Here is a 144,179-nt window from a genome sequence, read left to right as displayed (position 1 = left end):
ACAGACTGTCATATTGCTATGCATACCTGCTCTGTCTTGGGGATTCTAAATTACATTTCACTCTGACCTCAAAGCTCAAACTACACGTGTCTTTGGCTGTACTTTGACTCAATGATTTTTTTTTCTGTTTTCATACTTCATATGATTTAGGTTTTTCCTCTTATTCTTTATCTCTTAGGGTTTCCTACCATCACAGGGAACAGAAAATTCAACCAGTAGTTTGGTTTAAATAAACAGTTCCTTACTTCTCTCATGTATCAGAAAGTTCAGAGGCAGGAAGTTACTGTAAAAGTTTTAGATGCTTTCTGTTGGTCTGCCAAGGCTGCATTAGTCAATGATTTCTACAACAGAACTTTATTTTCTGGAGGCAAGAAGTTGAAAATCGAAGGATTTCAGTTGAGGTTGTTGAACCAGGAGTTGTTCCAAGTGCCTCCCCAGACACTGGTACTTCAGGTTCTGGAAAGCTCATTCTTGACTCTGTCTTCAGCTTTACGTGGTTATTCTCCATGTTTCTGTGTGTGTCTGGTCAACTTCCCCTTTGTATAAAAACACCAGTCACATGGAATTGGTAATCACCTCAGTCACTTCATTTTAACTTTCTCACCTATGTGAAGACCTGATCTTGAAAAGAATTCACTTTGTGAGATAATAGGTTAGAACTCCAGCATAGGAGTTTGGGGAAGGGCACAGTTCCTACCATAACTTGATCCCTAATGTCGCCCCAGAATCAAGGATTCCTTAACTTCCTTTCCCAGCACCCAGCTTGTTGGCTATGATTCTCATGCTTAGTATTAGAAACACATTCACATATTTCTGATAAATTTCCTCTCTCTTTCACCATGGCAACTCAGAATTTTCAGTTTCCTTCATCTACTCCCTTGGTACACATTTGTTGTCACTAGAAAGTTATAGATACCAGCAATGCCCCACTTCAACTTCCTTCTCTCTTCCCTTCACCCCTCCTCCCCTTCCTCCAGCCAGTCTCCACTTTTTAAAAAAACAATATTTTTATCTTTGTTGGAAAAGCAGATTTACACAGAAAACAGGAGATATTTCATCTGCTGATTTACTCCTAAAATGGCCACAATGGCTGGAGCTGAGCTAATCTGAAGCCAGAATCCAGGAGATTCTTCCAAGTCGTCCATGTTGGTTCAGGGGTCCAAGGATTTGGATCACCTTTCATTGCTTTTCCAGGTGAGTAAGCAGGGAGCTAGATCAGAAGTGGAGGAACTGGGAGATGAACTGGCACCCGTACTGGGTAACAGAACCACAGGCAGAGGTTTAGCTCACTACACAGTAGTGATTGCGTCTCCACTCTTTCAAGCATTCCCAGATCCTTTTATTTTCCCAAACTTCATTCCCTGGTATAAACTCTCCATCTTGCTTCCTGCTGCTTCTTCTAAGTTTCTGTGGTGTGGATAAACTTCTGACAGTTTTCACCCTTCTGAGTCTGCTGTCTTTTAGCTATAAACAAGCCCAAGATTCTTCCATAAAAAGCAGACACAAAAATAAATTCTCTCTTCAATTGATTCATCCTTGTTTAGCCAATCCATTTATCTTTCCTATCTTCAAGACAGACTTCCCTAAAGAATAGCCTCTACTTATTGTTTTCGGTTCTTCATCTTTCAATCACTCTTAAAGTTACTAGAGTCAATATTTATCTGCTGAAATTGCTAGGATAGTTACTTGTGATTTCCAAAAGTGCCAGGTGCAAAATTCTTTTTAAGGGAATTTGGTTCTTTGAGGCATTTAACCTTGGAAACCTGTAATCTTGTGGTCTTAGAGATGTGTTTCTCCTGGTGCTCATGCTTTCTGTTTGTCTTTCTCTCCTTTATACCTTATCCCCTTTGACGTGAATCTTGCATGCTGTGTTCCCTTTATCCCTTTGTTCTGGACCTCATTCTCTGTACCCCCACCCTTTCTCTGGTCATCCACTCCCGTGCTTTTCACAAAACTCAGCTCTCTACCCACCTCTATTTTAATTGTGATTATTGTAGCAAACCACTCAGAATGCTGGTTCCTGGCATTTCACCATTATTTTAAATCTAACTTGTTCATGACTGGGAATATTAATTCTACTGCTCCCTTCTTTCACCCACTGATGCAAATAGTTCCTATAGATACTGATCATATTTCTGCTGCCAAATACAAAATGCCAAATTTTGAAAAATTAATTCTTCTAATTGAATTTTCCATGTTTTTATTCCTGTTTGTGCTATAGAAACAGACCTAAGTGATGTCCTTGCCTTTTGGCTTATGCTTGTATAACACATCCTGCAATCGTCCATGTCAATCATGATCCTATCATTTCTTTTTATACCATTGTCTGAAATAGCTCCTATTAGCAGGATCCACACAGCCATGCTCCTGTCTTCTTTGCAATTGTATGCAATGTCCCATGGACATTCACTTTTGGTACATATTTGCTCCTCTTCATTCTTCAGGGAGAAGTACTGACTCTGTTTTTTCTTCTTTGCATACACATATGCTGGAGCCAGAGATTCTCAACTCTCTTTCCGCTTTTTAATTTATTTGTTGGAACATTTTCTTGAGGTGACTAGAGGCAGAGGTTACACTTGTGCACCCATTTGTCCATAGTGTTTACAAAACTTGGTGTGTAGGTGTAGGAATGTGTGAATGGACAATTGTCAAATGGAATCACCAAATTTAAATCTTTATTTATTTACTTTACATGCCAATCCTGAGAGTCCAAGTGCAGGCTCAGAGCAATGAACTTTTTGCCGTGCACACAAAAGAGCTGTTTTGAGTTCCTGATCTAGTCCCCACTGGCTCAGTCTCAGCCATCAGAATGTGGAATGGAGTGGTGTGTGTGTGTGTGTGTGTGTGTGTGTGTGTATCTGTCAAAAGACAAGCACAAATTCTTTCAAGTAAATATTCTTTTATAAAGGGAGGCTTAGTGGACATTCACCTCTGTTTTCTGCCACCTGCATTATCCAGTTGTTCAGTGGGGAACTTGGAATTTTCTTAAGTATTTGCCTTCATGCACATCTCATTTTATACAATTCCATTTTGAGTGCAAGTTGTGTGCTTTTTATCCTCTTTTAAAAATACCTCTTGTTTAATAGAAGGAATTACTTATCTATAGATGTTAGTATCCTTACCTTGCACAATAACTTTTCCACTTTTTGTTTATTTTTTTGCTACAAACACAGATATATTTATGATGAATGTTAATATTTATAACAAATTTTAAAATTATTTTTATCATAGTTTAGACTAAGGTCTCAGTTCAATTTTTCAATGAGGGACCTTTGTATTTTCACTTACTTCTTTTTCACCTGTCTTATGCTCAGGCAGCTATGCTAAAGCACTCACCACAGACACCAGGGCATTGGCTGATGCCAGTTGAGGCCTCTGTGTTTGTGTTAGTGAAACTTTCAGTGTGTGTCAAATTTCCTAAAAGCTCTGTTGTGTCTGCAAATTCCAAGTGCCTTAGCTTAGGAAGCATCCTTTCCTTAGAGACAGGGAAAAGGGACAAGGAAAGATCCACTAGTGTCAAGTCAATGTGGAAGGGAATAGTGGAAGTGATTTATCTTGTGTGGTGACCTCTTGGTTTTTACATAACCAAAGGGCATCTAACTAAAGAATTTTATTTTACCCCAAGAGACTTGAATTCATGGGGCAGCATGGAATTTTTGGTTTCGGCTCTCAACATTAGACCCAGTGAATGACACCTGGACCCTTACCATTGTTCCGCTTGATCTGGTTTATGATATTCATTTTGTTGTTGTTATTGTTGTTTGTTTACTTCTTTGATAAGGCCCAGTTTCCCTAGCTCCTTATGAAAAAAGGCAGGCTGTCCTCATATGTATGGCTGGGTGGTTTCTGCTCCTTGCCCTCTGGAATGGTTCAGTTTGCTCTGTTTTAGACTGACATCTGGTGGTCATGTAGGATTAGCCACAGCCCCACAGCCCTCGTGGTAGAGAACTCTAAAGTATAAGCTTGGCCATTTTGTGTTCAGCTCTTGCCAGTAAAAACTCCAAAATCCTGATGACTTATTTTCCTTTCCTGTTGCCCATAAGTCAGAGTAGCTGTCAGAGTTTGCACACACTTACCAAAATATTTAAAAATATTTAAAATATTTTGACCTTTTATAAATGCACCTCAACGAAGATACACAGATTTGTGTAATAAGCAAGCTTCTCAAAGTGTGATTTATAATAGCAAATTTGCTCCTACCTCAAATGTTCAAAAATAGAGATTGTTAAAGTTAGCATTATATAACACTGTTCACTCATGCTTTATAAGAGTATTTCATAAGTAAATCATAAGTATCTTACAATTATGGTTATCTGCATAGTAAAGTATCTGTATAAACTTTTCCAAAGTGAAAAAAAATCTTTTGTATTTTTCCCTAAGCTTTCTCAAGTCAACACGGTCCTATAGACTGCTGATGTAACAAGGCAGGATATGAACAATTGTTTTACTGTTCTCAGGATTAGGAATAATCCAGGATGCCCAAGCATGCAGCTGCTCCTTCAGGTCTGCTAATGGGTCTTATGGCTGAGGCAAATTGTTTGCTATTTCTTGCATAACCCTAAGGACACACTAATGTATTCTAAGGTTTATGTTCACTTCCAAGAGTAGCTGGTGGGATGTGGAGGCAGATACCAAACCAATTACCAGGCATAATTTGCAATAACCAGAGATCTCTTTTATCATTGGACATGGTTTGCTTCTTAAAGAATTTTGAAGACATAGCTGTAAGAAAAAAGATTTATCTATTTTTATTGCCAAGTTAGATATATAGAGAGAAGAAGTGAGACAGAGAGAAATATCTTCTGTATGATGTTTCACTCCCCAAGTGACTACATCAGCCAGTGTTGTGCTGATCTTGAAGCCAAGAGCAGGGAGCTCTTCCAGGTCTCCCACGCGGGTTCAGAGTCCCAAGGATTTGGACCATTCTTGACTGTTTTCCCAGGCCACAAGCAGGGAGCTGGATGGGAAGCGGGGCTGCCGGGATTAGAACTGGCGCCCATATGGGATCCCGATGCCTTCAAGGTGAGGACTTTAGCTGTTAGGCCATGGCGCTGGGCCCAAGGACATAGCTGTGAAACTTTTCATTGAATAGTAGAAAAGTAGAAACAGATTGCTTCGTTGGCCTAATGGCATGTTAATCTCAGAAAGAGAACTTGGAAGGGTAACTCACAAATTTTCTTAAAGAGAGTGAGGTTAGCTGCCACTAGGTACTGAGATTTGCTGTGTTTCTAGGGAACTTTGCATGTTCACTTAATGATTTGGCCAAAACTTTTATATACATGGCTAGCATGTCATTTTACTTATTGTAAGGACACCAGGAGGCAGCTTCAAGAAGAAAATCATTTTCAGAGCTCCCCTCTGGCCCAATCAAAACTTTGGTTCTCATATGAGACAGATAACTTGTTTTTTCACTTAGCCATTTTGTCAGTAAAACTTAGATGGCTATTGCAGGAGCAGTTTGTGACTGCCGCATGTACAGGCATTAACACCACTCTATTAGATTGACCAACAGGATTCAACTAAGTCCTCCAGTTCTAGATTAAAATGTCTCCTTAAGGTTTTTTTTTTTTTCACTGAATTAACTCTGTGGAAATCTTAGTCAGGGCACTTAGCCGTATTTATATACTGGTATTACTTTATTTTATATGAAGAATTACACTTTCAAATAACATCCCGTAAGAGACAGAATTCAGTGGATAAATACTTTACACATAGTTTCAGGGACCATGATACATGGTCAAGTTCTATGGTTGCCATCAGGGTGTGTAAGAATGTTGTGGAAGGAATTCATCAGTGCCAGAGAAAGAGAAAATCAGACAGTAAAATTCAGTGTGCAAATTTAGATTCATCACAGGTTTCTTCTGTTCTGATTTGAAATAAAATTTTGACCTTTAGGAAATGACTCCCACAGCTATTTCTGCCTGACATACTTGTTTCTTATTCATCAAAACATTAGGAGAAAATATGATTAGTTAAGGGCATATCCGGTGCGAATACTTTCTGCATATATGTATTTCTGAAAGAGAGATGCTGTAAATAAAGAACATTCAAGCTAATTTAAGCAAGAGAATCACATCTTTCAGAAAGAAGATAAACGCGAATCCAGCGTGTAGACTTTCCCACGGCCAAATGTGATACTAATCAAGTATCAAAATGCTTCAATTGTATGCTTGTCCCTGTGCTAAGATAATGCTGTGTAAAAGAAGGTTTAGATAGGCTGTTGCGAAGGAAAGCGTGTGTGAGCAGACAAGGATAGAGCTGGTAAGTGCTATATTGGCAGCAACATTTCTAAGATCAAACAGTATACAGTTGACACGGAATACTCTTTTCAGATAGACATATAGCCAGATGAAACATGAATGATACTTTGACCTGACACATATTGTTTAGGAGATTTCCGGCAGGGTTTTAGGATGCCAAGAGGCAGCATAAAAGTACCTGAGTAAGGTTTGGACTGGCTCAAATCCCAATTCTGTTCTTTAGAGACAGAAACAAGAACCAGATATTTGGGTCTTTGGCCACTAAGGTGAAGTATTTTGCATTTTGCATCAACCATGTGGCTTGTTCAGAGCTGCCAGCTGAAGTTCTTTGAGGGCATACAAGGTCAAGCAAGAAAAGCCAACTTTGATAAGGTTAAAGGTAAGAGCAATCTCCAAAATGGGAGTGGACCAAAAGCATGAGACAATTAAGTGCATTGGTAGCCAAGCTGGAAATAAAGTAGCTTGAAGCTAACAGGTCCACATCTGTGCTCCTGGTGTTTTATTTTAACTGAGAAATAATGTATCAGATTAAATCAGAGCTTGACCCAGCCCCACCATTCAAATCACTCCTCTTGCTTTTCTCATTATAGGATTCAAACCTTTCCTCTTTTTCTCACTTGACCAAACTCACTGAGGGTCACTTTCCTTTTGCAAATATGAATATTTCAAAAAAATTTTGGGAAAACTATGAAAAGATGATGCATGTTTTTCATGAAGATGTGAAGAAACCACATATAATCCTAGCAACATTTGTCTCTAACTCAGAGATCAAAGTTATCAGAATGCCATCAATTACTTAGACCAGCATCAGTTATGGTTTGGTTCCCTGTGAACACTGAGTGCTGATGCTAAAGCAAAGACTCTGGGCTGCCAACATGAACAAATGAAAGTAGGATAGTACAGTACTTACAAGTGTACTGTAGAATCAGGCTGTTTTGGAAAAGTTACTGAGCCCTTCTCTTCATTAATACAGTTCTCATTGTTTTGCCGTGAAGGTGATAGCAAATAATGCATATGAAATTCTTAGTATTTTGCTGCTATTTAAAAAAAAAATGAAGAACTTCAATAATGGAGGATCCATGGCTTGGTTTTCTTGGCTGTTAGCCATGGAATGGATGGCCTTAAATGTGAAGTAGTAGATCCATAATTCACAATTTTGCCAAAGGCAGCACCAGTTTTGATCCATAGCTTGGGAAACCCGATTTTCAAGGTCCTTCACTCTGATATGCCAATGTTACATAAATGTGCAAGATACCAAGGATTGCTAAGAGTGCAATGATGTCTCATTAGTGTGTCCGTTTTTGCTACCATCGCACCTTCATGCAAGTCTTCACCTCTAGTTAGGCTACACAAAAGCAAATGCAACACCAAATGCTCAATGTCACAATTTAAGGAAGCATCTAGAAATGTCACTATTTTACTTCAAGTTTCAAAAAAGCTGATTTTTGTAAAAAACAGCTGGTGACAATGTAGGATCCTGTTTTTTTGTTTTGTTTTTTGCTTGTTTGTTTTGACAATGCTATTTTCTATTTCCATTTCCTTTGAAAAGTTCTTGGTGTAAAAGGATGGAAGTAATTGAGAAGGGATTCTGTGACTATGTGACAAGCAGTTTGTTGACAAAAACATCATTGTGGTGAGTTAATGTCCCGCTTTAGAACTTAGGCACCTGCAGAACATACCAGATTCTCATCCTAGAGTGAGACTATGAACCATTGTAAAGGGCATGTCATTATGATGTTCTTTTTGGTTGAGGAAGTTTATGAAATGCTTTAAATATTTTCACATATCCAGCTTGCATTCTCTTTTGCTTTTTGATTGATGATCTAAGTGATTGGCTTGGATATGACCAGTGTCATAACAGCCTTAAACAATAAATGACTAATTTCTATTACATGGGACCTTATTAATGTTAAAGATTTGCTTTCAAAACATTGTTTAAAATCATGTTGTAATAAAATGTCATTTCCTTCCTCAAGCCTTTGAATAACGTAAATGAAAATCCTGATGGTGGTTTTCTCACCGTGGACATGTGTAATGTCATTACATTTGATTGTATTTCTCAGAATTTTCCCTTTGTTTCTGCTTCTAGTGTGTGGATACAGATTCTGCTTTGTCTTTTTCTTTTCCAGCTAATACCAGCCTTCTGTACCAGCTGCCGTCTCAAACCCCCATAAAACCTATATGTGTGTATATGTATAAACAGGATGAACTGATGTTTGTGGCTTTTTAATTCCCTGATTCAGTCCTCCTCATTAATTCCAGTTCTTTCTCCAGATAGAGTCCCTGTTACTAATATGATTCTGTCACCCAAGTATTCTTCTGAGCTTAGACTTCAGCATCTCAGAGCACACTCCACGTGTCAGGTGTTTTCATGTGGTTTAGATGGAAACTCAGCTTATTCACCTTACCCCTTTTGGAGACTTATTGACATCAACTTGCATTTTTTTTAGTTTTATTTGCTAAGTTAATTGTTGCATTTTTATATTAAAAGCCTGTTTATTCACTTATTATTTATTTGAGAAAGAGAGAGAGTGATAAAGCTAAAGCTAGCAGGAGAGTGAGAGCTTGCATCTGCTGATCCATTCCACCGCAATGGCTGGTGTGGGAGCAAGGAGTGGGCAGAAGCTGGGGCTTGGGAATTCAATCCAGGTGCCCCATTGTGGTTAGGCAGACCTCAACCCCTTGAATCACCATCTGCTGCTTCCAGTATGAATGAGCAGGAATGGAAGTCAGGACTGGAACAGGATGTTGAACTCAGTCATTCTGTTATGAGATACAGGTATCTTGATGGTTAAACTGTATGCCTACTCTGGCTATTCCACTTTCTGTTAAGAGTCTAAGATTTATTCCTAGTAATTTAATTTTTAGAGATTCTGTAGTCAACATAAGTCATCAAGATTCAGAATAAGCATTTGAGAAATTCTGTTTTGTTATTTTCCCAACTGAATTATAACGGTTCTATCACCCTTTGGATTTTATATTTCTCACTGTAGTTTTCATATTAAAGGGGAATATTCTCAATTTTAACTCCCAGGGGAAATGGTCATTTATATATTTCTTACATTATTTCCAGTCTTGTCAGCTTCAGTGGAGGCCCATGATTGTGGGTGCAAAATAAATCCAAATCATTAAAAAATCTAAATTATGTAAAGACAATCATTAGTTGTTAGGGGCAAATACAAGGAATTATAAGAAGCAATTCTAGGGATGATGGGGCCCCTGTGTCTCATCTCTGCATCCCTGAGCCAGCTTCCTGTAAATGTTCCTGAGAGGAAGCAGTTGTTGGAGCTAGTGCTTGGGTTTCTGATACCCACATGGAAGACCTGACTAGGCCTCTGGCTCTTGGCTTCAGCCTAGTTGAGCACTGTATATTGAGGGACTTGGGGGGGGGGCAGTCAAAAGATGGAAGATCCCTCTCTCTCTCTCTCATTCTGTCTTTCAAATAAGCAAATAAATCTTAAAAACAACATATAAAGAATTTTTGTTCTCTACTGTATAGAGTTAGGGAGATTATTTAGATATGAAAAAAATGAAACTTTGTTTAAGATGAAAAGAACTTACATCAGCTAAAGAGAATGATGGGATGTCCCCAAGTGGTACAGCAGAATTGTCACCTTACAGCAGATGAGTTAGAGGCAGTGTCCTGAACCGATGCTGGACAGGGCTGGAAATGTGCAATAGAAGGGAAGCAGCAAGGATGCTTGATCAACTCCAGCCTCTTCTGCCCTATTTGACTGAGAAGCACTGATTAAAAACAAAGCAATTGATTCATTTTTTAGAAAAATTAAATATTTCTTCATGAACGCTTTCACTGTGATTTCATATCTTTTACCATCCTACACTTTAATCTTGGGTCACAATTGTCCAAAATCCAAAGAGTAGAAACTGCCAAATCGTTTTGGTTGATATTCATGGTTTTTAAAAAAAACATAATTTGTTTTTATTTGAAAGACAGATTTACAGGAACAGAAGGGGAGAGAGTGAGCAAGCAAGCAAGAGAGAGAGATTTTCTATCTGGTGGGTCCCTCCCCAAATGGCTGAAGCAGCCAGAACTGGGTGGCTCAAAAGCTGGGAGCCTGGAGCTTCTTGCAGGTGTCCCATGTGGGTGCAGCAGGGGTGCAAAGACTTGGGCATGACTTGAGCCATGTTTTGCTACTTTTAACAGGGAACTGGACTTGAAGTAGAACAGCTGACAATTGAATCACTGCCCATATGGGATGCTGGCATCACAGGCAGAAGATTAACTTGTTATGTCAGTGTGCCGGGCCTAGTCTGTTTGTTTTCTTCCAGAGTTATTTCCTTTCTCATAATTATGCTAAATTTATTATAATGCCCAAACCACACATGCCTATGCCTCTATTCTTGATTTAATTATCCCAGGAGTTAACTGTGATGGTGGCATATTTATAGTTTCCTGGTTAGTACACACAGCTAGGATTGAGAATTACTGTACTAAGCATGGCTTGAGAAAAGGTTGGCATGACCATAACTGGTGGTTTATATAACTTCTTAACTCTATTCCCCCAGTATGATGTAAGCTTGTCCAAAGAGAAATTCTCATCTTAATCATCTTTGCTATGGTTTCTGTCCTTTGAGTAAAGGGACAATTAAATTTACCAATTAAACTGGGTCTACAATCTATGACCCACAATCCCAAGCTTTCCAAGGTCTGAAAATGGAAAAATGTTTCTTAACTCCTTTGGAAACAAAACGTGACCTTGACCAAGATAAAGCTATTTATAGTCTTTATTTATCCCACTTAGTATGCATGATTGTTTCACAGCAGAATGTTAATGTGTTTGGTTACAGGTATTGCTCAAGACTCTTGTGGGGTTGTTACATATTTTAATACATACACATAAACACACACTGCGTATCCAAAATAATTCTGAATTCTGAAACATCTGTGACTCCAGGGCTTTGGAGACACATTGCTGCACAGCAATGACTAATGTTTAACCCGAGGCTGTAGGAAAGCTGAGTTCTTGGGGAATAAATCAGAATTTTAAATTTAGGTCAGTAGTTCTTCCACTTGGTAGAATCACCTGGGAGCCCATATATCTAGCACTGCCCTTAGAGTCCCACTAGAGGAGCTGTTTTAGTTGAAGTGGGTTCCAATTAGGGGGATCAGGTTTTTTCATTTTCAGTTCTCCAGATTATTCTGTGGTGTAGCCAAAGTTGAGAAGCAACAAGGACTAGCAAATCTTGGAGCTGGCTTACTCCATCTGTTAGTGTGGGGAACTGGTTCAGGTCTTATCTTAGGTCTAAGATCCTTTGGGAACCGTTTTCAGTTTCTTCTTGCTATTGAGGTCAATCAGCATCAACTGCCATGATTAGTTTGAACACATTTATGCGGTTGTATGGAAAATGTCAAGATGTACTGATTTTTCAGTATGGTAGCAGAGATGAATCCTGGGTAGTGATAGTAGCTGAAAGGAATAGATAACGGCCTGAAATCACAATGATATAAGAAAAACAGCAACAAAGGACTGATGCAGTGGTGCTAAAGTCCTCCCCTTGCATTGAGCCAATCACATATGGGTGCCACATTGTGTCACAGCTGCTCCACTTTCCTTCCAGCTCTGTGCTTGTGGCTTGGGAAAATAGTTAAGGATGGCTTAAAGCCTTGGGACCCTGCACCTGCATGGTAGACCTGGAAGTAGCTCCTGGCTTTGGATGGGCTGAGCTCCAGCTGTTGTGGCCACTTGGGAAATGAACCAATGGGAGGAAGATGCTTTTCACTGTATCTCCTTCTCTCTGTAAATATGACTTTCCAATAAATATAAATAAATCTTAAGAAAAAATCCTCCATCATGTGGCACTGCCTTCCCATGTGTGCACTGGTTTGTGTTCTGATTGCTCCACTTCCAACCTGGCTCTCTGCACCCATGTGAGAGATCTTGAATAAGTTCTTGGCTCCTGGCTTTGGCTTAGCTCAGTTCTTAACTTTGGAGGCCATTTGGGGAATGGTTTAGTAGATGGAAACCCCCCTTGCTCTCTCCCTCTCTCTTTAAAATCTTCCTTTCAAGGTAAAAAAAAAGTCTTTAAAAAAGAGAAGAAGGGCAAGGAAGATTGGACTAGAGGGAGGAGGATACTTATTGCTTTGAGTGTTTGTTGTACTGGCTTAGAATAATTTTGCTGCTTAAACAGTTTGAACCAGATTTTTATACATTTATTGTCTGGAAAAGGGTTTCTTTTTGTCTCTTTTCTGGCAGTAAACAGGTTTGAATTTTCAAAATTCATTTGGCAATGCTTTGTTTCCATGGTGGTCTAACTGTGAGCATCGCTGGTACCAAGGGATGTTGTCTGGATTGAAAAATGCTTCTTCTGCCTTCCGTGGAACCCAAGCAGTTATCACACGGAAGGTTAGACATGTCTTGCTTGCTGTTTTCCACCTTTGAGCATTTGTGCTTCATGGGTGGAACACCATTCCTGTGTGCTATATTAGACACCCACCCTGCTTTAATTTATAGTGCCAGAGTCATAAATTACAAGCTCCCAAAACCAGCCCCATTCCTGATAAACAAATTGGGTCATGCAGGTGCATTATTAACACGTTCAGGTGTTCAGATTATGACTGTCTTCTCAAGGCGCCTCAAAAAAAAAAAATATCTACAAAGATGTCCTCTTGGGAGTCCTGAAAGAGTGAATGAATGTTTGTAAAGTGTCACACAGATGCTTAGCACAGAGTAGTGTTCAGAAGCACTAATCATGGTTATTACTAACAGTGTCATTGTAGTCATTTATGGAGGTGTTGGAGAGGTTAGTGGACTGGGCTGTAGCACTTACAAAGTGTCGTTCGCAAAGGAGACAGCTCTCTCGTGCTTGGTTCAAGGCTGTCATGCCATTCCTGCCAGTCTTTGAAATGGGGCCAATGACAATGGGTGAGGTTTACTTGGACAGGGCCACTGGGGCATCTAAGCTTGAGTAGCTCGTTTTGTTTGATGTGCATGGCAACAGAGGAAAGGATGTTGGATTCAGAGCCCAAGGATGGGTTCTTGTGTGGGATTTCCTATAGGCCAGATTGCTTTGCATCTGTCAGTCTCCACATTACACGAGATGACTGCTACAGTCTCAGCCGTCTTTGAATCTATTTTCTGGTGGATTTAAGTAGAACCAAGAGAGATTCTAAGTACTGGACCCTGAGGCTTGCTGCCTGAAAGCCTAATGTAGAGTCAGCATGCTCTGGTTACAGATCAAACCCAGCCTGCAACTTGGTTCTATATGATCTCTGTGTTAAGAAAACAATCCTTTTTTTCTTGAGTTTTAAATTTTTTAATGATTATATTTAAATGGTTATGTAAGTACCTGTATAATACATTTAATTTTGCCTCTTGGCCTTATCTGACTTTTCTCTAGAAAATGTTTGATGACCCACATACTATTCATAGCCTACCCAGGAAGTTCAAAATGAGATAATCTTCACTTACTAGACAGAGTGCTTGCTGGTCTGTCCTCCTCTCAGATGTTGTATGTTTTTCCACCAGTTAATTATATCCATTGTTTCTTCCTTAATGTTTTTAGAAGCCATACATTGTCATTTTATTTGAAGAATGAGTGTCACTTTCACATTTGCCAAAAATTCGAAGTCATGAAATTTCTGTTTGACTCGTTAAACTGGCGATGACCTCAGCCATTTATAGCCCTTTTCAGAGTTTCAAGGAAAAACATTTTAAAAAATGTTTTCAAGATTTACAGAGAAAAATGTCTTTCTGGGAAAGGCACGTTCTGTACTTCTCTGGGATTTTCTGGGCTGGAGCTATACCACATGCCTTGTTCTTTTCTGGTTGTGAAGATAGAGGTGCCGCATGCTGCCAGCAGCCCCGCCTTCAGTCTTACAGAGAAGCAGCCCATGGCGGGGGAGAGAAAGCCCCTGGGGTAGAGCTGGGCCAGAGCTGATGTGCAACATGGAGAAACAACAGGAGCACCGCATTCCTGCTTCTCGTGAGTGATCATTTTGTTCCTGTGAAGCCCAGTTTTTCCTTGGGCCCCAGTTGACTCCACGTGGGTCATTTCCATGTACAAAATGTATTCCTTGGCTTAGAGACGGATCCAAGACTATTATTCATTTCTTTTTTGTCAGAATGGAAACCTCAAAAGCTAGAATGCTGAACTTTTTTGGAAATAGGATTTGTAAAAGGGGGCAAGGACTTAGGGTGGGCCCAGGTATCCAACAACTAAAAATTTCATAAAATGGGAGAGGCGTCAGACAGATCCAGAGAAGGAGGTCTCACTGAAGTGTTAGGTGTTACAAGGCCGCAGGTCATCAGTGAGTACCTGAAGAAGCAGGAACAGATCTGTGGAAGAAGGGACTTCTTTCCAGGTCAGAATTAGGAAATCAGTACACTTGCCTAGAATCTGATCAAAGAGAGCAAAACAAACAAAAAAACCTCGGGGGTCACAGCCCCCTGCTTGAATTGCAGTAGTCATCATGATTGTACTGCACCACATGCGAAGACCCTCAGTTGTCCTTGTGGATCTAATTCTGCTTCCAGCACGTGCTGGTTCCATCATTGGAGCCCAACACGCATTTGTTGTATGCATGAGTGAGTGAAGTAATGATATCTGCTATTGTGCTGTCTAGGAAAAGTGACAGGAATATGTAATCTCTCTAATAAGGTTGGGGAGGAAGGACAAAGCTAAAGCAAATGACCTGTGTAGTCTTAATGGAGACCAGTCCGCTTGGGGCTAAAACAGAGGCCCAGAGTGCAACCAGTTCATAAAACAAGGTGCATCCATCTTCTCTCTCCATCCTCCACAGCTCCACACTGGAAGCAGACCGGCTCTGTCAGCTGACTGTGCTGCCTGGGGAGCTCTGTGGCTCTCTGAATCAGAATTTCCCCATAAGGGCCTGATTTTTAGAAAGGGGTTACTTGATTAAATGATATAGTGCACATTATGTTCTCAGACACTACACAGAAACTAGCAGGTGTTTAGAAATTGCTATCCAGTGAATGCTATTATTATCCCAGTTCTTTCTCTTTGGACACAATTCATTGTTGTACAATACCCCACTATCCTCTTGAACATGACATACCTAAATTGCAGTATTATCTCCCTCCCTAAAAAGGCCTTTTTCTTGCCTCTCCTTCACACTTTCAGGCTTAAATATGTGCTTCACTTCTTCCTCACATGAATACATCGTTAATTTCCATGTAGCGTCTCTCCCATTCATACCATCCTTCTAGTGCCTGTTACCAGCTACTAACATTTGGAACTGAATTTGAGTTAATAGCAAGTCAGATGGACTCAGTGTCTGGACTCCTTAAAGTAGGCAAAGATCATGATTGTGAGTGAGTGTGTGTGTGTGAGAGATAGAGGGAGAGAGATATGGCTACATTAATCTATGCATACGTATGATCAAAACCTTTTCTTACCTAGAAAGCTTCTTGTCATCATCAATATTTAGCATCTTCATTTTGTCCTAAAACAAACACAATCTAAGTTAGGTTTCACGTGTTATTTCACAAGATTTCCTTAAACTGAGTGTCATATTTTATGTTTTTCTTGTCTCCACAGGAATTGGCCACACACCAAAGAGCTAGCCTGGCCAAAATTCTGAGGCCTCACTATCCCAATTTGTTGATATTTCTTGATCTGTGTTCCTGCCTTGCAAACAGGGCAAGAGCTGTCAGCTCAACCTGCAAATGGACATCAAATAGGATCACTTCTCTCGACTGCCACCCTGTATGTCTAATCAACATCATGTTTGTCTGGAAAAATCCAAAATTGTCCCTAATAGTATCACGTTCTACTCTTTCCCCCTTCAATTCTATCTTTTCACAGCATCTAGAAGCATTTTATAAAAATCTAAGCTTTAAATTCCTTCCTGAGACTAGAAATTTGAAGTCTCTTGAGTGGCTTTGAGGCCTGTTAGCTGCTCAAGCTGCTGTTTCTGCCCCATCTTCCTGCTATGTGCTCTGTCGTGACCTGCTGGGCTTCTTAGTTCACAAACGTTCACACTCATTTCTGTTATCACATTTCTGCTGCTGTAATGCTGAGTGACAGGTGTCGCCAGACCTCCACAGTGTACGTGGTCTTCTCTCTCATGGTTTTAGGACCAGTCAGGACTCTGCATCTGGGCTGTGTGTCCTCCTCAGGTTGGGGGCTTTTGAATGCAGAACCTGGCTCTCAGCTGCTCAGCACCTGCTCTTCTATACTGGTGCTAGGGGACATAGAGGTGGAGTCAAACCACAGAATAATCATAAAACACTGAAGTTGCACATTAATTTGCTACATGCCCACCCCATATCGCTAAACCAAGACCCGTGCCTATGGTTGGTGGGGGCAGGGGAAGAACATTCTTCCCAGAGATCATGGCAGGGAGGGAGGGAGAACTGCACTGTGGTCAGAGATGGCGCTGCTGCCAGTCCTGGTTGCTGGAGGTCTTCCCCACTGGATCTCACCTCCTCACTTTATCCAGAACCTTTAGCAATGAGCTTCTTACTACGTATCTCTTTCTTGACTTTCCATATGTTCCCAGAACACAGCAGTCCTCTCCAAGGTACCCTGTGTTCTTCCCTTTCTGCTGCTGGTCAGCCCCTGAATGGTGCAGTGCATTCATGCTTCTTATCTGGTTTTGTGTTTGCCTTTCTTCATGAGGGCAAAGACTTATCCTCTCTGTGTTCTCCAGATTTTGGAGTATTGCAGAGCTTAGAGTCAGGGCTTAAGAAGTATGGAACAGATGGGGCAAATTAAGAAATATCAACAATTGCTTTTCTTTTTCTGGGACAAAGAGAAATTGAATGAACTTCAATTAAAATAAAATCAGAACTTCACATTGTGAAAAATTATATATTTTTTCTTTATGTTTAAATCTTTGTGTGTGATGTGCTTTAATACATATGTTGTCTACTTTATGGGAAGGGTACATGGCATTTTGGAATTTATTTTATTATTTGTATGAATGGTAGGAGGCAAGGAGACAGAGAGAGAGAAAGAGAGAGAGAGAGAGAGAGAGAGAGAGAGAGAGAGAGAGAGAGAGAGAGAGAGACCGACCTACTGGTTTGCTCCTGAAATGATTGCAACAGCCAGGTTTGGGCCAGGTCAAAGCCAGAAGCTGGGAACTGCACATCTAAGTCTCCTACACGGATGGCAGCATGAACCCAAACAGCACGCGTTGCTTCCCAGGCACATTAGCAGGAAGCCAGGCCATAAACAGAGTGAGGACTTGATCCCAAGCACTCCAGTACCACAGTAAGGGTGTCCCAAGTGGAAACTTAACTCACTGTGCCGCAACACTCAGCCCTGGAAGTTATATATTTCATGCATTCTAAATCCACATCTAAGTTTCTATGTGTTTAACTCTAGACGCACCTTGAATGTTCCTTGATATTTACTTTTCCCTTTTCTCCCTCATTTAGTTAATGCTTAGTAATGTAGACTCACCATTCCAACATCATTCACAGGATGCCTTCTTTATATTCTTTCTGTTTCTGTTAAGTCCCTGTCCTTCCATGAATAGACTCTTTAGCTGTTAGACACATGATGCCAGAACGCCTGTTCTACAGTGAAGTTATGTTCTACGTCTTATAGTCTATGTTCTACAGAAGTTATGTCCTATGTTCTACAGTGAAGACTATTTAAAAGTGTTCACTTCCTTCCAATTATAGGTTATATTAGTAAGTTTACATAAAAAGGGTAAATTTAGTACTGTTTTAAAATGAGTCATTTTTCTTTGTTAAATAGGTTCTACAGAGGATTATTTGCTTTGAGTTAAAACAAATATCAGCAATTATCTAATCAAAAAGAGCAAAATCATGCACCCATGCCTAAATGGTGAAAGCAAGAGAGCCCTTTAAGAATTGTTTTTTATAAAATAAAAAAGCAACAGAAAAGAAGAAAGTTATACAAAGTCATGACAAAATCCTTCCTGCAAAGAACCTGTGATTTTTTTTATTTTTGAAATCACCCATAATTGTCCTTCATGCTTTCTTCCATTGAATTACTTATGTAGAACTTTTTTATTAACATGCATTTGAGCAAGACACTGTAGACACATTGGCGGCCGTGTTGTCAGCATAGTTGCTCTGCACTTTGCAATCAACTCACATTTAGTAATGCCTCTAGGAATTCCAAGTTTTCCCTAGGATCAAAGCAAAACTGTACTTGTGCCATTGCGTGGTATCTGTCATAGCAAATTCTGCCAGAAGTTTATGAATGGGACATTCACATAACTTGTTCTCACCAGTGCACTGCTGCCAACGAGTCAGGAAGGGAGCCCAGGTGTCTGCCTAATCTATCCCTCGGAGGCTTCCAAGTCATCACTTCATGCAAGGGTACCTTACTAAAGCCTGAAGTGGGTGTGTGTTCTGAGGCCAACCAGCAATTAGAACAAATCTCATATTTATGTGTTGCTGACAAACATTATCTCATTTGATCCTCATAAAATGCTTTGGAGGCAGGTATTACCTCCTTTCTTTGGAAGAAGGAATTGACTTCAGCATGAGAGTAGTGCAGTCAAAAGTCACTTGTATGAAAGGCTGTATTATTTTGTTAGGAAAAGGCAATTATGTGAAGGACATGAATTTCCTTGAAACTGACGTAACCTTTCCCCTATATAATACTAGTGACGCAACCTCAGTGCCTGGATGGAAGGCGTCCAACTCTTGAAGCTGGCAATGAACAGAACTGAAAAAAATTGTACTGACCTAGTTTTTCTGTTCTTTTAATCTCTCTCTCTCTCTTTCTCTTTTTACAGTATGGTAATTCAAGTACTCACACAGCTAACATTGCTTGAATGTGGTACTGCTACTATTCTAATACTAATGTTAGCATTTTCATGTTTCTGTATGATGTGCACTGCCAGGAGCTTCGAAAGGCAGATTTACAGAGAAGGAAAGGCAGAGAGAAAGATCTTCCATTTTCTGCTTCAAGCCCCAAATGAACACAAATGGCTGGTGTTGAGCCAATCTGAAGCCAGGAGCTGGGAGCTACTTCTAGGTCTCTCCTGCAGGTGCAGGGTCCCAAGGTTTGGGTCATTCTCTACTGTTTTCCTGTGCTATATAGGGAGCTGGATTGGAAATGGGGCAGCCAGGGCATGAACCGGTGCCTAAATGGGATCCTGGTACATACAAGGTGAAGATTTAGTGACTGAGCCATTGTGCCACACCCATCAATTCTCTTCAATCCTTACAAGGGTTTCAGAATCCAAAGAGCTCTTTGGTTTAAAAAAAGGCTAGTTCAACTCTCATAGCACAAGCAGAAAGAAGAAATTGTCAAGCCTTGTCAGCTCACTAGGGTAGTTGTTTTGGTGACAGTCTCAAGATGTCAGCTACTGGCCACTAGACCTGAATGATGTAAACATCTCTTCCATAGTCATGCTCTGGCTGACCCAGGTTGATGTTCAGGCTGTGCAACTGCTGCATGCTTTCTCTGTTCGTATTTGCATGGGTGGCTGGAGTTCCTCATGCTCAAATACTGTGTAAAGAAGGCTCGGTGTTTCCAGACCCAGGCAAACAACTATGCTGCAATCAGTCTCTCCCATAAGGTCTCTGTTGATGTTGAGTGTTCACCATGCACTCATTCTTCTTTCCGAACCTTGGTCAAGGCCACTCATTGCCACTGAAAACATATTCCTAACTTGAAATTTTGGAACTTATAGACCTATAAGAAGAGAAAGGGTAAGGGATACAACTTCAACAATTGCTGTTTGTTATATTATATATATATTATGTTATATTATATATATTATAACAATATATTAATATAATATATTAATTATATTATATATAATCATACATTAATATAACATATTAATATATTAATATAATATAACAATACATATTGTTATATATATGTTATGTTATATATATATAAAACATGAAAAATCTGTCCATAAAACCCACATAAAAGATAGGAAAGTCCTTTGGGAATCATTATAAGCAGTGAACAAACTAGTTTCTGATTTCATTTCCCATTGATTTGTATTTTGAGGGAAGATGAAAAGCACATTTCATTTTTTTTTATTATTATTTTTTTCAAAGTCAGATACACAGAGAGGAGAGAGATGATCTTTTATCTGTTGATTCACTCCCTAAGCAACTGCAATAGCCAGAGCTGTGCCGATCCAAAGCCAAAAGCCAGGAGCATCTTCTGGGTTTCCCACGCGGGTACAGGGTCCCAAGGCTTTGGGCCGTCTTTGACTGTTTTTCTAGACCACAAGCAGGGAGCTGGATGGTAAGCAGGGCTGCTGGAATTAGAACTGACACCCAAATAGGATCCTGATGTTTTCAAGACGAGCACTTTAGTTACTAGGTCACTGTGCTGGGCCCGAAAAGCAAATTTTAAATAAGACAGCCTGGCACAGTAGCCTAGTAGCTAAAGTTCTTGACTTGGCATGCACTGGGATACCAGATGGGCACTGGTTCATATCCCAGCTGCTCCATTTCCATCCCTGCTTTTTGCTTGTGCCCTGGGAAAGCAGTAAAGGACGGTCCAAAGCTCTGAGATCCTGCGCATATGTGGGAGACCCAGAAGAGGCTCCTGGCTCCTAGCGTCAGATAAGCTCAGCTCCATTGCATCTGCTTGGAAAATGAAACAGCGGATAAAAGATCTTTCTCTTTGTCTGTCTTTCTCCTTGTCAACCTGCCTTTCTAATAAAAATAAATGAATCTTAAAAAACAAAGATAGAGGTGGCTGTTTGGCCTAGCAGTAAAGCTGACCATGACTGCATCTTCCTTCTAATGTACACCTTGGGAAGTAGAATTGATTGTTCACATAGCAGGAGCCACTCGTGTGGGAGACCTGGATTGAGTCCTAGGCCCTGGCTTTGCCCTGTGGTAGGAATTTAGAGAGTGAACCAGAAGAGAGGACCATTCTCTGCTTTTCTCTTTACTTCTCAAATAATTCAATTTATTTTTTCTAGCTTATATACCCTTTTCTAACTTATATACCTTTAGATCATCCTGGCTCTGGATGAGAGTGGGCAAATGACATCGTTTTAGTCAGTAACGGGAAATGTTTGGGAGAGGGGAAACCATCAGAATCAAATGATGAGCATCAGGAACTGTGAGAAGACCAGTGAGGCTGTAGTGGAAGGGTGGGTACATCCCTTAGAAAAATGGAGCAGGGGGCATTTTATTGGCCTAAAACTAGAGGGCTGAGTAGACCGGTACAGCAATTTATACTTAATGTAGCTTAGCATCCCACAAACACTTCTTGAGCAGTCGATGTAATTGTGTAGATATTGGTGAGGGAAAAAAAAAAATCCACAAGCTGTGTTCCCTGTCCTAAAAAGTCCCAAATCCAAAGAGGGAGAAAGGCTCCCAATGGCCAAGGGAGTTTCATGAGGAAATTGTGGAAGATACAAAGTACCCCAGCGGCTCACAACAGGGGACCCTGCAAATCAGGGGGATCTGAAGAGGTGTTGTAGAGTGGCTGTTGGAGCTGGTGAGAAGTTCTGGCAGGTGCTGCAGAAAGAAGTGAGGGAGAGGGTCTCCTAGCAAAGGGAATATCATGAGCCAAGGCAGTTCAGGACACAGCAGAGCCCAAGGACTCTTGAGATGTCAGCACCTCCACCTGTTTGTTGGAGGGCAGGAGCTGAAGCATCAAGAGGACATGGGGGTCAATTCATGGAGAGCTGTCCACATCATCTCAAAGCAACTAAACAGCCCTGGAAGGTTGAGAAAGATGTATAATGCGGTCAGATGTTTTGATCACTCTAGCTTAGGTGAGTGGAATAAAAGCAGAAACAACCAGGAGGGCTTGTTAGTGGATTGGATGTGAGCAGCAGGAAGTGTTGTAGGAGGGCAGGGACCTGGGCTTAAGTTTTGGCTCTGCCACATGCATCCTGTATTGATGTGGCTCTTAAATATTTTTTGACCTGTTGGACATTTGTTTTATGGATCCCTTGCAGTTGCAGTCTTGGGTGCATGTACTGTCATTTGCTCTCTGGGTGACTCACTAATCTTGGAGATTAATTGCTGGAATTAATTGCCAGAATTTTACATAGTTCCTCAATACCACAGGTAAGATGCTTAGGTCATATAGACATGGTGCTCAATAGGGAATGAAAATTTACATGGTGGGGAAAAGGGTAAGAAACATCACTCTAAGAAACATGAGGATGAACTTACGGTAGGGCATAGCCATGAGCATCTATGTGTGCTGTTGTGTGTGTGTAGATGGATACTTTTCTAGCTGTGGCATTAATCATATGTGCCAGTGTGAGTTTGTGTGTGTGTGTGTTACACTGTGTGTGTGTGTGTGTGTGTGTGTGTGTGTGTGTGTGTGTGTGTGTGTGTGTGTAGGAAGGGTGGGCAAGGGTCTTCACTGCTGATCTAAGACTTGGCTCATAGGTTAAATCCATAATTGATATCTGTATTCTCAAATGTTAATATGGGTCTGTGATGTTAATGGGACCCTCATTCACACCTGCTGTGGGTACAACCTGAATAGATGTATTGAGAAAGAGTGGCACTGCAACCAAGAGAAGAGATTAATAAGCAAGCCTTAAGCTACTCAAAATACATGAGAAGTTGTAGATATTCTAGATTGATCTCTTTAGTGGCAACAGATAACATGACAGCTTAAATGTAGCAGCCTGTGAACGGACGCTTACCCTGCACTGGATGGTCTTTGCAGTGTGCATTTTCCCAACTGTGCATTAAAATTTTCAGAATTGGTCAACTTCTAAAGTGTTTACTGAACAACCTAAGTAACAGCCCATATTTCTCAAATGAAGGTTCCACCATCATAAATGGCTCATGTCTGCTCACAAAATGTATGGTTAATGACCTGGCCCATGATGCTTTCCTTAGTCTCCTTGGCCTGGTTAATCCAGTCTCAAACATCTTTGCTGAGTGTGTTTCCATCTGGGCTGCTCAAAGGGGCCACACCTCTCAGGTGCAGTCAACTGCCTTCTGAAACGACTGTCATTGTAGAACCATAAAATAACTGATGACATATTGCTGTCCCACATGCCGCTCAACTCAGTGTGACTTTAATTATTTCTCTCGGGATATACTCAGGGGCTCAGAGATTTCAGAAAGCCTAGAATAAGACTGTGACTTAATTTGCAGACAGACAGGGTGTGATGGAACTCTAGCAGGGCTTAGCAGATGTGGCCTATCCGTACTGGACAGTAATGTACACAGAGGTTGCTATGGTGACCTTCATAACTCACAGGGTGTGGGAAGTTAGGGATTCCTAGGGGATGCACTTGTATTAAGCTCTTGTAAGCTGGTGTTCACAAGCTTTCAAATGTAAGTTACACTAATTAAGATCCCCTAAAACCTGGTTCTTTGGTAGTCACATACAGCAACCAAAGACCCTTAATTTAAGAGCCTTCGGATGTGTGTGTGTGTTATGAAAATTCGATGTGAATTTTACAGTTTTTTTTAAATTAATGTCTTATAAGGTAGAACATGACCCAGGTATCCATCTTATTTCCATTTTCTGGAATAAGAATAATGACTGATTGCTAGATGTCTGATTAATTACCAGGAGACTAAAGCACTGTGCTTATACATTATATCCCCTTGCAATAATATCAAGACAGTGCCTACATTTTAATAATAACTTAAGTAATGTGGTTAACAAAATTATTGAGTGTCTATTTAGGAAGAGTATTATATTTTATAGTGCCTTTATGGAAAAAAAATATATGGAAAGAGAAGAATGAACTTCTGTTGAGCTATGAGTTCTAGTATACTTTGTAGTTTCATCATTTGAGATTTCCTCCTATGTTTAAAATCAAAAGACATATTTTGGTAATGTAGATATGAGAAATAATTTATATCAATCTACAAACTGATTTTTTTTCTTGAAATGAGAGTTGACTGAGGTGGAATTATTGAGATGAGGCCACCTTTTTGCAGAACGAAAGACTCAAAGTGTTTGCTAAGGATGAATTCCCAGGAGAACATCCAAAAAGACGAAGGGAAGGCTAACATTTATTTCATGCATCAAGCATTTACTGATCTTATTTAATTCTGCACATAATTTCTGTTTGGGAGATTAGGAGTTGAAGATGGAAGAAGTTAAGTAATTTATGCAGCTTACCACAGACAGAGAACAAAGAATCTGGAAATAAATTCCATATCTGTATGACTCTTAACTTTATTATTATTATTTTATGATACAGTTCCATAGGCTCTAGGATTTCCTGCCCTTCATCCCCAAGTCCCCTCTCCCCTACTGATTTCTCTTATATTATTACAATAGTATAGTCTTTCATAAGCAGTCATAATTCCATGATTATTCTGTGTAGTTAAGTGTATTCTGATATTATGAGTATGGACAATGGCCGACGGTCCAGCATCCTATTGTCAATACATACTTAACAGCTTCATTGGGAGTCCATCTTCTATTTGGAAGTAGAGATGCATACTGCATTATATCTTCACATCTGGATATTATAGTCTCTATTACACAGTTTCTATGGATCTCCTTAAATGAAAAGCCACAAAACAAAATCAACAACAGGAAAAAAATAGAAAAATAGACTCTTAACTTTCTGATTCCTACTTTTTTTTTTTAACATGTTCATGCCATCTAAGTACAGATACAGCCCTATGTGTTCTTTGTAGAAATAAGAATGATTTTTTTGAAAAACATCAGTACTGTGCCCTTAAAATATGTTATTTATACTTGTGTATTTCTCCTTAGTATAACTCACAGTCTCAGAATAAAATACAGAGGAGAACCATATTCATGAAATAGATAGACTTCCAACGTTTTCACTCTATATTGCAAACACATAATTGCATAAAGTATTCTATATAGTCAATATAATCGCAACCACAACACTAATATGATCTTTTAGGAAAGCAGTTAATCTCAGAAGTTATATATGTAATAATTACAATAACACAAGTAACTACACAAATTCCAGAGGTTTATCAATCTAGTTGTTCTTTATAAAAATGTGATATTATAGCAGAAATACTGTCTAGACAAGATTAATGTTTATATTGCTAGTAGTTACATGTCAGGGATGCTTTACATACCAGTACAAATGGTAGCACTATATGCAAATAAAATTAGAGTCTTTACATAGCATTAGAGAAATGGATTCAAGATTTCATTATAAAAATTAAAACTTAAAGCTACTGTTGATCTAATAGTAGGTTAAGTCTTCTTAAATAAGACTTCATAAATTAAAATAAGGAAGCAAAGAGTAAGGAATAGAAAATATCAATGGGTTTAAACAATTATTAAATTTTTCTGTAAAATAAGATTTCATAGATAGCACTTCAAAGGATATTTTCAACACTGAAAAGAGATCAATCTTTAGTATCCATAAACACTTAATGCAAATCAACAAAGAGAGGAACATTTCAGAGAAGATTATAGTCAATTCATGATGGAGAAACTGGATGGCTAAAAGATAAAGCACATGTTTAAGAAAAGGGAAATGATCCATTTTAGAATAGTTCTGATTGGATCATAGAGATATCACTTTCTATTAACCATTTTGTCAAGAATTTTAAAGTGAGATAATACTGAATTTTGTTAAAATAAGGAAAGCATGCAACCCTTGTACATGGTGGTGGCAGTGATAGCTGGCATAGCCACTTTGAAGAGTAATATATAACAGTACAATATAGCGAAGCTACTGCAATAAGTACAAATCCAGCCAGCAACCTCACATACGGGTACAGACTCCAAAGACATTTCAACATGACATAGATCTACAATTCTATTGGTAGTATGCACATTGAAAAATGTATGCGTATGTTCTCTTTTATAGACATAACTATAGACTATAGATAACAAAACAGTATGTATTTCCAATAAACAGACTGATTACATCCATGTCATAGAGGATGGTGTAGTAGAAAGAACAAATAAACTGCAAATACAGACAACCTGATGGATGAATCTCACAAACATCAACTTGAAGGAAAGGACCAGTCTTAATAGAGAATATAATGTAATATAATATAATATAATATAATATAATATAATATAATATAAAAATTTCCCCAAACAGGCAAAATCAACATATAGTGTTGGTAGTCAGGATAGCAGCTATTCGTGCTTGGGGAGAGGAGAGTTTGAAAGGAAACTCCAGGAAGGCTTCCAGGAGATGCTGATTGTGCTTTTTTTTTTTAAGATTTTTATTTATTCATTGGAAAGTCAGATATACAGACAGGAGGAGAGAGAGAGAGGAAGATTTTCCATCTGATGATTCACTCCCCAAGTGAGTGCAATGGCCGGTGCTATGTCGATCTGAAGCCAAGAACCAGGAACCTCTTCGAGGCATCCCACACAGGTACAGGGTCCCAAGGCATTGGGCTGTCCTCGACTGCTTTCCCAGGCCACAAGCAAGGAGCTGGATGGGAAGTGGAGCTGCCGGGATTAGAACCTGCGCCCATATGGGATCCCAGCGCATTCAAGGTGAGGACTTTAGCTGCTAGGCCATGCTGCCGGGCCCGGTTGTGCTTCTTTTCATGTCTGTTGCACTTGAGACTACTCCTATTGGAAAGTTCATTGAGCTGTACATCTCCCACTTGTATACATTTCAATATGTATGCTGCACCTGCATAAAATGAACCTTCACAATAATCACAGACATAAAACAACATCACATAATTATTGAAGTATCAATCGAATACCACCGATTTCCCAAGGACATCAAGTGGCTGATCACACCAAAGTCTAGTCAAATCATGTCTTATGGGTAATAATATAATTGAATAAAAGTGTGGGAAACTGCATGAGATATCTGAGTGGGATAAACCACAGACCATATTGCACATGGACCATAAGGTGAGGGGAAAGATTGTGCAAAATTTAAGTCTGGAGAAGAAATCTCTATTTATCAAAATGTCATAAAAAAATAAGCCCTGAGATTTAGCAGAATACAAGGGAAACACAGTTTGTGCTCTGAAGGATTGAATGATCTTGGAATGAGACACACACTTAATAAATAAGATCCCAAATAATAATGCATGGAAGCTGTGGTTCATGCTTTAGCCAAAAGATAATTTTTTGTAACAGAGTGACAGGACAGGAGGGAAACTCTAAATTATACCCTCTTCAAAGGCACATTTAGAATAGAAGGGAATAAAGAATGCAAGAGAAAGTGGGTGCTCTCGAAATGCTCCTAGGAGCAAGAACGAGCCTGGTAATGCTGTAGGCATGACAAGGGAATCCACATGGCTCTGACCATGAGCTTTTAAAGTTTGAGATGTCCTTGGTCAAGTAGACCTCAAATGTGCAGTATGCCGTATGATAATGGGGTCTCTGTAAATTTTATCAGTTTGACAAAATGCTTGATTTTCACTTGAAATGAGGCAAAGGGAGGATAAATACCAACTCATTTAAATGGATACTGACTTTCCAGTCTGACTTTGTTTGAGTTTGTTAAACACAGCAAAGAGTTTAAAACTCATTAAGGTGATAATAATTGGAAAATAGTAGTATTTATTATCATACTGTAGTGTATGATAAATACATACAGATTACAGATCTGAAAACAGCCACAAGTCAGAGGTTTCCAGCAAATTGTACATATTAGAACTGATTTAAAAGCAAAACATGGGCCCGGTGGCATGGCCTAGTGGTTAAAGTCCTCACCTTGAACGTGCTGGGATCCCCTATGGGTGCCAGTATTCTGGCAGCTCCACTTCTCATCTAGCTCCCTGCTTGTGGCTTGGGAAAGCAGTCGAGGACAGCCCAATGCTTTGGAATTCTGCACTCGTGTGGGAGACCTGGAAGAAGTTCCCGGCTCCTGGCTTCGGATAGGCACAGCACTGGCCATTGTGCTCACTTGGGGAGTGAATCATCAGATGGAAGATCTTCCTCTCTGTCTCTCCTCCTGTCTGTGTATCTGACTTTGTAATGAAAACAAATAACTCTTTAGAAAAAAAAACAGCAAAACACTTTCTGGTCTCCTCTGCGAATAACTCATGGATTTTTGCTCCATAATATATGTGGTTTTAAAGTAGAATGAATGATTGAGACAATGCAACACACCTCTGTTCCACTTCGGAGCATAGAAGTTTCTTGTAAATTTTCAAAAACATGAAACCTGGGAAAGCTAAGAAACCAGCCACAGAAGATCCTCTGAAGAATTTTATTCTGGCATTTAAGACTGCTTCAGTAGCAGCAAGATTAATGAACTAGCAATCCAAAGCTGTTAAAATGTCTTGTACGATGCAAGGTGTGATATGTATAAGTCTTACCTAGCAAGCTGTTTCTGATGAAAGCTCATGGGTTGTTAAGCTCTGATACGATTAACAGCTTCCAGACGACAGACAGACATTTAACTTTACATGTTCACAGAGATTCCTGCCAGGTTATCCGGTCTATCACGGGATGATGCAGATGAGCAGAGTGATTGTGGGTAAGTGACTTCACTCTGCTGTGGAATGGCTTCCTCAGGTCTATTTCCATGGTCTATTTCCTCGCTTTGATGGTAGGTTTCCTCCCATACCTGTTTTCCTGTATTGGGGGCCTCTGCTAAACAAAATGAACCAGTTAAATAGTGCTCAATAGAAGTGAACCCAGCACTAAAGTAGGGAATGTGCTTGGAGACATTTCACTTTGGCTACAGTGCACCTTGAGAAAGAGCCTCACTCCTACAATACACTCAAGGCAAACCTCGGAGGAACCAATGGGATTGGCTCTTATGGGGGAAAAAAAAAGTTGCTTTCCTACTGTGGGGTGGCTGGTTAAGTGACAGCTTCTAGAGGCAATGCCTTTAGGAGTCAACAAGTCTTGCAAGCAGAGGCCAAGCTGCTTCTGGACAGAAGGTGGGTGAGGGTTGCAAGGCCTTCGCAAAGGCTCTCAGTGTCACATTAGGTTGGCCAGGACCTGGTGACCTGCAAAACAGCCTGGAGTTCTCCTGGTCCAATGCAGTTCCCTTTTCCATTTATTTTTGCAAGTGACATGTCAGAGTCGAAGTTTAAATGTGTTTTAATCTTATTTCTACTTCTTTTCTTTTGGTCTTCAAGGTCATCCTCCCCTTCCCTCAGCTCTCCAAAGAGCCTCTTGCATTTCTAAATCGATTGTGCAATCTGCTAACTGGAAAATCTAAACTGACATTCCTTTCTAGTGGTTGACTACACAGAATTTCTACCACACACCATATCTCCTGGCTGCCATTGCTTTACCAGTTGCAGTGTTCACCTGAGTCTCATCTTTCCTCTCTCTAGATGAGATTTATTTACATTCCCCTTCATAGGTTTCTACTTGGTTCTGATAGTACCTAACCTAGATCAAAGCCCTGCTTTCTTAAACCTCCCTCCAACGTGTAAAGAACGTGCTAACACAAAATAGCAATCTAACAATTAATCCTTCCTCACGTTCTCACTGAGATTTTCCAAGGATCCCCATTTTATACTCTTCCTAGCTGCAGAGATAATAAAACCAACCCATTCAGCTGTGTATGTGCACTTTGGCTGGCAGGGCTTAATAGCACTGTGGAACATAACTTCTCAAAGGGATTACTGCCTTCCCTGGATCCATTCAGGTTTTTTTGTTGTTGTTGTTGTTTTTCATCCCACAAACATTTTTGAGCATCTGCTTTGTGATAAGAACTGCTGGACCCTGGAGAGCTTGAGGTAGACTTCACAGTTGGCTAACCAATTCTTGCAGCACAGTGAGCAATGTGTTCCCTGTGGCTGTGGGTCAGGTACAGTGTCTTGTGCTTTGTAAAGATGATTTCTGGTGCTTTCTTCAGCCTTTCAGATAGAAGTGATTATTTTAGTTCTGCAGATGCGAAAACTCCTGAGAAGAGATTAAATAAATACTGCTGGCCAGTGGAGGGGGAGGATTTGCATATTTCCAATGCCTTTGCACTCTTTCAGGAAGGTTCAAGTTCTTGAAATCAACTGTACACAAAACTACCTCGTTTCACTGTGAATCAGGTTGATAATGCAAGAATATAACAAAATGGTATCTGCAAGCTATAACTTGCAACCTAGGATTTTTTTTAATTTGACTGAGGGAAGATACATATGTATTCAGGACTATGAAATCTTTACCATCGCCTACTATGATCACACATCACCTTTCTATTTAGTTGATGATAAAGATTTCATTATCATTAGTCATTGGGCTAGTATAGAATTAGACATCCCTTTAATATAATTAGTGTATCACTGCATAATTAGTTACTATATTAGTCATCTGAAGATGTACAATAACAAAATGCTGGATAGCCATAACAACAGAAATTTGTTTTCCTCTAATTCAGGAGACTGGAAAATCCAAATTCAGTGTTTGTTTATGTTCAGTTTCTTGGGAGGGTTCTCTTCATGGGTTATTGATGATCTTCTCATTGGTGTCTATACACATGGTCTTTTCTAAGTTCAGGTGAAGAGAGAGAGAAAGAGAGAGAGATAGAGATAGATAGAGAGAGAGAGAGAGAGAGATCAAGGTGTTCAGTGTCTTTTTTTAAATGAGGTGTCTGCTTGATTGAGAGAGCACTACCTTTATGTCATCATCTGAATCTGTCGTCCAAGTCCTTATCTCCAAGCATCACCTGTTGGGTCTGCAGCATCTGGTCTTTGGGGACACAAACATGCAGTGCACAACACAATAGGCTCATCTGTGCTGAGGCACCTAAGACTTTGGACCACGTTACTCAGGGCCAGGAGTGTTGGGAAAAAGCATACACAAGACAAGGTATTATGAGTATTTTCATTTCTCCATCCTCAGCCCCAAACAATTGCATTCCTGCGCAGACTAGAGTGGTGCCTAGTTGGGTGTACATCTTTCATGAAGATTTAGTGAGCTATTTTTCTAACATAGGCAGCGATCAGACTGCTGGCAGAAGGAGGTGACATTGTTGTCACTCAATTCCAGCTTGACTGATAGAATTGCATCAGGTTCTAGCAGCCAATGGAAGCAAGCAATGACTAAAAGGCAGAGCTCCCTGGGCCTCTGGAATACCTCCTCCAATAATAAAACATTCTAGCCAAGCTGCATTCCTTTTCCACTGTGTAACTCCTAGTGACAAAGCCATCATATTAAAACTAACGTTAGACTTTATTTTTCTTTAATTTTGCAAATCAAACATTAAAAACACACAAATTTGAACTTACATATAATAAGTATTAATAATATGGGCACCTCTGAGGAATGCACTATTTACAGCTATTTTGATGTTTCCTATATGTCCATTCTAAGCCAAGCCTTCTTCCATTCCCCAGTCTCTGATTAGAATTTGTGAGTTTTATCCTTTCATTTTCCTTTATAAATTTCACCCCATATGTAATTACACTTCATGTGTTTGTGGTTCTTTACATTTTTGAAGTATATACAGTAGTCTTCCACCAATATAATTCATTTAAAAGTGCAAACATATTTGATTTCAAAAAGAAAATGCTTTCTCCCTGCTTCTACTAAGTATAAATTGTAGAAAATAAAACACCAATGAGGCATGCTTCATTTGTAACCACTGCTCTCTGCATCCCTGTGTTATGGACGAAGGGAATGAGAAGTAAGACCAAGTTCAGCTCTTTGATTGTGAGCTGACACAGGCTATAGTTCTGGGTTCATGGTAAACGTGTGACCCAAGTTAAGGATATAAGAGTAAATCCTGGCCCATTAAGGAGACAACCATTGTTTCCCTTGAGAACAAATTTATTTTTAATCTTTAGATAACAACTGTCAATAGGACTCAAATTATGTGGACACTGTTGATGATATAAACATAACAAGAGTCAAAATAAAGGGAAATGTGGAAAAATAAGCTAGAAAGACTGACACTGATAGTTTATAAGTTACATATATCTTCATTTTCCTACTCAATCATGTATCACTGAGACAGCAACACAAGCCCCAGAGTTGTTCAGCAACACATTCAGGCATCCTAAATCAGGGATAGTGCAACGGTTCAAACATACTGTAACTTCCGTGTTGAATGTGTGTAAGCTGGAAGGATAAAGTATATTTCATTTGGTAGCTTTAAGTTAATGTTCTGTTTTGTTGCATTTTTGGCATGCATTGATGGATCTATATTTTTACCCTTGCCTTGGCTCTAGTGATTATCTCACTGTGGTTGCAATCTGTCCCCATTTCCAAAGAAGCACTGACCCCAATAATTCAGTTTTCTACAAATGTACATCAAATCTTCCCTCCCAAATCTCCCTCCAATTGTTAGCACTTTCTAGTTTCCCTCCAGCAAAAAGCCATTCTTTTTACAGGTCTGCTTCTGCCAAGTGTGGGTGTTTCCCTATGGGGAGGTTGAAATAGATTTTATTGGTGCCGCTGTGTGTAGGGAGGTGTGTGGGGGCAGGTATGTGTGCCCTCAGGATGGGGGTGGACGTGAGGCAAAAGCAAGAATAACAATGAAAAAGAGGAGTCACGTCAAAGGAATAAGTGGCACTAAGATGAACATCGTATGCAAAGTTGTGTGAGCCTTGGGTTCTGAGGTTGACAACTAAGGAGGCAGTGAAAGCAATCTCCACATCATATGGGCATGGGAAGTTTACCTGAGCACTGAAAATATTCAAGATCAGATTTCTTTTTAACTTAAAAAGCAAATGTGAGCTAGTTTATTTTTATAGGTGATAGACACACTAGATTTGAATGTCTTCTTTTTTTAAACTAAAGTGTGGCCAGATTCAGTTAGGGGTTGTAATGCTGCTTTATGAAAATAAGACCCCTTCTATGGGTCTAATGTGTTCCCCCAAAGTTAATGTACTTGAACCTTAATTCTCCTCTGCAATCTTGTGTGTGGGTGGGGCCTACTGGACGGTGTTTGGGTCATGGGGTGGAGCCTCACTGATGCCTTTGATTGATGTTTACAGGAATCCTCTCCCTTGCCAGACAGGATTGGTTGCTGACAGAGTGGGTTGCTTCAAGGCAAGTGCTGCCTTGTATTCTGGCCTTTCTCAGCATGCCCACTTACCCTTCTATTTCCTACTTACCTTTCTGTTTTCTGCCATGAATTTAAAGAACCAAAGCAGATGCTGGTGAACAATCTTGGATTTTCCTGTATTCAGAGCCTTGGGCTTAAATGACCTTCTTTCCTTTATAAACAACTCAGACTCAGGTCATATGTGATAACAACAGGAAATAAACTAAGACAACCCCACTAGGCTCTCTGCATTACCTCGGGCTCAACTTTTCAATGAGGTAAATTACTCTGAATCAATTGGCCAGGCTGACTAGAGTATCACCAGTTGCTATGTCCTTTCTAAAGACATTTGATGATGCAAAGTGACTTGGAAATCTGAGCGATGGGTCAGTCAAAGTGACACACAAAAAGAATTGACCATCACACACACAAAGGAGTAGGCTTCCTCAAGATTCTGACGATGGTTTTGAGAGTTGTGGAGAGTGGCAAGCAATTCCTATGTCCTGAATGTCATTCCAGAAGTCTTTCCCATTTGTTTTCAAAGTTTCTGCGTGATGCTCTCTGTGCCTCTACCACTGTGAGTCTGGGGAGTGGGCTTTTTGAGAGATATAGCAGAACTACTCAGTGTATACCACAGAGGTGATGAGCAGAGATTTCCAGCTGGATATACAAATGTAGGCACAAGCTGAAGCATGGGGATCCAGGACCACTCATGTGGATTTAAATGTCCAATGGATGCCTATGAGATTGTCTGAGTTTAAAACAGGGCTTGAGCAAATACACTAAAAAAAAATGCATGGCTGCCACACAGAATTCAACAAACTTCAATCACTTTTATTGTTCTGATTCTTACCAGCTTATAACTTACCACACTTTCCAAAAGCCTTGGATGTGTTTTTCTATTTTCCAGGGACATTGTACATTCTGAGAGCAGAGCCAAGTGTTATTTAATATGATGCGATGGAAGCCAAGCAATGTCCCTGGCACACAGTGGGTCCTTCCTGCCTTTGCCTGAGAGCATATGAGCTATTGTCTCTGACTGTGATGGAGAAACCCAGGGAGAAGTGGGAGGAGGGGCCTCTGTCTCTCTGTGCTGAAGAGTCACGTACAGAAAGAGTCAAACGGAGAAACTGGGCTGTGCTCAGAGTGTGTCAATGGGGACACTGGAGTAAAACGAGGGTAGGAAGGAATCAAATTTGTGGGAAATCACTCAGCAATAATGCTATGGGTTTTTCTTATCCCTGTGTTTTGGCATACAAGTTGAAGTTTAAGTGACCTTCAAACGCAGAATCCCAGTAATGAATTTGACTCATCTTTGAAGTCATAAAAGTAATACTGCGTGTCGAGATGGGAGAAGAATTAATGAGGTAATTAACCTTAGTCAGCATGCTATGTGACCCTGGCCTGAGAAACAGATAACAAAACAGGGAAAATGCCTGAATGAGAAGAGGGTTTATGAGCAGTGGCAAAAGTAGAGGCTGCTAGAAAGGCATGCTTAAAGGGCAGCACTGAAGCACAGATGCTTACTGAACAAGCCACCAGGATTCTGCCTCTGGAAGAGAAGCAGGTTCGAAGTTTGGGGTCATGGCAGTCAGAGCATCACGACAGTAGTTCTAGTGGAGGAAACAGCAGGACAAAAGTTAAGTTTTCTTTTTTTCTTGTGTTTCTCTTCCTGGCTTCTCAGTGTTTCCCAGTTTCAGCATTTGACTTGCCCCCCTCCTGGAAGTTCACTGGAGTATTCTCTCCTATGTGGCCCGTGTTCTCCAACTCCATCAGCAGGTGTCATGAGGGACTTCCTGAAGTTACACAGAGTCTCAGGATGCAGAGATCTAAGTAGTCCAGGTATGAGCCTACCTTGACTTCTGTGTCTCTATTAACAAGTATGAATGAATATCCCTAGCTCTGTCAGCTTATGGCCGGGGCACTGACTTTTCTCCACACTCAATACTTTCTGTATTCTTCCTTGGAAGAACCATTATTAATTTGTAAAAATTGCTTATTTTTATTTGATTCCAATTTATTTTTATTTGGAGAAAGAGAAAGAGAGAGAGAGAGAGAGAAAGTCTTATCAGTTGATTCACTCAGATAATTGAAATGGCTGGATTGGGTCAAGGTGGGAGGTAGGAACTAAATCCAGGGCTCCCACATGGTTTGCAGGAATACAATTATTTGAACCATCACTGATGCATCCCAAGATCTGCCTTGTCAGGAAGCTGGAGTCATCACAAAAATTAATGTGGGAGGCTAGATTAAAACTCACTCTCATCATTGGCCTTCAGTTTATTTGAGCCATAAAGGTAGAATCTGGGCTTGGAGGAACTTTAATTTTGTAGCCACTGCTCTTAGGCAATATTGGAGGCCATAAATTCCAATGGAAAGCTTTCTGTACAACCCTATGACTATTCAAAAACACACTGAGTTTCATTGATTCAGGTGGAGCGTTTTGCATTGTGCACGATGTTGGAAATATGAATGTGTTCTTTCTGCCCTCATGTTGCCTACAATGTGGTCAAGGAATTCATGAGATCAATGCAGAAACTACTGCTGACCTACATCCTTCTTTATGACATTCCAAGGACATAGAAAAGATAGAGATATCTTGCACTGTACAGTGCAAAGTCAAGAAAAGATTCACAGTTCAGGTCACAGAAAGTATTTGCCATACACAATCACTGGGATCAACAGAAGATGTTAGTTGCATGTTTAGAGAACTGTAAACCATTGACATAGTTTGGTGTGCTGGAGGGCAGGGTATGTGAGAATACACTTCAGAGATGAGGACTAAAGATCTGGCCAGGGACTGGATCTTGACAGCTGTTTGTATAAGTGTTAAAACATGAAGACTCATTTCTGACATTGGGAAGATAGAGGATGACATTCCATAGTCTGGTAATTAATTAATTATTTTTATTATACAAGATTCTCATGTATGAATTCATTACATGCCAGGCATCCTTCTACACACAGGAACCATATCAATAAACAGAAACCATGCCTGCCCATGAAGTTTACTTTCTATTAGGGGAGATGATATGTGTTGTCAATAAGTAATTTTGTGTGAGAATTTTGTGCGAGAAGGGTGCACATACAACGGAAAGTGTGAAGCAGGTGGATCAATAGTGTCAGGTGCAGGAAAGGTCGTGTTTACAAATATGGCAGCCAAAGATGTTGACAGAAACAAAGAAAAAAATTGTGCAAATCATGGGGGAGAAGGGAGGAGATGGTACAGGAAGCAAGGACTGATGGTCGGAAGACCCTAACTTGAGAGTCTGCCAAGCAAATGTGGAAGATCCTGCAGAAGCCGCCAGGGTTGGAATTCAGTAAATCTGGAGGAGAGTAGCCAAGGCCATGTGAGGAAAGTTAGTAAGTGAAAGGGTGTCATGTGTCGTGCAGGGCTTTGGAGTTTGTATAAGGACTTGGGTGTGTACCAGGTAGATGAATGAAGCGTGATGGGGAGAACATGCAAGTGGAGCAGTGACCTGACCCAACTTAAATCTCAAATGAATCACTGTCACCGAGTTAAAATCAGAATAGAAGAAGGAAAACGAATCAGGATTCTGATGATGAAGTCGGTAGATGAGGGCGTCTCGGAACAAAAGGTAGCAGCAGAAAAGATGGTGAAGGGTAGAATCTGGATGTATTTAGATTTTCATCTTTGAACAGTCAGCCTTGGGGCAGTGAGAGTAACATTCTATATGGGACTAGCAGTTTTTGAGTATTTACTGTGGCCAGACACTAATAGGAACACTTTGTTCTGGGGTCCGTGCAATGGGTGTGGATGACACGAAGGTGTGAAGGGAACAGCTCCCCTGCTTGGCAGGGCCACGGGGAGCTACCAGCTGTTTGGCAGGGCCTGGGGAACTTCCAGCTGTTTGGCAGGGCCCGGGGGAGCTACCAGCTGTTTGGAAGGGTCTAACGGATGTCTCTCTGACCACCTTGATGTGATTTCACCCCGTTTGCATGGACACTCAAGCACCCCACTAAGAATTCTGTAATCTGTTGAGGCATTGCTGTTTACCCCTGTGAGACAGTTTTTGCAACCAATGTGAGCTTGAGAGTTAATGTTATTGATAATGTCTTGGTGAGTGGGCCTTTGACAATTTACACACAGGAGCACAATTAAGCCCATGCCATTTCTGGACACCTTATTGTGTACTTAACCATTGCCTCAGAATTTGGCCCAGACGTGCAGCACTCCTTCTGGGAAGGGACTTGAAAATATCCTAAATATTGGGCCCGGCGCAGTGGCGCAAGTGGTTAAAGGTCCTCGCCTTGCACGCCCGGGATCCCATATGGGCGCCGGTTCTAATCCCGGCAGCCCTGCTTCCCTTCCAGCTCCCTGCCTGTGGCCTGGGAAAGCAGTCGAGGACAGCCCAAAGCTTTGGGACCCTGCACCCATGTGGGAGACCCGGAAGAGGCTCCTGGCTTCGGATCGGCATAGTATCGGCCCGTTGTGCTCACTTGGGGAGTGAATCATCGGACGGAAGATCTTCCTCTCTGTCTCTCCTCTCTGTATATCCGCCTTTCCAATAAAAATAAATAATAATAAAAATAAATCTTTAAAAAAAAAAAGAAAAGGTGATTTGAGATGATGTTGAATATAATTCAACATTGTCTTGAAAACCTTTAAAAAAAAAAAAAAAAAAAGAAAATATCCTAAATATTAATGCAAGTGATGCGAATGAGGGCTGAAACTGCTATGGCAATAAATACAGTTATTTTTATCTCAAAGGCTAGCCTGTCTTTGCAATTTTTTGTAATATACAAAATGTAATTGTTTTAGCCACTTTTGTAATTTTAGCTAGAGGAATTAAGGATGCTTTTATTAAAGAAAAATGCTTTTAATTATTGTTTCATTGTTTTGGGGGTTGTAGAGTCTATAGGTGTAGGGGGATTTAACATTTAAAACTTCTGTTTTAGATTTTAGGTTTTTTTCTCTTGAAACCTATTTTCCCATTAAATCATGGGTAAATTGTAGAAATAAAAATGTGGTGGGAAAGTACTACTAATTAGCAGGTAATCGCATGTGCCTTGGCCTTGGAGTCCTGGCTGTCGTTCCATGGCTACTATGAAGAATGAATAATGGCTTGCTTTGAAGAATATGAATACAGTATTTTGCAGAATTATCTATTAGGGGCACCTGCTTAGCCTTGAAGTGCAGACAGAATGACCAAATGTCTGTACATGTCCCCTTAGTCTTGAAGTAAAAATAGAATAATTAGTTGCTTGTGCAGAAGCTTGTAAGGTGTCTGAGTAAATAAAAAGGACAGCTTTTTCTTGAGCTGTTGTGAGAACGTACCAAGTGTCTGTGTCTGTGTCTTTCTTTATCACCCACTCCACACTCCCTTCCCAAGCTCCGAACTCGGCTGGAGCTGGACTCCAGCAACTTTGCGTGTATTCATTCAACAATTTCTCCAAATAAGCCAATAAGGGAGAGGCCTTTGTTATTTTCCACTGTATACCTGAGGACCCGAAGCAGAGAAATTATATTGGAGTTAGGCATATCAGCTCAAATATTTCCAAGGTCTGATATGATGAAGATTCACATTAAGGCAATAGAATTGAAAATGGAGCCGGAAGTCAGGCTTTGAAGGTGGGGGGTGGGGAGGGGGCAAGCAGGGTGGGGAGTTAATGCCTTTCATTGTTAGGTATTTAATTTCCTTTTTTCTGAGCAGGTCATTTCAAAGGTGCCTATTAAGATGATACAGACAGCTTGAATCTCTTCCTTGGACAATAGTGCTTTTGGGGAATATATTCTCTGTCAGATTGTGAGAAAGTTGTGGGCAAACTGATCATTTTTATTCATGGGCAGAAGTATATTTTGATGTTACTAAGAAGGCAGTTGGGAATACCTGTGTGTAACTCTACCCTTCAACTGAGAGAAATGACGGAAACGTTGAAATTGAGGGAGTTGAGGAGAGGATTTTGTCATAAACATTCTCATTCTTTGCCCTAGTCTGCTGCTCAGTATGTTTCTGAGTGACAACATAACTTCTTTCTTGAGCTGATAGACGTTGACAATTTGCAAGGCCGGGAGGACTTTACTAATGAACATGGCAGCAATAAGGTGGCGGAGGAATTCAGCGTGCTGGATTAGGCATTGGATTCAGTCCCAACGGGCCTTGATTTTAGTTCTAAAAACTGAGGCTCAGGCTATAAACCTCATTTGTGCTTTATTAAAAAACAAAGACAATGGATAGAAAGAGGAATGGATGCCTCCAAGACATTTTAAGGATGGACGACATGTAAAATAAATTCAAGGTGCATAATGAAAACCTAGACTCTCCAATTGTGAGTATTTGAATATTTGAAGGTCCTTTGCTCACTATAGGGGGGTCTCATGTTGATTTTACCATTTTGACAATTTGCCCAAAGAAACATACAACAGTTAAACGTTACTATGATTTACAAATGTTATTTGTCATCACAGCTGGAAGTCTCTCTCTGTGACAGCTTTTCAGACAAGACAATCTTTCATATCTCATCCTTCATCTTCTTAGGGTATTGACTGTAGTTAATTCATTTTTCTTTTAGATTTCTTTGTTGGTGGGGATATTTGACTCTGCTAAAAGCCATCTTGTATTCATAATGCAGTGTCAAATTTCCACTCTGTATCCTCAGGCATACATTTAAAATATGTTTCAGGTCCTGGCAAGGTAGCCTAGTGGCTAAAGTCCTTGCCTTGAACATGTTGCTAATTCTGGCTGCTGCAGTTCCCATCCAGCTCCATGCTTGGGACCTGGGAAAGCAGTTGAAAATGACCCAAAGCTTTTGGACCCTGCACCTACGTGGGAGACCCAGAAGAGGCTCCTGGCTTTGGATTGGTTCAGCTCTGGCCATTGTGGCAGCTTGGGGAGTGAGCCAGTAGAAGGAATATCTTCCTCTCTCTGCCTCTTCTTCTCTCTGTATATCTGACTTTCCTATAAAAATAAAATAACTCCTTAAAAAATATTCTAGACAGCTACAAGGTGTTGATTTGGACTAAGTCAAATATAATTCAGATTTAAAGGATTTTACAGTTGTTACTAACCTGCGCTTTTACTGATGGATTGCAGAGTGCAGAGTTGCTAAATTGTGAGCCCAACAGACTGTAATTTGGAGGCCGACGCTTTAGCATTTATTTTTCATTTTTATGGGAGCAGGTGTGTGGATATTATGGCTTATAAACCATAATGATCAGTTTTAAGTTAAGCTGCAATTTACGAATGAGCTAGACTATGTGAATTTATCAGCTGCTTTCCTTTTTTAAAAGATTGCTGTATAAAATGTGTATGTTCAGGATAGATTTTAGTAGAATTGATTTTTGTGTGTCCGCCAGGTCACTTTAACGCTACATTGAAGGGAGAAATCACCACACATCAGAATTTCATAGCTGGGAAAGGTCATTTGAGGCCATGGAATCTTGGGAATTACAACTGTCTGAGCTAGGAAGGAAATGACATTATTTTAGTTTCTTTACAGTATGCACCTTTCCAGTGCTGGGGAGCTCATTCTTTCCCACAGGAAAGATACAGATACAATCAGTACAGAGACGATTCATCTAGGGGACAGTTTTGCAAATATTTGAAGACGTCGATCATGCTCACTTTTTCCTTCCTTCCTCTCCCGCACCTGGAAAGAGCCAAGGCCTGCGAAATAGAGGCAGACATTTTCTTCTAGTCTGGTTGAGTTTAGCTACCTGTCATTTATGATCCATTTTTGGGTCACTAAAAATATATTTAATAGGCTTCCTTATTTTCAGTCTTTTGTTTTGGATTTTTTTATGTTTTATGATACAATTCCTTAGGCTCAGGGAGTTCCCCTTACACTCTCCTCCTCTCCCCTTTGCCTTCCCCCCTTTTCCCCTATATTATAATCATCATATAGTCCTTTAACAACGGTCACAAGGCCATCATTCTGCTATTTAAGTGTATCATGACATTGTAGGTATAGACAATGGTGTATTTACAGTCTTTTGAGACCGAACACACAGACTACAAGAGCTTTCCTCTTCCTCCCTTTTACTCTTGTGTCTTGGAATATAATTGAAACAGAATCAAAACACTTGAGCTCATCAAAGAGATTTAGAGCTCTTTGTAATAATCTCTGCACTCACTTTTGGTTTTGATATTTTTACAGGTACTATTTTTTTTTCTAATGGTTTTGTCGTCCTTGGAAGAAAAAAAAATGAAATCACAATATAACCAAAAGTATTAAAAGATGTTGCTGTGTATGTGTGTTTATGTGCATGTGTGATTTAGTCATGTAACAGAGCTCTTCAAAAGCTTGTGGCAATGCTGAGCTTAAAGTTCATTTATGACAAATGGCTTAGAAATTCTTGTTTAGTTTTTCTTCATAACATGCCCTTTTCATGAACCTTTTGAAGGCACCTTGCATGGTATACCAATGGCTGAGTAGTGGGCTGGACACTCTTGCAGAGTCCCATCATAGACATGCTCTGGGCAACTCTTCTGATGTCCCAAGTCATTTTCACAGAGCTTAGCCCTTCCATATGGTTTTCACAGGTTTGTGGCAGTCATGCTTCTTGGCATCTGAATGTGTGACTACCCTCCATCTTTCACATAGTTCTTAACTCAAATAATGGTTACATAATTGAAATCATGTTTTGAGTTCTTTTGGTTCTTTAGAAGCAGCTCTTTTGAATTACTTCATGTGTCTTTCTCTCCTAGGCTTTTTGAAGTTGGCATTCCTGCAGAAGCTGGCATTATAGTGGCATTCTGGCATTGCTGCTTCTACCACCACATTCCATACAGGAGCATCAGGAGTTCTGGCTGCTGCCAGGAGTATTACCTAGCTCTATGGTAAAAAACCAGTGAATAGAAGATCTTTCTCTTTGCCTCTCATTCTGTGCAAATCTACCTTTCCAATTAAAAAAAAATTAAAGAAAAATTCATCCTTATTTAAACAGCAGGCGTGTGTAATGAAGACAGTATGTCTGACAGTCCAGGCAAACATCTTGGTCCATATTCAGACTGGAAGCTTTATAAATGAAGGCATGGACCTTCCATTTCTCCTTCCCTTTCCCTCTCAGGGATTTTTCTCAGTTGAGAGCAGTTTATTTATTTTGAACTGCATGTCTCTGAAATCTTTCTAGATTCAAGTGCTTAATATGTGAAAAAAATGTTGCACAAATGCAGTTGATAAGTTACTATAAAACTAATCAGACATTACTTTTTATTGCCACAAAAAAAGCAGAGAAAATGTTAAGAGTGCTGCAGGCTTCATTTTCTACACTGTGGATAGCTTTGTTTTTGTAAATAGTGCTTTTTGGAACATCATCACGTTGTAATAATGTAGACAAAATTATTAGAGTCCTTTCCTAGTCAATAGTATGGACAGCTGTAATAATTTTTAATATACCTGAAAGATATAAAATATAAGAATATCCTGCAGGCATAATATATTTTCTCCTAAGTCATTTCTAAATATTTTAAATGCATTTTAGCATTTTAAAATTATTGTATCTATAGACAACTGACAGATACTTTTTGTAAGATTAAAGAAATGATTTATGCAGAATAACAGTGAGCAATCTGAAAGCAATTTAAAGATTCCGGTACAGAAACACACTTTATCTCCAGCAAAAGCTTAAATTCCAAAGACTGTTACACTGAAGATATAACTGAATTGCTTGAAGAATCCTAAAGGTCACCAAATCATATCGATGGTAATAACAAGTATGTTGATGCTTTCACCTTAAAACGAGGTGTGTAAGCCAGGGTTCTCTAGAGACACACACATATAAACGTTGACTGGAAATCCTGGGCACCTGTATTGTGACTCAGAATAATGGAAGTCAAAGGTGTAACTCTACTCAAGGCTGAGTACCAGAAAAAGCCATTGGTGTAAGTCCTAGAATAAAAGAATCAGAAAGTAATGTCTAAGGTAAGAGTTGAGTATGTCCCAACTCCCACAGCCAGAACCAACTGTCACAATATGCTCATTTTCTCAATTCCCCCAGACCATTTATGATGCCTACTGTTTTGAGGTACCATTTTTCCACCTAGTCTAATCAGACTCACATGTTGATCTTGCTTACAAAACATACTCACCTAAAATAATTCTTTTCTTGCTTGGTTGGTAGTTAACCATCAATCCAGAAAAGCTGACACCTAGAACTATCATAGGAGAGTGAGAAAACAGATTAGTCCCAAGGTAGGTCTCCCCTTCCTAGCACTCCTTTTAACCAAAGGAAACTATGAAAGATTGAAGAACCATTTTGAGCTCAATCTTTTCCTCACTGCTGCATGGCTCATGGCTTCTTTCTCCTTGCTGCCCTCCTCACCATTTCTTTTTCTAAGAAGTTAGGAACAGAATATGAAACATCCATGAAAAGTCCTGGGGATTCATAATCTGCACAGTTTGACCATTAGTTTCTTTAACTTAAAAGATAGACTTTTCTCCAAACTTTAGAAATCTGATAATGTAGAAGGAATTTTGGAACTAGGAAATGATAGGGGCTGGGATAATTCAGCAGTGAATGCTAGAAAAACCTTGCAAATAACTCCAAAGAGCATCATATGCTGTCACCAGCTGAGGAATGCCCAGAGTGAATTATTACTTTTATCCACCAGGTGAATTTGGCTTGGGTGATGTGCACAAGGGATCTACCTTGTCTTAGCCATCTGGAGTGACTTTGAATAGTCATTTATTTTGTTATCTATATATTCTTTATCCATTCTCAGAAATGCCCTTAAGTTAATCAATAACCTTCATTTGAGTATCCTGTTTTCAGAGGTAATACCCTCTCTGCCCCTGACACTACTTGCAGTCAATCATAGCCTAAGGAAGTAATCGCACAGTGAAAATCCTGCCTCTTAACTAAAGTCTGCCTTTTCAGACCAAGCCAATGCAAGTTCACTGTAAACCATACATTCTGTATGTGTATAATGTATGCAAGTCATATATTAGCCACTTTAGAACACTTCTCAGACTTACTGAAAGTCGCTGGGCTTTTGGACCTGGATCACTCATACTGCTCCCTGAATAATGGCATATTCATCTTTTCATAAATCCTGTTTAACTGACAGAAGTGATTCTGATGTGAATTCAGAAGAAAAGGTTAGAGAAAGTCTAGAACTTGCCAGAGATTAAGAGCTCGTGATCAGAATGCTGGTAGAGTGCAGACTGTAAGGACCATTCTGACAAGGACTAACATGGAATGGAGTAAAAAGGTATTGAAAACTGATGCAAAAAGCATTCTGATCACATTTGTGACTAACTCAACCTCATCGTGTCCATGCCCAAGGATTTTAAAGATTGCAGAATTTGAGAGCCATAAAATATCTGGTGGATGAATTCTAAGCACCAAGATATTCAGGTTGTTTCAGGCTGTTGTATGACTTCTCTTATTTTACAGTAAAATGAGAGGTCAAACTATCCCAGCATTGTGATGCTACATGCTTGGTCACAAACTGTGTGAAGTCCAGTTTGAGTTCCTACTACTCCATTTTCCACCCACATTTCTAGGAAAGCAGAAGAAGATGACCCAAGTACTTGGGTTCCTGCCATCCAAGTAGAAGACTGGCAGAATTCTGGGCTCTTAGTTTCAGGCTGGCCTAGACTGGGTAACTGGCACCATTTGGAAAGTGAACTACAAGATAGGAGAAGAAAGATTCTCCCTCTCTCTCTTTCTGTAACTCAGATAAATAAAATATGCATTGTTGTAATGAAAATGCAGAATCTAAAGACAAAATTTAACCTTAGAAGGTAAATAAAATGTAAAGATTTGGAAAAGTATTAGCTATATGTTAGAGAAGAAAAAGAATATTTTCAGAGAGGAAACCAATGCCTTACCATCTCTTTCCTAATATTAGTATGAGGAAAAGGATCATGAAAAGGGTGGAGACCCCGAAGTTCATTTCAGAGGTTTTAGTGGCTGTCCTTTCCTTCTCAGGCCTAGAGCACAAGGAGGAGTATGGCTGAATGGCATGGGCCTGGGGAAACCTTTGTGAACTCATTACCGGGGCCCCTAGAGATTCTCTGCTCCTAGAATTACAGCACTAGGTTTCTTGACTGTGGCTTAGCTGAGGTTCTACCCACTGATCTGGAATGCATAAGGTATAAACATTGGGGTCTGTCATACAAAGTGAATGCTGCAGGCCCAGGGTGGGGGAAGCTATGTGGGCATGGCTACTTCTCCTGAGATTACAGGGGATTCCCCGCAGAGGCTTTGGGACCAGATAGAGCTTGTTGCAGGGGGTAGGGTTACCACAGATAGATCCCAAGGCAATGCTGAATGAAAATGCGGGTCAGAGTTAGAGTCGTCACATAGTCCCCATCATGCATCTAGTGGAGCCACTGGGAGTGGAGCCACTGCCAGTATCAGAGAACTGTGGAGCTACCAATGTCCACTGGAGTATGGAAAATTTCAGATATGGGACTGCAATCTGACAGAGTAGAAATGGGACCTTAGCCCAGGAAACCACAGCCACAGGAATTCCTGAGGGTCTGAGGGTCCGAATCCCGCATCAGAGTGCCCGGAATGTGGGATACAGTGTCACTGTAAATGATGCCCCATCTTTAAGACCATCTGCTACTTTTCATGCTTGGTTTGGACTTGGCTTGCAACCCCTTTCTTCTTTCCTGTTGCTCCCTTTCAGAGTGGAAATGTCTGCCCTGTGCCTGTCACACTGTCACATTTTGGAAGTAGAAGGCTCACTCTTGGTATGAATCTGCCCCAGAGTTTCACCCATGCTTGATTCAATGGAAACTCTTTAGTGTAAGCTTTTTAAAAAGACTTTTGAGTTGGTGCTGGAATGAGTTAAGACTTTGGGACTATTGGGATAGAAAGAGTGCATTGTGCATGTGATAGCATGTGAATTTGGAGGACTAGAATGCCACGTCTGAAAATATGCCTCAAAAGTTCATGTACTGAAACACTCTAATTAATTTGTTAATGATATTTGCAGGTAAGACCTTAGGTAATTGGGGTTACCTGAGGTCATGAGGGTGGGCTGCACGATGTCGTTGGTGACTTTCTGAGAAGGGAGATCTCAGATACTTGGCTTGCCCTATCTCACTGTAGGACACTCTTTGCCATGTCGTAATGTAACAAGAAGTGTCACTGTGTATGTTGGATGATATAATTTTATTGGATGTTCAGCCTCTAGAACCATGAGCTAAATTCTAGTCTTTGTATAGTTTCTACTCTGTGGTACTGAGTTGTAGCAACAGAAAGTGGACCAAGACACTGCCCAATAAACTATCATGCTCCTTATAACATGTCTTCTTGGTTTCTAACCAAAGTTGGAGACAGACAGGAGGAATGGAAAGGACAGAGAGGTCAGGTGGGCCTAAAATAATGTGAAGGGGTACACAGCATGATGAATTCCATAGAACTTGCAATTGCATTATTTCCTGACAAAGTTTAGCTCTGTAATGTTTCCTTCCTCTCTTCCAAGTTAACTCTTAGTCAAAGAGTTGGTGAGTGCGGAGCGCCTCCCCCAGCTCCACCCAGAAATGTAAATCATCTGTTTTGGAAGACCTGCTGATATTATTACACAATGCCCATATTATAGTTCCTATTACAGTAATGGCCAGCTTCTAGCTACCTTGCCTGCTTGTTGCCCCCTTGCAACATATTGAAAAAAAAAATCTAGCTCCACCTTCTCTGACATTTCTGGTTAATTTTTTCACCACCTGTGATGTTGGCCTCAATTCCTGGCTTCCTGCAACAGTGAGGAAATCATCCTGTTGCTTTTCTCTATTACTCTGAACTATAATATAATGACAGCTTTCACTCATTGAATAACTCCTGAATGCCAGATTTTTGCCTCAGTATGAGTATATCACGATGGAGCTTTAAACACTATGACCATTACTACCTTTGCATTTTACAGTTGAGGAAACGGAAGCTTTAAGAATTAGGTCTTTTGTGATTCACCCATTTGGTGAGATAGCATTTGAACTGACTAAACAGACTGCAGAGCCAATTGGACAAAATAGTTCACCTCTGGTGTCCCACACAGAGGAGCGTCTACACCGAAGGGAATGTGGGACCAAAGAAGAGGAGCTGCAGCCACTGAAGCAAGCCTGCCAGGGAGGGATGTTAAAGCCTTGTCATATTATAGCATGAAAAATTTGCCACTTACATGCTTTCCTAATTAGCTTTAACAGTATCCACACAAACATCCAGACTTTTTCTTTTATTGCCAAAAGCTTCTTTTTCAGAATATGAATATGTTCAAAGAAAAAGGTCAAAATGGTGACTTGTTTGTCAGACATTACTATATTACAAAGACAATGATGTTTGAGTTTTGCTAAATTGCTATTAAGCTGTCATTTTAAAACAGACAGCAAGTCGGATAGACTGAGGCACACATGGGAAGAACGGATTCTTCTAAAGATTGAAGAAGAAGGTCCAGTAAATTGAGTCAGATAAAGAAACAACAATCCTATCTTCTGGAAAATCAGACTCATAAAACAAAATCAGCTTCTTACTTTTAGATTTATTTATTTTTATTGGAAAGTCAGATTTACAGAAAAAGAGTGACAGAAAGAAAGCTCTTCCATCCTCTGGTTCACTCTGCAAGTGACCTCAACAACCGAGGCTAAGCTGATCCAAAGCCAGGAACCAGGAGCTTCTTCTGTGTCTCTCATGTGGGTGCAGTGTACCAAGGCTTTTGATTTTCTTTGTCTGTTTTCCAGGCTACAAGCAGGGAGCTAGATGGGAAGTGGAGCAGCCAGGACATAAACTGGCAGCCAAATGGAATCCCGGCTTGCAAGGCAAGCACTTTAGCCGCCAAGCTATTGACCTGAGCCCAAAACCACAGCTTTTGAGCAGTGATATTCATTGTTCTTTCCTTGAAGACTAGTTTAACAATCTCCATCACATTATTTGAAATTTCTTTGCATGAATAGTACTACTGACTTTTCATAATTCATAAGAAGTGTGATATTTACCAAGAAAGCTTTACATATTTTTAAAAAGCTGTTCACTCATTGAATGAAATAATGTAATATTCACTTGGCAATTTTCCTATGCTACCAAAATCATGCTTTGGAGAACATATGTTGGCTTAGAAAGAATGCATTCTGAAATTTTCCTTTTCATCATCACCTATATGTCTGTTTATGTGATGTGACCCACGAGTAGCTTCAGGTTTATTTTTTCTTGTCCAAAAGAAGGGAAGAAATGTTCCTGTTGGAGGATGCTCTATGTGGGAAGACCAAAAACTTGATGCTTAAAAGGCCTTTCAAAGGCATCCGTTTAACCCCATTCCAGACTTGGGAGGGCTGGTTACACCTGACTACATCTGCACAGGGACGACAGCACTAGTTTGGGGTTGCTGGGGACGCAAGTTTTACCTTGTGACTGCTGTAATGTTGATCTCACCTTCGAGCAACAACCCAGCTTACAATGTAAAGTATTGAGACACACCTCAGCTACATGAAGTCCCAAGTAGATCAATTGTTACATTCCACTCATCCCAATGCAATGATTGGATTTCAGATTTCCTAAGCAAATAAGGGGGAGAGAGAGACAGAGACAGAGAGATGAGAAGAAGAAGAGGAGGAGGAGGTGGAGGAAAGGAAAAATGAAGAAGCGGAGGAGAAAGAGGAGTGAGGCAGACAGGAAGAAGAAAGAAAAAAGTGAAGAAATGAAAATTTTCTTGACCTTGAAGAGTTTGGCTCTCTGGCGCCAGGAGATTTGGAAAACAAAGTCTCTGGAATTATTTTATTTCTGGTAGTAAATAAAACCCTCAGGGAAGGTTATTAACCTACCTGGTTAATTTGCTACATTAAATTACACAATTCCATATTCTGGCAGCCTGAAAAAATTAATTTACTATTTGAATGGCATGAATGATAAATACTTACATGGAGTCTGGTGCTTTACAATACAATACTCAACAAATATATAGTGGTTTCTGCTTAGGTGTGCTTCTTCTTCTTTTTCTTTTTTTTTACTAGAAAAGAAGAATGAGATTGTAATGTCTTGGGGATGACAGCCATTGGCCAGGTGTCTCTGAAGTGAGAGAGAAGAGAGAGAGAGAGAGAGAGAGAGAGAGAGAGAGAGAGAGAGAGAGAGAGAGAGAGAACAGAGGGTGGAGGGGAAGCAAATCGGGGAGGAAAAGCAGCCGTGGAGTGTTGGGGGGGGGGGGAGAAGCTGCCAGCATCCCTCGGCTTCCTGCGTGCAGCATCCCTTGGCTTCCTGCGTGTCTATTTGGATCTGCAGTGCGGTCGCTTTCTGTCCCGCACCCTTGGTTTTTTTTTTTTTTTTTTTTGAGTCCCGTGTCTACTCTTGCTTTATGAGCAATCTAGCAGGACTAGAACAATATTTGAAAGAATTAAGCACTGATTTTTATTTCTCTGAATAAATTGGTTGCCTGCGGCACTGAAATAATTTTAATTGGTTTTGAAACGAATGCCACTAGCGGAAGAAAAGTGCCTAATAACGTACTTTAATTTAAGCAATGATATGGAGAGGAAGAGCAGACACCAGAGGTGCCCTTCGGATGTGGAGGAGCGCTTGCGGGTCCTTCCCGTCCTCTCAGACAGGCAGCTTCGGTGCTGAGGGGGCTCCATGCCAAGCTCTGCTCTCCCAGGAGTGGAGCTGTGCACTCTGTACCTGTTGGTTATTTGGGAGGGACGGATGTGAACCACACATGCAAATCTGCCTTTGAGAACTGCAAAAATGTCTTTGTCTTCCAGAAATGGCCTGGGGAAACCCTGGGTCCATCTTCCACGAAGAAACTGAAAGACCAAGCGGAAGGAGGGGCTTGGCTAGCCCCAAGCAAAAATCATTCTCCCTGTTTTTTGCAGATGCAACCCCAATTAGGAGAATATGGGAGGGCTTTCATGCAAGGAGCAAATGGATGAAACTGTCTCCCACCACCAGGGGCCACGGGCTGCGGCCAAAGGGGGAATGCACCCATACTGAACACGTGCAAGTATTTTTATCTTCTTGTTTTATTTCTAAACAATACAATAGGATAACTAGGTATCCGGTAGGGGGTCTGGGGACCCATGAATATCTGGAAAATAGTTGTATAGCGAGTCAGCAGATAAGTAAGACCAAAAACGAAATGTGTAAAACAGATCTCAGAAGACAGAGCCCACTGCAAGCCGAGAGACTAGCCGTAAGACTAACGATCTTCAGATTGCCTGGATATGTAATAGAAAGACCTGTCAAGGATCATTTAAATGCCTGTGGCTTCCCACAAAGAATTTCGGCTGTGGTCTCTCCGTGACAGCTGCAATCCAGGCAAACTAGAGGAGTTAGAACACGTTTGCACCAGTACAAGGCTGGGTCTTAGTGGGTTGCAAGAGCTCAGAGCTGCGGGCAGGCCAGCCAGGCTGCTGTGCCAGCTTTGCACGTGGCCTCCCTGGCATGCTCTCCCTCTGGCAGGCCTCTCCTCCCTACCTTGTTTACTCCCGCGGGGGGGAGGGACGCGAACAGTCAGGTATGACCCAGCAGGGGGAGTGGGTGAGTCGGCCTGAGGGCCGCCGGGTATGTCCACCCGGGTGTGGATATGGGCGTGGGGCACTTTGGGTGGGAGCGGAGCGGAGGCCACAGCCACCAAGCCCCGCGCCTCTGGCCGGGCGTGTGTAGAAGGATCGGGTTAAATAGGAACTCCCTCCGCCCCGCGACACTCAGAGCTGCCCGCACGCCCTGGGTGTTTCCCTGCCCTGTAGCCAGGGTGCCAGCCAGGGAGTAGTTTCGTTTCCTCCTGGCTCTGACATTAGTTTTCAGGCACCCTTTCGGACACCGGGGGCCCGGGAAAGGGGCGAAGAAGGACGAGGGAGGCTCCTCTAGGGGCTGCCCGGCTCCTCAGAGAGGGGTTGATGGACCGGGCCACCCCTGCCAGCGGCGCACGCTCCCTGCCACTGCTTCTGGCCCTTGCCCTGGGTAAGTGGCCGCGCCGGATACTGAAAACCAGTGGACAGTCGGGCTGGAGTGCGGGCAGGGCGAACCCTGAACGGCGGGCTGTGTGGACACGAGGGCGCTCGCGGGCTGCATGCGCAAGTGGCGAACTTTGAGGTCTAGGACAGCACAAGGTGAAGGATCAGGCACCTGGAGCTGCACCTGCCAGAGGAAGGCTAACCCAGAGCGCCTGTGGAAGAGGCCAGAGGGCAGAAGGGAGTCGGCTACCCTGCAGTGGGTGCTGCAAGCAGGTCGCCAGCTGTTGCCTTGGGCACAGCGCCTGGCCCCCGCGGGTTGGGGTGTACTGGGATCTTTTTGGGTCGCCCTGCCCGCTAGGCAGCAGCAGCGGTGGGAGGGAAACCCACAAAGAAGCAGCAAGAGAGTCTGGGCGGAGAAGAATTCTCCCTGGATGTCAAGGGAAGGGAACTCCTTGATTTAAGAAGCTGGCCCAGAGTGTGGAGAAACTAGAACAAGGTGCCTGGGGTGTGCAAGAGGAGGGGGAGGGTGCCACGCTGTGGATGGCCGTGACCTGGGAATGACATTTTCCTTCTCATTTTGGCTGAGCTCATTGGAAAGGGACTGGGAAGAAATAACTCCACTTCCGACAGCTGAATATCCAGTTGCTTATGATAGGGAAGCGGGGAATGGAAAATGGCATATTTTATTGGGGGAACAGTCAGTAAAAGTACATGGTTACTTCACTTGGAGACTGTTTCCTATTTTAAGAAATTGCAGGAGGGAAAGCTCTTTGTTGGGAGATGGTGCCTTGCTTCTAGGTTTGCGAACAGCTGGAGGCCCAGAATCCACAGTGCCCAGGGGTCCTTGCTGAAAATTCACATGCAGCTGGAAGCCAGGGTCTGGTGATTGGGGGAAGGCCAAGAAGGCGTTTAGGTGAGAGAACGATAGCACTTTAAAGCTTATTCTACACAGTGGTGTTCTGTGGTGTGGGAAGGGAAGTCACTCAGATCTTTCTGGCTGAGCTGTAGGGACAACAGGGGTTGAGCCATTATTGGGGGAGGAGGTCTCCCCAGCTGCCTTGATGTCTCTCTACCTACCTTCAAACCAGGAAAGGAGAGAACACTTGTGATAAAGGACAGGGAGTTCCTTCAGGAAGACAACAGGAGCATTGAAAGTTTTCATCCGGCTCTGCGCATGGAGTGAATGAAGTGACTAAAAATGTGTCGGGAACTTGGTTCAGGGTGTATCTGATTCAGGATCACAGAGGAAAGCAGTGGATGTAACAAATGCCGAAGAGGACAAAGTCATTTTCAGTTTAGTGCAGAGTGTCGGAGTATGAAGAGCCTGGCTGGGGACTTAGGTCTAGATAGGGCAGAGTTGTTTTCACAGCACCTTCTCCGGGCTGCACTGGGGCGACACTCACCAGCAATCTGCTGTAGTCAGTGGAATGCTGGAGAATGTAGGGATGGGGATGAGGGCTTGAGAGAAACCCACCCTGAAAGAACTCAGGCTGAATGTGCGAGGAGGCTCATCCCGAAGACCCGTGAGATTCCTGCAGGGAGAGCGCAGTGCTGAGGGATCCACAGGTACAGGGGTTCTGCTTGGAGGACAGCATGGGCAGGACTTGTACTAGCAGAGAAGAAAGAGGGAAGATTGACAGGGGAAGAAGCGATTTTAAATGAAGGACTGGTAAATCAATATTAAGGTTTTACTGGGAAGAGGCAATCTGACTGCCAGAAAATAGAGTTTACAAGAAGCAGACAAAGGATGAAGAATTGAAAAGGCTATGTCAGCATTTAAATACAAATCAGAAAACAAATCCATGCTATTATAGTGTTTGAATAAAGGAATATGGTGCACACAATGGCTTAAAGCAGTTAAAACTGTCAGTGGAGTACCATGTGGGCAGCAGGGAGGGCTGTGGGCTAGGACACCTGATTGTCTCACACATGGAATTCAGGTACCCAGTACTTAGGACCTAACGCAGGCTCTGGCCACAAGACATACATAAGCAAAAATGATTATTCAAGGACATTTCTCCTGTTTGGTGTCATACAGTGCTTTGCTTTTTCCCCCCCTCAAAGCATGGCAAAAGGTAGAAATTACATTTTGCATTCTAGGTAACCTAGTGTATAACCGCCCTATTGAATGACCAGCCGAGGAAATTGCATTCAGTCCCCAGTTTCGCTAAAAGTGCTACTTCTTTTTTGTTTTTAAGATTTATTTTATTTTTATTCAAAGTCAGATATACAGAGAGGAGGAGAGATAGAGAGGAAATGGAGCTGCCAGGATTAGAACTGGCGACCATATGGGATCCCAACACGTTCAAGGCGAGGACCTTAGGCTCTAGGCCACGCCGCCAGGCCCTAAGAGCTCTACTTTTTGCAAAACGCCATAGGATATAATTTGGTGGCATCAGTGCTTCCATTAAGTGATCCTATTTCTATCATGGGCACTTAATTTTGAAGTCTTGTTCCTAATTTAAGCCACATGTTATTTCATTTACTTTGTAAAAAGCGGAGTCATTTGATACATGATGCGCCATGGTGAGTGCATGTACAGGCACGGGTGTGTCCTCACGGTGTGCCCGTGTGGATGTGTATATGTGAGTGTGTGCATGTGAGCATACGTGTGTGAGTACACCACATGTATGTGTGACTGCACGTGTGTGTTTGCGGTACTGAAAGAGAGTGGCGAGGCCTGGCATGAGGCAGGAACATGGACCTGGTTTCAATTCTGCCCATCTATTACTGACATGTTTGCAAGTTACAACTTTTTGGGACTTGTTTTTCTTACTTGTAAAGGGTTTTAATAGTTGATGATGCACGTTCAACCACTACCTTATTTCCAACAAGTGAGTAAAAGAACATATGATATGCATAAGGAGTCCCTTATTGTATCACAAATCTAGATGTTCTTAAATACATCTGGCGCTTAGTAGCTAGATCTATACACAGCGATTTTGATTCTATCCTATGCAAACTATGTGCTATTACCTTGGGAAGTTTTATGGAGAGAGAAGTGAGGTTGGAGATGCTAAAAGGATGCATGCTCTAAAGTTATTAAATTTGTAATATGAAATATAAAGCAAATATAAATTATGTTATTTCTTTTGTTATCAATATCCTTTATGTAGTTTACTTGGCTTTGTTTTACTGAAATAAGTAAGTTGTCATGGGATCATGAGAAATTTGTAACATGTAATCCAATTTATCCATAAATGGGCTTTTGCAAAATGGGTCACATTTCTTGCTTATATTCTCTTATTCACATCGCTAGCTGTTAGCAATGACAGTGAACTACCTCTTAAAAGAAATATACCTGGACATGACCTTTTCAGCTTTGCTCTTGTAATTATTCTATCACTGATTGCACTGGGTGCTGGGACATGGTCTTAAATTGTATCTTGTTACAAATCTCTAGATGACAAAGGAGCCAATCCATACATTTGTCCTTGCCAAAAGAAGGGAACACCCTTTAGTGACCTCATTTTCAGCCACATTTGCATTTGCTTGCTTGCAATGTGCATGCTATGAAACCCAATCCTGGTTCCAGGCTTACATCTCACATCTTGTTAATTTCAGTGACAGCTGTTTCTGCTTTTCCAGTGGTTTGTGTTCTAGAAATTAGTGCTTATGTTGATTAATTTGAACTCACACCACAAATCATCCTGTTTAAACAATGAACGATTACTTTCTCGAATCAGTTTTGCAAAGAGTGCAGAGTACACCATATTTGTATAGAAACAGGCAACAATCAGATTAAGATTGTTTGGTAATTATCAGCAGAAAATGTGTTTGGTTCTATCGTTATGTCCTTATAGCAGTGTCTCCATCTGGAAGGGTTTTGAGAAGCAGGAGTGAGGTAATGTCTCCAGCGTATCCTTCACCCTTCATTCAGACAAAAGATATGAGTATTTATCATGAGCAGAGGCATTATGTAGTTGATGTTCCATGCCTGGGTATTATTTACGTGGTAGAAAGGAACCTTCCAACTTAGGCTGTTCATCCCTCAGGTACAGATCAAAAGGCAAAGATCTTTATGGGCATCACACATTTTGCCTCAAACCTTAGTAGTTTGCATGTCAGAGACTGATCAAGCCAATATTTAATAGCATCTTTCATTTTCACAAGTTGGAATTATCCTCAGGTCAGCTGTCCTGTAACAAGTGCAAAATGCTACAAATAAAGCGGATTTTAGCTTCCTCTGGAGATGGTAAAGTTTGCTTATTTATGTCAAGAACTGAGCATAAAGCCAAGCTATGGAATAGCTAACATTAAATAGTGATTTAATCACGTGGTGAATTGGCTTTCTAGTTCTCTTATGGTGTTCACACAGCAAACCTGACCCTATTATAACAGCAATGATCATTTATGTAATGTCGATCCTGTACATGGTGCCAATTCTCACAGGTTTTCTCAGGCTTGTCTATCAGGAATCATAAACCATAGACCTATTTTTTTTATGAGTCTTTCCACAATTTTCTCAGGGAGAAAACATAGCTAGTACTATTCCTGACTCATAGGAAAGAATTTAAGTGATTAGATGCAGTGAATACTTTAGAACATTAGGAATTCATTGCTTCTCAAGGAACTGGGTGGAGGAAAACTGAACATTCCTTAACCTTCACTACATCTCCAGGTTGAAGATACTATCATTAATAACCCTAATTTGAATTGTGGAAACTAACACTGTGAAAGATTCAGCATCGTGAAACTTACCATGTTGCTGGGCTTCACTCTCTGTCCATTCAAACCTACCTTGTGCTACTTCATTTGACCTTTTGAAAAATTTTATTTATTTATTTGAAAGGTAAAATTACAAAGAGAGAAAGAGAGAGGAGAGATCTGCCCATTTATCATCCAATGAGCACAAGGACACGGGCTAGGCCAGACTGAAGCCAGGAATCAGGGGCTTCTTCTGGGTCTCTCACATAGGAGAAAAGGGACCAAGCACTTGGGCCATCTTGCACTGTATTTCCTGGCATGTTAGCAGGAAGCTGGAAAAGCAGAATAGCTGTGACTTGAATTAGTGTCCATGTGTGACGCTGATACTGCAGGGGGTGGTCTAACCTTCTCTACTACAGTGTATTCCTATCCATCAGACTTAAGCTATAACCGATCTTAACTGATACTAAATTCACAAACAAATAGTAGATCAGCTAATCAGGAATGATCTCATGCCAAACCTAAGAAAAAGAGTCATCTGATAAAAATAGGTGGCTTGCCTAACCTGAGGGCTGCAGGCATTAATTACCAAACAGGGATGCAAAGGAAGACAGTGCTATGACTCAGCCTTCTTGTTTCCAAGTGTGGAGTTAGTTGTGTGACATGATTGCTATGAATATAAAGTTTCCCTCTCGGCAAAGTCCTGCTTCATTAATTCATATAACCTTATTGACTCTGAAGGAGTTGCTTAAGAAGCACCTGGAATACGGTGGGAGATCAGTGTGTGTTAGTTGAATGAGTGAACCAATGATCGGAAGTTCAGATGGCGATCATGTCCAGCCTTTAAAGGGTTGGCGGATTCAGGATAGGGAACCTCTCTAATTCCTGTTGGGCAAACTCTCATGCAGAATTCAGAAATGCAGATGGACACGTTTCCTCGTCATGTGTAGCCTGGATCATGCTTCAGCACTGCTAGAGTATCTCTCACAGACTTTGTTTTGCAAAGTAAGATTGTTGCTTCTATTTTTATGTTGTGAGTTGAACATTCAGAGTGCTACTCTGGTGTCCTGGAGGAGCAATGCTGGGGAAGCAGTGCCAGGTATGGCTCAATGGAGAATTTCATTGGTCCACACATTTATGGCTAAAATCAGTGCTTATAAATCACAGGATGGGCCATGGAATTAGGGTATTCTCCAATGTTTCATTAAAACATGTTTGGGGGCCTAGTGCCTAAATATTTGCCTTAAATGTGCCAGGATCCCATGTGGGCTCTGGTTCTAATCCCAGCAGCTCTGCTTCCCATTCAGTTCCTTGCTTGTGACCTGGGAAAGTAGTTGAGAACGGCCCAAAGCCGTGGAATTCTGCACCGTGTGGGAGACCCGGAAGAGGCTCCTGGCTCCTGGTTTCAGATCAATACAGCTCCAGCTGTTGCAGCTGCTTGGGGAGTGAATAGATGGATGAAAGTTCTTCCTCTCTGTATATCCAACTTTTCAATAAAAATAAATAAACCTTTTAAAAAAGTTTGAATTCTGTCACCTAAGATACCTGATGATTTTCTCTGTGGTTTAATCCTTTTTTTTCTTACAAGCATGTTTTTCTTTAGTATGAGTAATTAAGGAGCCATCGTGCTGCCATTTTCAGGGGGATTTTGTACTAAAAAAAGCTTTCTTCCTGTTATTCTCCTTTGATTTTCATAGCCAAAATAATAATATTTGATTGGCAGCAAAGTAGTGTGTGTATGTAAAAAATATAATAAATGTATCTTATCAGTGTAGCCTGGATATCATTGTCAGTCCCATTTTTAAAGGAGGATATGAAGCACAGGAGGGACTGGAGTTCAGGTGCTCCCTGGCGCCTTCCTTTGCTTTCGCTCCTGCACATTCATGCATCTATGGCATCTCTGGCTCTGGCTGCCTCACATTTTTGACTCCTGGATTTCCAAGAAAATCCTACCTGTTCATAGCTCCAAACTGGCCATCATGGCTGATAGTGCTCATTTGGTATTAGTCAGACAAGGGATTTTGCTTCAGTCTGTGCCCTGCATCACCCTGAGCATCCTTGTCTGGTCCTATCCTTAATTGCTCTGAACCCAGGAGATGGCTTGTGCACCTCCTTTTTCTGCCTGCAGCATGGAGCCACCTAGGTCATGCTTCATTACACAGACGGAGAGGAGAAAGAATCACAATGTGTTGACTTTATGGGAACCCACATCACTGTTACTGAGGAAGGGCAATAGCATGTCTTGAGGTAAGGTATGTGAGGGTCCAGACTATTAAGGCATTACATGCATACCCCAAATCCTTGGTGAATCTCTTAAACTGCCTCAGTCTTGGTCCCTTCATGGATAAAGGCCGATATAATAGGACCAGTGCTATTATTTGATTAAATGTCCTACTGTATAAAGCACCTAATACGTGCCTGGAATGTAATAAGGTTTGCAAGGCATGGAACTACTGCAATAGACAAAAGGAAATACAATAAAAAAACATGATCTGTGGTCAATACCTTCCTTATATATATGTATACACACACACAATTGTTCATGATATAGTTCCATGAGCACAGGGATTGATCGATACCTTCTTACATGATTCTAGGAAGTCCCTGGAAGTAATCAGCATCTAGTCATTTTAAGGGGAAAACTTTCTCCTGCTTTTATTTCTTGTATTCCTGCTTCCACCAGTTGTAAAATAGAGAATAGATAAAATTTTTGCGCAAAACCTTTAATTTGACTGGCTTAACTAGAAATGAACAATTGTGAAATCGCAATATGCAGATGTAAAATGCGTGTACACTTTCTGACGTCCCTGTAGATCGTTTTCACCTGTCGGTTTTGAGCCTAGTTTTACGCAGTGAAGCACTTTACAGCATTTTCCTGGTATTGGTATAAAATTGAAACTTGGATGCAGTAGCAGAGTAAAATGAAATATTTAGAAGGTGATTTTAATATTTTAGATAATCTCATTAAGTTGGGATTGTCTCATTTATTTGAAGTATATGAATAATTGCCTTTATTGAAAAGAAATGAAACCCTCATTTTAGAAGAATGGATGATGCTGAAATGCCAAATTGGTTTCTAAATATCAGAAAAATGGAAAGGATTATTTTGGAAGTTTTTTGAGGACTCAGATTTTTAACAGTGAATGGCATGCATAAATATTTTGCTCTATAATAATAACTCTGTAGTGCTGAAAATTTACCTTATTTATCTTAATATCTCCTATTCTTTAACCTTAACAACAACAATGACAACAACAACAATAATAATAATAGCAGCTCTCACGTGGGGCCACAGTGTTGTTTTGAGGACAAAATGAGATAACGAAGGAAAGGATTTTAGCAGAACAATTGTCAAACAAATGTTCAGTATCATATTACCATCCACAACTTTGTGAATGTGTGAAAATTCCTGAAATATTTCATAGGTTTTGTCTAAAAGGGAGACATAAAACCACTGTGTTTATGAAATCAGTTCAAGTGTTAGAATTGCATGTGGGTCAGCAGAAGTTGCCAAAATATTCATCTTTGAAGGTGAGTAAAGAAAAAAAGTCATTGATATTCCCCACCCTAGGTGCTATGTTAGTGCAGTAGGTAGCACACCCGTCTCATGATATTCTCCATCCTACCTACCATGCTTTTAAATGCACATTGAATGTTTCCACTAGGAGAAAGATTGCCTGAGGGATGGGCATTTTGTGTTTTGCTCATGACTGTGTGCCATTAGCTAAGATAGTGACTCTGTACAGTAGGTGATCCACAAAAGTGTTGAATGAATGAATCTGAATCGCACATAGTCCTCCCAAATCATCAACTCTATGGGCTTGTCACTAAGACACAAACCTTGCTGTTTTCTCATATATATTCTCAGAAACACACAGTCTCACATAACACATGTACAACACATGTAACATACACCCACAATTCACTGGCTTTGATGATTGAAAACTAAGCCATTTATCTTTTCCTAAAACTTTTATATCTGTTTTTAATGCTTTTGCTTTTGCTATCACTGACTTATTTTCATTAGATAGCTCTGGTTTTGTTGAGTAGGCTGATCTGATAGAGTATATGTTCATGAAATTAGGTATTGACTAACACTATTTACAAAACCTTAACATGTCCAACAGCAGGACTCTCTTATCCATGACACACTATCAGATACATTAAATATAAATACTGGTTTGATTGTTAAAATATGCGATAATGAGAAAAAACATATGTAAGTCATTCACTATTTTGTTTCACTATTTTTTCAAGATTTACTTTCTCTGAAAGACTGAGTTATAAAGAGAAGGAAAAGGGTTGGAGACACACACACACACAAATAGAAAGAGAGAAAGACAGAAAAAAAATTCCATCTGCTGGTTTATTCCCCAAATGGCTGCAATGGCTGATAATCCAAAGCTAGAACCCAGGAGGTTCTTGGGTCTCCCATATGAGTGCAGGGGCCCAAGGATTTAAGCCATTCTCTGCTGCTTTACAGGTTACTAATAGGAAGCTGGATCAGAAGCAGAGCAGTTGGGACTTGAATTGGCACCCATATGGGTTTCTGGCAGGAGCTTATCCTACTGTCCCATAGCACTGACATCTATTTAATTATTTTAAGGCATATTTACTATGGGTTGCTTGTGGCTTGTCTCTTAACAGTGTTTGTATCTGAGAGTTGCTTGTGTTGATCCTCAGTGTGGTGAAGTGAGAGTTGATGGGATCTTTAAGAGGTGGAACCTACTGAGAGGCCCTTAGGTCACTAGGGGCTTGAACGTGGAGGGCATTGTAGAGCCCAGATTATTTCTGCTTTCTGTCTGGTGATGTGACGACCATTTTCCACTTGTGTTTCTGCCAATGTAGTCCCATCCATCCTGAGGTCTTCACTGGAGAGTGGTGGCGGCTGCCACCATGACCGTGAACCTACAGAAATGAGTTAAGTATACCTCTTTCCAACATAGTCTGCCCCAGATATTTCATTATAGTAACATAAAATAGACAGCACTGACACATACCTGACACTAAATGTGACTGTATCTCTGCAAAGTGTGGATCAGACCAGTCTAAACACAAATGCTGTCTGTCTTTAAAGCGTTTATCATGCGTTGGATAGCACCAGCCGCTCATGAACTCTTTTCCCAGAACCCTGATTGTGCAGTGATTGAACTTTCTAAGGTGGTTGGTGGTTTATCATCAAGGGATATAGTTGCAGATCCACCATAGATTAACAAAACCTAGAAAGCTGGAATCATATTTTAATAACAAAATATTTAAATTATTGAAAACTGTAATGATTAAAATTAAGGAAAAAGTCAGGAAGTCAAGAATATTGACTTCGAGTAATGACAACACACCACTCAGAGAGACAGAGAGAAAAATAAAAGGTCATTCTTGATGCTACTACTCCCACTAGCCTTACCTTGCTCTATGAATTCTCCTTAATTTTGTGTGTGACTCCTATCAGCGAGCCTCCTTGGGAGGAAAATAATAATGGAAAATGAGTAGCCAAGTAATAATTTTCACTGCATGTATGATGCAATGGTAGCAGTTGCTTATGAATGAGCATAGATCAGTTAGAGACAAATAAAAAGGGATCTGCTATTCTGATCCCAGCAATTGAATGATGTTTAAATGTATGTTTAAAAGTTTTCTAAGAATGTAAGTCTTGCATTTTATGCTGTCATAGACACCTACATAACAAATCATGAAAAAAAATTACCTTGCTGTGGAGAAATCTAGAAAACATTACCTTAATAAAATATCAAGTCTAATATTGCAATGATATTATGCAGCCCCTCAGTTGATAAAAGGAGAATCCTTTTCTCTATAGTATTCTTTCAAAAATGTCTGTAACTGCAATCATGTCATACTAAAACACCAAAGAAACCCAAAGGTAAATACAGTCTATGAAACACGATGCCAGTAGTCCTCAAAACTATCAATTAAAAGTAATGAGTTACTGTAGACTGCCGAGTACCGAAGATCTTGACACAGAAAGAAGGCAATAGAGGAAAAACTGATTGAATCAGAATTAAGTTTTAAATTCAGTAACTTAACAATATTGTATTCTTAGTTTTGATAAATACAGCATAGTACTGCAAAGTAATGACATCAGGGAAAGCTGGGAATGCTGATGGAATACACAGAAATGTTGACTATTGTGCAATTTTTCTATAGATATGAAACTATTTTAAAATAAAAGGTTTTGAGCAAAAGAATTTCATGAGCTGTACTATTAACTAGCTATCTTAAATAATTACTAGTTAGAAAATAGGATGGGCAGTATAAATGAACCATTTAGCTGGCTATAATTTTAGAATCTAGCACAGTGCCTGGCATGCAATATATGCTCAATAAATGTATATTTGAATATTGAGTCCACAGATATAAGAATGAATGGAAGTATAAAACAGAAAACTGAGGAAAAATCTTGAAGATTGAAATTGGAATGAGAATTTCCATGGGGCTGAGTTTAGGGCAAAATAAAGTTATTACTTTAGCATGTAATTTAGTGTAACATTTCAGTTTTGCGGGTGGAAAAGTTTCCCAGATATCCTTGATGACAATGTTGGCATAGCAATGTGACTGTACTTAATGCCATCAAACTGTATACTTTACCATGACTAAGATATTAAATTTCATATATGCTTTTACACAATTTTAAAAGATTGAGGGAACAAAGGCCTCAAATGGAGCTCTGGTGGCATTGTACTTACAGTTTGGGAGTCAGATAAAGAATTGACAGAGTTGAAAGGAAAAGAAGAAATGCATAGAGAAGCCAAGGGTGGAACAGATTTTGAATGGAAGATTTGGTAGGTCAGCCCTATCAAAGAGTGTGGGTGTGGAGGTGGATGGGGCTCAAAGAGAGGACACTGTGAAATGAGCCAGGAGCAAACCATCTGTGCTCTTGGAAGATCAGAGACAAGAGACTAATGATAATCAAAGAAGCTTTATCCAAACACGCATGTGCGCACACACACACACACACACACACACACACGTGAATGTGAGGCTAAAAACTGGGTCATGGGTGGAAAAGAAAATTTCAGTTTATACAAGCTAATTTTCAAATGTTTGAAATGCTGTTTCAACACATGTTTTCTTTGTATGGTTCAGAAAGCTCAGCTTGGATTATTATTATTATTTTTTATTTATGTTTTTATTATTATTATTATTTTTTATTGAAAAGACAGATATACAGAGAGGAGAGACAGAGAGGAAGATCTTCCGTCCGATGATTCACTCCCCAAGTGAGCGCAACGGCCCCTGCTATGCCGATCTGAAGCCAGAAGCCTCTTCTGGGTGGGATGCAGGTGCAGGATCCCAAAGCTTTGGGCCATCCTTGACTGCTTTCCCAGGTCACAGGCAGGGAGCTGGAAGGGAAGGGGGCCCATATGGGATCCCGGGCATGCAAGGTGAGGACCTTAACCACTTGCGCCACAGCGCAGGGCCCAACTTGGATTATTGAATTAAAGTTCCTTGAAGACAGCTCTTACCCCCATTTTGGGGGGGGGGCGGTTCCAAATGAGATTTTGAAGATAAGGAGACAAACTGCCTTGAGATGTGCTGTTGGGATGTGCATGGGATGGCATGCCCATACATTGGATCCTACGTCCAGAATGTTATATGCAGGAGATTCCAGGTGAGGTGGGATGCAGACCACATGTCTGCCACGGTTTCCTGTGTCTTAGGAACATAAAGTGAAGTTGTTAAACTTTGGCAATGATTTGGAAGTTGGAAGATAGAATTTCAAACTAAGAAACTAGCTGCAGATATCTTTGGGATGAAGAGACAAGGTGGGTGCACCTAAGAACTGAAAATTCAGAATCATAGGATTTTGAAAAAGACAATTATTTGAGACCCTCCCTGTACCCGGCTCCTTATCATCACCCCTCAAAAAAGTGGCTTTGTCTTGTGGTGGTCCTCATCTCGTAGTATGCAAGCAATGTCTTGTCTCAGCCCTTGGTTTTTGTGTGACGGCTGCATGGTTTGTATTTTGCCCTGTATCAGGGTGATAGTTTGAAGTGGCGATCTTGTAAAGAAGGCAACCCAAGGCATAATGAACAGTGATAAATTATTTTGATAACAATTTTTTTTTTATTTTTTTTAAAGATTTATTTTTATTATTTTTTCATTGGAAAGGCGGATATACAGAGAGGAGATACAGAGAGGAAGATCTTCCATCCGATGATTCACTCCCCAAGTGAGCCGCAACGGGTCGATACTATGCCGATCCGAAGCCAGGAGCCTCTTCTGGGTCTCCCACGCGGGTGCAGGGTCCCAAAGCTTTGGGCCGTCCTCGACTGCTTTCCCAGGCCACAGGCAGGGAGCTGGAAGGGAAGCGGGGCTGCCGGGATTAGAACCGGCGCCCATATGGGATCCCGGGCGTGCAAGGCGAGGACTTAACCACTTGCGCCACCGCGCCGGGCCCTTGATAACAATTTTTAACATTGTGTGAGGAGACCCTGTTAACATGGTCATCCCATGATAGAAGACCTTTGTGGGAAAAAATCCTTATTCTATTTTGGACAAATCACCATCATCCTGCAGGGGAGATATGTCAAAAAAGGAGTTGTTAGCCTGCTTTCCGTAGCATTGGATGACACCCAGAACATCAGGCTCCGCCCCCATCTGCCAGGTTGCAGAACCACAAGGAGATGCTCTTCTTTCTTACGGATTTCCACCCAACAGCAGACACTGCTATGAAATTCCTATTGACTGGGTTTTCTAAAGTAGTCAGATTTTAACTAGGAAATTGTCCTTCAGGAAGTGGTGAGAAAACATTACCATACTTCAACTGGAAATATGTGGTGTGATTGCTTCTTTGTGAGTCTGATTTTTATAGGTCACAGTGGAAAATCAATTCAATTAGTTCAAATGATACATCAAGAAGAGCCACATTTCCTAACAGTTTTGTGTAATTCTTCCCTCCAGATGGACAGCTTTACTCATTGTCTCCCAGATATGTGAAGCGCATCTGTGTCACTGCCTTGGGTCTGATTCAGTTCCCACCTTATTTTGTAAAACTTTTTGATTTTTCCAGATGAATATGTTGCCTCTTTTCCAAATCCAATAGAATTTGTTTTGTGTGTAAATAGAAATTATTTTAAAATTCTTTTAAAGTTTTGTTTTAAAATTTTAATCTTATATTAAATTTATATATAAAATTTATTTATTTTTTTAAATCGAAATATTAAAAACAGCTAGTGCCCGCTACTAATATATTTCTGGGTCTCTAAAAATGGTTTAAGGCTAAGTTGTGTTATCTTAGTCTAATTCATCTAAAGGGCTTAGATTCTGGGGCTCTTTCAGGTTGAGTAAGTACCTACTCTGAAATTCTATGTTCCTTTTTTTAACCATTATTAAAGTTTGATGACTGCTTCCTCATGGGTCAGAGAATGTGTTATCACTGTGTCCAGATGCCAGTCCTACAATTCCTCCTCACTTGGCACTTGGAAAAACAAATTCTCTGCTTTCTTTGGCTCCTTTGCCTTCTTTCGTTGAACTACTATGGAGTTCAGCAAGCCCAGAGCTTGTTATTTGAATTGTTACAGTGTCTGACTGTCTGATCTGGTCTTATTCAGGAATGAGCATCAAAAACTCAAGTTTTGATGACTGCTGATTTCCAAGAAACGAACTCTAGGTTATTCTTGTCACAGGTTCAATAACTGCAATGGTTAAAAAAAAAAATGTGGTCATGAAACTGTGCCACATAATGCAAAGTAATTAATAAAATAATAGTAATAACACTAATAATAATCAAATGTGGTCAGTTTACTGGTGAAAACAATATCGTGGTGCTTACAGTTTTTAGTTCTGTGAGTTAGCTAATGTAAGACAGGTTGTTGAATTACTTATCTGTATGGATTTTAAAAATATAAGATTGTGAAGTAATTTTATAATTTTAAAATAGTGTTGTCTATCATCGTTAACCTTTATTTAACACCAAGATCTTGCTTCTTCATTTGGAATTGAGTTTCACATAGGAGGAAACTTCACTTTGTATTCGACTTTCCTAAGTTTGAATGAACAGTTGCAATTTGTGAAAAACCTGTTATTTTTCTCTGCTTCCCCTGTTGGCCCTGAAAACCTAAAAGACAGTCTTTTAGTTTCGTAGGGTGGGAGGACCTCTAGGTGATATGATTTGAGAGAACAAGCAAAATTCCTCTTTGAAGCTTTGGTCCTTGTGAGATGACAAATATTTAAGACAAGCTACTGACAGTATCTAAGACAAGGAATAAAAGGGGTTTATCTTGGCTCATGTTTTCAAGCTCTTAGATGGCCCCAATGATTCCATACATAGTGATGCTGTCCTTATGGATCTCCCTGAGGCAACACAGAGTGTCATGTGCAGCACAGGTGGGCAAAGGACCACACAGTGATCCAGAATGGAGAGAAAGAGGGAGACAAAAGCGACTGACTAGGCCTAACTTTTATTGAAAACTGCAAGAACTGCCTTCTAAGGATCTGCTCTCAGAGGTTCCTCTAGCCTCACTTTATAAGCATCACCCTTGATTAGATATCCAGTAATACCTAATACCAAATCAAATGGCACGCTGTGTGCCATCAACTTAGGACCTAGGGACTTAATCATTTGCATGTGTTTGGAAACCAGATCCTGTTAAAGCCATAGCATTTCCTGGTGCCCACATTACTTAGTACATTGGAATAGAAAAGGTATACATCCCTTGAGATTTCTTCAACTGTTTGCTTTGCCTTTTAGTCTACTTATCTTCACACCAGGTGTCCCACTCAGGCACTTGGATAAAACCCCAAGTCCTGGGGACAGATTTCTGATTCTTAATGATGAAAGAGCCAGAATAGAGGAAATTAGTTCCCATTGGGATGGTTTTTCCCAGTGGTAAATTGGCAATGGAATGGTTGGTCCAGATACATTTCTCTTTCTTTTTTCCTATATACTATTTTAATTCTCCCCACCTTTTTAAGAGAGTTATGTACTTTTAATTTGAAAATCAGATTTGCAGTGGCAATATAGAAATAAACCTGCCATCTGCTTGTTCACTCCCCAAATGGTTGTCTTCTACTGCCTTCCCATGCATATCAGCATGGAGCTGGATAGAAAGTGGAGCAGCTGGGACTTGTACTGGTGTCCAAATGGGATGCCAGCACCACAGGCAGGGACTAGTCTGCTATGCCATGACACTGACCCTGATGCAATTCCCTTTTGAACCACTTTCATGGTTTGTATATGAGAGAACATGCCCTCTGTGTAGATTTTTATTTGGGGGTCATTAGGAATGAATCCACTCATTTTGCATTGTGCTGTGTATATTCCAAATAAAGTGATAACCCCTTCATCTCTAACTCAGACTTGACATTCAAGAAGTCCCAGCTTGGGATGCTAGAATTTAAAGTGTAGACAGCCAAGCACTTGCGATGGATGTGATTTATGATGGATTTGATTTAATGATTTTTTCAACTTTGCTGTAGTGTAATAGTAGTAAGTATTAGGTGGAAACCATGCTTCAGATTTTGAGTTTTGGTCTTATCCCAGGATGGTGCTGTGAAGTTTGCAATGGTACAATGAACATGCAATGGAAAAATTCCTCAAATCTTTGACTTTTATTCCTAGTGTTGATTTAAACTTTAGAAACTCTATTAACTGTATTTTTCAGAAATTGGAGAGAAGATTTATAACCCACTTAACTTTTATTTATTATCGTCTATGATGTGACAGTACCAATTATGTTCGTATCTTTGAGTAACTTAACCAACCAACTGAATTAGTGGCTGGCTGACATAAATGGCATGCTGAATCACTGGCAGAATTATTCTCAGAGTGTAGAGAACCACACATGTAGAAAACTCTGAATCACTGAGGAAGCTTAGCTTCAAAGCTCTATTTAAAAACATTAAAAACAGCTTCCAAAGGGACTATATACAATTTTACATCACTACATTTAAAACACAAGAAATGTAGTTGGAATGTATATACATTTTTATCTTTTATAGCTTATATCACAAATATAGTTTGTGCACAAGTTATGCCACATGTGTTACTTGGCAATATCTATTTTTAACCGTTAGAATTTTGTTACTGTTTTCACCAGAGTTCGTGTCATTCCTCTTTTATGTATTACCTCTTAGACCTACTAGTTTTAAGTGCCTAACCTGTGCAAGGCATCACCAAGTTTAAAAAACTTATTTCCTTTTATGCCTTCACTTAATAACATAGCTAAATGTTTATCACAATCATGTAGTTTTGGTATTATGATTGATTAACTTCATCATAATCCTATATCAAATGGTTAAAATTTAGCTTCTAGATGCAAATACAGCTCCACTTGGCTGCAAAGCTGTCCTTTTCTCACTAGTCTATACTGTTTTTCCTTTTAACAGAATCCTGGGGATGTGACTCACTGTGGTGTAGTCTACTTTCTGCTTGTGTTCATAGGGTGATAAATTCTTTGGTTTACAGCTGGGTTTTTGAATGAGACAAGGTATGTGGTTCAAATCTTAAAATGAAATGGGTGTAGGATATCCAAAGTATTCAACTGATTAGCATACACAAGTAGAAGCTGTGCAATCTATCTAAGATGTCCTAAGTGATTAAAATGAAGATGAGTGGACATTTTAGAATAATGTTATATCTAATTTGAAAATACAAAATGTACTTGGCTCTAAAACTGGGAAATTCAACTCATGGATGAGGCAAATACAACGTCCAGGACTGGTGAAGTCAGTCACATATGATCTTTTTAAATAGTTGATCCAGCTGGTGTCCTACTTACCTCAGCGTGAGTCGGGATGGAGACAGCTTGTCACACTCCTTGACAGCCTGCTGCAATTTGAATGCTGGTATTGTTCCCACTGACTTCATCCCCATGCTGAGTGACAGGGATAATACTTTTGATACATTCTGTAATTTTTAACTTTAGAATCTCAACGTGTGCACAAGTAAATGGAACTTTGACTCGCTGAAGTGTAATTGGATTTCTTTGCTTTGTTCGTTTAAATCTAGCAGTAGAGTTTACATGTACAAACTGGTCCCAGAAGCAGGGACTCAACTTCCAGTCACCTACACATGTGTTTAGAAATATTATTTGACTTTTATGTCTCTTACACATCACAGAAACTCTAGTAATGCAAAACAGGGAGGGTAGAATGAAATCATCAGAAAAAAGAATAAACCTAATAATTTTAGCTTCCTAGAACTTCAGGGAGATTGGTGGCTTTATTTGATAATAAACAGCATAGAAACCTAGGATTTAATGCAATAGCCAGCAAGGACTCCTAGGTTGTGGCAGTGCATTAACGTAAGTGTGGGGTCTGGGAGTCCCACTAAATTCTGTCTTTTTGTATTAATTTGTTTTTTCTTGAAAAGGCAGATTTTAAGACATAGAGAGGAGGTCTTCCATTTGCTGGTTTATTCCCCAAATGGCCACAATGGCTGGAACTGGGCTGGTTCCAAGCCAGGATCCAGGAGCTTCTTCTGGGTCTTCCATGTAGGTGCAGGGGACCAAGGACTTGGGTCACCCTATACTGCTTTCCCTGGCCATGATTAGGGAACTGGATTAGAAGTGGAGCAGCCAGGACTTGAACCAATATCCTTGGGATGCTGGCATGGCAGGTGGAGGATTAACCTGATGTGCAGTGATTCTGTCTTTACCACCTCATATGTCATGACATTTTATTTTAAGCTTCCTCTTAGAGGAGAATGATAGGGCTTCTGGGGGTGAGCTGTCCTTGATACGAAGAAGGAACCAACTGCCTAGTCCAAAGAAGAGAAATGTTCTCAGAGAGAGCTGGCAACTGATTCAAGTCTAGGAGACACTAGTATGGGCCAGAGAGATTAGGTTTACTGTAGGTAATTCAAAGATTAGAGCAAAATAACAGGAATGTAAAAACAAGCAGTATTTATAGAGCTTTAGAAAAAGTGCCTACTTTGAATAAATGAATAAGTGATTGTAACAGAAGGAAAGGATAAATGATCTTGAAATCACAAGTGTTAGAAGAAACTAAAATCCCTTCACTAATATTTTGAGTTTCATAACTCTCCCAGACCATGATTTCTATAGAGATTTTAATGGTTTTGTTTATGTACTAGTTCTGAAAACCTAATATAATGTCCAGTTCTTTTGAAAAGAAGTGTTATCTTGTTTTTCCTAGTTAAGTACTGTATTTTCCTTCATTTTCTCTCAAATGCAATTTGTGCTCCCACTGACAGTTTTGTTAATGCACGTTCCTTTAAAAATTCTTATTTCATTTTTCTTGGTATCATAAACTAGATTAGGGAATGGGCAAGGAAGCTATGATCCCAGAGTTTCTTGAAGAAAAAAAGGCAAATGGGTTGTTAATGAGTCGAAGGTCACACAGTGTATTACTTATTGAGTTTGGTGATCTTTGTGTGGGATAATGATACTCTCTCTAGATATTATTTAAGAAGCCGAAAGTTGAGCCAATAAGGATGAACAATTTCTTTAGATAAGAGCTATTTTTTTTTTACAAAATTATACTTTGTATGTAAATTATAATTTTTATACTTTGGATAAAATTATGTAAAATAATTTGGAGAAAATTGCATTGATCTTCAATTGGAGGAATCTTACCTACTAGGAGACATCTGGCTTACTCAGGAGTAGGGATTGGAAAGGAGGGCGATGCTAGCAGCATTTGCCAGGTAAAGGCCAAGGGATGCAACAAACCCATGATCAAGAGCTATCTAGGCCCAAATGTCAATAGGGTGAAGTTGAGGAACCCATCAGATCTTTCATATTTATTTAAAACTAGAGTTGGATTTCCTTCAATAATGAAAAGGATGCATAGACTGCTAAGTACTGAACTTCTTATTTTCCAAAAACATATTCAAGCAAAATGAAGTGCCTTCCCCAGGTGTAACTAACTTTGGCAGCAAAGGACTGTGCATTGCAGAAGAAGCACTTCCACTTGAGGGAAACTGCTATCTCTTGTGGCTTTTGTTGTGAATCCGTGATTTATCTTCCCCCTGTACTTTTTGTTTTCTTCCTGTCATCATCTATTGCATTGATAAAAAGTAATGAAACAAGAAATTATTTTTCTGTACATATTGACTAACCTTCTTTCCTTTCTAAATCCAACTTGCTTGAGGAGTAATGCAAAATTATTTATAGTTTCTTCATGTCATTAAGATTTCTCTAGAAACATACTATTAGTGTCTTCTATGCACCTATTTCTGTTTGTATCTTTAATTCTGTTTCAGTTTTTTACATGGTTGATCAACTCCTCACAAAGCTTTTTCTCTTTAGTTCTCTGGCTGCTCTCAGTGTCTTGAAGGACCTTCTCTTTCGACTCTGCTATCTTGCATGAATTCCTCAGGAATTTGTTCTTAATTCGCTTTCTGTTTTGTACTGCTCTTTCTGAGAGATCTATGGAAGCAAATGCTAGATGATTTGTTTATCATGACTCCATATAGATCCTGTAGCTTTAACTTTGCTCCAGAGTTCAAGATCTATATGTCCACCTTTCTCTTAGGTGAATCAGTTGTCTAAATTTGGAGCATCCAAAATTGGATTTCTGTCTCCAAGCCCATAACGTTTGTCTTCCTAAATACTTTGTATCTTTGTGATTAGAGTCACCATCCAACTAGTTACTCAAGCTCCAGGTTCATCTCAGACCCCTTTATCTTCATTTCCAGCCTTACCCTACCAAGTCTGTCATATTTTACGTTGTGAATATTAGTCATATTATCTTCTTTTCCATACCCAGTACTACCATGTTGATTTATTTGTGTCTGAATCACGCATACTTACATTAAAGTAATCTTTTTCAGGATGGAAAAAATAATGCTGTTGCTTTTCACTTTGAACTTGTCCATAGCCTCATTTTAGCTGCCTAGTGGGATCCAACTTCATCATCACGACCCACAGGCTTTTTGTGATGTGCTTGCTCTCTTTGCTCATCTGCCACCACAGTCCCCACCCACAGCCTCCAAGCAAGAGGGGCAAGTTATTTCTTACCATATATTCCCTCCCTGCAAATTGGTTATTTTGCTTGCAAGTTATTTCTTCTGTATAATTTCCTTGTTAATAACATCTACATCTTCTTAAAAAAACAGTTACATTTTTATGACTGTAGTAAATACACATAGGTTTTAGAGATCAAATGGTACTATAAGGTATTTAACACAAAAGCAGATTTTTTGCATCATACCTTCTTGCCTCTTCACCTCCCTAGAGGCAATCACTTTTGACTTTTTAGATGTTTCTCCTGATATCCATGTCTGTATTACTACTTTGCTTTGATGCAACTTTTTAAAATGTTAAGTTCAGATCTTACCTTTTGAGTGCCTCTTCTCTCACCACTCCTACATAATACTATAGGAGCTGGTGCAGTGTAGACACACTTATCCCTACCAGTTATGCTACCTCGTACCTGTGGGTTAATCACTATTGGTCTTGATTTTATGACAATACTTGTCAAATAACAAATACTGATATTGTTATAACCACTCTCACACTAGCCACTACTGAAACAAATAATGCAGTGTTATTATTACTTTGCTTAAATAATTTTTGTTTCCTGGGATAAGGAATGCTTAAAAACATCATTTATTTTACATTAAACCTGATCATAAATCTAAGTTTCTCTATTTTTGCATTAAACTGGAAAGTCTTGTGTGTCTGTCTCACCAGAATGTGGACTCTGATAACTTCTGTCATCTGAATTTGCTTTGTTTTACACCAGTGCCAAACATGTAATGCCTAATAAATACCTGTTGAATTCTGGGTAAGATAGGAATGGCCTTTCTCTTTATAGCAGCCTTTAGTATTTGGCAAATTGCTTTGTGAGGATTGCTGATTTCTGAATCCTTCCTTATAGATTACAAACTCAGTGCCTTTTGGGGTTCAGGCAATTAAAACGAGTGAGCACAGCAAACCACATGGGGATGATGGTGCTTGAGGGAACCCTGGCTTCCTTCTTCCAGCCAATTGTTTGGAGGCAAACCCCTCAAACCCTATGTTCTCAGAACATGCTCTGTTTTAATTTGATTAAAAAAAAAACTTTGGAGATCAAGGAAATGGTTCTTCAGGGCAGATTTGGTTTACAGCCACTGGATTACAACATGAAATCCACTTATTTGTTGATAGATTCCTTTATTCCTTCTCGGGTCCTGTGGTAGGTCGCACAGATGGGCGAGACACCGCTTCATAAGCCCTAAGTGACTTATGTATTTGGGAGAAGAGATACAGGTAATCTAAAAATTTGGTAATCTAAAGACCACAGTGTGATTAACAAAATAAACATGTAGTTACTCCTTCCCCCCCCCCCCCATTGCAGTAAAATACACTTGGGGAAAAGTTAAGAGGTACAGATAAACAGAATTAAGGGGAAAGTCCCATTTTATCCAGCTTGGGCAACTGTCTGTTTACCAACCCTGTGTTGGAAGTGTTGATAGGGAGGATGCTTATGCTTATTATATCCACATCAGACACAAACCCATTCACATAGCATATTTCTATTTCACAGACTGCTTTCTTTTCTAGGAGTTTACTGGGATATTCTATTAATGGTTTAACATAATTTAATGGCAGAATAACAATTTATTGCCTACATAGTTCAATATTTGTGGTATTACTAAATGTTTAAGTAAGTTTTTGTATTTTTTTTTGGTAACTCAAATTGGATAGAGTATTCCTGTAGCCAAATCTATTTATCCTGACTCAACTGCTCAGGATAAGTAACTAACAATGTAATTACTGGATTCGAGGATTTTTACATATTCTGTGTGTTGTTTATTTTTTCTTTAATGCTCTATACAGTGTTAAATTATCTTCGACCAAAGCAGAATTGATTTATAGTTTTCATTTCTCTTTACTGCTCCCCAAACTGGCTACCATCACTTTCTTTAACATATATAATATGAATATATTCATTTATTCAGAATATAATATATTCACAGTATTCAAATATATTCATAATATGCTTATAGATGAAAAACAATCTTTTTGAAGAGTTCTCTTTTTTTAAACACTTTTATGACCTGTAAACTCACTAGCTACTGTTTATTGGAACTTAGCTGTCACTGTTGGTGACTGTTGGTTGGCTAATGAATATGATTTAGTAACTTTGGAGCACACTTGACAAACATATTCTGTTCAGTTGTATGTTCCTGGATGCCATGAAGTGATGCAAAATTTAGAAACTATTGGCCTGATTTTCAAATTCCAGTACCACCCGTGGGCAGACTGTTTTATTGTTGCAGTTGTATTATGACTACTTTTACTGAGCATTGATTATATACCAGCATTATTCTGAATACCCTGCATATGAACATATGTAACACTGGCAAAAGCAGGTCTTGAAGTCAGGCCCAAGTAGTACCCAAGCTATCTTTCTTTCTTTCTTCCCCTCTTCTCCTTCTTTTCTCCTGTCCTATATTTTTACTCTTAAAAAAATTAGTGTTCATTTTTATTTGAAAGGCAGGCTTTTACAGAAAGAGAAGGAGAGATAGAGATAAAAGGTGCTCCATCTGCTAGTTCACTACCCAAATGATGAGAATGGCAAGAATGAGTTGATCTGAAGCCAGGAGCCAAGAATTAGGACCCTCCTCTGGGATTCCATTTGGGTGCCGGAGGCCAAAACCTCAGGCCATCCTGTACTGCTTTTCTAGACCATAAGCAAAGAGTTGGATTAGAAATGAATAAAAATGGAACAGCTGGGACACAAAGCAGCACCTAGACGGATGTCAGTGTCACAGGGTGGAGGATTAGCTTGCTGCGTCACTGCATCAGCCCCACATCTTTTTAGTCTAGAAATAAAACACATGCCATCCTTAGCTAACAGCATCACGAACAGGAGGTTGCCTGTGATTCAGCTTCATGGCTAGAAACAGATGGTCCATCTTGTTTCATCTCTGTTTTTCCCTCATCACTTTGTATCCCATTTCTGCTTTGGGTGATTTTAAATCAAACCTCAGATATATTATTTCATTAGTAGATATTTCAACATATATCTTTTTAAGAGATATGGATTCTCATTTTTAACCTAACTCACAATATACTTATTGTACACTAAAATATCTGTGGCAATCCAATGTCCATTCAGGATCAGAATTTGATTTTTCATAAGTGAGCTTTTTGTTTTTGATTTGCTTGACTCAGGAGCCACAGAAAACTACCATCTGGAACCATTCTAACCATAACGTTGAATTTACCTCTCTGTGTAAGTCATGGGAATTGTCTCAGATACAGAGACAGAAATACTGACCCAGAGGAACCAAATTATTGGAAGAAGCCCAGGGATCAACATCTAGTTCCCATTTCCTAAGAAGATGCTCTTACTAGTTAATGTCAGTGGAATACAGGTGTTGTGGAACAATCCATTCTCTCTGGAAATCCATTAAGGCACTCATTCCATGGCTGGACACTCAGCTTCTTTGCTTCCATGATATAGTTTCATTGAATGGTTCAGCCAAGTCTCCTCTCTTGAGCTATGTAAATGGTGCTGGTGTGAATATTCTGTCTTTAAGAGTGAGCTCCAAACATGAATGAGACCTGCTAGCCTCAGGCTGGGAGAGAAGGACTTGGAAAGAGAAGCTGTGGGCTTAATCATGACTTTGACAATAATCATGACTCTAAAAGCAGATTTCACAGTGAGAAATTTTGCAAATTTTCACGTTGATTTTGTCTTCTGAACCTGCAGGACTAGTGATCTTCCACTGTGTTGTGGCTAATGGGAATTCAACAAGGAGTGCAGAAACAAATGGCCTTCCCTGTGGATATGCTGGAGAAAACTGCACAGGTAATGCTTAAGCTTCATATTCAGTCTTGGAAAAGTGATCTTCCTCAGTGTTCATATTCTGATACAGTTGTAATCACATGGTGAAAGCTAGAAAGGTTTTTGAGCACATGGTAATGAAGCAAGCACTGTGGGAAGGAAAAGAATACAAAGGTTAAATAATCTGTCAAAGGTCAGAACAGCTGGTAAATACCAAATCTGGAAATCAAACCTAGATCTGCCTGAATCTACTTGTAATTGCTGCATTCTTTAACGGTGTCACTCTCTTACGCTCCCAACTGTAGAAAGTGTAATTTTGGACTGCATCATAGAACGTCATTGAATTCTACTCAACTTTAAACCATGCTATTCCTCCTTATACCTTAAAGAAGGAAGGAATGCATGCATGTTTTGAAAATACCATTTACTTTGGTTATTCTTAAATTAGTGCTCCTAGAGTTACTGACCTAAGGCTGTGTTTGCCCTTAACCATGGGATGTATAATGAATTTTAGGCTTTGTGGGATACACAGTCACACATATTATGAAAATTAATAGGCTTGGCTGTGTTCCAACAAAACTTTATTTAAAGATAGAGTCTGTGGGCCAGATTTGGCCCTTGGTCATGGTTTGCTGCCCTCCGGTCTAAGGATCTGCTTGTTTTTGAAGATGTGTTATGACCTACCACAGGAGAGGATTCTGATTTGAAACAAAAAGGAAGCTAAAACACAAGCAAATTTTAAAAAGTAGATGGGGTGAGGCAGAGCCTCGTGTAGTCCCTGGAAACTTTTCTGAGCTGGGGTTATGGTGACATGGTGTGAAGGGCCTCTTTCCTAGTGTGCTGGGGAAATTGTAGCTGAGCCAGGACCAAGCTGAGCCACTTTTCCTGATGTGAGTCATCCTCCTGCAGCGGTGGGTGTGCCAAAGGGTGCACTTGGGTGGCATGGTCCCATGATGCCGTAGGCCGTGCTTGTGTGGGCCTGGTTATCACGCAGGGAGAACAGAGCCAACTGTATACGTGTGCCTCTTTTTCAGTCTGGTTACAAAGGTCTTAAAGGGTGACCAGCTCACATTTCCCTTGGGAACTTTTTCTACAATCTGATGATTAAAAGTACGCAAAACTTTAACTTTATCTTTAACATGTTCTGCAATTTTGTTTTTGATGCATCAAGAGTGCTTAGCACATTGATATCCCTATATAAAATTGTTTCATGGGAAATAATAATAATAATAAATATTAAAAAGACAAAAGATGTTTCTTTCTTCTTCCAGTGGAATACATGTCGCCCATGGAATGTGATTAGATACCATATTAGGATTTTGGAAGCAGGAGTAAGGAGACTTTCACAGATAAAGATTTTTTTCACTATGTCATATATTCAGTTACTGGCACCAATCCATCCCTAGTTGTGGGCATTTGGGAATTAACTGGAGAATGGCAGATTTCTCTCAGTCTCTGTTTCACTGCTTTTAAAAGAAAATAAATACACAGAACAAACCTTCAAAAAGAAAAAAGAGAAGACTTGAAAGTGGACAGCATTTCTATAATTGTTAACTACAGGTATAAGACGCAGAAGGTCTCTTTGTAGTCATTGTGCTTAACTAAAACTTTGCATCCTTTGGGCAGCAACCTGTTGTTTCGCCTTTTACCAAGACCTGCAAGTCATTTATTTTTTGTTTTTACTTTTATTTTGTTCTTGGGTCAAATTTGCTAAATAGTTTACTGATGGTTTTGCATCTTTTTTGTTAGTAATGTTGGTGTTTATTTCTTTATCAGTTTTCATGTCCCATTTTTTATGTTTGAGTTTTTCCTTTTTTCCTAGTAAGTCTAGCTAATGGTTTATAATTTTGTTTGCCTTTTCCAAAACTCAGCTTACTAATTCTATTGATGCTTTCAGTTAATTTTCTAGTCTCTCATTTAGTTTTATAAAATCTCTATACTTTGATTTCTTCCTTGAATTTTTTAAAAGATGTGTTTATTTAACTTGAAAGTCAGAGTTACTGAGAAAGAGAGAGAGAGAGAGAGAGAAAGAGAGCTCTGTCCTCTGGTCCATTCCCCAGATGGCTGCAACTGCCAGAGTCAAAGTGATCTGAAGACAGAAGCTCCTCCTGGGTCTCCCGGGTGGTACAGGGCCCAAGGACATGGCCTGTCCTCCTGGATCTCCCAGGTGGTACAGGGCCAAGGACTTGATTCATCCTCCTCTGCCCTCCCAAGTCATAAGCAGCAAGGAGGATCGACATTTTTGCGGTCATCGTTTCTTTGAATGATCTGCCTACCCCTTTATGTTACCGTTTCCCTTCTTGGACTTCTATGAAATGTGCAGTGGTGTCCTAAATGGTGTACCCTAAGTCTTTTGAGCTTCTTCATTCCCTTTTATTCTTTTTTCTTTTGTTCTCTGATTGTATAATTTTAATTTCACGTCTTCATTACCCTTATTTTTTCACTGGTAACCCCATTAGTAAATTTTTCAATTTGGTTATTGCATTATTCAGCTTCAGTATGTATGTTTTCTTAAAAAAATGCTTCCTATCTTGTTGCTGAAGTTCTTACGTTGTTCATGTATCCTTCTCCTGATTTTGCTGAGCATATTTATGATCAATTAGTTTTGATTCTCTCCAAACATCTGTTTTCAGACATGATCTGCAGACAATGATCAAATACTTTGTTTTGTGCTTTGTTTTTGGCCTTGGATTGTAGTTTTTGTAAAAAGCCTAATTTATTAATTCTTGCTACTTTTCCCCACTATCATTTTGGTTTCTGTTCCTTTTAGCTCTCACTTAAAAGGCTTGGTAGGTATTTATAGGTATTGTCGATATTTTAATGAAAGTACTTGCACAGCTTAACCACCCATTCCTCTCTCTCTCTCTCTCCGACTTTCAAATAAAAAAAAATGTTGTTGTTGATGTTGTCAGTTTGACATATCATTTAATGGATTTGTTATGATCAGTGTCAGAATGAAAAGCTAAGATTTTTTATGTAAAATAGTTGTAACATATCCATTCTGATGAGTTATAGTCATAAAGTCATGATCAAAAAGTCTCTTGCTAGCGTTTAAACCACATACAGAAGACTAAGAAAGCACACTGCATTCGGTCCAAGCGTTCATCACATTGAGGAAAATCCCACAGTGACACTAAGTTATGAAATCACTGACTATACTTTTCCACTTTGGCTTAGCCTGACAGAATCTATTCCATTTCACCTGAGCAGCCACATAGCTCAACCAAGATGATCCTTTCTTATGTAGTTGCCAGTGTGCTCTAAGAAAGACATCCTTACTTCTAAACCAGACGCTTAGAAACATATTTTTATATCAATTAATCAGTAGTAACTCTGGATTTCTTGATTTTTTTTTAACTCATTGACTTTTAGAATCTTTGGAATACCGTAAGCCATCATATGACTAAGCTTTTTGTTGTTGTTGTTGTTGAAATAGTAAAGACAGATTATTTATAAAGAGAAAAAGCTTAATTTAGCTCACAGTCTTGGAACTTTGAAGTTCAAATAGCGTGATGCAGGCTTTGGCTCTGCCGTGGGGCCTGTGATGAATGGTGGAGTACATGTGAACAAAGACTCCCAGGGAAAGGCAGGAAGCAGAGTGATTGGGCCCAAACTCCAACTTTTACCTAACTTTACTCCAACTCCACCTAAACTGCCTTTTGAGGACTTGTTCTCAATGAACTTAGAATCTCCCCTTAGGCTCCTCCACTAAAACTTCACCACCTTCGAGTTCCACTTTGGGGGCTAACCTTTCAAAAACATGAGACTCAGTAGGTAAGAAAACTGTAGCATCCATGAAGAAAAGGAACCATATTATCATCCAATTAGGAGGCTGTTGAAGGCCATCCTCTAGTGAATATAGTTTTCTATTTTCATTTTCAAGGGGATTCTCACTTTGGGAACACATATTAGAAAAGCATAAAGAGTAAAAAAAATCATCAAATGCCATTACTTTCAGAACCCTAGGAATTTGCTTCATTTTTGAGATTGTACCATTTAATCTTTAAGAGAGAAACATAACACTTGGGACAAAACATTCCTCTGGGGTAGTATTAACTTTTCCTTCTTGATAAACATCTCTGAAGTGGAGAGATAGAATCTTTCCCACACCTTTGTCATCGAGTCTTAAGGTAGGCTTAAAAAAAAAAAGCTAACTTTCAGATAACAGGAGCTTGATGACTACCAGATGAAAAGTGAAAAGAAACTGAAATTTTAGGTGCAGTTTAGAAGGGAAAATATTGATAAGCTCTCTGTTTCTGAAGAAAAATGTACTCCTAGTTTTGTGGTTGTCTGTGTCATTCGTTTTACTTTAAGGTTGCAAAGTTTCATAGAGAAATCACTAGGCATTTTCTGCCTGATGAAGTGGAAAGGTTTTTAAATCCAAATAATCCTGGGAATATTGAAGAGCACTCTTACTTGGAGAAGGAGTGCCTCCTATGAGCCACCACAGCAGGGCCTGGCAACCATTCCACTGGCACAGATGTGTGCTGCGTGGATGAAGCAAGACTGATCAGATCACTGGATCCAGCAGCTGCTGGTTAACTCACTTTCCAGTATCATAGGACACAGGATGTTTATTAAAAGTTTGGACACATTTAAGGGGATACAGTTCCTAGATGAAGTGGTGACATTTGGCAAATAGACAAATGGTGTGTAAATTTAAAACAGGTATGCTTTTCTCATAGATGACAGAATTGCTGTGAAATCTTGCTATATCTTGCTATATCTTGAGTCTCCTTGCTTTCCTTTCGCCTAGCCCTGGCTCATCTCACACTTGTCTGCATGGCTGAGGTAGGTCCAGGTTTTATCCAAGCATCTTCCTAGTGCAATCCAGATTTCAGTTTCCTTGTTATTTCATTCATTCAGTACTTAACAGTTTAAAGTCATTTTGGCATATGCTATAGGAATCATCTCTAGTCATTAGAATTATATTCAACTCTCCTTAGAGTTCAAGTGTAGATATTGCAATCTCTTTGAGTTTCTAGGATTTCTTCGTAGCCATCTTTAATAAAAAGATTCTAGAATTAGGCTATTTACTAAGGGCATTACTATTCGGCTGAATCTGGTGACAGGTATATTTTGAATATATAATGTGTGTTTTGTGTGTGTGCATACACACATATAAATGCATATGTATTTATATAACCCATATATACCTAACCCGTATGTATATATGTGTATATATGTGTTTTTCTATCTATCTATCTATTTATCTATCTATCTATCTAACTATCTATCTATCTATCTCATATGTATGAAATTTGAGAGAGAGATAGAGAGAAGAGTAGAGAGAGATTGAAACTGAGGCAGAGATAGACAGGAATCTTCTCTCTATAAATACCCATAGCAGGCAGCAGTGGACCAAGACAAATTTTTTCCCAATATGGGTGGCAGGAACTCAACCACTTGATTCATTACCTGCATTAACAGGTAGCTGAAACCAGGAAAGGAACTGGAACTTGAACCCAGGCGATCTGATATGAGATAAAAGCATTCCAGCTGCTAAACCAAACCCCCCATCTCTCACATAAACTTCTCCTTTTTTTTTTTCCTAGTTCTAATGGCCTTTTACAGTGGATGTTATCAACATCAGTTTTTAAGTTACTATGGCTGCTTTTAAGGTTTACTGCAGATTTTTATTTTACTTTGCTTTATTACAGAAATTCTGCTAAGTAGTATATCTTTTGTTTTCTCAATACTTTCTACTCAGTGGCTGTTACAGAGGCTGTGGAAATACAAAACACTCAAGTTGACTTGTCAATTTCTTTGTCAAAATACATAGGTCTTTGACCTTGACTCACTCAGTAGTTATTTCTGTAAGAAGTTTCAGTCTTTCTGATAGAAGTCTGATTGATTGGATTGGTATTGGAACAGCTCTCTGAAATGTCCCAGCAGTCAGCATGGATGGATACCAGGCCAATGACAGAAACCAGGTGAGACAGTTCCTCATCAACAAGCTGCCACCCTCTGGAAATCTATATAATTGACTCCTTGCATCCAAAGTTTCAACATATGTGAATTCAATCAAACACAGGTAACAAATGTTTGGAAAAACTGCATCTCACTAAACATGTATAGACTTACTGTTATTATTCTCTAACCTATATTGTACAGCATCATTACTATCTAACTCACATTGACATAGCATATACAATTGTATTAGCTAGTGTAAGTTGTCTAGAGACAACCATATGGAGGTGTATGAAGTTGTATGCTAATCCTATACCATTTTGTGCAAGAGAATTGGACATCTTAAGCTTTGCACCCAGTGCCTCATGAATACTGAATGACAATTCTCCTCTGACCTGGTCTCAGCTGAATTTACAGTCTGGAGAACATTCAAAGTCCTTTAAAATTCCTCTCTTTGGTGGTCCTGGAATAAGTATATCAATTTCATAGTCCTAACTAATTCAATGGTTCCTGCTATTAATGAGAAAAATCTTTAAGGCCATTGGATTGCCAGGTGCTATAGTGAAGCTCACGTGAGAAGCACTTTCCAAAGCCCGGAGTTATCCTTCTGTTTCTGCAAGTCTGAGTCCTGCAGGCTGTGGGCTAAGAATCCATGAATGAGGAACTCTGCTCCTGGTTATCCTTGTCTCCTCTGGGTATGGGCATGGCATCAGCTATGAATCACTAACTGAAACAACTACCAAGTCACTATGAATTCTCTATAGTCTTTATTCATTGAAAGTTTTACATGTGTATGCTAGAAAGATTGTTACATATTATTTACCTCCAGTTTAAAAAAAATCAGACAATCAAGACTTTTAAAGCAAGGAAATCTGGTATCAAAATTCAGGAATGAAGCTCCAGTATTTGTCTTCTCCTTTAGAACAAAGTCAGGCATCCTTGGGTCCAGTGAGAGACAAAACCTACCGTTAGGCAAGCATGCCATCTGAAAGCATCAGCCAATGAGCAGACAATAGACACCTGCAAGACTGAGGCTGCCAGAGCATCAGAGCATAGTAGGGGAGCATGGACAAGATGGTCTTGGTTTGAGATCCAGCTCTGCCCTTTTAGCTTTGTGATCTGGAAATGTGGCTTGACCTCTGTGTGTTGTGCTTTGCTGATTGTGTAGAACAATGCTCACCTTTCAAGGCTGTCAGAAGCAATGAGATAATAAATGAAAAGTGAACAGATCAGCGCCTTGCACTCAACAAATGCTCTGTGCTTAAGTTGAAAAATGACAACAAAAATGTCAATCAACCAACTTTCCCAAACCTCCTTTCACTGGCATGGCTCAGATAACATTGAAGGAATGAAAACTTTTTATTTATTATCTAGATATCACCCTATATGTATTTCTGAAAGGTAGGTTGGACACAAATCTTAGTTAAAATAATGAAACAGTTCCAACACAGTCCATATTAACCAGTTCTTAGAATTCCTTTGGAAGCTACCAACATTTAACTTTTATCCTCATGTGGTGAGAAGGACACATGAAATTTTATTCTATAAGGGGAAAAACTAGCTGAGAACTAAGAAAGTGATTTGATTTATGAAACAGTAAAATGCTTGACTTACAGAAATCTCTCTCATTTTGCAGCTACCACTGTGCAGCCTAAACGGAAAGGGCATTTTTCTCGCTGTCCCAAGCAATACAAGCATTACTGTATCAAAGGACGGTGTCGCTTCGTGGTGGCTGAGCAGACCCCCTCATGTGTGTAAGTGGAGTGTTCTGAACCAGCAGTTGAAGGAGTGCAGCACGGCATCTGCCCGAGGTTCCACAGGCCTGGAAAGTCTGAGCTAAGCAAGCCATCTGTCCTGGCACAGTTCCACCCACTCCTGCCCCCAGCAGCAATTTATGGAGAAACCGACACACACTTTCCTCCTGAAATATGAGTGTGTGAGAGTCCAGAGCTGCTTCCTCTGCTGCCTTGCGTAAGCAAAGATGATTCTGCCCAGGGCTTAGGATGCTTTTCAGTTCAACTAATCTCCAGGGTTGTTCAGATGGAAACGATCCTTCTGCTCTGATCCAGTCATGTACAAGTGAGAGAGATCCTGCCAGATGGAAAGCTACTTCTGCAGGTTCAATGCAAAGAAGTCAGTTCTTTTAAATAAGCAGAGATTAGTAAAGCTTATTTAGTGCAGTAGTGAATTGGGGTAAAAATATTAGTAGCTTATGGGTCCAAGTTTTTCACAGGCACACACAATTGCATTTTGTATCTTTCCAATGTTTTTTTTCTCTTTTATTTTTAAAATTATGTATTCCTCCAAAATTCTCCCAGGGACTTTATTTTTTTTCTCCATTGTGGAGTGAGGTGGTTCTTTACAATTTTGAACTAAAATTCAGAGAACATATACCATATTCTCTGTAAATGTCTCAGAACAGAGATTTTAAATCCTGGGATTGTGGACTTTAAGGGGTCATGGGTGCCTTAAAAATTTAACTGTAATTAAGTTTAATTTTAATGGGAAATGTGCATTGATAATAATTATTTGGAGATAAGAATTGTAACTATGGAAAAATATGATATGGTATGTGTGTGATGGACTTGGGAGCGTGTTTAGGTTTGAATTAATCCCTATGTCTGCAGATTTGTTGTTCTTTAATATTGGCAACCTTCTAAAATGAATGCCTTGGTGTGAGTCCGTCTTGCAGAGAGCAAACCAATGCTTATTGCCTTCAGTTTGTGCTTACAGCTCATTCCCTCAGCTTGCAGAGCTGCTCTGATCCTGGTTTAGCATTCTGGCTATATTGCCCACCATATCCCCAAGCGTTTCCCTGAATCCTACATTCCTCTCCATGGTCTATTGTCTTATTTGTTTATTTGAAAGTCAGAAATATTGAGGAGAGAGAGAGAAGGGGTGAAGGAGAGAAGAGAAAAAGAAGTCTATCCATTGATTTGCTCTTCAAATGGTACAACAGCCAGAGCTGGGCTGTTCCAAAGCCAGGAGCCAGTAGCCTCATCTGGATCTCCCATGTGGGTACTTAGGCTGTCTGTCCTCTACTGCCTTTTCAGGTACATTAGCATGGAGCTGGACTGGAAGTGGAGCTGTTCCATAATGTCCATTGTGGAGACACAAATGGACATTCCTATGGGATGGTATCATCAGAACACTGACCCCCCACGATTTATTATACAAAATCTACTCATTGCCTAGAGAGGTAACTCCTCCTGAAGTTTAATGTATAACTTAAATATCAGGCTCTCTGGACCCCTTCACTGAACCCTTCCTTTTAAGCTCATACCCAGGTCTGTTTAAGGAGAGCTGTATTCTAATGGAAAGTAGCTGTTGGCTCCCTTGCTATCCCCTCTGTGACTGTAGAGTCCTGTAGGAAGGGCTGTTGTTTATTCATTGCTGTGCATCACCTGTAACCTCAGTAACGGAATTCACTTAAGAGTGCAAGAAATGATGGATGAATGAATCAGTGCCTAAGCCATAGCACATCTTCTGCTTTGCTGAATTTCAAAACCAAGTCCGTGTTTGGAGCCAGGAACTGCCTTTTAGTGAGCAAATGATTCAGTGTCAATGGGAGGCGCATATATTGGGGTCAGACGTAAGATAAGATTTTGTTTTCACCGATGGTGACCAGTGTTAATAATGAGCCATTGCCTTTCCTGGGCCTAGATTCAGCATTTGTAAAAAAAGGCTGATAACACCTTCTCAAGTGTTGAAGACTTAGAGCCAAATAATAAATAAAGGATTGCTGATAGTCATATCCAGCACGGGGCAGCAGTTTCCTAATTGGACCCTGAGGTGTGTGATAGATAGTTAGAGAAACCAGAAATGTGTCGCTTGCTTGAGGTTGGTGGGGTTTGTGAACTCCTGTTTTTACATTAAAATCAAAATATGTCTCCAAAAATTAAAATGCCCTATTTATCTCAGTACTTTTGTTGGCATCGGGATGCTGCTTTTCTACACACATACAATTTGTTAATCTGTATCACACAATTCATTCACAGGCAATTTAGGATATGAAATAAAGGAGCCACTGTATTTTTTTAAGAGTTGTTTATTTTTATTGGAAAGTCAGACATACAGAGAGGAGAGACAGAGAGGAAGATCTTCTGTGCACTGATATACTCCACAAGTGGCCGCAACAGCTGGAGCTGAGCTGGTGTGAAGGCAGGCGCTTCTTCCAGGTCTCCCATGGGGGTGCAGGGTCTCAATGATCTGGGCTGTCCTTGACTGCTTTCCCAGGCCACAAGCAGGGAGCTGGATGGGAAGTGGAGTAGCTGGGGCATGAACTAGTGCCCATATGAAATCCTGGGCATTCAAGGTGAAGGCTTTAGTCACTATGCTATTGTGCTGGACCTAGGAGTTACTATGTTTGAGTCTTATCTCATTGATTTAACATTTTCATCTGCGATATGGGGCTGGTTCTATCACCTATTGTGAAGGTTGACAACCTCCTCAAGGTGATTGGTCTCTTGGTGATTGTTTAGGATTATTTCAGGACAGTAATTCGAAGAGTCATCACCAACTTTAAAATTATTTTTAATTTTCATTTTATTTTACAAATTGTTAAATAAAGATCCATTTATTCAACGTTGAAATGAATACTATGATCTTGCCTCCGATGCCTCCATCCCTCCCCCGTGGGAGACACATACTGGACATGATCATCATCTGGTACATAATGGATTCGCTGAAGAGTTCAGTTACATGAGAGCCACTCTAACTGGCTATGTTAGGGTTTGACCTTCTAGGTTGGCTTCATTGAGTTACATGTTACAGGAAGTACTGCTTGCCGAGAAATTCAATTAAACCATGGTCAAGTCACTGTATCCAGAGCTGGTAATTAGAAGAAAGAACAGCCAGTAATTGCTGTGCATTTTACAGCCAAAAATATTGTTTTAAAATCCAAGCTCTAGTAAAGTTGTTAGAGAAATATTTGTGCTAATTGGACGAGATAATACTTGTAAGATTCAATTACAGCTTCAAAAATATCTTTTAAAAAATTCTCCCCTCAGGGCCCGGCGCGGTGGCGCAAGTGGTTAAGTCCTTGCCTTGCACGCCCGGGATCCCATATGGGCGCCGGTTCTAATCCCGGCAGCCCCGCTTCCCTTCCAGCTCCCTGCCTGTGGCCTGGGTAAGCAGACGAGGACGGCCCAAAGCTTTGGGACCCTGCACCCGCGTGGGAGACCCGGAAGAGGCTCCTGGCTTCGGATCGGCATAGTATCGGCCCGTTGCGGCTCACTTGGGGAGTGAATCATCGGACGGAAGATCTTCCTCTCTGTCTCTCCTCTCTGTATATCCGCCTTTCCAATAAAAAATAATAAAAATAAATCTTTAAAAAAAAAATTCTCCCCTCACACACGTGCAGTGAAAGGTGATCTTTGTTGTCCTTGTTTCGGCCCTATGATTTTTCGTATTTCAAGATATTTCTAAACTTGCTTTCTTTTGTTTTGACCCTGGAGTGAGAATAACTAACCGTCTTGCAAGAAGCGATTTTCTCATTCCTGCTGGGATCTTTTTGGAATAGCTGCCATTACAGTCTTTTTTCTTTTTGCTTGTATTGTGTCTCACTTTCAAACTGATGGTTGTTACTGAGCTTGTTTTTGTTTGTTCTTAAAGTATCGTGTCAGCTACCATACTGGCATTAAGGGATCGCCTAACTTGAGAAATACAGGCTTTGTGGGAATTGACTACCCAGGCTCTTGATAAGCCTACGCTATAGAACATTCTGGTAATATATCCTTCCTTAAAGAAAAATGAGTTTGTACAGAAAACTTTCTGAAGAGCAGAATTTAATTTTTCTGATACTTAAATTATTATGCATATGACTAGCATCACTTTGTGTTTTATACGCATTCAGAAGGGAATAAGAGGAAATATGTCTTTTGTTTTAAAAACTCAATTTTAACCCCTGCTGAGTATTTTAAGCACTTATTTATGCTATTTGAAAAGACGTGAGAGAAGTGAGTAGGTGGAAGGAGTAACGGAGACAGAGATATTCTATCTGCTGGCTTGCTTTCCAGTTGCATGCAAAACCCAGGTCTGTCATGGCCAAAGGCAGATGCAGTCTGGGTCTCCCACAAGAGTGTCAGGGACAAAATACTGAGGACAGGGCCCGTTGTGTCTCGCCATACGTGTTGGCAGGAAGGTGAATGGAAGGTGGAACTGGGACTTGAATCAAGGTATCCCGCTATAGAAAGTTAGCTTCCTACTTGGTGTCTCACATTCTGTGCCAAACATCCAACCTGGGAAGCACTTGCTAGGGCAAGGATACTGCTGGATGAGCGAAACTGACACTTGATGATTTCAATAATGCTAAAGCCTTTGTGGAGACTTGTGAGGAACAGAGTTTTTTTTCCCCCCTGCTTGTTATTTGTTGAATTCTTTACCTAATAGAGTGTTAATTGTGAAGTGAAGTGGAAGTATCTCCTTATGAAAATTGCTTTAAAAAGAGAGAGAACTAAGAAAAGAGGTGAGAGGGAATGTAGGATAGCATACTATGCCCCTAAGTCTATATTGTGAAATACATGGAATCTGCTCACTTTGTCTTGATAACATTTCTTTAAAACGTGAGCAGTCACCGACACACATGAGCCACGTTCAGGGATACAGTGGCAGGGAGGGGAAAGGTGGGAGAGACATGTTGCCATTTTGGTATTATGCCTGCGGAGAGAGAGCGAGTGCTGCTTCTCATTGCCTGGTTTATTATGAGCTTGGAATGGGAAATAGAGTAGATACATGATATGAATTCAAAATGAGTTTCTTAAAAGAGAAAGAATGGTAATTTTGGTTAAAGTATCTGCAACTGTTTACATGACTTTCAAGCCTCTCAAGCAACTTTGAGAACTGTAAGGGTTTAAGGGTGCTGTCTAAATGGCTTGTTGATCATTGCTCCCAGTGCCTGGATCCAAATCTGCAGCCTCAGCCTGGTGAATCTGCTGAGTTGAGTTACATTCTCAGATTACTACTGATAGACGCCTGTGGCCATGAGGGAGCTGGGAGCTCTGCCTACAATCTAGCTTGTTGGTCCCTGGCTACCGTACTTTAAGAGAGCCATGGATACAGAAAGATCATTTAGAGAATAGTGTAGGGAAGGCTGGACAGATATAAAAAGATGTGTACTCAAGGAATAAAAATAAAAAGAATGTATTGAATAAGAGATAAAGAGATATAAAAGGCAATGTATTGAATAGTACTTGCATTTTAGGAGATGTGTTTGTGATGTAGAGAATAGACGAGTATTACCTCTTATCTCCAGTGCGTAGAACTAGAGAGAGAGAGAGAGAGAGAGAGAGAGAGAGAAGGGAATGGGGAGAGGAGAGGAAATGAGGGAACATAGGGGAGAGGAGTGGAAAGAAGAGAAGAAAAGAGAAGTGGAGGGGAGGAGGAGAAGGAAAGAGGAGAAACAGCATTGATGAAACTTTCTGTGTGTTGGATATTCCATACACATGATTATGTTTGATCATACAAAACCATGTAACTTCAAAGTAATGTTTGCAATAGAGCTTGAGTACAGCTAAACTTACTGTTGCTCAGTGATGAAATGGAAAGTCTTGCTAGGAATATGATGGAGAGAATTTTATCAACCTCTCCACTTTAAATTTAGAGTCTAAAATTTAAAATAAATGTTAGCAAATTGTCATTATGCTGGCTTATTTATAGTAGACGTCTTAATAATGTCCAAGTGATGACAGTTTTTCTGCACAGCCAAGAAAGTGAAATCATTTCTGAACATGGTGGGGGAGGGCAGTGCCGTTACAGCAATGGTGTTCCTTATTTTAAATTAGGAAAAGAGGTGAATTTTCTAAAAGACAAAACAAAACGAACAAAACAAAAAACAGCTTCTTATAAGTCTTCCTTTTTCTTACCGTGCTGCCCCTCATCTTGCTTTACTTTTTCAGCTGTGATGAAGGCTACACAGGGGCGAGGTGTGAGCGTGTTGACTTGTTTTACCTCCGACAAGACAGAAGGCAGATCCTGGTCATCTGTTTGATAGCAGTGATGGTAGTTTTCATCATTTTGGTCATTGGTGTCTGCACATGCTGTCAGTAAGTGTTCCTAACTTTGATTTGAAGTAAGATTCTTGTTCACTATTTTTCCTTTCTTTTTTGTTTCCTTTTCCCCTCTTTCCTACCTTCTCTTTCCCTTTTGCTTTGGTTTAAATAGAGCTGTTTACCATCATTTTTAAAATGTTAAATTATTTCTTTATAACACTATGTACATGTTTTTTGTTATGTTATTAAGTGGTCATGATCATGTAAAGCAAAGTTGGAGTAGCTCTTGGAGCTGAGAAGTCAGTTATTTAATCCTAAATGATATAATGTTTTTGGTATGCTAAATAAGCCTTTAGGTTTTCAAACTATACCATGACACAGCAACAGGGATAAATTAAAGCTAGCAAATGCATTTTTTCTTGGTCACATTAAAATAATGGCTTTTAGGTACAAATAATGATTATGGTTTTTTCCTGCCATGTACAAATAAGGAAGCACATCGTTTTTCCTCTCTGAGTTAGAGTGACTTGAAACTATTTTCAACGAAGGTAGTTTTTTTTGGAAGTCTATGATTTTTTTTTTATCAGCACAACCAACAAATAGTGTGCTTGGTACCTCATCGAGGTACTCTACTATTGGTTTGAGAAGCTAAGCCAGCTTCCTGAACTCTTGCATGCATGTGAAGTTTTCAGAAGATTCCTGGACAATGCATATTATGGCAAAATACCACATGCACATCTACACTGTGTGCCACACCAGTAGAAGCTGTCTCTCATGATAATTATTGCACAATGTTCTAGGGGAAAAAGACTAGCACAGAGGGAATTTCATTTTTGTCCCAGCTAAGTCATTATATCTCTTTAAGACATCAGACAAAATTTTTAAAAAGAGTTATGCATAAAAATGTATATTTGAAAAGCAGAGTTCCCGAGTGAGAAGGAGAGAAGGAGAAAGGGGGGAAAAAAAAGATCATTCATCTGCTGGTTCACTCCCCAGGTGACCACAATAGCTAGACCTGAACCTGCCCAAAGCTTGAAGACAGGAGCATCTTCTAGATTTCCCACACAGGTACAGGGGTCCAAGGAGTTTGACCATTTTTTGCAGCTTTCCCAGATCATTAGCAGGGAGCTGGATTGAAAGTGGAGCAGCTGAGTTTGAAACTAACACCCGCATGGGGTGCTGGTGATGGAGGCTTAGCACACTATGCCATGATGCCAGCCACTTAGGTGGTCTTCTTTACATCTGTGAACTTTATTTTCTGTAAAATAAGATTATTAAACGAGGTAATTTTTAGGCTTTCTTTTATCCATAAAGTGAAATATATTTTTGATTTTACATACTTTGTGGTGAAAAAAGGATATTTATATACCAGGGTTGGGGAAAAAAGTCAGTTGGGCAGGGCTGGGAAATGGCCTCTTTTTATGCAATAATGTTGTACTCCAGCTTATGGAAACTTCAAAGCAATTCAGAATATTTAGTGTATTCCTTAGTTAACGTTTCTAAAAGCTTAACTGATGTCTGCAGAGACTATCAGCATTCTTATGACTTTTTTCTGCATGCTTTAATTTGTACTATTTCTTATTTATGCATGAAGGAAATGGTAGATTATGTTCATCAGCCTCTTTTGTAAAATCTCTTGGCTTGAGAAAAAATTTTGTGTGTTAACTAAGCTCCATCAAATAACAGGCTTTATGTTCTTCCCAATGGATAACTATATATCTAAAACCATACATATTCTATCCACACTCTTGCCTGTTGTTACTATCATTTGAGCCCAGAGAAAGAGATGGGTTACAAAAAAAAAAAAATTTAAAGAAGAAAAATCTGCACTGTGGAATTGTGTGTTAAGCCACAGGCGATAGAGCTATTTTAATTCAAGTTTCTGCAGCTCCACTTCCAATTCAGTGAACTGTATATGTACCTTGGAAAGCGGTGGGGGACAACCCAAGTGTTCCGGCCCCTATTCCCACATGGAATACCTGGGAGAAGCTGCTGGCTCCTGGTTGTGACCCAGGAGCCTTCAAGGGAATGAAGCAGTGGTAGAAGATCTCTCTCTGTCTCTCTAATCTTCTTACTCTATAACTTTGAATTCCAAATAAATAAAATAAATATTTAAAAAATAAATGAAAAGATGCTGAAGAAAATGCAGCTATATGTCTTGAGCATTATAGAAACAAGATCATAGAGTCTGGATGAAACATTTTATGTTCCCACTAACTACTAGGCCCATGCTAATTTTTAACTTGGTATTTTCTAAGTCCTCTTCGGAGAAATCGTAAAAGAAGAAAGAAGGAAGAAGAAATAGCAACTCTGGGCAAGGATACAACTGCTAGGAATGAAGATATCGAAGAGACTAACATTACCTAGCAGTAAGTAGCACTGGTAGGCGAGGAACTATTCAGGTGATATTTAACTAGTAACTGGGCTTATTTGTAACATATCATTGATTGAAACTTTATTATGTTTAAAAATATTTAAAAATAGATGATTTCTTTCATTCGACTCTAAGGCCAAAGAAAAGTCTTTCTGTTATATCTTTTTTTTTTTCAAATTGTCACAGAGCTAGGCACTTAATTCTTCATGGTTGTGGATAAATTATATTCTATTCTGCCTCATTTTGAGGCATATAGAAGAAACATTTTAATTTAGAAATATTGCATTGAAAGGAAGTCATATGGAAACCTTTGGAGGTCATTATGCTTAGCCAAAAAAGCCAGACCCCAAAAGTCAAAGATAAATATGTGTGGTTTTTTTTTTGGAGGGAAAGTGTGATAACTAGCCTACAAAATACAAAGATGTAAGCAATGTGGGGAAAAATGACATTTTGAGATTTGAATATTGTTTATAGCCCTTCCATGTACTTCTGAAAACAGTGGTTTTTCTCCTTACTATTGGTTGGATTCTTTATATAGTAGAAGAGTATGCCTGTGGCCATAGAGTAAATTTAAAGTGTGACACTGCAAAAATAAAAGTAAAAAAGGGAGGAGGATAAGTAGCAGTGAGGGAGAAAACATAAGATGAAAATTATTATGTTCTTAAAGCTATATATATATATGTAAAATGTATTTCCTTATAGAAAATGTAAAAACTAAGAAATGAAAAAGGAAGGAAAGAAAGGAAATGACAATAGCAAATCCTAATCATATTTACTTTTATTGGACATTTACCATATGCCAGGTATTGTCATAAACTCTTCAAATGCTATACCAGATAGGATCCCAACAGGAATCAAAAATTCCTCTTGAATATTCCAATAAAGAACTTTGGAATGAAGAGACGGTTTCATTGAGGGTTAACAGAACCCAAAGGGGATCCTGGGGCTCCCTGGGTCAGACAGTAAGGAGCTGCTGCACCTGTATCAGGAGGTTAGAGATAACATTACCGTTGCACGGAGAGGGACAGTGAGAAGTGCCCCCTTAGGAACTCGAGTTGGGAGGGGAGTAGCCACTGCCAGACTCTAAACAAGGACAGAGAGCAGAGAGGGCAAAATTGTCCAAGCTTTCTTTATGTCTTTAGATTTTAATTAGGTTCTTCCTCCCAGATAAAGCCGAGTGGAAGCCTGAGAGCAACGGAGCCCCAGTGCTGGAATCTAGTCACTGGCTCCCTGGAGACAGAGCAGGACAGAGAAAGCTGCTGAAGGAACCAGGGCAGACTTAACACGGCCAAGCAGGACCCTTTGGGTTGTAATCATCCCAATGCAACTCAACTGGCTGAGAACTAGGGTGGTGGATTGAATGGGAATCCAGAGGTGAGGCAGGTTTTACACTTAGTTGGACTAGAAGCACTCAGGGAAGCAGATGTAAGTTTTCTCTTTGCTTCTCTTTGCTTCCTGCTCAAAACATTGCTTCAAATCTCTGCTGGTTCCTGCTAGGTAAGAGGCAAGGCCAGTAGGGAGAAGGGCCAGCAGCTTCCCCCTGCAGCAGGAAAGAGCATTAACTTGCCATGGCTCTCACAGCCATGGCCGAAGGACCTCCTATGCAGGAAAACCCTGGCTGTTTCATGGACTACGGTAACTACTTGTTTGAGAACTTGGAGTGTTCTAACTTACTTCCAGGATGATAATGAATTGAAAACAAATATGATGGTTCTGGGTATTTTTTTCTCTTGTCCTTCTAGCATTGTACATTTCCTTGAATATCATTCTTGTTTTCTCAATTCTTGCAGCTTAGGAATTTTTCTCCAATCTGAAGGCAAAGCTGCAAATGCCTTGTTCAACTGAACGTGGACAGAACATGTCTCAGGAAAACAGCCAGCAGAAAGGGATTTTAAATAATATATTAACTTTTTATTTGTAACTTTAGTTTGTGGGATTTTAAATAATATATTTACTTTTTACTTGTAATTTTAGCATGTATTATTTGTTACTGCTTTTTGATAATAAAAATAACATTATTATTGTATATTAGTTGAGAAAACACACTTGGTTAGATGGTAGCTATGATAAGGGAAATACGGAGAACCTCCACTTCAATCACCAAGATTGCTAGGCAGGCAAAGAAAAAAATTATATGAGAAACAGTATACACCTGAACATTTGAATGAAGGATGAAATGACCACTTATCAAAAATGTAGTATATGTTCAAAGTTTCAAATATATTATTTCATATAGACTATTTCACCCATTCTCTTAGTTGCTCATAAGATATATATGATGGTCTTTATTTCCCAAGTAGAAAAACAAGTCCAAAGAAGTTAAATAATCAAATCCTGTTTTAGACAGTTAGGAATTGATGGAACTGACACTGGAGTCAGGATGTTTTTCTCCAGGTTCAGATTTGGAGCTCATGATCATTTCTGTGATCCTGGGTTTGGTGCAGTTTACTCCAACCTTCCCAGATGATTTTGTACTGTATTGTGTTTTTCTCTGACTCTGAGATGACAAGGGCATTTTCTGCAGGAACGTGGGCTTGTGGGAAGCTGGCCTCTGTGCTGGTACCATCATGCTTTCTGTAGAGTTGATGTTTATAATGTTTCTTGGCTTCTTTATAAATTCTCAGTGACACGAATACATTCTTATATTTTTTCAAGCAAGCAGATTTGCTTCATAGCCAGGATGAAGAATAGAGATGGAAAAGTAAATGTCTCAGGTTTTTTAAATATACCCCAGGCCAATGTTTGTGCTCAGTAAAGTAAAAGCAATGGCCTTGGAAGATTCTATTTATGTCAGTGATGACATCAGAGAGCCCAGACAGATGCTGGTTGGAAGCGCAGCATCACTTTTGTTCTCAAAAACAGCATGTGTGTTGCTCTCTAGAGCATTTCAACTGAGGTGAAAGCATGACTGTGGGGTATGCTACTTGGGACCAGCTTTCCACATGGTCCTTCAAGTTTATGGTAATATTTAATGAAGATTGCCTTCAACATGAAGAGTGAAATCTATGAATAGCTAATAGCCCATAAAATATACAACTTGCTATACTGATCAGGAGAAATGCATATAAAAATGATGGAAATCCTCAGGCCCGGCGCGGTGGCGCAAGTGGTTAAAGGTCCTCGCCTTGCACGCCCGGGATCCCATATGGGCACCGGTTCTAATCCCGGCAGCCCCGCTTCCCTTCCAGCTCCCTGCCTGTGGCTTGGGAAAGCAGTCAAGGACAGCCCAAAAGCTTTGGGACCCTGCACCCGCGTGGGAGACCCGGAAAAGGCTCCTGGCTTCGGATCGGCATAGTATCGACCCGTTGCGCTCACTTGGGGAGTGAATCATCAGATGGAAGATCTTCCTCTCTGTCTCTCCTCTCTGTACATCCGCCTTTCCAATAACAAAATAATAAAAATAAATCTTTAAAAAAAAATGATGGAAATCCTTCCCCAAAATGGCTGTGCTGTGGTTCAGTCAGCCAAGCTGCTGTTATTCCAGAATCCTGACGACTCAGCTCTGGATTGGAAACTCCATGGTCCAAGCAAAGTGGATAAAGCTGATCTTGTGTATCAGCTCCGAGCACATGTGCTGTTTTGCATGAGGTTGGGTATGTGCTTACATACAATACAGATGTTGTTCAGCCGTCAGTAAGAGTCAAATAAATGATCATGTTTAAAACTCTATTTTCTTCCTCTTGACTTAGTGGTTATCCCTGAAACAGGATTATATATAGTGATTTGTATTGTATATGCTTTATTTTAAAAGTCTCTTTGGGGTTCATTCATCAGTCCTCTTTGATAGCGAAAGAGTTTGTCACAGATATCCATTAGAGCATTTAAAAATAGGAAACAATGCCATAAATTCCACTTTACTAGACTGATGTTGGTGGACAAATGGAATCTGTCAAGCCAGTTCAGGTTTGGGAATTTTGTTTTCATCCAAGATAGTTAATGGTTTTTCTTGAAATTCCAAAACCAAGAATGAGTTTCAAGGATTTTTGTATCTTTTCAAAGCGTATTTTATAACTGTTTTGAATGTACAAAGTGATTTTGTTTATGTAAACTGTTAATATCATCATGTAATAAAATAAATTTATTTTTAAAACAAAGTAGACTTATTTTACTTGAGATTTTTCCACTTACACTATGATTTATTAATAGAAATAAATTTGAACTTTATTGTTTTAGAAAACTTGTTTTGAAAATTTTTGAGACTTCAGAAATGTGGTAGGCACCAATAAGACTGCCCGTACCCTACACCCTTATCATATTTCTTGCTTCATTTGATTTGTTTATGGTTGGCTAAAAAAATTGGGCTAATTAGAGTCATTTCCTGACTTATTGGAAACTTCGACTCAGTGTTCTTTAGGTCCTTGGGCATAAAAATGTGCATTTTACAGGTGTATTTTGCTTCACATTCAACAGAAAAAGTTATCTTTTAGTAGAGATAACAGCTTTGGACAAATAGCAGGAACCACCTGAGAACTGAGCTTCCCCACAGTCTGTGTCTCAGTGACATGTACTCAGGTTAAGCCCCACTCTTGGTATCCCTCCATGAACTGCATGAGAATCTTTATAATAAAACCTTTCCTTTAAGTTGATTCTATTTGTGTTTTAATGAACTGAAATCAAGACTGTGAACAAGTCTGGTGTATTCTGAGATCCTGGACAACAATCTCTTAATGTAGAAACAACATCTGTTAAACAACAACAACAACAACAAAGATCATGAGACTGTTGTTTTCTGGTAATCTTTCCATGTATTACAGGAACATTTCTAGCCACAATCTCCCTTTGTCACCACGCCAGGGAGCATGGGTGGGTCAGGGAATTCAGCAAGTACTTAGTGGACACTCCAGTGTTCCAGGTTCTGTGAACCCAGTGTGACAAATGCTAAGGAGGAATATGATTTGGTTTCTCAGGAAACTTGGAGTTTTGGTGAGAAATTATCAACTCAGCGACAATTTCAGTACAATGTTGTGCCAGTATATTCAATTTTATGTCTACTTCAATTTTATGTCTACTTCATTGCATTAGGGAATAGCTAGGAATCTGGCAGAACTTTGTTTTCGGTGTATCAGAGGAAACTACTATGTGTTTCTGCCTTCATTGTAGAAAAGCACTGCCTATTGGCTTCATTCCAGAGATGAACACATAAGAAAAATCATTCTCTTTTGTGAGAACTGGAGTGGATTTTTTTCGTCCTGTTGCTTCAGCTATCAAAACTTCAGAATCTCTGGCCTCTGGACTCTAGGATATAACCTGGTGAACAACCTTGTTCTCAAACTCTCAACTTCAGACTAAGAATTATGCCATCAATTGCTCTTGTTCTGTAGCCTGCAGAACTTGGATGGTGTCATCTGATTGTATCCCAGGGTGTCCAGCCAGCAAACTGCTTATATGAGGCTTCTCATAAACCGAACGTCTTGATAAACCCTCCCCATTCCTCCCATACAAGCGCAGGCATAGCCTATTAGTTTTTATCTCTCTGAAGAACTAAATAATAGAGGTGCTTTGAGAGAAGCTTAAGGTCTTATGGGACCAGAGAGGGGTATGATCAGCCTATCTAACAAAGTATCAAGGAGGACACCTGTAGGAAATTAAGTCTGAATTGATGTCTAGTTATAATAAATAGAGATCTCTTCACCCAAACCTGAATAAGTTATATATCTTGAGTCCTTATTACATTCTGCACAATTCCTCTGAAAGCAGCAGCAGTGGAGGGACTTGTGGGTATTGCTGCAAAGGAATCAGTGAAGAGAGCAATTGAATGCTTTGTGCATTTTTCCCAACTGCTCTAGGCAAGCTAGGGTAGAATACATGGGCATATGAGCTATGTGGTTGATTGGTCCTGGTTCCATTGAAGGTGTGTAATAAAGTGATGGGCTGAGTCAGGAGAAAGATATTTCTTTCTTGAGGTGGATCACTTTAGATCATTCACATTTTCTACTCTATTTCATTGAGTATAGTATAGGCAAATTATATAGAGTACAATAAGGTACTTTGGGTCAAATGCATTTTACTTAGATAAGACTCTGTACCAACTTTTATGTCTATTGTCAAGTACATATTTCAGTCCTCATGGCCCTGCCTCATTGAGTCCTCCATTTGAATATGCTCAATATTTTACTATGAGAGCTAAATCTATTGGGGCAGGATTGTCACTCATTTATCCAAAAGTGCTTAATAAACACCTATTATGTGCTATGTACATTATTTGCTAGGACTATAACAGTTACATAAAACTCAAAACCTCTGATCTTATGAAGGCTATAATCTTCATATCATGAAATTTAAAATAAGGCATTCCCAAGAAGTTGTGTTATCCAAGGCACAGTGCCATTAGCCTTTAAATCTGAAAGTCTTGGAGCATGAAATCAGTTGAGTATTTTAACAATGACTATCAGGAGCAAGAAAAAAAATGTAACTATGCTGCTTTGGTGTAAAACGCTTTGTTTATACTTTCTTGGTGTTGCTGCACTTGGTGGATATTGGAGCTCTATCTGGGCATCTGCTCTACTTCAAAGAACCCTCTAGGCTTCAAAGCATTTTTCTGCTGAGGAACCTGTTCCCATGTGGTCATCTTTGGCAGCTGAGTGCAGATGCTAGAACATAGCGTGCGAGTGGGCTACTCCTGCCCGCTTGCTAATGTTGTTGGACCCTAGACGTGTGTATGTTTTTATAACATCTTGCTGGCATTTCCGTAAACTTCTCATTCTTCCTGAAGAACTGTCAGCAATTGCCATTGCAAGTAGTCTGAAGCTTTACTAGGAAAGCATATAAATCTTTTAACTCTAAAAACTGTATCAACAATTGTTTTCAGAAGATAGTGGGTTTTTTTCTGAAATTCCAAACTGTGGCTTTTGAAATATGTTTCATGAAGAATTATTTTCACAGTTAGATTCTGAAGGAACCATTATCAGCCAATGCTTTTGAAAGACATTTTCTTCTATGTTTTAGTATTCTTGCTTAAACCTAAACCACATAAAATCCCACACCAATATATGCAAAAGAAGTGCTTCAAGACCTTTGTTGTCTTTATTTTTTTCTCTATGCATGTTTAAAAGAAGTCAAAATTCTTCACAAACACAGAACTCCTCTGTGTTGCTTGCTGAAGTGAGGTTAATTATTTCTGTGGGATGTGTGCAGAATAATAAAATACTTGGAAACTCTTTTATCCAGACTAGGAAAGATGTATGTCTGTCTTGCTCTCTAAAATCATTCCTGAAATCATATTATGTGTAAACTAATAAAAAAAGCTGTTTCTAATATTTTTAAAACATTCCAAGGACATTCTACTCACTCAATAAGCCAGAACTAACAATTCCGGTTGATTTTTGGTTGTTTCACTCCAAAAGATAATTTGATCTTGATACTATAACACCCATCTTATGCCTCCTAAACGTTTGTGCTTAAAATAGCTGAACTCTTAAGTAAACCAGTGTTCTCCCAGTCAATAAAAGCCATGGGGATGGGGAAACCCATTTCTGAACTGTTACAATACAAACACTATCAGCCTAAGATGTCTATTCAAATACTCTGAATTTCTGTCTCAGGCCTGTTGCTCACTGTGAGGCTGTGAATATATGAACTCTCATAATGTTCTCATCTGCAAAGACAAAGTAAGTGATACACAAGTCTGATGGAGAGGATGAAGTGAGGTGGAGCTAGTACAAGGCTTATTCTGGCATCTGGGATATATCACTTTGTAGGTATGAGTTACATTAAATGTTACTGTTGCTAATATTAGTGGTGCAGGCATTGAGTATGGTATTTTGATCAACACACCGATTTGTAGGAATAGCATTACAGCAGAATGTTCACAGTTGTTGGCTGTTACATCTGCATCCCACGTGTGTTTGGGTCGTAGTTGTTCCACTCCCAATTGAGCTCCCTCTAATGGCCTGGGAAAAGCAGAAGATGGTCCAAGTATTTGGGTCCATGCCCCTCAAGTGGGAGACCATGTTGAAGATGCTGGCATCTAAGTTTGGCTTGGTCCAACCCCAGCGAATGTGGACATCTGGAGAGTGAACCAGTGCATGGAAGATCTCTCTGTGTCTGTCTGTCTGTCTCTCTTTCTCTGCAACTCTGACTTTGAAATAAATGAAATCTTTAAGAGTTAAAGAATCCCTTAAGAATTAAGAATCCCTTGTCCTGTAATGGAGTGGCTGGTTAAATGTTGGCTACTCTTTTGGTTCTAGCTTTTGCTAATGTAAAGGCAGCAAATGATGGCACAACGAGGTGGGCTGCTGAAACACACAAGGAAAACTTAGATTGAGTTCCAGGCTCCTGGCTTTGACCTGTACCACTCTGGCTGTTGTATTTAGGAAGTGAGTAGCAAATGGAAATGACGTCTCTCTCCCTCTCTGACTAGGTTTCTCTCTTTGTTGTCTGTTTTTCAAATAAAATGAAAAGCATTAAATAATTAATTTTAAGAAATAATAATAGCAGTAATGAAGGTGATGATAGCAGTGTGCTCTAATCATTTCCCATGGAAAATGAGGAATTCTTTGCTACTGCTGAGTGATTGCTCTGGTAGAGAGAAAGACCTCTGTGTGTTTAAGAACTCATGATCTTCATGGAAAGGAATGTATTCTTATTGAAACAAGCCATGTTTAGGTGAAGAATTCCAACTCAGTGATTTGTCTTGTGAAACTGTATTATTTTTCTTCTACATTCTTCCTCCATCCCTTCGCTATTACTTCCTAAAATGTACTGAATGAAAAAAAAAATAACAAAGACCTATTACAAAGCTGTTGAAAATAAAGGCCCTATAATGTCTCAATTTATACTGATATAGAAATTTCATGTAGTTCTGAAGATGAAGTTGAATACACTACTACTTGTACACTCAACACCAAGGGAGGTTTTAAAAATAGCTTGGGTCAGGTCCTGGAAATAGCTTCTCTTATTTAATGTTTACAATTAGCTTTCGAGGTATGCATTTATTAAACCATTTCCTGGATAGTAGCTGCTTCTTAACTGGCATTTCCAATTAAAAAAAATAATACTGAAAGTATGTCCTTTCAAATGGAAGAGAACTATATTACCTGGATTTCAAGCATTGGCTAAGTAAATGATTTTTAACACTACTCAGCTGATAAACTCTCAACACATTTTTAAAAATGAAAAACATCATTTGCGACCAAATCATCCCAACTAGAGACCATTATGCTCAGTGAAATAAGTCAATCCCAAAAGAACAAACACCATGTGTTCTCTCTAATATAAGGAAACCATCACGCAAATTTTAACTTCAATAACTCGTTCCATACTGTTTATTTGACTGCATCCTCTGCTGCTTTCCCAGACCATAAGCAAAGAGTTGGATCAGAAGTGGAGTAATTGGGACATGAACTGGCACTCATATAGGATACTGGCACTTGCAGGTAGGGGATTAACCTGTTGAGTCACCAAGCTGGTCCCTTTCTACCACTCCCCCACCAATTTATTTATTTACCATAATTTGGGAGAGTTAACACAAAGTGGTGGGTGGTTTAGACAGAGTCCTTCCATCTGCTGGTTCACCCCCAGATTGCTGAAATATCCAGGGCTGGCCCAATCCAAACCAGGAGCCAGGAGCTTCTTCCAGGTCTCCTGGTTGAGTGCAGGGACACAAGCACTCGAACCACTCTCTGCTGCTTTTCCCAGGCTCATTAAAAGGGAGTAGGATTGGAAGTGGAGATGCTTGAACATGAACCAGCACCAATAGATGTCAGTTTTACAAGCAACGGTTCATCCACTTAGCCACAACAGTGGCTCCGGTATGCTGTGTTTTTTTTTTTTTCCAGTTTAAAGCATGAAACTTTTGCTTGAATCATTCAAGATTAAAGGAATTAGAAGAGACTTATCAGATGAAGTCACATAAATCCAGGCCTGCATAAAAATAAAAAGGAAACAAAGCAGACTTGAGAACCAAGTATTTGTGAGAAGATAGTCAAGTGTCTGGGTTAGTGTGGATAAAGATGTAGCAGCAGGTGCAGTGTTCCCACGAACAGTGATGACTACAAGGAAACATGCTGTTATCCATAGGAGCATCTTCTTCCAAGTACAACACATTCTGGAATCAACCAAAATGGTATTTGAGATTTCCTTCAGGCAGAGTGGATATATGTCACAGTTTGTACATGCTGAACACAGCATGACTCATGGCATAATAGGAGTCCACACTCAAGAATACAGTTAGTTGTCAACTGGATTGCGACATCCAGACTGGAGTCTGGACCAGAACAAAACAAAACATAAAGTTTGCTTCTAAATACATTTATTTTAAAAAAATATTCTCTATATTTTGAAGCACCTGGACAAAGTGAATGAGATTTTTAAAATCAAAACCCACAAACCCATATGAAACTTTGCATTGTCTATTCTATTCACACAACTAAGCCTTCATAAACTTTCTGGAACTGAATGGCTATGGAGCTGAGACCTGCAGGTTGAAGGGAGATATATGGTTTTCACTGCATCATAAACAAGGTTGCAAAATAGCCACTACCTGCCTTTACTTACAATTCTGACATTTTGCTCACCATGGCTTCTCTTCTCTTACTGGTCTTAACAATGTATCACATAGTGCATTATCTATCTGGATCCCAAGATTTCTGGGTCACCTTGGGTTCCGGAGCACAGCAAGTGAGCACCTCACTTTTTCAGCCTAATCCAACTCTCTCTGTTGATAAAAGACAGGACAGGAGACTAAAACTAACAGGTACTTTTCCATAACCAAAGAGCTAACAGAATTTTTACTGGTACACATGAGTTTTGCATTTTCATTATTCCCACTGATGTTCTAGAGATTTAACACAAAGCCCTTAGGATTGAGTTTTATAAAGTGTTCCTGAGAAGACTTTTGGTAAATTACATAAATTTATTCATCCTCAGCATCTTATTCTGTAAACTTGATATAATAATATCCTTCCCACAGATGGTGAGTTCATAAAAATGCCTAACTGGGCTGGATTCATGCAATCTGTGCAACACACAAGGCCCTGGCCTTTGAACAGCTCCACTCTTGAAATTCTTGGTTGTCCTTACACAAGGTTTCCAGCATTTTTTGTTTTGTGGTTGTTGTTGTCGTTACTGGGCCCCCAAGCCTTGCATAGCTGTTCCTGTCCCCTACAGAGTGCCTGCAGAAGTCACTCAGAGAACGCAAGTGGAACTGTCTGCTGCACCTTTGAAGCCACGTTTAGGGAGAATGTGCTTTGTGCATAGCACATGAGGCTTTGGGGGTTTGAGGTCTTCACCTTAGCATGGGGAAACCAGAACAGATGGAAAGCACATAATGGAAGCCAGGAAGGAGGCCAACTAATGGAGACTTGATATGCAATTATACTGCTGAGAAGACACGGCTCCCTCTGTTTTCAGTTTTTCCTCACCTTGGGCGAGACCCTTACACCCTCTGAGTTATAATCACCACCCATTGGAGTAGGGTCCTCATGGTCCAGACTAGGTGACTCAAGAGATCTTTCTATCCCTCCTCTCAGCCCTTACTTCTGGACTCTGTCATGAGTGGCCGTCCCAAGACTTCCAGCCAGCCATGACCTGTCCTGATGGGCATCTGTTTAATCAGTTCCTGCTGGAATCTGAGAGTCTGAGAGTAGACCAGTCACCTCTTTGATGCTGTCACTACTCCTTTGCAGTCAGTTGATGACAGTACTGCTTTAGTGTTTTTCAGCACCTAAATCCTGGAGATACAGTTGTTTCATTTTATCAGGAAATAAAATTGAATGACTTGAGACTGACCCTTGCTCATTATTTTATCAGTTTAGTTCTTCATTTCTCTGGGAACTTTGCCTTTACAATTGCAGAACCATGATATAGATCAAAATCCCAAAACTTAGACCCACACCACAAAAACCTGCGTCCTCCTGAGAAGGGCGGTGTTTATGTATAAACAATTTTCAGCAATAAATGAGTGTGCAATGTGAGTTAACAACGCCCACTGGACTACTTAACACAAGCTTTTTTTTCTTTTAAAATTTTATATTTTTATTTTATTTTTAATGCTGTTTGCATAGCTGAGAAGGACGTACATCCACTGTCAAATGAGGACCCTGGAGTAGGAGCAGGATTCTCTGGGTACACTGGTCATAGTGGGATGGGATGGTGAATATGATTTAGGATGTTTTTTAAAATGTCTGGTTGAAAAGCCTAGTCAGGGTCATCTGAGCAGTCAAACCAAGTGGGTGAATAAGGTTAGAACAGGTTTGTTACAGAAATCTCTGTTTCAAATGGAGGAGCAGAACCTTTCTGTATAATTACTGTAAGTAGAGTGAAATGAGATGTTGCTCTTCCATCACCATCTGAGACAGGGTTCTGACAATGCCCAGGTACCTTTAACCTTGTCTAGCAGACATGCATACTCTACTGTTATCATCACATGACCACCTCCTTGTCTGCATCCCCCTCTGCTTCAAAGAGCAGAACCAATCCCTGAACGCTGTTTGCCAGAATCCTTCCCCTCTTAGAGTTTCCCCATTAGAATCTTCAAATATGTGCAACGTTTGGATGGAGGAAGAGAGAAGAAGCTGCTTTTCTCTGCAACAAGCTGTCAACTGATGTCCAGACAGGTGTCTTGCTATGGTCTTGCAGATGTTTCCAAGAGCGAGTCTAAACTGCTCATCCTTCCAGTCTCAGCTTTCTTGACCTGGATCATCCAGCTCTTCATGGATGCTATCAGCCACCAGTGCCCTGTGGCAAAACTTGTGCTTCCTTTTCTTAATACTTATTTTATTTCTTTGAAAGGCGGAGTAAGAAAGTAAGAGGGACAGAGACTGAGATGTCCCATTTGCTGGTCCAAACCTCAAATGGCTACAATGGCCAAGAAACCAGGACATAGGAGCTCGATCTGAGTCTCTCATGTGGTTTGCAGGACCCAAGCATTTGGTTCATCTTCCTGCCACTTTCCCAGGCAGCTGCAAGTTGGCTGTGATGCAGAGCTGCTGGACTTCAGGAACTGTGTAAAATACCCCTTCCAAGTGTTCTGCTGAGATTGTGTTAACATGAAGGTCCTCCCAGGTACAGGTCTACCCAAGGAGGTACTTTTAATTTCCTTGCATCTCTGGGCTGTCCATCTCAGGACAGGAAAAGCCCTCAGGCAGGTGGGCACAGGTCTGAAGGCAGGTGAGGACGAGCCAGTGGAATTCTTGGATCAATGGAGCTGAGTCCAGAGCACCCATTGAGTCCCTGACATGTGGCTTCTTTGCAAGTCAGACAGCGTTTACCTTTGTTTTCAGGCAGGGACAGGAGTAAAGAAGTCAGACTGCAGAAGGAGGACAGGGTTGCAGAGGCGTGGATGGCACACAAGATGCTCAGGAAGATGAAGGCAAGTGTGAGAAATGGCTAGAATTTAGTTAGGCTGGCCCTGAGGACCGCACATGCTACTCCTGTAGCTAATACCTCTGTTTTCTCTCCCTTCCCTCTCCTCTTCCATCTCTCCTAATTCATAGGAATTGATCCTTCCTGCGATGTCTACCACAATATCTATGAAAATGACTTGGTCAATTAATAAGGTTTGAACCTGAACATCCTTTCAAAATTAAAAAAAAAAAAATGTGTTGTTCCTGGTGTTCTCTCTGTACGTCTCTCCTCCTACCCCAAGGCTCAGGGAGAATAATCACTGGCCTTCGGCAAATACGTTCAGCATTGCTCAATAAATATAGGTTGCCATGGAAACCAAACCAAAGAGAACAGAAGTAGGAGGCTGAATATTAAAGATTTGTTTGGTCTCAGTGACATTTTTTTCCCACCAGATATAAAATTTGGGGGTTTTGAAAATGTAAGCTCCACTTCATTTCAGGGATATATTATAAAACCATCTCTAAACCTAAGTAGCGTTACATTTTACTGTGTTTTCACCAGGTTCTCTTCTACCTGTTTTTCTTTCTTCCAAGGGCTCATAAACAGCCATTACAAATGATCCTAGGGGATAGTGGTAGGTGTTAGTGGTGGTGGTGATATGACGGGCAGGACAAGGGACTGAGAGAAAAATAGGTCTGGCTGTACCTTTAAACTCTGCTGTGATATTTTTCCCTTCAGCATTTTGACACTAACAACTCTTGTTATATAAGGGCATCTTGCCAATATATTTGAAAGTCACTTAATTTGCCTTTCAAAGATGGAAATATTTCAAAGGCTAGTGGTTTTAATCTGTACATCTTATTGCTCATGTTCAAATCTGGAACTAAATTCCTATTATAGTTAAACTATTCTTATAAAGACAAATTCACGCTGACAAGAATCCCTGCTGTTTTCTCCACAGTGCATAGACACCCCAGGAAAATACATCTTGCATTGATTTGGAAAGGAACAAGAGGTATTGTTGCCAGAGGCAAGATTATCATATCAATTAGGCAAGGACCCTTCCTTGAGGTTCCAGGAAGATAATTTTTTATTGGGATGGACCAATAAAATAGACTTGAACCCAAAAATTATATGCTTGAGATACACACAATTACTTAAATAAACCCTCAAAGGTACTTACACTTTTTCAGATTTAATTGCCTCCTTATAAGCCATAGAATAGTTTCCAAGTATCTAAATGGACTATTGTGAGATTTTTTTTTTATTGCTAACACAAGTTCATATTCATGGATCTCCCACTCTATGACAAGAATTCTCCTAATGCTTTACATAGGAAATCATGTAACCCTCTCAAAACTTCATAGGCAGGTGTTTCAGGTCCCCAGACATCCAGAACAGATCAAGGACACAAGGCCAATGACTTGCCAAGGACCACTCAGTAAGGTATGAGACACATCCAGGAGTTAACATCAGTAAGTCTGTCATCTCACATCAGGGTCAGTCGGTTCACCTTTTCATTTGAGCTTGTGTTTGCTTTCCAGAATGGGATCAGAAGTTCACATTGGGACTTGTATCCCAGCTGGGAACCCTGAGACTATAACATGGATCCCCTTGCTAGCTCACTGAGTTTGAAGGATGGCTTGGCACATGATTCCGTTCATCCCAGGTGTGTTCAGATGTGTGAGTCAAATAAAATGGTTATTGTTTTATGTCACCGAGCTTAGGGTGGTTTGTTATTCAGCAAAAAAGCACTGACTACCAAAAGTTATAAAAGTGGAATGTTCCTAGAGGTAGAACCTTAAAAATAGCATTATATTTGAAACTGCATAAACGTTGAAGGCTGGAAAATTAGGAAGGAAGCTGTTAGAAAATGATAGGGGCATGTCACAACAGGAAGGCCCTTGTTCATCAGGGGGCATTGTTTCTGGTGTTGGGACTCATCCCTGAAGTATGAGATTTGAAGAGGGAAACCCCATTGGGCTCAGCCAGCCAAGAGAACTAGGAATTCAATGAATAGTTTAAGCCAGTAAGTTTTGAGGTGGTCTGTTACGTAATGGAAACTATCTGACATTTGGTTGAATTTCACAGAGAGGAGAAAGTGCTGTTTGGTGTTCTGACAACACAACAGGAAGTGTGTAGCATTTAAGATGATGCAGGGCTCTCTGTGCACTATATTAGTTTCTTTCTCTTGGCTGGATTGAAATCACACACACACACATGCACACACACAGAGTTGCATAAGAAGGTAAAGGGTTTGGCACATTCAATAATCAGGTGTTCGTGATTCCAGGATTATGTGTGAGGTAATGAGTTTACAGGAAAACAAAGGCACCAAGCCAACTCATTATCACATCCATAAAATGGTTGAGAGACAGAGTGAGCAAAATGACACAATAAGTAATGATTTCATTTACTCAGCAAACACTTACTAGGTGCCATATTTAAGCAAAAGAAAGCAATATGAGATTCCATTAGGGTATTGTAATTGCAACTTAAAATTTTGCTTTCTAAGATATTTTTGGTACTTGGAAATTTCTACCTAAAAGGCTGACTAATCAAAAACTGCCTGAAGAGAAAGAGAAATAAAGTATTATGTTAGCAGTAATTTCACAGTTAATTTGCCCTAATAATAATTTCACATAATTCATTTTTTAACTGACTCTCAAACCATACAATTCTTTTGAATGATGTCAAAGAAATAAGCCTTATGCCTTAGTAATTATAAATGTACTTATAATATGCAGTCTAATAGAAAGGAAAGATACTATCTGATATTCACAGTTTATTAATCCTTTCCAGGTTGAAGAGTCATTATGATGTTAATATGCTTACTTCCCTTCTTCTAATATAGAATTTCTACTTAATTATTATTGAAAGAACTTAAAAGATTTGAGAAAACTTACAAAGATAGTCTTCAAAAATTTTTTTACAATTGGAATTTGATTCATTTTAATTGTTTAAAAAATACATTTGATGGACGTAGCACGGTAACCTAGTGGCTAAAGTCCTCACCTTGCATGCACCAGGTCCATATGGGAGCCAGTTCTGATCCTGGTGGCCCCACTTCCCAACCAGCTCCCTGCTTGCGGTCTGGGAAAGCAGTCAAGGTTGACCTAGAGCCTTATGACCCTGCATCCATGTGGTAGACCCAGAAGAAGTTTCTAGCTCCTGGCTTCAGATAGGCTCAGTTCTGCCCATTATGGCTGCTTGTGGAATGAATCATCAAACGGAAACTCTTTTCTTCTCCTCTGTATATGTCTGACTTTCCCATGAAAATAAATAAATATTATAAATAAATAAATAAATAAATATTTAAAAAGTTACAGATATACATAAAATTGTGACATTAGTTCAGAGAATTTTAATATATTAGTTATTGCTATCATTAATTTATTGATAGTATGGTATAATTATTATATTCCATAAGCCAATATTGATGCTATTCTTTTACACTTTATTTCTTTACCTATCTATTTTCAGTATCCAATCTGATGATTTTGCTATGGCAGTTCAGACTAAGACATCCCCTGCACACCTGCATTCCTGTTCACTCAGCAATTTTATTTCGTAGATGAAGGCAGGTGCCTAGGACTCTGCATGTTAAGGAAGGTCTCAGGGGATGTTAAGAGAATCCTTTAGGGGATGTGCTTGAAAGAGTAATATACAATATTTGTCATACTCTCCTGACATTAGCTTGCTGCTCTGTTTCACATATATTTTCTATAGGCATTTCAGTCTATTTAGGCACATATAGTGTTGGTTGTGATAAACGTGGCATAGATTTCCAACATAGAACCTTTCCCAAACAAAGGTTTGCTAACACAGAAATTATATTTCCCCTGGAACAATATGAGCATACTCAGGAATAATGATAAGAATTGATGTTTTACATATTATTTTGGACTCTTTATCCTATTTCTCCCCACCCTGTATCCTGAGGAATGCTTAGAGCCTCACGGATACTACTTGAGACCTGGAGAGGTCATCAGCTCCAGTTGTCATTTTTCTTAATGTCCACTAAATTATCTAGAAATCCTTAGAGGATTTTATATCTTGACACATTGCTATAATGGAAGAATTTTTGTTTGTTTGTTTGTTTTTGTATGTAGAACACTGAAGTATCATGTGCAAGATGGGTTGAGCTGTGATAAAACTGACCTAGTTTTTTTTCTCTAAATTTATAAAGACTTTATTGTTCTTTCATTTTTGAAAAATGGATTTGCTGTCCAGCACTTTCTGGGTTGATAGTTTTTCTCCCTTAGAGCTTGGGATAGTTCTTTCCATTTCTTCCTGTTGAAAATTTGTTGTTTGATCTGGGACTATTGTCTTAAAATGTTTAGAATTCTCTGGCTGTTCTTTTGAGAATTTGACAATAAGATGTCATAGTAAGTTTTTTCCCCTGGTTATGTTTATTTAAGATCAGTGGGCTTATATATTTGGATATACATATATATATTTTTCTGGATGGGGTAATGTGCAAGCTATTATTTTGTTAAATAGATTTTTCAAGATTCTTTCTTCTTCCTTCAGGAACTCCCGATGAACTCAAATGCTCCTTTGTCTAGTGATACCTTATGATCTTAGATGCTGTCTTGACTCTCTTCCATTTCGGCTTTCTTTTTTTGTTTGAGATAGTTCAAGAGACCTGTCTTCAACTTCAGATAGTCCTCCTGTTGTTTGAGTCAGTCTCTTGCTGAGTCTTTCAATGGCAATTTTTGTTGTTGTTAATTACTGAGTTCTTTATTTCTAGTATTTCTGTTCTTTTTCAAGATTCAAGCTCTTTGCTGAAGTTATTTGCTTTTCTAATTTTATTTAATGTTCTATTTGTATTCTCACAGACCTCTTGTAATATTGTTTTAAAGATTTATTTTTATTGAAAACACAGATGAGATTTTCAAAAAAAGATCTTCCATCTGCTGGTTCATGTCCCAAATAGCTGCAACACCCAGAGCTAAGCCCATCTAAAGTCAGGATGCAGGAGCTTCTTCTTGGTCTCCCATGTGGATGCAACATCCTAAGGCTTTGGATTATTCTCTGCTGCTTTCCCAGGCCACAAACAAGGAGCTGGAAGTGAAGTGACAAATCCAGAACATGAACCAACACCCACAGGGGATCTCAGCACTTGTAAGGTGATAATTTAGCCACTGAGCCATCATGCCATGCACCCTCTTGTAGTATTTGTAATTCTTTCAAATTCTGTGTCTGGCATTGCATCTATCTCCCCTTTTCATTGTCTCACATTAAAGTGTTGTTTTGTTCCTTTTGGTACCTCATACTGCCTCACTTTTTCATGCTTTTTGCATGTCCTGAATTAAATTTTGCACATCTGAGGGATTCTTTAATTCTACCACTTTTAATGGGTAGTTTTTGGGGTTGAAGATTTTTCCTGATTGCATGCCTGTGGATGTCATTTCAGTAGGCTATTTTGATTTAGTTCCAGTTGACACAGTAATGTAGTCTTCTTATGCCTTTCTGGCTGCAGTTGCTGGTAGCAGTGCTGGGGATCCAGGACCCTCCTGGGGGCAATGAGAGTGATTGGATTCTTGTCAGGAAGTCCCCTGGATGCCTTCCAAGAGATGAGCGTGACAGAATCTTTGGTGGTTCTGAAAGCAGGCTCTACAGTGCTGCAGATGGTCTAGAATACAGATTCCCAGGCATCATTTGACTCAGGAGTTAGGCATACAACATCAGTGTTTGGTACAAGGCATTGGTTGATCTGATGACAGGTGCAGATGAATTCATGGATCTTCAGTACCTCAAGAATATCACTAGCTTTAGGCAGAGAGGGTCATCTCCCCAATTACTACCTAAGGGAATGGTTAGAGCTGCAGGAGTAGCCTTGGCCTTGGGATGGGGCGGGGGCATGTACACCCTTGACCACTCTTAGGAAGGGACTAGGCCCACACAGAGCATTGGCATCAGGAAGAGCAGACATGTAAGTGCTGCAATTTGCCTGTGGGTGCTGCTAGAGCATGAATGATATCTTATACTATGAAGGACACAGAAATTCTGGCTGCTTTCCTGGCAAGGGTCTGGAGTCCTGAACATTGCTGAAACCCTGTGTGTTGTCCCAGTGCACATGCAATCCTGAGTCTGGGATGGGTTAGACTAGCTGGGATTCCAGAGATCCTGACGTGGAATCCCAAGATACATGGGTTCTAGTGACAAAAACAACACCTTGAGTAGACAGGCAAGTGGAAGTGCAGGCTAATCGCTAAGGTTGATGTGATAAGCACCCCTACTTCTATGTGCAGAGCATTGCGTGGTATGGGCTGTTGGGGTCACCTTTACCCTGAGTGTTTGCAGAGGGGAAATATGAGTTATTTCTCTAAGGCTAAGCAGCTGTGAGTCCTCTACAGAGCTGTCTTTCCTGGACAACCTGTTCTGTGGTGGCCAGATTCTTCGCACATCCTGCAGATGGATTTCATCAAGACTCTCTTGCTCATCCTTTCTCTCACCATTAGAGTCTTGTCAGAGAGTCAGTTCCCAGTTAGCTTGGTTCCTAATCTCTGTGTCCCACTACATTCCTGCTGCCCCCTCACTTACTTTCAGGGCTCTTCTGGGGGTACTCGCCTTGAGACACAGCTGTTTGCATGCTGCAGTGAGTGTACTCTGTGGAGAAGGAGCATCCTTAGTGACTTTTTCAAGTATGCCAAGTCTGCACATTATCTGTTAATAAATGTCTTAAAATATGCTTGTGCATGAAGAATCTAAAATAAAATTATATGAAACTACATTATAAAAATACATGTTGTATAAAATAAAATAAATTGCATATGCTTGTATGTAAAGGATAGATGCACATTTATGCACAAAACAGATCTTTATAAGATGTGTGTATCTATACATATACATTTAACTAGGGAGGAGAAAAATAGATCAGACCATTCTGATTGAATGGTTTCTCCAGAATGTGTCCTATCAGGGAAGGCGGACAGGAGTCCTTAGCACTCATGGATGAGTCTAGCTTTTCCCTTCCTAGCCTTGATTTGGCCTTCTCAGCTGCTGCTCTTCTCCAAATCTCGAGATATCTCCTGCCTTGATAGGTACTTAGTTTGTTGTTGTTCCAAAAGCCCGAGAATACATTGCAGAGAAGAAGAAGTGAGGATCCAGAGAAGATTTTTCTCTCCAGGACTCTTGGGTGAAGGAAGCCCAAAGATGTGAGAGATATGCAGTGAGCGAGGAGAATACCACAAAGCTTCTTATTCTTGTCCCACATACAGACATTCTCTATGCATACCCGTCTCAGATTTTGAGAAATCCAATTACTTCACAACTTCATTTTGCTACTGGCCTCTGTTTGGATGATGGCTTTACTTAGTAACTAGGGCACAGGACCAATGACTCTTCTAAGTATCACAGTTTCAGACCTGTGCAAGGAAATCTCAGGCTTTCTTGGGGAAGAACTTAAGGAGAACTTTGGAACTGATCACTTTGCTCTTGGAAGGCAGCGCCAAAGCTCCTTATGCGACAAACTGTTATTGTGCTTTGTGGGTTCAGATGGAGGGATCCTAGGATAGGGCCCACATCTGTTTGTATTGCTATTTTTCTCCAACACTGGTAGATCAAAGACATAGCCTATATCCTCATGGGATAAGCAAATATTAAATACATATAGCAATCTGTGTATGCAGGGTCTATTTTAGTACTCACACTTAGCATGGGAAGATTTTAGGAAATGAGTCTCTGGACCAGTCCTGGTGGAAGAGATGCTGAATATCTTGTGAGAAGGAAGCAGCTAGATGTGTGAAGAGTTTGGAAATGAAAATGAAGTTTGACGGTACATGAGGAAGTAAGACTGCTGGTAGCTGAGGTGGGATTTGTTATTTATCCTTTATTTGTGAAATCCTGGATAGTGTTTAAGACAAGAAGAAGGGAAACAGAGAGAATAGCACTTAAGCTAGGGAGAAGGGAAACTCTTAGGCTGAATAGCTGAGCTGTCAGTTGTATGTGTTGCCAGTCTCATCTGCAGGGAGGAAATACTAGTATCTCCCCTGCCGTGTTGACATGTGGAGTAGAGGCAGTAGAGCTGTGCCTCAAAAATCTATGGATCTATGCATGTTATTACTGCAGCTACCGTTAGCCAGGGTCATCTCGCAATCATTTCTAAACACACACACACACACACACACACACACACACACACACACACACACACAAATCCTGTCTTTTTTTTTTCTAGCAAAATTTTGTGTGTGCTCACATAGATAATGGATAAAAGTTGCTGGTTGTGAAGGCCTGACTGACTGTAGGACAGACTCCGCACCCTCCAGATTCCATCTTGGACGGTGTGATGACCACCATGTTGGTCTCACTGGCAGTTGCAGGGTCTGTGGGTGGCAGGCAGCCACGGGTCACTGACATGAACTGCCAGAGCACGTCTCCAGCCAGGGAAAGTGGTTTCTCCCAGAGCTGCAAGAAACACGGTGTTACATGGCAGAGATTTGTCTGACCCTGGGGGAAATGTTCAGTCTTTCCTTTCCTTCTTTGGTGTGGCTGCTCCTCTTCTCACGGTTCTGCTTTTTTTCCCTAATCTGCTTGGGAAGAAAGTAACTCTCATAGTTCAAATCATCTGGAAATTGACATTTTGAAAAATTGTGGCGCCCATAGATATGCAGGACGCAGAGTTGCTTTAAACTCATCCATATATGTTGCTCCAATTAGTAACAACTTTAATAAACAGGTTTCCTTGCTCACTGTCAAAAATATTCCTGTCAGGTATTAGCTGAAAACGAAGACATGATGGGAATCCAAATCCATGGCAACCGTGTTTTAGGTGGAGCCCATTATTTGACAATGATCCATCACAGGTTTTGAAGATGTTTGCAGATTTTTTCTTTTTTTTCTTTTTTTTTTTTTTTTGCTTTGCAATGAATTAGGTAGGTGGGAAGGGAAAGACCATAAAGTTAGATGCGTGGATTCTATCAGCTCGTCTGGATACACCAAGGAAAGCTTTGTCTTAATTACACTCAGAGGCAAATCTATTAATGAGGCTAAAACTGAAACTCATTAGAAAGGTAAATTGTCCATTTAGATGCCTCTAACCTTGAATAATCATAACGTGGGAAGAAAGCCACATGTAAAGCATTGGTGAGAAGTGTATTTTTATTTTTGTTTATTTAGAAATAAGCTTGAGTCAAAGTAGTTTCTTGAGCCATTTCACAAGTTAAACTAATTAGTTTTAGTACCCGAGAGTTTACTAAGCACATGACAGGTTGTATTAGGGATCTGCTTTGGGCTGACTTGCCCAGTTTACCAAGAGAGATTTTAATAAGCAATACTAGATAATGCCCTTCGAAGCCCTGTTGACTTTCTAGAGAGGAAGCATGCAGCTCAAGAAGGAGAGCTCACTTGGTGAGATGAGGCATTTTGCCAGCAAATTTTGGAACAGGTCTGGATCTCAGTGGGCACCAGGAAGGCCACTTTGAAGATAATAATCACTGAAGCAGTGAAACTGGGGCCTCTATTACCTTTTTAGAACATAAAGACAACAAGCAGGTAATTCACAGTGCTTTTGAGATGGCATTGTGGCAAAGTAGATTATGCCAGCACTTGGACCACTTGCATCCTGTAGAGGAAAACCTCATCCGAATCCCTGCTACTCCATGCACTTTGCTATGCTTTCCTGCTAATGCACCTGCTGGCAGCACAGAATGGTCCAAGTTCTTGGGTTCCTGCCACCTAACAAGAAATCGTTGATGATGGAGTTCTGGGCTCCTGGCTTCATCCTGACTAGCCCAGGTTTTTTTAGGGGGCACTTGGGGAGTTAAGCATTAGCTGGAAGATTCTCTCTTTCTGTCTGTCTTTCTGTGTCTATGTCTTGTGTGACTTTGCCTATTATTTTCTAATTTCAAAGGAGAATATTGCTCACTGTCAGAAATTTCAAGATATGTGGAAAAACACAAAGAAAAATGATCCAAATTCCTTTTTCCAGAGCTAATGTCAAACAGATTTTGACATTTTCCTGATGTACAAGACTCAAATTCTTAGAAATGAAAGGTATGTTCAAAGGTCACTGGCTCACCCTTTGGTTACAAGGACAGAGTGCAGGGGAGAAAGTCTGTACTGAGCGCACACAGCTAATTGTGCCCAAGGCCAGAGACCTGTCATCCAGAATGTCTGACTTGACATCACTCTACATCTCTGCTTCAACTAGTTTCCCTCTTTGCTTATGAAGGGAAATTGTTAGCCTTCTAATCTGGATTCCTCAGAGTACTGCAGCTAGCAGAAAGCAAGTGCGTCTTCTGAATTATGGGCAAAGCAGCGATCATTCAACCTGTGATTACAGTCTTCTGTCAGCACCTTTGGGGATCGATTCCAGAAGCCCCCACTCTTACCAAAATCTGCCAATTCTCAATCCTTTTCCTAGAGTGGTGTGCTATTTGCATGCTACATCTGCACATTCTCCTGTACAAGACAGATTTCTCTAGATTGCTTACATCACTCAATACAATGCAAATGATGTGTAAATCAATGTCATGAGTATTGCTTAGGGAAGTATAAGAAAAAAATCTATCCATGATCAGTACAGATGCATGTTTTTAAATAATAAATTCATTTCATTTTGTAGGGTGTTTACATAGTTGAAAAGGATGTATGCTCATGTGGAGCACCAATCAGGGTTGGGGAAGGTGGAGGAATCGGGGAAAGTGGATGAAAATACTGCCTCCAATAATTTTTCTTCTGATATCTTGGGGAAAGTGAAGAGAGAAGGGGAGAGGGCTGCTTCAAACAACACAAACACATCAGTACCCAGGAATGGGGGAAGGCCTCCTGATGTCATCCCAAAGTCCTGCTGTGGAGCATATTCCGAAGATACTGCTTAGGTTATTTTGATAGTTCAGAGATGCTGTTGATTTCATTGCTCCAAGGTTGAGGAAATACTTCCAAGAGCCGTTGGCTGACATAGCCTACTTTAGAGTCTCAATTTGCCCAGATATTTCCAGAGGAGCTGTCCAATTCGTTCTGCCCTTCATGGCATTAGATGTCCTCTGCAGGCCTCAATGAGCCAGTTGTCATGTACCCAGCAACTGTGGACATCCAGTTCTAACACATATTATTCCACAATCAGACCACATACCCTGTGATTTTCACTGTGGTTGCAGTTCTGAGTCCAGTAATCTAGTGTGTGTATGGGGAGGAGAGGGAGAGGTCTCCAAAGAAACATCACCAAAGGTAAACCCAGACATGACTCCTATGTGCCAGCCAGTATGGGGTCTGGCTCAGTCCATCACTCATATCAACCTACATCATACCATATCTCAGCCAATGGATACTATGGCATAGCCAAACTGCCCACTACACACTTGCCCTCATGTACACCAGTGGGAGCTGAAGCCTACTCAGAGTGACCCCCAGCAAGCTCCTCTGGGCCCGCCCCCAGTCTTGGTTTCCCTGCATGTTGATATGTGCAGGAAACTGGTCTAGTCTGTCCTACATCCCATTCACTTCTCATACACTTCAATGGGCATTAGATCCTAGATCAACTCAACTGACTCCACTATCCAAACTACACTCATGCTGGCAGCAGCCACTTCTTGTCTAGTCAGGCCTGCCCCCAGCCCTGGTCTCATACTTATCAGTGGGAGCTGCAACCCAGCCATGCCTGTTCCACCACCTGATTCAACTCTTGTGTGGTTCAGTGCATGCAGAGACCCAGACCAGCTGGTCCTATACCTACCCTGATTCTTGTGACCACCAGCAGGTGCTGGAGCCTAGCCCAATCTGGCACACTCCAGACACAGTCCACACCCACGCCAAGGTATGCTGCAGCCATGTCCAGCCCAGTGGGAATTGCAGCCCAGTGAGGGTATCCCCTTATATCCCCAACCAAGCTTGCTCCAAGCCACAGATCTTGTGCATGTCAGTGGTTGCTCTGACCCAGGCTGGCATAACCCCTCATCCATTTTGGCCTTTGTCATCAGATGCTAAAGCTTGGCCTGGTCTGCCCTAGTCCCAACTATTGCTGGGAGTACTGCAGCCCAGCCCTGCCCAACCTGACCCCATCCCTGGCTTTCATGTAAACCAGTAGGTATGATGCCCTAGTGCAGCTGGGTATGTCCTTCACCCCATTCTGGCTCCTGCACATGCCATTGTGCATTAGGTTGGCTTACCCCGGCTGGTCTACCCCTACAAAGCCAACTCACACTCCTACTGACAAGTGAAGCAGCTTTTCTATACCCTTAATCTGCAGTTTGACCCCCAACCCCAGTTTTGGCCTTTGTGTGAGCTAGTTAGTGTCATGGTCTAGCCTAACATGACTCACCTCCTGCCCCAACACTCATTGGCATGTGCTGTGCCCAGCCCTGCAAGGCAGGGTCCCCAGTCACGGCATGAAGTGGTTGATACCAACAATCCCAGCTCAAGTCTCTCACATGGGTGGGTATATTGGTTTGGCCCCTAAAGGTCTTCTTGTTTCCTTTCTCTAAACCACCCAATCTTAACCCCCTCATTTAGATTCAAGTGCAGTATCCAGGTTGGTGGAAGTCCCCCAAAAGTCACCTCTCACCTGTCACATTCTCTCATAGCAGTCCTCCCTCCCACACATCTTGGACCCACTTCCCTGAGAAATCCAAGGCCCGGTATTCTGGTGGTGAACATACCAGCCTCGGGCCCTGCCTGCCTACCCTGAGCCCACACACTCATGTCTGGATCCCCAAGCCCCTGCCTATCGGTATGCCAGCGACTGTCCACAGGTATCTTTAAAAAAAAAAAAAAGAGTAGGCATGCAAGCATAGTTGGTATAGTTAACACAAATTTGGGATTAACCAGCCCCAGGATACCTGCCAGCTATTAGCTGCTTTTCACCCAGTGGTGTAACACTTACCTAGGTACAATGCAACCTTTGCCTTTGCCTACAGCTGAGCATTTTTTCTTAAAGAAATTTAGAAATTTAGATTTAAAAAAAATTAGAAAATTTCTTAGAAAGCATATTTCAATTCATGGGTGAATTTATGGATAAAATCATTTCTTAACCTAGACCCAATCTTCCTGAAAATACTGATTTTGAAGCTAGGCAAAAACTGATAGTCTCCAAAATGCATCTTATTTTTCTCTGTGTTGTATATTTACTCTTCCTGTTTGGGGAGATTTATGGGAGAGAGAATAATGCATTTGTAGTGGTTGAATGACCTTTAATCCCAATTAGTTAGGTTTTGAGATGCCACTGTGAGTGTCCATGAGTAATTAGTGAGCATCTGAGGACCTCCAGGACCAGGAAAGTGTCTGAATGCTGGCTTTGCTGATAATTCTTATGTCTGGAAGTTCCACTAGTTGACACATCTAGTTCTTAAATATACACCCACTCTGTGTATTATATATAATTCTTGTCTATAACATTTAAGAAAGGGATTTTTTTTTAGTAAAGTTGGAGCTGCTAGGAATTCATTGTCTAATGTTATAAACTTTACGGCATTATTCTTATAGCATAATTGAGTTACAGAGGATAAGTTGGCATATTCAGTGGTGTCCTTATGCTGCTGAAGTGTACTGAGTGGTCTCTAAGACAACAGAAATTTGTTTTCTCTCATCTCTGGAGGCCTGAAGTCCAAACCCAGTTTCACTGGGTTGCAAATCAAGGGAGGGACAGGGTTGTTCTCCCTCTGCAGATTCTAAAATAGAATTTGTTCCTTACCTCTTCCACATTTTGGAAGCTGCAGCATTCCTTGGCTTCTGGCTGCATTGCTCCAGACCTTGGTTCTGTGTCCACAGCTCCTTTGTGCACACAATCTCCATCTACTGCTCTCTCATATGTATTTTTGTGGCATTCAGGGCCCACCCAGGTAAACCTGGATCATCTCCTCATACAAGAATTCTAAACTTAATCACATCTGCAAAAACATTTTCCCCCAAATAAAGTAACTTCTATAGGTTCTGGTGATCAAAACTTGCCTCTGGAATCACCATATAGCCCACTGCAGGATAATGTTCCATTTTTGTAGTTAATGAGTTAAACTTGAACCAGCTTGTTTTAGTAAGATTTTTCTTTAGATATGTAGGTACAGGTATATTTTTCCAGGTCTCAAACTTTCTTGTGGGCCCTTTAGAAATTTCTAGCTTTGGACAGTTTGCTTAAAATAGATAAGAAATCCGGAGATAGACTTTCTCCCTTGTTACAACGAGAGAGGTCAAAAGAACTTGTGCCTGCATAGTCTCCTTGTGACCAGATGTAGAACCTGCACAGAAGGCTTCGCTTCTCTGCCTGGCTGCTTGCAGGGTTATTAAAGCGAATGGGTCCTTTCTTTCTGCAAGAAACAAGGGTCATTTCACTTTCTTGATCCTACAAAGCCTGCATCCCCCAGCCCTTGCTTGTCCACTCCTGTCCTCAATGCAAGGGACCAGGTGACAGGCAGTGTTTCCTAATCCCATTCTGTGGAACAAGTGCTGGCCTTAAAAGAAGAGATGATTGAATAGTTGCTGAATTCATTGCTTTCCAAGATTGCTGAATTTGTTGTTAGTAATGGCACGCATACAGAGAAAAGATACAGAGAGAAAGCTCTTCCATCCACTGATTATTCCCCAATTGGCTGCAAGGATAGGAGCCGGAGCTAAGCTGATCCAACCTCCTCCACGTCTCCCATGCGGGTGCAGGGTTCCAAGGCTTTGGGCCGTCCTCAACTTCTTTCCCAGGTCACAGGCAGGGAGCTGGAAGTGAAGTGGAGCAGCTGGGACACAAACCATTGCCCATATGGGATCCCAGGGTACTAACAAGGCAGGGACCTCAGCCATTAGGTTACCTCACCAGTCCTAAGATTGAGTCTTTCTAACTCAGCAATGTTGCGTTATTAGGTCACAGAAAGTTTGTAGTTACAGTTTTGAAGCATTAATCAACTGAGGTTATTTTGCTGATGTGAGCACTCAAAGTAAATGAAAATAAAACTAATAGCCCATTTTGTGAGCAGTCTATGACTGTAGGCAGCTGGAGAAGGCTCCAGCATGACAATGACTTATTTCTGTGCCTCCATACTTCTTATCTGGGTCACGGTAGTTTAATTGCAATCCACTCTGCCAATGTGTCGTCATACACACAAAAATTTTACTTATACTTTGGAATAATGAACCTAAAATAATCTGTAAATGGGAACTTAATTTGGAGTTAGGAGAACAGGAAATATCTGGTTTTGGAGTTGATACTTTTGTGAAATGCTATCATATGAAGAAAATCTAGTAATACCACACTGACACACTCACACACCATGAAACCAGCTTTAAAAAATACTCCAAAAAATCTAACCTTACAGTTTCACTGTTGCTCATCTATTTGGAGAAGGGGTACCTATATTGGGATCTGTGGACTCACCCTGACAGGTAATTGAAGGGTTTCTAGAGTATTCACAAACTTCTAATGACTTACACGAGACCACAGATGCTAATAGAAAGCCTCTCTCTGGAAACTCCTCTTCTCTACCCATCAGCCTTGCCCTCTGAGGGAGTGCGTGGCTGGGCTTGTCCAGACAGGAGCATGACTACTTTCTGTACTAAAACATCAGCTTGATTTACAGAAGTTTACTGAGATTTCTTGATGTTGAGTCAACTTGCGACATCACTGCTTGATGCTCCTTTCTATCTTGACCCCCCTAGCCCATATTCCTGACATCAGGGATTGTATCTGCAAATTCCAAAATGTATTTGCGCCTGTGCGATGCTCAGCTCCTGCAAAAGCACAGTAAGTCTCACAGTAATAAATGAGTGGTCCCTGATTACGGTTGATGCTCTGACCTGATGATTTACAGCTCAGTAAAACTTCACAAGAGGAAGTCTAACTTTTATAGAGAGCAAATTCACAAATTCAAGCGATTCTGAACAGAGTTTGCAGAATGCTCCTGTGTCACGGCTGTGATTTGTGGGGCTGGGATTGTTGTCCACATTCCCAGTCCAGTAGTTGTTCCTATTTAATGACTCCGACTTTCCTCCCAGATAACCCAATGATGTAAGCTATATGAAAATATCTTGTACATTGCAAAGAATTGTACAAAATAATTTTTACTATGCTTTTGGTAGACAATCTTTAATGGCCGAGTTATTTTTTGCCTCCAAGTAAACATACAGTTATATTAGTTTGCTTGTGACTACAACAGATTTAGAGGAGAGGGTGAAAAGTCAAATTTAGACTTCTTGTTTTCTTAATCATTGACTTTATTTTTAGAAAACTAGAACTGTGTCACTCAAAACTGAAAATGTGCAGTGTAAAGAAAGCAAATATCCCATGTATTTCTATATATGTAAATGCTGAAGAATTGATCTCGTGGAAAATAGATATGAAAATAATGGTTATGAAAAACTAGGAAGGATGTGAGCAACAGGGTAGAGAACAGGTGCAGGACTACAGATGGATGGGGGGATATCTCTGATATTCTATTGTACAATATGGGGACTGGGCTTGACAAAACTGTATATTTTAAGGTAGCTGCAATGGGAAAAGATTTTTACATATCTTTTTATTTATTTGAAAAGCAATGTAACAGAGCAAGAAGGGAACACATGCACGCACACACATACACAGTGACACCAGGGAAGAGACTGGTTTACATTAATTGCCTCACTTCCGAAAGGCCCACGAGAGCCAGAGCTCAGCCAGGCTTAGGACAGGAGTTTGGAACTCCATTCAGGTCTCACGTGTGCGTGGCAGAGTTCCAAGGACTTGAGCCACACCCTCCTGCTCCCCAGGAACATTAGCAGGAAGCTACATTGGAAGCAAAAGTGAGACTCAGTCCCAGGCACTCTGATATAAAATAGGGACAGCCCAAATGGTTGCTTAATATATCACACCATCCCACGACAGTCCCAGAGAGGATTTCAAATGTTATCAATACAACAAAGTTATAAATGCTTCAAAACCTGGAGTGGGTTACTCTGATCTTATCAAGACACACTGCATTTATATAATACCAAATTTTATATTATAAATCTGTATGATTCGTATGTACTAATCACACATTTTACATTGTTTTAACATAGTAACTTTTCATATTTGTTACATGTTAAAATGATAATAATGTTCATAAATTGTGTTAAGTATTAGTTCATCTATAACTCAGTAATATCAAAACTGGGCTCTCATATTTGATAAAAATTTTCCCATTTCCCCAAAACTCAGTCTTGACCATTGGTTTGGAGACTAGTGTGGAAAAGGGGCTGTGGTCTGTTTTTCAGTCTTCCTTCATTTCCACACATTTCTGTTTCTGTCTGCTCCTGTCTGATGGCAGAGGAAGGTGGAAATCCAAAAAGGACAGTCACATCTGTTTGCAGCAGAGGCCAGAGAGTTGCCAGTGGCCTCACCTATTCCCCACTGCAGGCAACTGACACTGCTGATGCATGGTGCCCACTCCCGACTCCTCGGCCTCCTGTCTGTGTCACTTGTTCACATGCTGGCATTCTGGATAAAGTCTGCTTGCTTGACTCTTGGCTCTGCCATTGTTAATCAGTATGAAATTCATACATTTTGCACCACTAAATCAGTATCCATTGCCTTTCTTTTTGCCTTTCTACCATAACATGTCTTTTGGTTTCAGTATTCTCCATGTGGAAAATGGGGATCAATTTCAATGTTCTTGTAATTTCTGAAATCAAGTGGATCTCTGCCATGTTTTCCCCATTAACTCAGCACATTCTTATCCTCTGTATTAGAAGCACCTAGACTTGCATTTCTGTGGTTTGGTGGAAAGAGCATAAGAAACCTGTTTCCTCTTTTCTGAGTACACTGGAAGAGTTCACCTTCTTGACTTAGGGGCAGGAAAGACCTTCCTCCCATCCCCCTACTCTGCCTTCATTAATCCCCACTCAGCTGCTCTCCTTTGAAAAATCAGGCTCACCTTCATAAAGCCTGGACATAACAAGGATCACAGTTCTGGGTGTGCTCCCTTTTAACAACCTGCATGGAAATCATCTAGAGCAGATTGTACTTCCAAGAATCTTAGCTGCAGTGTGTTTACACGCAGGACCTGGAAAAAGTCCCAGATGAATACCCAACTATGTATCAAAAGCTTTGAATAAGACAGGCCTAACACTGAGACATTGCATGAATTCTTTCATTCATTTGTCAAAAACTCTGAGCCTTAGCTATTATTATTCTACTTTACAGATGAGACTAATGAGACTTAGTTGAAGTCCTCAATCAGCCACATGGTTGAAAAGCATCTGAATTCAAATTCAAAGCTCAGCGGCTTGAGCGTAGAGCCAAGACCGAAAATCATTTCCTTATTTTGTCTCTTCCTCTATCTCAGCCTCTGCACTCACCAGGTTTCTTCCAAGCATCTCTCCAAGGAAGCTGGAGAAGTTGGCCTGCTTTGGCAAAGGAGGCTTAGTTGGAACACAGCCATGCTCATTTGTTTGTAGCTGCATTCACATTGTAGCTGAAGGTGTGAGTAGTGCAGTGTGAGAAGTATCCCACCAAGTAGAATATAGTTCCTAACTCTTTGTAAGAGCGCCGGACCCCTGCTCTGTATGACTTAGGAAGCCTATTCCAGCTCTGCAGCGTATACTCTGTGTTGCTTGTCTGGCCCTCCAAGCTCCCCCAGGTGGTGGTTGTATCTTGAGTATTTTAGTGATGCAAACCTACAAGGTGATCCATGCTTCACAGACTTTTAAGTGATATGCAAGTAAAAAAGTTGAGTATGGGAACCAAAGAGATTTTTCCATATCTGGCTTCCTTGGCCTTATGAAATGATCATTTCATATGTTTTAGCCAAGATATTATTTAGGAATTGTGTCTTTTAGTTACCAGACTTACGAGTTTTGACGATTTATTTTACTTTCTAAAACTCAATTCCTTATATATAAAGACAGAGGCCATAATAGTTCAATCTGACAGTAGGTCATTACAACTACTGCACATACAGGCCAGTTTCTTCATGCTTGGAGAGCTGTATATGGGTGAATTTGAAAAATGGATGTGATTTGGCTGGGGTAGAGAGGGTGAGTATACATGGAGAATATGTGTTTTAAACTGAGGGAAAATAAAATCCAGAATTCAGGAAATAACATATGCTTATGTACCAGCTGCAAGTTTTTAAAGACTATGAGAAACATTTAACTTATTTTACTTAGAAAGATACATTCTAACATTTTCAGGTTATGAAAGTTGGCTCTCTCTCTCATGAGAAAAACATCACCAGTTAAAGGATTGCAGGCAGAAGACAAAGTACTATGAGAATGGAAAAAAAAGGCTAATGAGGTTCAGGTTTCAGGGCAACTCATTTGCATGAGCCCCTTCGAAGACCTTGTATCTAATTTTGAATTCAGAGTTTTGTCTTTAAATAGTATAAGCTTCAGGCTGCTACAACATAGGTTTATTCTAGACAACAAAGACAAAAAGGAAGAAAGAAAGAAAGAAAGAAAGAAAGAAAGAAAGAAAGAAAGAAAGAAAGAAAGAAAGAAAGAAAGCAAGCAGAGGATAAATTGTTCCTGGAAGTGGAAATGCAGAAGAAAATGCTATGGACCAGGAGCATTACTGGGGCTGTGAGTTTATTAATGTCCTGAAATAGAGCTCACTTTAGTACTCAACTTTCAGTGAGTTCCAGAAGCAGGGAAATTCCAAATCTGAGTTGACAAGGTAGAGGGCAAAAGCAACTGTGAGTAGGAGATGAGATTTAGGGAGTGACAATAATTCAGTACGGGATGACTACCCAGGGTGTCAAAACAATAATGTAAGCCTCCTGCCTCGCTCCTCTCCCCCAAAATTTTGTCTCCTATTTGAAAGACAGAGTTACAGAGAGGGGGCTTTTCTTTTCTTTTTTAAAAAATTTTATTCATGTATCTAAGGTAAAGGGAATATTGAGGGAGAAGCCCCACCAGTCTCCCACCCATCCCAGGTCCCCGACGTGGGGCATGCTCTTGAGATCCTTGCTCAAGTGGTTTTGATAGTTTACCAGTTATGAATCGCTGCCCTTCTCTCCACTCCAGGCTCAATGAAGTTGTTGAAGAATCCACTGATTGACATAGTCCATCATAGAATCTCCATTTGCCCAGTATTTCATTCCCAACATATAGCTAAGGTGGTGGATTGGCCTGTTCTGTCTTCTGTCTTTTCTTGGTTAGGGTCCTGAGTCTGCCATTTTGATTGGGGAGATCCCCAAAAGAAACTCTGAGGTGTTCCCAGACCAGATTCTTGTGTGTTCTAGCCAGGACAGGGCCCGCCACAGTCCATCGCCCCATCAGCTGGTGGTTGCAATTGCTGGGCTGGTTTTGTTTTCAGCCTTGGCTTCCACTGGAACCAATGGGTGTTGCAGTCCAGCCTGGTTCCACCCAGCACACACTAGGCCCTCACATAAACCAGTGGGAGCTGCAGCCTAGTCGGAGTGACCCACAATAACCCTCACCAGGCCCGCCCCTACCCTGGTTTGCCAGTATGTGTAGCAGACTAGTCCAGTCTGCCCCATATGAGGGGGCTTTTTCTAAATGCAAGGCTCTAGTTACTGCCATAGGTTCATCCTTTTGAGTTGAAGTATTTGGCAAGACTTAAGCTTCCATTACCTTCCATTCCATGACCCGCCAAGTCATTGCCTGCCCTCTTAGTTCTTTTCTTCAAGTGACTGCTGCCATCAGAAAGGTATTTAACATATGGATTCTCACAAAGTTCCTCCTGCAGGTCCAGTCTACTGTAATACCACAAGTACCTCTGTGTTTCTATATAAGATTGACTCAACTTTCCAGCAGCCTCAGAGAGCAAAGGAGTCACTGGGTTGACAACTTAGCACACTTTAGAAGCTGTTTCTGGTGAGTGTAACAATAGGGCCTGTATTTGTGGGATGTCCTTCTTTGGCCCACTGATGTCCGCTGATTCCAGAACCCTTGCACATGATGTGGAATTTGAACTTCAAGCGGCTGATCTCAAGTTAGCCTCATGGCTTCCTGTGAGTTGTAGTAGCAATGGCCTTTAGACATTCAGGCCACGCTACAGCCCCTGAATCTAACTATTTAAAAACACAGGCCAGTGGTTGTGGAAGTAGATTCAATTTTTGAGTCAGTACTTTAAGAGCAGCTCCCTGTTTTTCTGCTACAAATAAGGTTCATGTTAGGCTGGTTCATGTTAGGAATTTATAGTAATGGAACTTCTATTAATAGCTCTTTAATGCTTTTCTTAAAGATTTGTTTTTTCATTGGAAACTCATATTTATAGAAAGAAGGAGAGACAGAAAGATACTCCACCCACTGGCTCACTCCCTAAGCGGTCGTAATGGCCAGAACTGAGCTGATCTGGCTCAAGGAGCCAGGACTTCCTTTCAGGTCTCCCACATGGTTACAGGATCCCAAAGCTTTCAACTGTCCTCTGTTGCTTCCCAGACCACAAGCAGGGAGCAGGAAGGGAAGTGAAGCATCCAGGACACACCCATATGGGATCCCAGAACATTCAAGGTGAGGACTTTAGCCACTAGGCTACCATGCCAGGCCCAGCTCTTTAATTCTTTGGCAGGCTTTTTTGTAGCTTTTCTGCTCACTAAACTGATTCTGTCCATGTTGGGACTCTTAAAGCCTTGTATAGAGCTTTGGCTATTAACGCAAATCCTAAACTCCACAATCTACAAAATCTTATCATTTCTAGAAATATCCTTAGCTGCTCTTTACCCTGTAGTAGTCCTATACATAAAATAGTTTATTTTTTCTTGAGTGAAAGAACATGCTTTCTGAGATCAGAAAATACCCTAAGTAATTTACCTCTTCTTTAGAAAGAGATATTTTTAGGGTGGAAGTGGGAAGCTCTATGCCCGGACTCCTGGAATCTGTGTTTAATGGGATGCAGAAGAAAACATCCTTTGGCGGAGGCTCAGCACAACAGGTTGATGGCTTGAAGTGGATGCCTTCTCAACAGCCCTGAGGTCCTGGATCACTTTGTACTCTATTTGACTTTGAAACAGGCACAACAGGAGTATCACAGGAAGACTGATACGGAACCAAAAGTCCATGTCTGAGAAACTTATCAGTCAAGGGCTGAAGTCCCCATCTAGCTTCTGGTTTTATTGGACACTGATGCTGATGAGGAATTGCAATCTTACCTTTTAAGAAAACTCTGCTGAGCTCTTTGTAAGCCTATTCAAATGTTTACTGATCCCAAATGAAAGACTCTACTCTGTTTTAGTATGAATATTATTTATGCTGGGGTCTAGCCCAGTACTTTCTAATATCATATGAAATGTTTTAGGGTTAGAAGAATCAGTTTTAAGGAAACACCCAATGCTGATATAAAATCGCTTCCAAGCAATGGAGTTGGGCATTCAGACATTACTAACACTAGCGAGAGACAATGTGGCGTTTGATAAGCTGTGGGGGCTATATCTTGGGTGTTGGGTCTGCTACTTTTTTCAGGTGAGTGTGGCCACCTGGTGGGAAACCACATCTTTTCACTGGAGCTCCAGTATTGTGGAAATTCCACTGTCCGAGACTGGAAATGGAAGCTGAGCCATATTTGGTTTCCTGCTTTCCAGATGCTAGATATGGTTACTAGGCAACAGGACCTGTCCCTCTGGCCTACTCCATCAGGTGACACCAGAAATTAGCAAAGAAAAAATCATCCCAGCATGCCTGATTTAAATCAAAAGCCTGAGACAAAAATGAGCAAAGACCCCCCCCAAATAAAAAACAAACAAACAATACAACAAAAACGATTGGCCACATGAAATTTTCCTGAAAAATGAAAGCTTTAATTTCCACCTTGTCTAATAATATCAATTTTCCTTACAAATATGTTACAAACAACCTGGAAACATTTATTTATTAATGTGTTAAACATTCACACACTGGCCCACCTTTCCCCTGCTTTTTCTCCCAAATCGCATGAATGCTAGCACCCTGTGTTGACCCCTCCTCCCCTGCAAGGAGGAACATTAGAGATGCTAAATAGACATCCATATTTATACTTTAACGGACCTCCCCACATCACCAACACTACAAGAGGAGAGACTGGGCCCAGAGACTTTATCAAAATTATGGAACCAAACACTGTTAGAAACGGATTGAATTCTACTTACCATACTGCTGTTTCTAGAATAGAGTTTTCTCTTGTCTGGCTCCACTTACATGTTGTGAACCAGGTGGTATCTAAAAAATATCATTCTAGGCTCTTGTCTCTTTGCTAGCATTCTAAGTAAAGGCAACATATACAACAATTAGGTATATTTAGAAGGTGAAGAAATCGCACACACACACACACACACACACACACACACACACACACGAGCACTGCTCAGGAATACAGTAAGTTGGGAAGATGAAACGGAGGTTGTGTCTGTGAAGTGAGAGACAAAGACAGGTGCCTCAGTTTCCTGTCTGCTCCGAGAAAGCCTCTCTTATCGCTGTCCTCTTCTAAAGCTGGGGAGTGGACTGGTTACATGATACTGTCCCCAGATCCCAGGCGAAGGGAGGCATGTCCTGAGGAAGGGGTCATTTGATTGACAGACGAATAGGACTATTAAGGCTGGGGAGTGACTTCCAGCGCACAGCCCTGCTCTAACTGCTTGCCCTTTCCCATATCACTTGCATCGTCTTCTGCTGCTTTTCAAGGCATATTAGCCTGGATCACAAACGGGACAGCCAGTGTTCCAACTGGCACCCATATGGGAAGTTGGCAATGAAGGCAGTGGTTTACGCAGTTGCACCACAATGACAGTCCAAATCATTGTTATACTATATTTTTTGATGAATAGTAACAGGAAAAACAAAATCTGTTACATGCTCAGTACACACAATTCTTTTTTTCTGAATATTTCAATTCACAGTTTACTATTTGTGGATGTGAAACCTCTCTATCTCTGGAGAGGGAGGGCCAGCCAACTACATCATTGTGAAGTTATCCCTTTTGGGGTATTGGTGGCAATTGTAGGGATGGAGAACAGGTAGGCAGCACTTGAACAGCAGGAAAGATGACAAAGTGGTGGTTGGTCCTCTGCAGGACTTGGCATCTCTGTGGTACTCTGCATTCCTGACTCTAATCTATGGCCACTCACATATGTGGATACCCGTGTATGAATGCTACATGTAAAATCTTTCTGACATGTCACATGATTTATTTTCTATGATGGAAAAGTACCACAGATATTCCTTCTCAAATATTCATTTAGAAATTAATTTGCAAGACTGAAAGATTGAACAGCAGACAGACAGCCCTCATCCGTTGGATTTCACAATGGAAGTTGGCCACAGGCAGAACCAGCCTATGCTAAAACTGGACTCTGCAACTTAATCTGGGTTTCTCACATGGGTAGCAGGAATTCAACTTGAGCCATCACTGGATGTCTCCCAGGGTCTATCTTAGCAGGAAGCTGGAATCAGGAGACATTTCTGGGACTCAAAGCCAGACACTCCAAGTGCACATGAGCACAGTGCCTGGTATCTGAACTGTCAGACCAAAGTCCCACCACGAATGTTTGTGCTCCATAAGCATCAGCGGATTTCCGACAAAAAGGACATTTTAAATTATTGCTGGTGTCCAGAGTTGATTCCTTTCTCCCTCTCCTCCTCCGTGGAGTTCTGCCTTCGCTGGTCGGTCCTTTCCCAGGAGGGCCTGGAGATTGGCTTGGCATTCCTCTGCAGACAGAGATGGATGAGGTGTGTGGGTTTGTTGATGTTCACTCGGTATTTTTAGCTCATGGGCAGCCAAAGTAGAGACAGCAGCAAGTTGACTTTTATTGAATACGAAGTCTCACATCTCTCCCTTGAAAGTCCCTTTCTTCAGGAGGCTCTGTTTAATTGGCCGCCGCAGTGACTGCCCCCGTGCCCCTGCCAGGATCGCCGCCTGTATGCTGGCGTCTGATGTGATGGCTCTCACTGTTCTAAGGCCGGGTGTGTAGGCTTCCTGCTCCGTAAAAGGCCGGCTGTGTAGGCTGTCGCAGACTCAGCCTTAAAGACGCCGACTCTAAGTAATTTAATTAATCGTGTTTCTGAACGATGTGGGCCTTGTCTGTCTGGCCGTGTCCTCGATGAGACATTTTAGCTACGGTTTTTTCCAGGTAGTCACTGGGTGTTCCACAGAAAGCACACTAGTTCCTAACTTTCATGTTCAAACTTGTCCTTATTCAAATAAAGTAGGAGTATAACATTACTTTAAAGTGTCCTGTATAACTCTGACTCGTTTCTGTATTCTAGATTAACTGCCGTATGCAAAGAAGAGATATTATTTGTCTTTTTCTGCCTGGGGGAGGGGCTTGTGTGTATTCCCACGGGACAGGGGTCTTTCTGCTTCCACTAATTCCACAGTGTTTAGTGGTGCACCAAGCCTGTGATTTTAAACTAAGTCAAACTGTTATTGTGAAAATTTTAGGGAAAAAAGGAAGTGGAAGGAAGGGGATAAGAGAGACAAAGCAGAGAATTCAATATGGTTATCTTCTTAGAGTTACATAATACAAAATAGATGAGATTTATTCACTTTATATTAATAATAATGAAAAACGAAGAGCTCTGAGATAATACAAGTAAAATGATAGTCAGATGACACACATACTGCTATGTCTAAAGAAAGAAGGTGTGTGCATGTGTCTATGTGCACATACATGCAACATACATGTAAGACATGTATGTGTCTGTCCAGTTGTACCCAGCTCTCTGTACTGGGCTTTCATTCCTGTTCATGTTCATTTACATAAGAAGGGTCCTTCCCTAAGCCTTGCCTCTTGTGTCATGTTCTGGTGAAAAGCAGGGAGGTGATGCTGGTGTAGGGCTCCCTGCATGCATGTCAGCAGGGTCTGGGATGCAGGATGACTGCCAGGCATCACGCAGGTGCCCGGGGGCAACAAGATGACAGCTTGATTCCTCTGAAGAATCTAGTCCGTTCCTAAGACCCCACAGGCCTGAGCCAAGAGCAGGTGGTCCTCGGATGTCACTTCTGCACCTTCTTCAGTGGTTCTTTCTCATCTTGCACCAACAGCTTCTTTCTCTTCTTTTGCGGGGTAAAATCCCAGAGCTAGGGGACAGGCAGAGAAGGTGCACTAGTCTCTTCCAGGCTCTTTCTCCACTGCCTGTTCAAACAAACGAGCAAGACAGAGTTAGAGACAGAGAGGGAGATTGTGCTTTGACTGGGTCAGTCCCCAGATGGATGGGGCCGGGCCTGGCTGAGCCAGGGGTGCTTGTGCTGCGGGGGCCCGGGGACTTGCTGCTTCACTGGCCGTGAGGAGGGAGCCAGGTCACAGATAGAGCAGCCAGGCCTTAAACTGGTGCTCACTTGAGCAACTGACATACCAGGCAGTGGCTTAACTTGCTGCACCACAGCGCCTGCGCCCTTTCAATGGCACAGTCTGTTTCCTGAAGATTTTTTTTTTCTGTGAAAACTGCACGCTCCCTACCCTAACACACACAGCTTGCTCTTGTTGTTTTGCTCTGATAACCTATCATAAATCCTGTGAGTGCTTCCAAACAGGAAATATAAAGGCCACATACACAATTGGAAAAAAAAAGTTGTGAAAGAGTTAATATATTTTACTGAAGCAGGGCGCAACAAAATGTCAGAATACATACAGAGTGTTGATGTTAAAATTGAAAGATTATTTCACAAAACATGCTCCAAAAGGAATTTTGTCCATGGAAAATCGGTGTTGTGACCAGTGTGGTGGTGTATCAGACCTTCATCTTCCGTGCCAGCATTTCATATGTGTGTCAGTTGGGTCCCGATTGCTGCACTTCTGATCCAACACCCTGCTAGTGGCCTGGGAAAGCAGCAGAGAACGACGCAAGGTTTTGGGGCCCTGTACCCACGTTGGAGACCTGGGAAAGGCTCCTGGCTCTCAGCTTCAGACTAGCCCAGCTCTGGCTTTTGTAGCCATTGGTGGAATAAAGCATTGAATGGGCAATCTCTTTCTCTAACTTTGACTTTTTTTAAAGATTTATTTTTATTATTTTTATTGGAAAGGCGGATATACAGAGAGAAGAGACAGAGAGGAAGATCTTCCGTCCGATGATTCACTCCCTAAGTGAGCACAACAGCCAGTGCTATGCCGATCCGAAGCCAGGAGCCTCTTCCGGGTCTCCCACGTGGTTGCAGGGTCCCAAAGCTTTGGGCTGTCCTCGACTGCTTTTCCCGGGCCACAGGCAGGGAGCTGGATGGGAAGCGGGGCTGCCGGGATAGAACCAGCGCCCATATGGGATCCCGGGCGTGCAAGGCGAGGACCTTAACCACTTGCGCCACCGCGCCGGGCCCTAACTTTGACTTTTAAGTAAACAATTTTTTGAAAAACCCATGAAGAGACATTTTATGAAAGGGGGTATGTAGATGGAAAAATCATCTGAAAAATTGTGCAACACTTTCAGTCATTGGGGAACTGCGAATGAAAACAAGGGGGCACTACTATCCACCCGTCAGAACGGCTAGACGATGGAACAGTGGTGATGTCAAATGCTAGCAAGGATGTGTGGAGCCACACATTGCTATTGGGTGTGTAAAATGGGACAGAGACTTTGGAAAACATTTTGGCAGTTTCTTCAAAAAGTTAAACATGTACCTACATACAACTCAGAAATTGCATTCTGGACATTTATTGCCGAGAAATGCAAACTTACATTTACACAAAAATCTGCAAGTAAATATTTAATTTTTAACATTTTTAATTATCTGAAAGCAGAAACAACCTAGACGTCCTTCATTAGGTAAGTTGGCCAATTATGGCACATCCATACACTGCAGCAAGCATGACAAGAAATGACAATAATGGACCTGGATGACTCTTCAGAGAATTACATGGAGTGGAAAAAAGCTAATACCAAAGGTCATGATGTGCACAATTTGTTTATATAATAACATTCTTGAAATGATGCGATTGTAGGTGGCCCGTGGGGGTCCTTAAGGGAGGCCAGGGAGGAGTTCTTGAAGTCAGTTTTCTGTAAGCTTCTCACAGCATCCTCAGTATCTTGGCCATCACAATGACCTGTCATAAAACACTGATACAGCACTGATTCCAGTTGAGAGCAACTGGCTAACAATACATAACACCTCTTACATTGTCCTTACAGCTGCATGTTAGTTTATAATTATCTAGAAACAAAAGGCTTAACTAGAAATGGGTAAAATGATTAATGAAAGTGGAGGATGACTTTTTAATGTCTTTAAAAAAAAAGCTCTTAAACTGTCAGCAGCCAGAGATACATATATAATGGTTTGCACGGCGATCGAATGTTTACGTTCAGCTCAGACACAATGTCTATTTCATATGGCAAAAAATACATGAGATCTAAAAACTAAAGTTACCAGTAATACTTTTATCTCTTAAGTTCAAGCGCACAATTGTAGAACTCACATTTTTCCCAAAGAGTCAATGTAGGTGGTGGATTAATCACAAACTCCACAGGGTCATAGTCTCCAACTCTGCAGGACTTAAACATTACCACCAGAGGGCGCAATTACGCAGGCTATTATAACAGAACAGGTGCAGCGAGGACTCAGCCAAAAATAGAATGAGTGGAAAAGATAAGGTTTATAAGCAAACTTTAAAAACCCAGTGTTTGCCCTATGGATATACTTTGATTAGTTTTTTTATAACAATTTTAAGTCCGTTGGTTGAATTGATAATTACTGGACAGATCAAGGAGTGGAGCAGGGCACGAGAGGAGGGGCTGGAGAAAGTTCTGATCAGGACCGAGCCCCTGCAAGAGGAGGCAGGATGTCTCCCTTTCCTTCCTGTGTGGAGCAGCCTCCCACAGCAGGTGACACACACAGGTTCTTGCAAGCATCAATACAAACTGGCATCAAATGTCCAACTGGTTGTGAAACTGAGTTATATTGCCGTAAATGCAGATTTACAAAGCAAATAGTCTCCAAGAATACCTCCCAAATCTTCAGCCTCCTAAGTTAGATTTGGGTCAACAAAAAAGATCACAGCTAAGAGAGCGGGTCAGTAAGGAAGATGGCCGAGATTGGCAAAGAAATTTCTTCTTAGACTATATTTTCATACTATGAGACTTTTTGTTTTTAACAAGAAAATGGAGTTGCTTTTGTTCAACCCCTGGCCTTGGGTCGGCCACTCAGGGAAGTATGAAATAAAGAGACAAAGGGCTGATATCCACCATGTTTCTATGAGAAGAAAAAAAAATGTGTGTGTGTGTATACATATTTGAGACTACCCTATGACTAAAATTGATCCGAAAGTCTAGGAGTAATTAGAAAAATCAGGGTCTTCTTGGGCTCAGCATGGTAACCTAGCAGATAGAGTCTTCACCTTGCACACACAGGGATCCCATATGGATGCTGGTTCGTGTCCTCGTGGCCCCACTTCCCATCCAGCTCCCTGCTATGGCCTGGGAAAGCAGTAAAGGACAGCACAAAACCTTGGGACCCTGCACTCATGTGGGAGACCCAGAAGTTCCTGGCTCCTGACTTCAGATTGGCTCAGCTTTGGCCATTGTGGCCACTTGGGGAGTGAATCAGGGGATGGAAGATCTTCCTTTTTTACTCGCCTCTTCTCTGTATACCTGGCTTTCCAACAAAAATAAACTAAATCTTAAAAAAAAAAAAAAGAACAAAAATCATGATCTTTCCCAGGTGTTCCACCAGGAACAGCGACAATTAGCTGTGTATAAAATTTTAGGACCAGCAGAAACGAATGTAACGCGTTTTACACTCTGGGCGTGTTTCCGTCATCATCTGAGGGTCAAGGGAGTTCAGTCAACTTTACTTGGCGTTGGACTTTGAACAAGTATTGTTTTCTGACAGAATGCTTCTGGAAAACCAGCTCTCTAATGTCCAAGCTTTTGGATTTATCAGTTCAGCTGGTTAATATAAAAGAATTAAATTTTAGAAGCACATGTGAATTGATCCAGAACAAATAGAGGAGGTGTGATAACTTATAGATTAACGGCTCAAAGAGCACCTCACCCTGTGCTTGCCCCAGAATTCCCGAGTCTCCCCTGGGCCTCCGGAAGCTGATGCTCCTTCTGCCTTTCTCGTTTCATTGAGTGGCACTGTGATTGCTTTGATTTATCCGAGTGAGCCTACAGAACCTTCTCTTGATCCCTCCCTTCCTGCACCCTGATTTCAGCCAATTCACAAGCAGGTGGTCATTTCTGTCCTCCCAATGCCTGATGTACCAGCCTCGTCCAGCCTCTTCAGCTCTGCGTCCAGAGCCACCCCCTGACCTCACAGCTGGACTCCTGCAATGGCCACCCAGCAGGTGTCTGCACTTCATCTCTGGCTCCTCAAAACCAGTGGCCGTATTGCTCATCCAATCCCCAAACCCATATGGTCAAAGTAGTAGCAAATCCTGACTTCCACCTGTTCACATATTCACCAAAACTGCTGGCTTCCTGATCTTCTCTCGGCTGTCTTCCCATTGCATCAACTCATGTATATCTCAGGGCCTTCATTCTTGATTTCCTCCTATGTCTTTGCACAGGGTCCTCCTTAAGTCATCCAAGACACAATTCAGTCTCCTACCAACAGCTCACCTCCTCAGAGAAGCCTCTTACTGCTAGACTTTACAACAACACTTCTCCTTAGCCACCAGCTCTCCTTCCTGCTGCTCTGCCTTTCTTCTTAACACCTCTCACCTGACATTGTATTATGTGCTTTTATTTTTTTTAGTCTATAAGACTCATGAGAAATAGGGGATCTCAATAGTTTTATTCCTTAGTGAGGGCTCACACTGCATTTTTGAGTGTTTATTAGTTAAAAACTGTTTGACAAGGCTAGTATGTAGTCTAATAAAAAAGCAATATATGTGGAATTGTGGATCCTGGAGCTCTTTCTTTCTATTATTTACTTGTATGGATTTGGGCAGACGGGCTTACATTCTGTGCCTCTCTTAACTTTAAAGAAAATTGTTAAGGTATTACGAGACCCCGAAATTCTGATTCTAAACATCTAAGGTTTATCTCTGCTATATGACAATAACACACACACATATATATATCTCTCTATATATGCAAATGTTATACATCAATTTATTTCCATGGTTCTTTTACATTTATTTGAGTATCTCCCAGACTTTTTTTCCCCAGATTGTCTTTCTTCTTCCCTTTAAGTTTTGTAGGTCATATAGGTTGTGCTAGGCACTTTTGGGACATAATTCAAACATTCTCAGTGCAGCCAAGAGGCTCCTAGTCTCAGAAGGAAGGCAGATATGTAAAAATGAATTACAATGTAGTTTGCAGAACACACCAACAGAATTGCTCTCACTATATGGGGTTATTTCCAGAAGTTCAGGTAGGAAACAGAAGTAGAAGAGAAGCATATTTTGTGAGAAAATCATCTTAACATTCATACAAGTGTTTCTCAGAATATGCAATTTCTGCGATGTTTTCTGCATCCTTTGCATGTGGAAGTTACTATTCAGAGAGGAATAGGAGCGGGCCACTGTGTGGTGTTTCATTCTGAATGTTTCCCTCCTGGAGGGGAGCAGATGGAGATATGGATGTGATGTCCCACAAGACTGTACACTGCTCTATCACTTCACGTCTCTGGCAACCGTTATCATCGTGCTGTGGTGGCACTGTGGGTATGATACCAGAATGCTGTGATCTGAGGATTGAGAGTAGACCTGCTGTACTGGCCCTCTTCTGGAAGGAAGAGAGAAATGGGTAGAAAGGGCCCAGCACTGTTGGGGAATGAGCTGCAGGAGCTGGGGCTGAGTATAGAGAAAAAGCTCTGCGAGAAGCATTGCCTCTTAGAAGGAGAAAGAGCCCAGCGAACAGACCCAGAATGCAGCTGAGTTGCAAGCGGGAGAGATCTCCTTTCACCCTGAGACAAAGCGGCAGCAGAGGGCAGAGAACCAGTCCAGGGCATTTGCAAGGTACAGTCAGGAGGTGGAGCTTCCTTTAACCTGCATTTCCTTAGTGAAGCCATAGCTAAGGCCACATGCTGGACTGGAGGGAGTGAGGGTTGCATAGGACATATGGGGCAGGAAAACCCTGTAATAGCCACTAACTGCGAGTACCACTCAAGTCCCGTGGCTGACTAATGCCAGGCGGATGAAGAGGCAATGTTTCTGTTGACAATTATATGCTCAACCTAATAGCTTGGTTACTTATTTTTCATCTTTATCATGGGCTGTTAGTAAGCACTAAATTGTGCGTGGGCTTACTCTTATTTCCAGGGCTAATTATTTTTAATATTCTTGTGCTGTTTTAACTTCCTAATAAGAAAGCAAAATAAACAAGGATGCTGAGAACAGAAGGCTCAGTGCATGGTGTCTCAATCAAGAAGTCAGGGAGGGACATTAGTCAGCTGGAGCATTTTACCTGTCGGGTCAGTAGGTGCACTTATCTGTACCACTTAGCTTCATCTTAGTGAGATAGGATGGGACAGGCATGCATCCCTTCAGTAAGCATATGCTTATTACCTAATCTATGACAGGTGCTTCAGCAACAACAATGATAATAATAAAGCCCTCATTCCTGGGCAAGGTAGTTGGAGAAGTGGTTAAGCTGCTGCTTGGAATGTTCATGTCCCATAGCAGAGTGTCTGGATTTAGATCCCAGCTCCACTTCGGATTCCACTTTCCAACCAGCGCATAACCCAGGTGGTAACAGTTCGAGCAGTTGAGCCTCTCTTACTCACGTGGGAGACTTGGTTGAGTTCCCAGTCCTGGCTTCAACCTGGCACCACCCCAATTGCTGTGGGACATTTGGGGATAGAATCCTTGGCTGGAGATCTTTGAGTTTGTAATGATAAAATTAAATACTACCACTTTTGCCTGGAAACTAGTGTGTGGAGTTATTTATTTTATTTCGATTTCCATAACATCCCTGGGGACGCTGGTGGACTGCCAATTGCAGAAAGTGCATTTTAGGTATAACTAAACTGCACTCAGCATCTTAGTGGAAAAATAAGTGATGTGAAAACACCGGCCTCTTCTATGTCGTTCTATTTCCTCCCCTCTGCTCTCAACCTTCCAATTTACCTTCTAGGCACAAGCCTGACACTTGCTTAATCTTCCTCATGGGTCATTCCCCAAGTTTTCTGCCAGTGGAAGTGGGCTGCCTCCAAAGTGCCTGCCATCTGTGCCTGGGGTCATCACTGCCTTTCTTGTATCTGTGACTGTGAACCAATCTCCATGCTGCATCAACAGTAATTATATTTCAATAATGAAAGACGTCTGTGGCAAATCTCAACTTTACTGCAAACCCAGTCTGAGATAGTACAATATTTGTTGTTTTGTTCTCTCTTTTTCATGTTGACATTTATTTTATACCATATATTTTCTTTTTTAGCCTGGCGTTGGAGAGATGACTTGACAACCGTGTTCAAGGATTACTTCTTTTTTCCTCCTTGCCCCCTTATCTTCTTTCATTTGTCCTACTTTCCTCCTTATCATCACACTTTCTTTTGCTTTATTCCTTTCACTTCCTGTGAATGCTCCTAACTCTGTCCCTGTGCTAGACTCTGAGGACAAAGAGGGGAAGGATGAATAGTCTTTGCTCTCAGAGATCTTAGAGTCTACACTAAGGCAGAGTATGGAAGCAGGACTCACGCCTCCACGTGTGGAAGAAGGTACGAGCAGTAGACCCTTTGGAAAAACAGAAGAGAAGCCCCCAGAACAGCATGGAAATTAGGAAACTTTTCTGTAAGTTGGTTTGCAGAGGATGATGGCAAGGAAGCCAGATGGAGTCTGGTAAAAGAAAAAAAGACCTTTTCTACAAATTTGTTATTTATAGTTTATCTCTTTGATATAAAATTCATTAAATAATCCTAGTAAGCTTATGATATCATCTACTGAAAATGATCAAGAAAGAAAACCCTTTATTTTCTGTACTTGACTTTGAAACTTTGGCTGTATCATACATCAGTCAAGTATGGGTTAGGAGCTACTGAACTGCTATGAGGTGAGAAGGTGTGAGACCCAATTCTTTATACCCTGCTGTAGTCTATTGTCTTGTAATGGCACCATTTTGTTAGAGTGGACATGAGGCCTAGGCAGAAGCTGAACCACAAACCCGCCTAACCAACGATAAAAGAATAGAATCCCTTTATTCCATATAACTTTTCATGTAGGCAAAACTTTTTCTTACCTCGATGAAGTAAATTCTTAACTCAGTATACATGTCGGAATTTCTCAGGAATGTTTCAGAAAAGCATAGAAACCTCTGATTCTTCTCTAGGAATCTCTGGCTTGGTATAGCTGAGTTGCCTTGGAGTTGTCATGTTGAGCCAGGATTGAGAGTCAAAGCTTTGGATCATGCTCAGGTAAGATCTTGAGACAAAAAACTCACTGACATTGGAATCCCACCAACTCAACTCTGAATTCTGATTTTCACATATTATGTATGTGACCTTGGCCAAATGACCAAAGTGCTCTGAGTCTCATATTTCTTTTAACAAAGTACCACAAATAATATCTACCCCATAGCTTTGGAACACTCAGAAAAGCCTGGAGCCCTTATGGGCAGTTTAGGGGATTTCTTGTGTGAAAACATGAGTTTGTAGTCAAAGCAGAGTCTTTGGAACTGTCCTTCACAAGCTGAGCTAGTAAAACAGGTAAAATGCTAAGCAACTCTCCACAGCACTCAGACAAGACTGTTCCTGCTTTTACAAGATAGTATTTTTTCTTTTATAAGAAGCATTGCTATTTGCAGAAAACATAACCTGTTCGCCAACCATGCCACCTACTTAATGCTGTCTTCTGCCACGAGTTCACTGAATTTCTTTACACAGGGGCCAAGACTTCTGTTTCTCTGAAAAGTACCTTCTTCTTAGAAGATTGTGGAAATGGAGCAACTCAATAGCTCAGTTAGCTAATCCTCTACCTTCAAATGCCAGCATCCTGTATGTGCACCTGTTTGTGTTCTGGCTGCTCCACTTTACATCCAGCTCCCTGTTCGTGACCTGGGAAAGGCAGGGAGAATGGCCCAAAGCCTAGGGACCTTACACTTGCATAGAAGAAAGTGAAGTGGAGAGGCTCTTGGCTCTTATCTTCAGTTTGGCTCAACTTCTGCCATTGAGGCCATTTGGGGAATGAACCAGTGGATGGAAGATTTTTCTCTTTGTCAGACTTTCTCTGTTTAAATCTGTCTTTAAAAAATCAATTAAAAAAAGACGACTATGGAAATGTCATATAGACCATAAAGCTCTGTGATTTACTAAGCAAACATTCCACGCTTAATAAAACTTGGCAAGAGCTTCGGCAAGGAGGGTGCAGCTCACTATCACAGAAGGTTTGCTATTCACACATCTCAGTTTCATACTGATAAAACAGTCATTAAAACATGCAAGCTCCTGAAAATTACACCTGCCAGACCAGAGGAGGTTTTATCTGAAGGTCCATTAAATATAAGGGTATTCACCTCCCTACCCAGGACGGTCCTTGGGGTCACCACTATAAAAACAGAACACTGAACAACCAGAGATAGGGGCAACCTCTGAAGGATGGTGATTACTTGGAAATCTTCCCCTAGAGATCTTCGGAAGAAGACAAGATTTTTAACCAAACAGTATCTCATTAAAATAATTATTAATATGTAATACTTATACCTTTTTTGAAGCAAAAAAAATATATTTTTCTTTTTAAAAAAATACCTATTTTATTTATTTGAAAAGGTAGAATTATGGAGGACCAGGGGAGAGATAGATAAAGATATTCAGTTCACGGATTCACTCCCCCACATGGTCACGAAAGCCAGGGCTGAGTTAGGCTAACGTCAGGTGCCAGGAGTTAGAAACTTGGAGCTTCATCTCGGTCTCCCAGTGCGTACACAGATTCAAGAAACCTGGCCATCCTGGGTTGCTTCTCCAGATGGATAAGGAGGGAGCTAGATCAGAAGTGAAGCACCCTGGGCTCCAACCAACACCCTTGTGGATGGTGGCACTGCATGTGGCAGCTTGGCCCTTCACTGTGCCACAAAGCTGGCCCCAGGCAGTGTTTCAACACATGTATGTACGCTGATCAGACCAGGATACAAGCATTTCTCATTCCTTATCTTTTGTGTTTGGAGCCTACCAGCTCATCTCTCCCATTACTGTGAGTCACTGTCTCTGTACCGTGCTGTGCATCTTGTCACATTTACCAGCCTTGGCTATAAGACTCATCTCTAGACCCCCTCATCTCTGCTCCCATCCTTACAAGCCTCTAGTAACCACTGTTTGAACTTCAGATCTTTTAAAACTTCCACGTGAGAAAGTGCACATGTGTCTTTCTGAGTCTGAGTTACTTCACTTCACAAATGCAAAGGAGAATTTTGAAAGCCCACGAAGTCAGAGAGATATCATACCTAAACTTAACACTTTCATTTCCTCCACTGATCCTTCTTTCAAAGTAAGGGTCGGAAGCCATCTCAAAATATCTTGATGGTGGAATTTTGTTTCACTAACAAAACACCATCTCATTGTTCAAGAATCCCTGTCTAGTGAACACAGTGAAAGAAACAAGTAGGAACGAGAACGTCACTTTTCAAAAGAAGAAACTGACCCACAACACCTAAGTATCTATTCGGGTTGTGTGTAACTGATAGTTACTCGAGACTCATTTCAGAAATGACTGGAGAAACAGAATTAAAAGACAAGCTTAGGAGCAGGTGTTTGATGCAGTGGCCAAGGTGCTACTGGTGATGTTCGTGTCGCATGCTGGAGGACCTGGGTTATGGTGCAGTTCCACTTCTGACTCCAGCTAACATCCACTCTACGAGGCAGCCGACGATTGCACAAGGACTTTGGTCCCTGCCCTCCACGTGGAAGCCCAATTACAGTCCACACTCGTGGCTTCAGTGGGCCCAGAATCAGCTCTGCAGGCACGTAGTGAGACAATTGGCACGTGGACTCTGTCTCTGCCTTTCCCTGTCTCCATCTTTGTCTAGCACTCCTTTTTGCTCCACCTTTCAAGTAACTAAAGAATTGAAGCCTTTTGTTTTTTAAAAAAAATGCTGGTTTATTTTTGTATGAGAACTTTTGTTAAAACACATGTATAGTTTTTCATAATGTGCTTTTTTGAGAGCCCATTGTTTATTTAATGTAATTAGTGTATGGAGTTCCTGAAGATCTAAGAATTCAAGTGGTGTTCTTATTTTGAAAATATGAAGGGTAAGCAACTAAGGATATCCAAAGAAGCTAGAAAACAAGTTCAACTTCAATAACAGTGAGCTGTATGCGATTTGAATAGTGAGACATGCTAGCAAGGACTTTAAAACAGGCTAACAGAGGGACAAGGTGCTGTGCATCAGCACCCCCACCTCTAGGTGGCGGAAGAGAGTAGGTTGGAAAAACATTTTCAACACCCTTTTGGCGGTATTTAGCGTCTTAGACAGCTTGCCCCCAGAAACAGTAAATCTACCTCTTTTTCTTTTTCAAGATTAATTTATTTTTATTGGAAAGGCAGCTATACAGAGAGGAGACACAGAGAGGAAGATCTGTCTGCTGCTTAACTACCCAAGTGGCCACAATGACTAGAGCTGAGCTGATCTAAAGCCAAGAGCCAGGGGCCTCTTCTGGGTATTTCACGCAGATGCAGGGTCCCAAGGCTTTGGGCTGTCCTTGACTGCTTTCCCAGACCACAAGCAGGGAGCTGGATGGGACGCAGGGCTGCTGGGATTAGAACTGGTGTGCAGAGAGGACCTTAACCACTAGGCTACCACGCCGTGCCCATATTCTTCTTCTAAGAGTCTTTTATAAAGGAAAGATTTTTTTAAAAATGTCTTGTCCACAGAGACGCTTACTGCAACGTAACCTAAACAATCATAAACTGGAAGAGAAGTGAATCTCCAATAGTGAAGTGATCATTGAGAAAATAAGATGCACTGCCTACAACTTTAAGTTTCTATCTGCACGGAAATTTTTCACACAGTTTTATTTATTACATGGCAGCTGTTTAAGAAGAGGTGCTTACTGGATGAATATTTGGTGCAGCAGTTGACAACACTCATCAAAATGCTGGGTTCAAATCCCAATTTGATCTGATTCCTGCTTCCTTCTAGTGCACACCAGAGAAGCAGGTGATGGCAAAGGGAGTTGCCACCATCGCAGGAGACCTAGAAGGAGTTTTTAATTCCTGGTTTTGGTCTAGCTGAGGCTCAGCTCCAGCTGTTAAGGGCATCTGGAGAATGGAGAAACAGTCCCATTGTCTGCCTGCATCACAGTATCTCTTTCAAATCAATAAAACAAACACCTTTAAAAAAAGTACTTAGAAGAGTCGCCATGGCCATTATCTGTCCTCCCTACCATTTCATTGACAGCCACTAGTCATCCATCTGTATGACTTTGCCTATTCAAAGCATTTCATACAAGTGGGATCCTGCCATATGTGGGCATTGCATATTGGGATCTTCCACTGGGCCTGTTGCTTTGAAGGTTCATCCATGCTATAATATATACTGATGCATTCTTTTTATTACCAAATGATATATATCAGTTGCATCATATTTTATTTTTCTATTCATCAGCTCATAGAAAATAGCTTTGTTTTCAGTTTTTGTCCAGTTATAAACAATGCTACAATATACACTAGTGTGTCACATTTTATTTGGGCATTTACTTTCAGTTCTCCTTGGTATAGACCAGAACTTGATTTTGAACCTAGCTGCCTTGCTCTACATTTGGCACTCGAAGCCACAATGCTAAAGACAGAAGTAGAAGAATATCTCCAAATACTAATAGTCACAGAGTTGTGGGTGATAAAATTAAGGGTGTTTTTTTGCTAGATTGTCCATGTTTTTTTTTTTTAAGAAAGCTTCCATAATGATTCTTATTTTCGTAGTCAGAACTTTTATTTGTCATTTTAATAAGCTCCTCTTTAAACCTTTAAACTTGCAAGAGGGGCACATGAAGTCATGTGATCTAGCTCTGCCAAGACAACCAGATAGGATTTAAAATTTAACAGATCTGGGCCCGGCGCGGTGGCGCAAGTGGTTAAAGGTCCTCGCCTTTCACGCCCGGGATCCCATATGGGCGCCGGTTCTAATCCCGGCAGCCCTGCTTCCCTTCCAGCTCCCTGCCTGTGGCCTGGGAAAGCAGTCGAGGACGGCCCAAAGCTTTGGGACCCTGCACCCGCGTGGGAGACCCGGAAGAGGCTCCTGGCTTCGGATCGGCATAGTATCGGCCCGTTGCGCTCACTTGGGGAGTGAAACATCGGACGGAAGATCTTCCTCTCTGTCTCTCGTCTCTCCTCTCTGTATATCCGCCTTTCCAATGAAAAAATAATAAAAATAAATCTTAAAAAAAAAATAAAATTTAACAGATCTGTAGTGGACTAATATTTTAAGATTTAATTGTTGATTTGAAAAACAGAGTTAGACAGAGGGAGAGAGAGAGGAAGGAAGGAAGGAAGGAAGGAAGGAAGGAAGGAAGGAAGGAAGGAAGGAAGGAAGGAAGGAAGGAAGGTCTTCCATCAACCAGTTCATTCCCCAAATGGCCAGGACAGTGGTGCTGGGCCAGACCAAATCCAGTTTCCTGGAATGTAAGGGCACAAGAACTTGTCAGGGTGCACCATCTCTTCCTGCTTGCCTAGATATGTTATCAGTGAACTGGATTGGAAGTGGAGCTGGCCCATGTATCAGTGCTACTATGGGATGCTATTGTT

The 144,179-nt window shown here is 40.6% G+C and overlaps 1 protein-coding gene across 1 annotated transcript; it reads left to right on the top strand.

Annotated features, from left to right (window-relative positions):
• The first annotated feature begins 36,467 nt into the window (after positions 1–36,467).
• On the top strand, positions 36,468–91,478 carry BTC (betacellulin). The gene is made up of 5 exons (XM_040967135.1): positions 36,468–36,642; positions 75,139–75,237; positions 82,760–82,877; positions 89,019–89,165; positions 91,370–91,478. The coding sequence occupies exons 1-5, from the start codon at positions 36,468–36,470 to the stop codon at positions 91,476–91,478; spliced, it is 648 nt and encodes a 215-aa protein (XP_040823069.1).
• The last annotated feature ends 52,701 nt before the right edge of the window (positions 91,479–144,179 follow it).

This window comes from Ochotona curzoniae, unplaced genomic scaffold, assembly GCF_017591425.1.
Source record: "Ochotona curzoniae isolate NIBS_2020 unplaced genomic scaffold, NIBS_Ocur_1.0 scaffold_4506, whole genome shotgun sequence".
Taxonomy (NCBI): domain Eukaryota; kingdom Metazoa; phylum Chordata; class Mammalia; order Lagomorpha; family Ochotonidae; genus Ochotona; species Ochotona curzoniae.
The sequence above is the reverse complement of the archived record's forward strand: the minus strand, read 5'-3'. Positions and strand labels throughout refer to the sequence as shown.

Excerpts from the sequence above, each read along its gene's own strand:
- BTC (XM_040967135.1), top strand. The coding sequence starts at position 36,468 with ATGGGGAGAACATGCAAGTGGAGCAGTGACCTGACCCAACTTAAATCT. Across the intron at positions 36,643-75,138 it reads AGCAGAAAAGATGGTGAAGG|GACTAGTGATCTTCCACTGT; the intron begins GTAGAATCTGGA and ends CTGAACCTGCAG. Across the intron at positions 82,878-89,018 it reads GAGCAGACCCCCTCATGTGT|CTGTGATGAAGGCTACACAG; the intron begins GTAAGTGGAGTG and ends TTACTTTTTCAG.